This window comes from Syzygium oleosum, unplaced genomic scaffold, assembly GCF_021117445.2.
Source record: "Syzygium oleosum isolate NSW1041296 unplaced genomic scaffold, Sole_v2.1 Sole_v2.46, whole genome shotgun sequence".
Taxonomy (NCBI): domain Eukaryota; kingdom Viridiplantae; phylum Streptophyta; class Magnoliopsida; order Myrtales; family Myrtaceae; genus Syzygium; species Syzygium oleosum.
In genome coordinates, this window is record NW_026607530.1 from 1042129 (window position 1) to 1182726 (window position 140598).

General features: G+C 40.1%; 14 protein-coding genes across 20 annotated transcripts; 8 read left to right on the forward strand and 6 right to left on the reverse strand.

Moving 5' to 3' along the window:
- The first annotated feature begins 1563 nt into the window (after positions 1-1563).
- Positions 1564-7489, forward strand: LOC115687379 (uncharacterized). Its single transcript, XM_030612908.2, has 6 exons — positions 1564-1764; positions 3023-4003; positions 4319-4489; positions 5393-5535; positions 7006-7116; positions 7288-7489. Exons 1-6 carry the CDS (start codon positions 1618-1620, stop codon positions 7367-7369), a joined length of 1635 nt encoding a protein of 544 aa, XP_030468768.2. The 5' UTR covers positions 1564-1617; the 3' UTR covers positions 7370-7489.
- A 4527-nt stretch (positions 7490-12016) lies between these two features.
- LOC115687361 (probable E3 ubiquitin-protein ligase RHY1A) lies at positions 12017-13707 on the reverse strand. Of its 2 annotated transcripts, none has more exons than XM_030612888.2 (3): positions 13129-13707; positions 12916-13031; positions 12017-12551 (listed from the first exon to the last, which is right to left on the reverse strand). In XM_030612888.2, the coding sequence occupies exons 1-3, from the start codon at positions 13300-13302 to the stop codon at positions 12257-12259; spliced, it is 585 nt and encodes a 194-aa protein (XP_030468748.1). In that variant the 5' UTR covers positions 13303-13707; the 3' UTR covers positions 12017-12256. The 2 variants fall into 2 exon arrangements, with proteins under 2 accessions (XP_030468748.1, XP_030468747.1); XM_030612887.2 differs by having other exon boundaries at positions 12916-13034.
- A 3427-nt stretch (positions 13708-17134) lies between these two features.
- Positions 17135-20845, forward strand: LOC115687362 (small nuclear ribonucleoprotein SmD3b-like). Its single transcript, XM_030612889.2, has 5 exons — positions 17135-17379; positions 19931-19983; positions 20079-20145; positions 20232-20288; positions 20622-20845. The coding sequence occupies exons 1-5, from the start codon at positions 17221-17223 to the stop codon at positions 20682-20684; spliced, it is 399 nt and encodes a 132-aa protein (XP_030468749.1). The 5' UTR covers positions 17135-17220; the 3' UTR covers positions 20685-20845.
- A 2925-nt stretch (positions 20846-23770) lies between these two features.
- LOC115687360 (peptidyl-prolyl cis-trans isomerase CYP28, chloroplastic) lies at positions 23771-25836 on the reverse strand. Its single transcript, XM_030612886.2, has 2 exons — positions 25146-25836; positions 23771-24066 (listed from the first exon to the last, which is right to left on the reverse strand). Exons 1-2 carry the CDS (start codon positions 25819-25821, stop codon positions 23858-23860), a joined length of 885 nt encoding a protein of 294 aa, XP_030468746.2. The 5' UTR covers positions 25822-25836; the 3' UTR covers positions 23771-23857.
- A 12197-nt stretch (positions 25837-38033) lies between these two features.
- LOC115687359 (uncharacterized) lies at positions 38034-43600 on the forward strand. Its single transcript, XM_056306649.1, has 8 exons — positions 38034-38432; positions 38640-38770; positions 39149-40115; positions 40649-40740; positions 41300-41374; positions 42290-42351; positions 42436-42505; positions 42663-43600. Exons 1-8 carry the CDS (start codon positions 38156-38158, stop codon positions 43380-43382), a joined length of 2394 nt encoding a protein of 797 aa, XP_056162624.1. The 5' UTR covers positions 38034-38155; the 3' UTR covers positions 43383-43600.
- A 6898-nt stretch (positions 43601-50498) lies between these two features.
- On the forward strand, positions 50499-53473 carry LOC115687412 (sugar carrier protein A). 2 transcript variants are annotated; one of them, XM_056306641.1, is made up of 5 exons: positions 50499-50803; positions 50880-51098; positions 51218-51537; positions 51851-52477; positions 52780-53473. In XM_056306641.1, the coding sequence occupies exons 2-5, from the start codon at positions 50954-50956 to the stop codon at positions 53248-53250; spliced, it is 1563 nt and encodes a 520-aa protein (XP_056162616.1). In that variant the 5' UTR covers positions 50499-50803; positions 50880-50953; the 3' UTR covers positions 53251-53473. The 2 variants fall into 2 exon arrangements, with proteins under 2 accessions (XP_056162616.1, XP_056162615.1); XM_056306640.1 differs by having other exon boundaries at positions 50899-51098.
- Positions 53474-54717: 1244 nt separating this feature from the next.
- Positions 54718-55753, reverse strand: LOC115687413 (uncharacterized). Its single transcript, XM_030612969.2, has one exon. The coding sequence runs from the start codon at positions 55717-55719 to the stop codon at positions 55249-55251; it is 471 nt and encodes a 156-aa protein (XP_030468829.1). The 5' UTR covers positions 55720-55753; the 3' UTR covers positions 54718-55248.
- Positions 55754-58813: 3060 nt separating this feature from the next.
- LOC115687411 (protein ENHANCED DISEASE RESISTANCE 2) lies at positions 58814-83613 on the forward strand. Of its 4 annotated transcripts, none has more exons than XM_056306645.1 (22): positions 58814-59341; positions 61443-61517; positions 61672-61725; positions 63721-63786; positions 64001-64059; positions 64258-64334; positions 67045-67164; positions 68168-68202; positions 69204-69304; positions 69376-69471; positions 71998-72062; positions 73527-73598; positions 75505-75675; positions 76737-76936; positions 77058-77121; positions 77828-78048; positions 78675-78776; positions 79667-79714; positions 80112-80255; positions 80345-80440; positions 82144-82245; positions 83164-83613. In XM_056306645.1, the coding sequence occupies exons 1-22, from the start codon at positions 59069-59071 to the stop codon at positions 83254-83256; spliced, it is 2334 nt and encodes a 777-aa protein (XP_056162620.1). In that variant the 5' UTR covers positions 58814-59068; the 3' UTR covers positions 83257-83613. The 4 variants fall into 4 exon arrangements, with proteins under 4 accessions (XP_056162620.1, XP_056162622.1, XP_056162621.1 ...); XM_056306647.1 differs by having other exon boundaries at positions 77879-78048; XM_056306646.1 differs by having other exon boundaries at positions 58815-59341; positions 77873-78048.
- Positions 83614-85084: 1471 nt separating this feature from the next.
- Positions 85085-88173, forward strand: LOC115687352 (uncharacterized). The gene is made up of 4 exons (XM_030612875.2): positions 85085-85306; positions 86287-86765; positions 86864-87640; positions 87718-88173. The coding sequence occupies exons 2-4, from the start codon at positions 86289-86291 to the stop codon at positions 87871-87873; spliced, it is 1410 nt and encodes a 469-aa protein (XP_030468735.2). The 5' UTR covers positions 85085-85306; positions 86287-86288; the 3' UTR covers positions 87874-88173.
- A 2664-nt stretch (positions 88174-90837) lies between these two features.
- Positions 90838-95521, reverse strand: LOC115687397 (ATPase 8, plasma membrane-type-like). Of its 2 annotated transcripts, XM_030612945.2 has the most exons (15): positions 95326-95521; positions 94987-95106; positions 94777-94875; positions 94550-94687; positions 94141-94455; positions 93697-94023; positions 93460-93579; positions 93231-93353; positions 93052-93156; positions 92648-92957; positions 92059-92573; positions 91816-91989; positions 91548-91730; positions 91261-91436; positions 90838-91160 (listed from the first exon to the last, which is right to left on the reverse strand). In XM_030612945.2, exons 1-15 carry the CDS (start codon positions 95377-95379, stop codon positions 91064-91066), a joined length of 2856 nt encoding a protein of 951 aa, XP_030468805.1. In that variant the 5' UTR covers positions 95380-95521; the 3' UTR covers positions 90838-91063. The 2 variants fall into 2 exon arrangements, with proteins under 2 accessions (XP_030468805.1, XP_056162634.1); XM_056306659.1 differs by having other exon boundaries at positions 91816-92573.
- Positions 95522-101318: 5797 nt separating this feature from the next.
- Positions 101319-102983, reverse strand: LOC115687347 (class V chitinase CHIT5b-like). The gene is made up of 2 exons (XM_030612869.2): positions 101695-102983; positions 101319-101594 (listed from the first exon to the last, which is right to left on the reverse strand). The coding sequence occupies exons 1-2, from the start codon at positions 102842-102844 to the stop codon at positions 101566-101568; spliced, it is 1179 nt and encodes a 392-aa protein (XP_030468729.1). The 5' UTR covers positions 102845-102983; the 3' UTR covers positions 101319-101565.
- Positions 102984-115143: 12160 nt separating this feature from the next.
- Positions 115144-119606, forward strand: LOC115687349 (two-component response regulator ARR12-like). Its single transcript, XM_030612871.2, has 6 exons — positions 115144-115640; positions 116083-116235; positions 116341-116745; positions 116858-116934; positions 117368-118474; positions 119222-119606. Exons 1-6 carry the CDS (start codon positions 115496-115498, stop codon positions 119291-119293), a joined length of 1959 nt encoding a protein of 652 aa, XP_030468731.2. The 5' UTR covers positions 115144-115495; the 3' UTR covers positions 119294-119606.
- A 289-nt stretch (positions 119607-119895) lies between these two features.
- Positions 119896-124228, reverse strand: LOC115687418 (calmodulin-binding protein 60 F-like). Its single transcript, XM_030612974.2, has 7 exons — positions 123843-124228; positions 123124-123199; positions 122854-122912; positions 121700-122193; positions 121215-121375; positions 120904-121107; positions 119896-120721 (listed from the first exon to the last, which is right to left on the reverse strand). Exons 1-7 carry the CDS (start codon positions 123953-123955, stop codon positions 120026-120028), a joined length of 1803 nt encoding a protein of 600 aa, XP_030468834.2. The 5' UTR covers positions 123956-124228; the 3' UTR covers positions 119896-120025.
- Positions 124229-126656: 2428 nt separating this feature from the next.
- Positions 126657-128223, forward strand: LOC130136567 (uncharacterized protein At3g27210-like). The gene is made up of 3 exons (XM_056306611.1): positions 126657-126711; positions 126946-127044; positions 127760-128223. Exons 1-3 carry the CDS (start codon positions 126657-126659, stop codon positions 128221-128223), a joined length of 618 nt encoding a protein of 205 aa, XP_056162586.1.
- Positions 128224-140598: the final 12375 nt, after the last annotated feature.

The window sequence follows — 140598 nt, forward strand, 5'->3', positions numbered from 1 at the left end:
TGGTAAAACATGACTAATTCTGCTTCAGAAATTGATTTCTGGAACAGAAATCTGTTTTAATTTGTTGATTTTTTTTGCACCTAAAAAAATTTAAATTTTACTCAAAGTGGGTAGCCACATGTATTATAAGCCATTCTGTAAAGTTTTGAAATTTTTGATTTTTTTAATTTTTTGGGCACCTAAAAAATTTAAATTTCACTCAAAGTGGGTGGCCACAAGTATTTTAAGCCATTTTGTGAAGTTTTGAATTTTTTTTTTTTTATTTTTGGGCACCTCAAAAAATTTAAATTTTACTCAAAGTGGGTGGCTTCTGAGATATTCTAAGCCATTCTGTGAAGTTTTGAAATTTTTTTATTATTTTTTATTTTTTTGGGCACCTCAAAAAATTTAAATTTCATTCAAAGTGGGTGGCCACGGGTATTTTAAGCTATTTTGTGAAGTTTTGAAAATTTTTATTTTTATTTTTTTTGGGCACCTCAAAAAATTTAAATTTCACTCAAAGTAAGTGGCCACAGGTATTTTAAGCCATTTTGTGAAGTTTTGAAATTTTTGATTTTTTTTGGGCACCTCAAAGAATTTAAATTTCACTCAAAGTGGGTGGCCACATGTGTTTTAAGCTATTCTGTGAAATTTTGAAATTTTTGATTTTTTTTTATTTTTAAAAAAAAAAATTCATCAAATTTCATATTTTCCCGAAATCTGACTTTTTTTTATTTTCTGGAAATTTTTATGAATTTTTCTAGAAATTTTCAATTTTTATGCATTTTCTGAAAAAAAAAATTGTGAGAAAATAGGGAGAATGCATTCCGGAATCAAGAAGCTACAAAAAGTAGCTTCTCTTTTTCTTGCCAAAAACTCATTCCGGAATCAAAAATGCATTCTGGAATCAAGTATTTTTAACAAACGCATTTTTATTCCAGAATGCAAAAATCGCTCCAGAATGCATTCCGGAAATTTTTTAACAAACGCCATTCTATTCCGGAATGCATTCCGGAACAGAATTTTTATTCCGGAATGCATTCCATGCGCACCCTAAAGAGCCATTGATTGGTGATTGGCAAGCAAGGAATAAAAGGGTCGAGACTTTCGCCACGCGTGACAAATGGCGTAGAAAATATTCCAAATAATTTCAACAAAAGCACATCGTCGTTAAGCGAGCGAGACACACCGCAAATTCAAACCGAAGAAATGACACTCCCCCTCGCGACAGTGTGCCGGTCACGTCAGGCCATTGAGTTATAATTTTGACATTCTCGAAGAACCGATCAGAGCCAAAAGAGACATATCGAGATAGAAAAAGTCTACAAAATGGCCGATAGGCGAGCCATCAGGACCCTCAGATCTGATACCAAATTTCGAGACGCTTTTTTAATTTCGTATTTTAAGGGCATTTAATAATTCTTTCCTTAAAGATGACGAAAGCAATGGAACCGAGTCCTCCCAACGACTCGTAGTTTATATGTCCGAAGACGAAAAGAAAAGTTGTCCTAAAGTCAACAAGGTCCCTCATTTCTCTCGTCTATATACAACGAAGACGACGAAGAAGACCAGGTCTTCCCTCTCTCTATCTCTCTCTCTCTCTCTTGCTCGCTCTCTCTCTCTCTAGGCGAAGCGGAAATGGGTGCGAGCAGCAGCCGGGCGAGGTCCGGCCCCTCGCCGTCGTCGCCGCCGCCGCAGCAGCAGCCGCAGGTCGGCCGCCGCGCCGGGCGGAGGAAGCTCTCGTCCCTCGTCTGTGGCTGCTCCCCTTCCCACGCTCCCGTGGAGGTAATCGCGATCGGCCTTCCCCCCCTCCTTTTTAGCTGTCGCTGGTCGCTTGTTTTGTCCGTCGTTTCTCTTCGCTGATGATCGGTTCTGTGTTCGAGTTTCCGAATCGCGCGATTTTGGGATTGCTTGAGGTTGAACGATGAAATCGGTCGGATCGTTGAGCTCTGAAAACCCGTTTCTTTGCTTTCCGAGAAATTAGGTTACCCGGTTCGATTTTCGTTTTGTCGATTTTGGGCTGGATAGTATCGTATCGGTTGCGCGGCTTTGCAAGTAAGAAATTGACCGGTAGATGCAGATTTGAGCATCGAGAGAAACCTAAAAGGAGCCTTTTTTACGTCTCTTACGAAGAGGGGAAAAAAGAAGCTGATGTTCCATATGCACGGATTCGAGCTCTGCTAAGCTCATAACTGTGTCGAAAGGATCTACCTAAATGTCTGAACTGTTAGGCCACACAAGTAGTATAATTCATTCTCTTTAAGCTACAAATAATAGGCCAAGTGGAACCTATCGGTACTCCTCCTCCCTTGCTAACTTGATGAATGATGGAGATAGACTTGTGCATGGAGGAGACGTTAAGAGAATTAAGTCAAACAAGAAACTCGCATGGGGCTAATCAACTCGAGTATGATAGAAGTTTACATTCAATGTAATTATCGGGCAAGCGTTCATATCTTAAAGCTCCAGCTTTTTAGTGCTTGCAACAGTAGCATCTTCCTTAAGTTCTGTTTCCACCACATACTGAGCAAAATGGGATAAGGCCAAACAGCCACATGTGATGCTCATGTGAGTTTGCCTTGCTCTTATTCGGGTGGTTGTGTTATTTTACTTGCTATCCATTTGTTAAAGAAAAGAGCATGAGGATCAATCATTGGTTTGGAGGGTGTGCACTGGTTTGGAGAGTTGGGGCGCTTTACTATGGTGTTGGGTCTCGTTGGTGTTTGAGATATGAGAACCTATTGTTTAGTTAGATGTCTGCTGAAGTCTAAGTGTCATGTCATGACTCAGATGACTAGTTGCAGCAATCTCAACCCATATTATAGCAGGGAATGCTGGTAAATATGTAAGTCACCAAGCAGAAGATCTAGCATGGCGTTCATGATAAGAAGCTTTTCTTACTTAACTTTACAAGTGACAGTATTTGGTAGTATGTTTTGTAATGGTCACGGAACTATGTTATACTGCATATGGGTTCTCAAGCTTGTCTTGATGCCTTGATGGAATCTAGGGAGCAACTGATTCGTGTGCTCTTTCCTTGTAGATGGAAGATTATCCAAATGAATGTTTGGTTAATTCTGCAGAACTTTGCGATTCCAGTGTTACCAAGTTTCAGGAACCCAATGAAGGGTACACGGTCTCCGTTGGAGAAATACAACCACTGCACTCTGCTACTGGACCCAGAGCCATGCCCACAAGTGAAGAAACATTGGATGAAGTAGAAGGACTAGGTGTTGGACCAAAAAGTGAGGATAATTGCCTGTTTGAAAGCAAGGAAATTATTCCTTCTTGTCGGGTAAGTGGATCTAGCGCTGACGATTTTAGTAGTGACAAAACTAGTACTGCCTCTAGTACTTCATTTATGGAACAACAATCTTCAGACATGGTCTCTGTAAGTGTACCATCTAACAAGGATGCAGTCGGTGATATTAATAATCCAGTGATGGAGGGTGTATCAGAGATCCTACCTGAGGTTACACATGCTAGTGGGTCATCTCATGAAAGACTCCAAGATGAGCATCGCCACACCGAGGCTACTGAGAATCAAGCGAGCGAACTTGCAGATGCCCATACTCATGACTCCGTGTCGCCCACTTCTGATTTTCCCTGGGCTTTCAACTCACAAGGAGATGAGTCTCATATGCAAATGACACCTTCAGCCTTTGAATTCCTTCTGTCTGCTGGAGAACAAGGCCAAGAAACTGAAGGCATAATTCATGTTGGTATTGTGAATATATCCTCCAGTGCATTGTCTGACAGTAGGAATGATACAGGTGATTGGGACACCAGAAGGAGTAGCAGAAGATTATTTTGGGATGTTTTTTCAAGAGACAGTTCTGTAGGGCGCAGTGATTCTTCTAGTATTGCATTGTCACGAGATGATCCTGATTATCTTGGATTTCATGAAAGATGGATGGGTGGTTTTAGAGGTGATTTGTCCGATCATTTCTTTGAGGGTGATTCACGATATCTTGCGGGTAGAATTCACAGGTCACATCATCGACGTCGTCGCCCAAGATCTGAGGTAATTGATTCACATTTTTTGTGAGTGTTGTGTCATGCTTTTGTCCATTATTTTCAAGAACCTTGAGTATTGTATAACGTAAGTAGGATTGAGCTTCTGGCTTTGTGCATTGGTAGATGAGCATCATTTACCTTTCATAAGTCCATTGTATGAGGTTTCTTTGGTAACTCTGCTGATTGTTTTGCTGCTTCTTAAGTTTAATAATTGCAGCCCCGTGGGCTTTTTGTGTTATGATGCAGTATCTTTTTTCTTCGTAAATAAGTTGCTTGAACTCATAAGGGTAAGTGTCCTCATCTTTTTGTCAACTATTTGCAGATCTGGGACAGACTTCGTTATGGCCTCAGTGAGAATGGTGGGCGAACTGCTTTCTGCCCTTCAGGGCTCCACCCTGATGGAATGTGCTCATGTGATTCATTTTCTGTGTCTGAGTCCAGTACTCATTCAAGCATATCACGCATAGTCATGCTTGCAGAAGCTTTATTCGAGGTTCTATGTCAAATCAGTTTTCCTTTATTTCACTTCTATGTGCTCTATTCTGTACTAGATTTACAGCAAAATTACTTTTGTTTTTGCTTCAGTTTAATTTTCTGTACTTCTTGTTTAGCATTTTACTCACTGTTTCGTGGGGAAAATGTGGTTTGGTATTTTATCCTAACTGTTCGTGATAGGAAGGTCTACAGACTGCAACAAATAATAACAGAAGATTGATCATAGAAATTGATAGCAGATCAGGCAAAGATATAATGCTCACTAGTATTCAACCTGGTGATATCTTTTCGTTTGCACTATAATTCCACGTGGTTGCGTTTGTCTGATAGCTATGTCTTATTCTACCTGTAATAGTTCTTTGAACTGCTTATTTGGCTCTTTCAATAGCACCAGTTCAGTCAAATTGTTTATTCAGATGGCCTTATGATGCTAAATGTTGAAAGTTGTGATGCATGCATCCATTGATCATTTAGAAAAGCACCTGCTTATACAGCTTGATGTACTTTATTTTCTCTTCATTGGGCAGCACTTGTTTATGTTGATGGTTTCTTCACACTGGATGGTACAATTAGAGCACCGAAGTTACTTTACAATGTGACTATGGGAAACAGTAGTTCTGCCTAGTTTGCTGAACAAAAGTATTACCGTTTCCCTTTTGCTCTTCTACTTTGTGGATTTGGATGTGATTATTCTGTTCGAACTGTGTACATTGTAGTCAAGATGTTATGTCTTTTTTCTTTTTTTTTGAGAGTTGTAAATTAACATTTTTGCTTATTGTTGCACAATGGTATGATTGGTGACTCTAGTCTTGGTCAATGTTTTCTCCAGCTGGGTAGTCTTTGCAAATGTTTTGAAGATTTGATTCTAGTTTAATATCTCACTTATATTCCTGGCTTACAGGTATTGGACGAAATTCATCGCCAACCAATACCCCTTTCCTTGTCAGCGACCTCACCGCCAGCCCCAGAATCAGTTGTTGACTCTTTTCCACTCAAAAATTACAAAAGAATCACCAATGCTGAGGAAGGAGAGAATGCTGAACAGTATGTTACTGTCAACTAAGTCTGCTATATGTTTCACATATTTGTCTGCTTATATTGATATGTGCACTTTCATGCTGATTATGGGTAGCCCAGAGTAATTAGCTAGTCAATGTGACAAAAACAGTCAAGTTAATAGTGAGATGAGTTGGTGTTGCATTTTTGTGGAGTAAATTGCCCTCAGGGTATGTTACTGTCAACTAAGTCTGCTATATGTTTCACATTTTTGTCTGCTTATGTTGATATGTGCACTTTCATGCTGATTATGGGTAGCCCAGAGTAATTAGCTAATCCATGTGACAAAAGCAGTAAGTTAATAGTGAGATAAGTTAGTGTTGCATTTTTGTGGAGTAAATTGCCCTCAGGGTTTTTATGGGACGGAGGGAGGGAGGGTTGCAATTGTTAGCCAGATCCCTGTACCAGAGTTGGGGCGCCAAGGCCTCATGTGGTGAGGTGTCAGCATCCTCTGACTTGCTCTAGCAGGGAGGGCACAATCCTCTCATTTCCCCCTAGACAATTGCGCTCAACACCACATGTTGGACAAACTCAAAAAGAGCAAATCGCAATTGTTAGCCAGATCCCTGTACCAGAGTTGGGGCGCCAAGGCCGCATGTGGTGAGGTGTCAGCATCCTCTGACTTGCTCTAGCAGGGAGGGCACAATTCTCTCATTTCCCCCTAGACAATTGCACTCAACACCACATGTTGGACAAACTCAAAAAGAGAAAATACCGTATAATTAGGCACGGAAGTTTTCTGTGGAAAGTTGTCTAGCAAACAGCCAAAGTGCAACAGCTGAAAGGATTTGCAAAAATCTGTGCATCTGCAATGAGAAAGTGTGGGTCATGGGAAAATTACTCTTTGCATCCCATACTATAAGCATGATCATAATTTGTGTACCGTGTTTGAAAAACTGCAGTTACTCATTAGCAAATAATTTTGCTTTCTCCATTAGTTTAACCATTAAATTGCATTTTACGCACATATACTAGCATGCTGGACACTTGAAAGCATCTGTGGATCAGAGGAACAAAGAGAAATCACACAAAAAGCTTTTCAGAGAGAGAGAGAGAGAGGGAGACATAGAGAATCAGCTGGTTTCGTTTAATATAATCGATATTTATACGAGAGATTTTGTTAATGGGTGTCCTGGGGAGCTTGTTAAGTATCAAATTAAGAACAGTTTGCTATTTCCAATGCAATGATGTCTGGCTTATGTTGTGTGTGATCAGTGTATTAGAAATCAAAATATTTCCTTTTTGAGTATGGTTAACAAATGTTCCATGGGGAATAGTTTACAAGACCCTCATGAGAGAAATTGCTTCCTCGGTCACAATAGCATTTAGGCATTAAGAGGTCATGAAATTGAATAGAGGATGCAGATGTTAGCTAGAATACACATTCCGTGGATCCAACCCGTACTTTTGAATATACTTGGTGTGGAATACTATTAATTGAAATTTGTATGCTGATAGGTGCTATATTTGCTTGGCTGAGTATGAGGAAGGAGACAAGATCAGGGTTCTTCCATGCCACCATGAGTATCATGTGGCATGTGTTGATAAATGGCTAAAAGAGATACACGGGTATTGTGCTACCATTATTTTTTTCAGATGTTCTCTCCTTTATCGATTAACTCTCTGGATTATTTTTCTATAGATGAAATGGAGAATTGTTGTTTCATCAACCATATCTTTGTCACGATTTCGATTCATCTAATTCTGTCTTTTTCTTGTTTTCTTTTTGGTTCTCTCCAGAATATGCCCACTTTGTCGAGGTGATGTTCGCGAAGGTTTCAGTGAATGTCCTATGTCCAATGCTGAAATATCTTCCCTTTAATGATCTTTCTACATACACATGAATGTAAATAGGGATCACCATCTACTCATAAAATGTCTTTACAGCTTATAAAATCATCTATATCTTACTTTTATATATCTGAAATCTATATTTAGCAAATAGATGGAAAGATCAAATTATGCAAGTATCATGGTTTCGTTGCGATGCAGTTTTGCTGATGATGAAGCAATTCTGTAGTTGGTGTTAATCTATTATTTACATTGTTACTCTGAGCTCATGTAAGTCAAACATCACCTGACCCCAAAGACTTTTGATGTCTGTTGAAGCAAATCCATCGTAAGTGGAATTGTCATTTTGGTGAGGCGTCGTCTGTAAAGTTGGCAAATGAATTAATGTTGCTTCAAGACTTACATGAGCTCAGAGTAACAATGTAAATACTAGATTAACATTAATTCATTTGCCAACTTTACAGACGACTTTTGATGTCTGTTGAAGCAAATCCATCGTAAGTGGAATTGTCATTTTGGTGGGGCGTCGTCTGTAAAGTTGGCAAATGAATTAATGTTGCTTCAAGGAAATTACCTGACTTCTAGGTGCTATGGCACTGGATGCATGGATATACTGACTTGAAGCAAGTTCCTAATATCTTACAAAATATTTGAGGGTTATGCTGTGCATGCTGATAGCATTCCAGGTAAGAAGCTTGAACTTGGGAGGAGCTTATTCCTCTTTTCTGAATAATTCTACTTGGATTTCAGATTTTCTTTCCCCCTTTGGCCTGAAAACTACTGTGAATTGCCCAAAAACAAAAAAAAAAACTGTGAATTGATTGAGTCATTTCATGTGAAAAAAAAAAAAAAAGGAAGCAGTAAATTTTTCTTTGGTGCCGGTGGAAGATTTTTAAACTGTTGTCAGGTTTACAAGGCAATGCCCTTGCTGCTTTGGAGATTGGGTCTGAACATGAGTATTATGATGCGAATGCAGCCACACCAGTTTGGGCACTGTCTGCTTTGTGCCTGAACATGTAGGCCAATGTGACTCGACTAAATACCATTTCTTCTTGCAAATGCTGATGATGTCTTATGATTTTGCGGAAAATGGCGTTTCCCGGGTCTGTTCCTAGGTTGGTCAAAATTGGGTGTTTACGAAGAGGGTGAAGAGTGTTTCTTTTTTATTTAGGCATGTTAACATGGTTATGATGTATCAAGTAAATGGTATCTTAGAGTTACACATTGCTAGAAGTGATTGCGCTGTCCGTGGATTTTACACACAAAAATAAATCACAGTTGCTCGCGCAGATTTTCAATGTTTTTCGGGATGTCAAGATTTGACCTTGATACAATGGATAGCTGTTAGATGTTCCTGGAGCATTGGACCTAATGTAGGGGATGTATTGCTTCATGATATCAAGCCATGAAAATGAGTCAGACCGTCAAGTATAGTCATATCAATTTCAGGTTAGCCGTGCTCGTGTCGTGCTGGATTTGGATCTTGGCCGGGAGATGCGTATCGCGCGCTCGTTTCCGAGTCAGTGCTGTGGTGTCATTGGTAACCCTGGCATCGCCATGGTGGAACGTGAAAGGTAAGGAAAGCCAAATGATGACTCTTGTACTCTAGCTTTGATCAAAGTTAGCGTGATGTATGGCGACGTTACAAATAAACTGACAAGACGAGAGTTTTCCCTCTGTCCCATCCACACTTGGGTGATGGAAAAAGATGGCGATAAAGGCGAAAGAAACGTAAAGACAAAGTGCGATTTCACTGTCTGAAGTTATCGCCGGGTTAGCTAGGAACGGTGGAGAGTGCAAGGTGGAACGTAGCTATGATTTCAAACCTCAAAGACTTCAATTATGAGAGGACGAGTTAGAAGGCGATTGGCTCGAGATCTTGGTGCACAAAACCTGCTTTTCTCCAATAATTGGGGCTCGCAGAAAGAAGCGCCACCATGGTAGTGATGTGGGTTTAGGGAAGGACAACGACGTTCTCTTCTAATCATTCTGCTGCTTAGTGCTTTGCTCTTGTTGAGATTTTCTTTTCTTGGGGGGCTCTTCCATGTTATCGGAAAGACCCATCTAAGGCAACATCTTTATCTTGTGATAGAAAGCTTAGTCCTTGGTGGTCCTCTCTCCATTTAGGTCTAGAAGATAGGGGGGCCCGAAATCGAACCCGCACTTAGTAAGCGCCTTAGTAATCCGACAGCGATATCCGATGAACTGAGTGTAGGAAACCTTTGAGGTTTTGTCGTCATTGCGGATTTGATGGAATATGATATTATAGAGAAGAAGGAAATCGTTCGCGCTCATTACGTCCAATTCTTTATTTGGGCAGAGACTAGACATGAGGGTGTATTATAATAGGTGCAACCATCTCCCATGCATAATCATTCCTTCCTTGGGTAAACAAATCGATTAGGGTAGACTAATTATTCGAAGATTCACTTGACATCTATACGTAGCGCTTCTACAAACTTTAGCCATATACATAAGACCGCGATTTTCGTTTTATATGGTCGATCGCAATCCTACACGAGTTACCTAGCTCTTATCGAGCGAACGACCGTTCCTTTTAAGTTCAACACCGTGTCCCCGTTAGTCGTTGATGGAGGATCCACCAAAATACTGTATATAAAACGTTACCGAGCGTAATAGGCTACAAAAGTGGCGTGATTGACAAACGCCCTTATCGCTTAGGGATTAGGCAAACCAAAGCTAGTCATTCAATTTGACCTCTGTAATCGAATCAAGCCAAAACTCTTAACTTCTTCGGGCGAGAACAAGTACAGGAGCCTGCTGTTAATGTAGTGAGTGAATTTGGCCTGCTTTACGTTTTTCGAATGCTATAACGATATTAAAAATGTCAAAAGTTTCGTACGGCGCACACTTTAGTGTCGAAAGTTTTCGCCGGCTCATTAAGTGATAAATCAGAGAAAAAATGATCGGTTAAGTGTCTCTGGCAAGAAATTCTGACAAAAAATAAGAAGTTTAATTTGACTTAGCATTTTTATATTAAAAACAAGTTCACGTGGACCTCCTAAACGATGTTGCACAAAAGGACGTGACTGGCTAGCTTTAAAACAATATCACACGAAGCCCAAGCCAAAAAACGACGTTGCACCAGCTTCTCTAAATTTTGTCGCGCTGTGATGCTTGCGTTTTGTCCTCTCTCCCTCTCGCTATCGTTCGGTCACCGTCGCCGTTGCCGTCGGTCGCTCGCTCGCTCGCATGCCATCTCTATCGCTCTCACTCGGTCACTCACTCAAGGTTTGTCATCCTCTCTCACTCGCTCAATTGGCTGGGAAAATTAGGGTTGGAGGGAAAATTTAGGGCTCGTCGAAACGAATTTGAGCCGCTCGTCATGCTCTTGCTCTCCATTTGTAAGATTAAGCCTCGGGCGAGGGTCGACCTCGCCGGGGGCTCGAGCTCGCTAGATCCTGACGAGGTTGATCCTTGTCTATGGTCAATCGCTAGCCATCGCAGAGGCTCGGCGATTAGTGGGGAAGGAGGAAAAAGAAAAGAAAGAAAATTAACTTAAATTAAAAAATAATTAAAAATTTTGATTTTTTTTATTATAAAAATTATCCATGTCAGCGTCGGACGTGTCCACGTCATTAATTTCCTGCCAAAATTGGTTGAAAGGAATAAATTGGCAAATTGTCAAAAAGTTTAGGACTCAATCGGCACAATTAAAATGTTTATAACCGAATTAAAAAACATATGCAATAGATTTAAAGCTTTTTCGATAATTTTTCCTTAAACTTTTTGGAACGTACTGGATGTTGAATACGAACACGATTAGCAGGGTCCAGAAAACGATTGCTTTCTGCGAGACCCGGTCAGCACGATGCATCGACAACGCCACAAACTCGCTCCATTCTCGACTTTTCCTCGATTCCTTAGCGAGAGGGCAACAAAAGACGAGGAATCTTTTCTCTGCGGGAACAAAACATCGTACGAGGGAAAAGATTCCTCAATGAAAGGGGGAGAATACACGAGAAACTCATTATCGTGCAGAAGGTATCAGAAACGAGTGACCCCATCCATTATGTAATTGACAATCGCGCACTCTTCCTTACCTTCGAGATAAGATGTAGATTAGACGTGCTCTCCATTCTCTTGTTTTGTTTATGGAAAAACGCGTTGACTGGGCAGATGCGCAGAAAACATTTTGATGAATTGGTCATCACGAATGGTATCTTGTACATTAAGTTAAAGTTTTCATGCGTCAAGGTAGGAGATTTCTTCTCACTACAAACTCAAGTGTTCGTGAACATACAATGGCTCCCTGCTATCTAAACTCACGGGTGCACCTCAATGGTTTTTTGCGCGGTTGTAAATTTCTGAGTGCCAAAATACATGCATTTTGATTTAGACCATGTTGGCTAGATTGCCCACGTTATCAAAGTTATCATCTCCATCATTGATTATTGTGATGTGATAAACTTAATCCAGCAATTAGTATAAATTAACCAACCCCACATCGCCTTTACCGCCAACCCGCCGCCGTCGCCTCTGCCACCCTCCGATGCAAATAGACGTTAGGGGGCGACAGTAGAAAAGTGGGTGGAGATGATGGTGGTAGTGACGACGGCAGAGAAAGTGGGGATCCGACGGCGATGCAGCGGCGAAAGATGGTGGCGGGCGGGAGGCGGGCGGCTTTTATTATCCTTGTGTAGTGACAAAACTGATATCACGCGCAATTCTAGTTTATTCTACTTTTGTGAAGTATGTACAACATCATCTGAGCTTTGTGCCACTCTGCAAACAAATCCATCATAAAGTTCACCCATGATTACATGCCAATATCATTCGGTAAACAGATTCAGCAATGCTTTTCTGAGCACACGCAGCAATTGTATCCAGCAAAGTAAGAACACACATCTATCATATCTCTCGCGGCCCCCTCTTCTGGGGGGTCGCTTCAATGGTGTCATGAAGAGACAGCCATTCTGCAACAGGGGCATTGAGAGTGGCTCTCAAGCCAAGGGACCAAGCACCTGGAGTGGAACCGGTGAGTGCACGGTAGGTGTATCAGGGTCTCGCCGGCCCTGAACGAGTCCAGGCAGACGGCGCACTCCTCCTGGTCCGTGGCCTTCCAGCTCAGCTTGCCCCAGCTGAACCTCTTTGTCCCACCACCCTTCTTCAGTCCATTCCCAGGGACCACCTCTCTTCTCAACTGAGTATCTCCCTCCTGTTCTCTGGTCCTTCTACCATCTGCATTTGATCTGGCAATTCCCACACGCCAGACACAACGACCATAGGATTAGAAACTGAACAAGGATAATTGAATAGAACATTTGAGGAGCTGCCCAAAAATATGGCGATGAAAGCTGATTCAAGAAATGGGAAGTTGTTCCTCATAGTTAGGCTAACTACCATGAACATGGAACTTCGAGAATTACTAGAAAACTTCAATTTTGCCGAGGTGTGTCTGTCCAAAACCTGAAGTTCTTTTACATTTTTACGTGACCAAAATCCATCAAGAAACCCACAACAGAACCAAACCGATTCGGGCTTTTCAGTTCGCTAAAACTCAAAGAAGCAAATGTGCGGGCGTGCATAGGATGGAGGATAATCCACATTTCTCACCTTCTGCACTCTGATTTGATCCTCTGTGTCCTGAGCTTCTCATCGAGCCTCTCCTTGGCCTCTCTCGCCACTCCTCCAAGCTTCTCATCTTCGCAGCCGCGGTTCATCACGCCCCTCTGCTGAATTTTCACGCAACAGCCCAATGAATCAGAGTCACTGAAGCAAACACGAGGACAGGAGACAAAACAGAACACTCTCAAAAGGGGTCATTACAAAATAGGAGCTTGAGCTGTGATGGTGAGGCTCGTGGCTTCTTGAATGCAAGGACAGAGAACACCGCCTGACCGAGCCGTAAGCCGCCGTGGGCGGCGGATCTGACCAAGCCCCTCCGCTCTGGTGGAGCCTCCTCCTCCGGGCACATTCAACTCCAGGAAGCATTCCAGCCATTTTTCAACCAACTGCTTCCCTGATTTCTTGTTTCTTTTGGGCTCTGCTCGCAAGAAATCAAGAAAGTAGGACAAGAAAACCAAAGAAAAAGAAGCCGGGTGGTGAAAGAAAGAATCGCACGCGTCCCCCAAAAGGGTGCAGGCTCACACGGGAATTCCTCAGATCTAAGGAAGGAAACAGAGGAGGAACAGAACCCAAAGAAAGACCAAAGATCTTTCAACAGAGAAGATGGGGAGGTTGCAAGTAGCAATCAAGACATTGGGAGGGCGCCTCTCACGCACAAATCTGTCAAAGGAGCAAGAAGATGTTGGGGGCAAGTGGCCGACAGGAGGATTCAATCATTTTCCTTTCGGATGCTCTGTCATTGTTGTATAGTGAACAAGAGAGCGGAAGAGAAAGAGAAAGAGAAGGGAGAAGGAGGGGAAGTTTCGCGGCAGGTCACAAGAAACCACGAGCGCAACTTCCGACAGTCGTCGGTCCACCACCGCCACCAAAGCCCGGCCTGACCACGCAGCCGGCGCACCACCTGCTAGGTCCGGCCACGTGGCTTTGCCTATCGGTCTCTCTCTCTCTCTCCCTCTCTCCCCCTCCCCTCTCCCGCAATCCTTACCACGAGATTAACATCTTGTGACCGGTCGATCACTGTATCTATGTGACACGCCTTTTGTCTAACGTGATATTTGAATTTTGAAAACACTCATTTCGCCGTACGTTATAGTGAAATTAAAACCAGACTTTGACAATATTCATTACGAGTTCGTGGTAAATCATGATGAACCATATTAAGCAAATGACCAAATTGTGAATTCCGAAATACATCGAATTTGAAATCGCGATTTCTTAAAAGCTCCGTATTTTCCAAACTTGAATATTTCTTATCTTTAATAAATTGAGACTTTGGAACGAAAAGAATCACATTGGATTATGGAATGATAACCAACAAAGTTAGTTAATTTCAAGAAAGCAAAAGTTAATCCGATGAGGACTGGAAGTGCTGTCAATCGATGTTACTAGCATCTGACGTAATTCTTGTACTTACTTATTCTCTTTGACATGTCAAATCAATTATAGTTTTAAAACTATAACGGGTTTCTTTAAATACAATTAATGGACTCATTAACTGTCGAAGTTGGACCTTCCCGATTTATTTCCTATTAGTCGAGATTATTACCTTATCATATGTTGCAAGCGCAATTGAATTAGCTTTAATAGCTTCCCCAGAAGCTAACATAACAAATATGGGTAATGCCATGGGTAATTCATGAACTTTTGCTCGGTGTTTAGTGTAATTTCTAAATTTTGTTTTTAATTAATTTAATCTCTGAATTTTTTGAATTTGGTTCAATGTCGTCCTTGCACAAATGTTGCATGGGATTGACGACCGGTGCTCAGTTCATCAACCCTTCCATGGTTCACTCTCCTCTTAGTCTTCTACTTTTAAAGAAAATTTCAATTTTTTTTTTCGAATAGGAGAAATCCAATCCGACCTTTTCCCACCTCTTAGAAGGGATAATTATATTTGAACTTTATTTAGGCTAGGGGTGAGCAAAAGAATTGGATCGAATTGGGAACTGGATCAAATCGAGCAGTTCTAGGTTCCTCAAATTTGGAACTAGTGAAAATCAATCCAATGTCCAATTCCCAGCGTGGGCCTACCTACCCGGATCGGACCGAACCAATTTTTTTTAATTCTTATTATTCCAAATTTCCAAAATCCTAATTTCCATTTTCTTTTCGCTCAGACTTAGTTAACACGCTCGTTGCTCACTCCTCCCATTTTCACTTCTCTCGGTCTCAGTCACGCAGTGCTCACACCTCCCTCGCGGCTCAACACCTCTTGGACTTGGTTTTTGATGATCGTTATAGTTTTGTTCGTGAAGATTATCAATATGCTGAGCTTATTACAAGCTTGTTCTATTAATATTACTCGTGCAGTAGTTGAGACTATGCAACAACATTTATGGTCTTGCAATAAAAAGGAAAAAAAAGGTCAGGGAGATACAGCCGGGTCCAGATCCCGGTGGGCTAGTTCTCGATTTCTAATTTCAGGGTAGGAACTAGCCCACCCTAGAATCGATCACCATAATTTGGGCTATGCTCAAACATGGGCAATGCTAGACATATTAAGAAATTTTACTAAAACTCTCATATTAAATGATGTGTCCCTTTTTTAATGGGTATTGAAGCAAGTGGTGCCCATGTATTGAATGATCAATGTCCAATCAAATACCCGACACTTCATTTAGTAGGAAAACTTTAGTATATCTAGCATTTCTTGTCCGGGCCATCATGTCCGAAGACGACCCTTAATGCCAAAACGTAATGTGAAAAAATCAACCCCTATAATTAAAATACGAGATAGAAATAATAAGGTACGGTATAAAAAGGGGTATATACGGTCATTGCCTGAAAGTGCGAAAACATCTATGTAAATGTGATGGCAGCTAAAAAAAGATATGAGCATGATTTCACCGAACGTTTGTTTCGAAAAAAATATTGCAAAAAATTTATGAATTATATGCTTATCTATACTCTAATCAACCCCAAAAAATAAAATAAATAAAATAAAAGAAGGTATTGGTAATGGTATGTAGTCAAGAGATCAACAGATGATATGTCTATTCATTATTAATTCGATGAAATGCCACAAAAATTTGTATCTAAAACAAACATTCAACATGTTATCCAATAACATCCGGATATATATAATCAAATTAATAATAAAAATCAAGTGTTTTTATCTTGGGTGGTATATATCTCAAACAATACTTCTCTTGTACTTCCAATTTGTTTCTCTACTTATTCTGTGATTATTTATAGATTATTAGGATAATGACACAAATAGTTCCTGAACTTTGGCCTAATGTGCAATTTTGTCCTTGAACTTTTAATTTGTTCAATGTAGTCCATGAACTTTAGCCTAATATTCAATTTGATCCCTGAACTTTTAATCTGTTCAATGTGGTCCCTGGACTTTAAGTACATATTCAGTTTAGTTCCTGAACTATATGAAAATGTTTAATGTAATCCCTAAACTTGAATTAATAGAAGGACTACATTGAATATTTGATGTAGTTTAGGGACTAAATTGAACACGTACTAAAAGTCTACATTGAACATATTAAAAGTTCGGGGACCAAATTGAACATTAAGCTAAAGTTTAGGGACTACATTGAACAAATTAAAAGTTTAGGGACTAAATTACACATTGGACAAAAATTCAGGGATTGTTTGTGTCATTTTTCCTATATTATTTAAGCCTAGACATGGCCACGGGCCGATTTCGGCCTGGAACCAACCCGGGTCAAACCCGGGACAGGCCTGTTAACCGGCCCGTGGCCTACGGGCCCGGTTCCGGGCCCGATTCCAAAAAAAAAAAAACTGCAGTAGGGCCTGCAGAGGAAAAAAAAAAACTGCAGTTGGGCCGGCTACAGACGTGCAAGACTTGCTGCTTTTTTATTTATTTATTTTTTCGGCCGATTCTGAACCGGCCCGGAACCGGCCGGTTCCGAACCGTGGCCATGTCTATTTAAGCCCACCAAAACCCAAGAGAAAACGGTCGTATACTAATTTAAATTGCACATTCGGCTAAATTTGAAGGAACACATCGAACAAATTAAAAATTCGGGGGCGATACTGCATACTGGGCTAAAGTTCATGGATCATTCGTGTGTCATTTTCTCTTTGATGAATATTTATAGATTATAAAAGCCCACCAAAGCCCGAGAGAAAATGAGCGGGCTCGGGCTTGGGCTCGGGCTCGGGGCTCCGACCCGTCCAATGATGACCTCCAATTCAAATTAATCACCTTTACACGAAGCTTAGGGTTCAGTCACGAGCTGCTGCTGCTGCTTCTTCGTCTTCTTTGTCTTCTTGCTGTGTTAGGGTTTTTGAGCGAGAGAGAGAGAGACAGGAGCCATGAGCAGGAGCTTGGGGATCCCGGTGAAGCTGCTGCACGAGGCATCGGGCCACATCGTCACGGTGGAGCTCAAGAGCGGGGAGCTCTACCGGGGGAGCATGCTCGAGTGCGAGGACAACTGGAATTGCCAGCTCGAGAACATCACCTACACCGCCAAGGTTACCTCCCCCTCCCCCCCTCCCCTCCCCTATCATTTCTTGCCTATCAGAGCCGCTTTCGCGCGTCGCGATACATTGCTAGATCAGTCCGGCTGCTCTTTTCTTCTTCTTTTTTTTTGAAAAAAGCCTAGATTTTGTTGGTTCGTCTGCTGTGGAAGGTAGCTTACTCGTCGTCGCCGCCGCTCGTTTTGCTGATTGCGCTGTTGCGATTGTTTGGAAAAAAAAAGAAGAAGAGTACTTGGGTTTGTGTAGCAGAAAATGAAGCCAGAGAGCTTGACCTGGCCAAATTGATTCATTCGATGTGCGCATTCCGTATTCTTTTGAAAGCTACCTTAGTTTCTTTTTAACGAGGTGGTCTTATGTTTGGCGAATGAGGGTGATAATGGTCCTCATATTGGATTAAAGTATTTACAGAACGTTATCTAAAGCTGAGAGAATGGTTTGTTGATTGGTGATCCTTCTTGTCTGCCTCCCTGCACCTGTTATTGGTTACTAGAGTTGTTCTTTCATTTACTGAACTCTTGCGGCGCTTAGCCTAGATAAGGTCGGTTGAGTTCCATTCGTGTTTCCGATGCATGCCCGGGTCTGAACTCTCTTGGTTGGGAGTCAAAAGTCATTTTTCTTTACCACTCTTTTCCTTTTTAAGAAGGCCCTGGTATTGTAAATTAAAAAAAAACCGAACTTTTCGAGGGCAGAGCCTCATATTGTGTTTCACAATTTGCTGATCTTTTCTCCTGTTGCGTGCCTGTGTATCAACAATGCTATGAGTGGCACCTGGCAACTAAAATTTTCCGTGGGCAGTGCTTTTAGATGTTTAGAAAAGAGTGATTCAACTGCTTGGGACTTGTGAGCATATCATGTTGATCTGATAGTTTTGGGCTCAATAGAGTAACACAATCTGACGTCACGCGACAGTTTGATGTATTGTATAATTAAATGACTTTCCAAGCAAACGAATAGAAAAGTTAGATTAGTTTATGGCCAATGAGTAATGATGTATTGTATACATTGAAATATGACTAGACACAAATCTACTTTGGTTTACACTTGGGATGGCAATTCTTGATATGTCACGAGCAAAAGTTGCTCGAACATGATGCCGACTAAATTTAAAATTGATGCGAGTTGATATATTTTACCCATTTGCAATGTAAAGTACATTGTAAATGCATGGAAATTTCTTTATGTTGGCTATAACACACGGAAAAGTTACTTGGAAAGTTCAGAAAAATCCAATCGAACGAATCAAATTGAATAACCACGAAGTTTTGGTAGAGTTATAGTAGTATCGTATTTCACATTGGTGGGAGTGCTCTAGGTTTTTATTCATCCAGGTAGGCTTCACTAGGCTTTGAACCAAACTTGGTTATAATGATACATGCACTACTTGATATTTATCTTTAGTTATGCTTACTTATGACTAGAACAAGAGTACATGGGTTGTATTTGGAAGAAACTAAAGTAAAATAAGTTTGATCATAAAAGAATAATGTTTGAACACCCAATCTATTTAGGACTCATCAGATGAGAAATATCTGAATTTGGATTTACAAAGTGTTTGAAATATTAAATGTCAGGTTGATATCATCATAAAAACAGAGTTGGGCTCTCATAGAATTTAACAGCATAAGTTTAGGTTGAAACTATTTTAAATCTACTTTATGATACTTACAGAGACAGAGATAGGTAATACTTTTGAGCCATAATATAACCGTCTTATTTAATGTAGAAATTGCAAGTTTGACCGGAAAAGAGAACTTAAAGAGACATAATCCTAGGAGGAATAGTTCCCTTCTCATGGTAGCCCACGTTTTCCATATGAAACTCCCAAGACTGGAAAATTCTGCTCCAGGAATTAGCTTATCCAGCTGTCTGTTCTGTATTTGACTGGAGGTCCGATGGGTCTTAGTTGGCCTTTTCAATCGTGACTTAATGGTTGTTCATACTCACAGAGTACTTTATGTTGTTGATTTAGTTGGTCCATCAATGATAGGATTCAGCGAGCACTAGTACAAAATAAGCAGGGTGATAATGAGTACTGAAAACTTTGGCCTTTCAAACCCATGCCAAGCAGCCGTAGTACCTTGGTTATAATAGTAATTTTAGCAGTTAGCCTTATCAAGTACTTTCGGCATGAGCATATCTTGATCAGCTGTTGCTTTCCCCTCAATTGAATTAAAATGGCGCTCTTTAGAACTGAGGTGCGTTGTTTGACCCTTTTGAACAGATAAAAGGCTGGAGATTGTTTTTACGGCTGTAGATACTCAGTATACTATAGTTATTCAAGCCTTGAAATATGTCTAATGGCATCACAACCTTAGGCCCTGTAGAGACTTTCGACTACCTCATGGGCACACCCCTCAACCCAGGCAGCTAAAGGGTGGTCTGGTATATTCAGCTTCTTTAGAACTATCCCTTTTTTAATTCTTAACTAAATTCTTGATGCGTGGGATGGTGATATACGTGTTTGTCCATCACTTGAGTATTCCTGCAGAATCAGAAATATATCTTTCAGGATGTTTGTAAGCTTTTCTTCCTTGTTCTCCTACAGGATGGAAAAGTCTCACAGCTTGAGCATGTATTTATTCGAGGGAGTAAAGTCAGGTAATTGCTTAATTCATCCGATTCTAGCTTTAGGTTGCTAGGAATGTTTTTCATAGATGCTGACATCCTATGTATCAATGTCATGATTTTCATAGGTTCATGGTAATACCAGACATGCTGAAGAACGCTCCAATGTTCAAGCGCCTGGAGTCCAGGATCAAGGTTCCACTTTAGTTGACAAGTAGCAGATTCAGTCAAATAAATAGACGTTTCCTTCTCCCTTACAAATTGCCTCTTAATTCTTGTAGGGTAAAAGCTCAGCACTGGGAGTTGGCAGGGGAAGAGCTGTTGCAATGCGAGCTAGAGTAAGTGCTAGACTTCTTTGCACCTCCAATTCTTGTTTTTGTTCTTGTTCTTGTTCTTCTTCTTCTTCTTCTTGGGGGGCCTTTGGATTTGGAAGGATAGTCATAATACGAGTAGATGCGGTTATTTGGTGTCTATGTTGATGAATGATGTCATATACCGCTGTGATGTCTTGAATGGAATGCATATCTGCATGATGACCTTGTCTAAAAGGTTCACTGCATGAGGGAAGTACTGCAGATGGTTAGTGTATTGGGTTTTGTGTCCTCTCCTCTACTTGCAATCTCAGATATACTTATTGCATGGGCATATGAGTGATCCTAATCATATTACAGGCTCAAGCTGCTGGCAGAGGAGCACCACCGGGTAGAGGGGTTGTTCCACCTGTTCGGAGGTAAACAACCATCCAGACTCCAGACGGTCTCCTGTTCTTGATGTAGAGATGATGTGTCTTGGTTGCAAGTGAAATTTTAGTCGACAAGAGTAAATCCTTGTGTTCGAAATACATTTGGGTTGGGATTTTATCTTAAAGTAAGAGAGATTTTGAATTCATGAGCTATCTCTCTCGTTGATCAAGCTTATTGCTGGGCATTTTCTGTTACTGAATGTTAGGATGGTGGTAGTAGGACCAGATTTTTATCATTTTTCTTGGGTGACTGCGGATTTACTTATCTTAACCAAAATGAATGATCTGTGATCTTTGCAAGTAGAAGGAGAATCTCCAGTATTCCATGATTATGAAGTTAAGCAATTCATTTTCACTTCTCTGTATTCATCAGCAGGGAGGAAAATCAAATGCTGTTATGTTTTGTAGGGTGAGTATAGGACAATGTGTACATGGGTTATGATGAATGTCGGTCGTATAGCAAAAGAAACAAAATTGAGCAATCTGTTTCCCAAATAATTTAGATACAAGGAAAATCAAATGCTGTAAGGCTTGAATGGTGATTGATATGACTTAATGTATCTTTTATATAATAAGTTGTTGATGGCATGAGAAATTAAGGTACGAGTAAGTTAGTGACCGATGAGAGAGGCGTTTGCATTGTAGTCTTGGTGAATGAGAGAGGAAAAGTACTATAACTATTAATGGGCAGCAGATGAGATGATGTAGATGTGTCTATACGAGTGATTGTAAGCAAATTGAGGAAAGTAAATGGCCATGTGTGGTCAAATGCTTTAATAAACGCAGTACCATCCTCCAACTTTAGCGGCGCCTGATCCAACTCATTGGATCTTTGATCAGTTGCCTTCCGTAGCTAATCCAGTGGAGCAAATACCGATTTCATGACTGTAATTAGGGAAACTTTTGTACAAGCGCACATGGATAAACAAAGTGATTGAGAGTTTTTACAGTCTAATGCGATGTTAAACCGAATGCACGTCACGAGGTACAATGTTGTTGGTCCCTGAAGATCATTTAGTATATAGGAGTTGTGTCAGACTCTGTTCTCTCTCTATTGGGGGGAAGGTAATAACACGTATCTTAATATTGGATAATTATTAGATCCACTGTCAGTGTAACAAATTTTTTACACGCTCATCATTGGATGATTAGCATAATTCGAATGTACAGCCCGTGTACCTATGTAGTACCTCAGTTCAATGGTGCATACACCTCACTCGATTCATGCGGCTTTGCTTGAATACTCGAACGGAAAAATACGGTTTATATAACCACAGGGGTCGACATGAAAATATTGCATCATTTTGGCATATTCTTTAAAAGATAATATGTGTTTCGCAATTTTTTTTGCCGTGTGGCAACGGCTAACTTTCCCGAGAGAACGGCTAGTTAGCAATTCTTTAATTTGTGACAGTTTTTGCCAATCTTTTCGTTTATAAATTAAAAGCTACCGATCGCAGTTTGAGGGAGAAAGAGTCCAAGAAAAATCAGATTTGAATCTCCCAGATTTTGCATAAAAGAAGGAAACTCGGCATCATATTTACTCATTTTCTGTTGCCACCCTTCTACAAACTCTCTTTCTCACCTTCTTCATCAGTGACTCACCATCTGAACACCGTTGACAGGACTGGAACCGACAAATTCCCTCATCTGTTGCATCCTCCACCACCAATGCCGCCACCATCCATGTCGGTGCCATAGGCTTATACTATGCAGCAGAAGCCAATGCGCCGCGCGCTCCAAGTTCCTGAAATCAAGGACAAGTGCAAGCATTATCTCATGTCGCGCTTCGGGAGGCACAGCCGCTGCCCGCTGGAGGAAGTCATTGGCCGATTTCAGGTACGACCCAATGAGCTACGAGTTGAACTTTGACGACGGGTCGATGAACAGTTCCCCTTAAGGAGCTTCGCCTCAAGATTGACTCTGCGGAGAAGAGCAACCCTTGATGAAGTCGAATATAATTATGTATGACGATCAATGGCATTGCTCGATTGTCGGTCTTTCATGGTTCCCGGGCCTTCACCGAAGGTGGAGTTGCACATCAACAAATAAAGAGGAACATGCTCGATTGAGATAGATACTGAACAACAAAGAACGCAGTTCAAAGAGGAGGACAGAACTTTTCTCTGTAACTTTGACAGCAACTTGGATGCTGCTTCAATTTATGAACTTTTAGCTACGTACATGTGCAAATCTTTTTCACGAACTAAAGCCAATTACAATCTGTATAAGGAGCATGATTGGAGCTTAAATTGAGGGTGAAGAGCTTCATTTTCTTAAGCAAAAATGATTCAAGCATCAACATCTTCATCGAATCTCTTTATCGGCCCTTGCCCCACCTCTCTCTCCTTCGACTATAGACGACATACTCTCGAAAGATTTAATTCTTTGGAGGAACGGTATCGACCCAATTAATGCATCGATCAACCACTTTTTGAATCAATTTATAAGAATCATCTGATGATGGTAATTTTCATAGTTTGACGGTTGCTTACACGTTGGGCTGGTCGAAACATGGTCGACCAGCTACAGACTCATGCTCTGGCGGCTCTCAGCATATGCTGATCAAATACAGTGAAACTTGAAGCTCCCTACTGACTGATGCTACAAGTAGCAATCACTTCACATGCTGCATATCAGTTCTTTCTTCGGCTATAGTACCGGCAACGGAAGTTCCCATCGGTTGCTTGCCATGCGATAAATTTCTCTCGCATTGAAAACATTTGCTTGATTTCTGTGCTTGTCAAACTCTGTAGCAGAATCGAGGCCTAGCAAGACTGAGACTGGGATTAAAATCTATTTTGGAAACATGAAATGCATGTGATCACTGTGCATCATTTTGTTTACTGAAGCATGTAAGATATTCATTTTGTATGTTGCAGTGGGCATTACTTCGATGATCAACATCTTCTTAACAAATCCTATTTCATCATAACATAAGTGCCTTAACTCCCATGGTTGCGCCGCGAGCTCTTTAACGCAATTTCTTTTGCATATCACGAGGTAATACAAGTGATAATACAAGTGACAAGAATCCCTTTTGTTTTTTGTCACTGCCACTCTTCTCCGAGTACAAAATTTTGGCGAAAATGCTGAGTTTCACATTGAGTCGAACAGCATACGGAATGTACAACGAACATAACCCGATTCAATATGCTGATGGAATTAAGGTAAAGTAGGAGTCAGGGTAGGCTTCGCCACTTTGAGCTCTCCGCAATCACTGATGTAAACAGTCTTGAGAGGCTTATTCCACATTGCGCGAGCATTTTGCGCTCTATCATCGCCAAAAAACTCGGCCAAAGCGTTGAGTTGGCGAATTCTTTCGGCAGGTTTGTATGTAGGAATGGAAGCGATTGCTGTTACGACATCCAAGCCTGGAACTCAAACGTAACCAAGATGTGAACAACATGAGAGAAGGATAACATACAGAGGAACATTCTAAGTGTTCTGTCATATAACAGTAAGCATGTAAAATGCAAGGAAGGAGTCAAAATTTCGTTCAAACAAATTCTGGACAATTGTCTTCAAGAATTAAAAGAATTACTTTGAACCATGATGACCTTTTTCTTTTTGAAGTAATTGATCAGTTTAATAAACCATGCGATTTGAATTGTCTGCATTTTGCAGTTGATAAGACTGCGAGTGCCATAGAGAAAATGAAAGATCGGACAGGAAAATATATACTCAGCCCCCAAAGGTTGTCTATGAATAAAATGTCAACATCGCTGCAATTTTCGGAGTTCAATTTCGCTGAATTCACAGATTATATCTTGGGGAATAGCAACTCTACTGTTGAACGACTTCTATGTCGGAGACTCATGCCATGTCGAATCAAGTGTTCGTAATGAATTTGAGAATGCCACTTTGATTGGATAATAGTTGTATACTAGAGGATGATTACCCAAAGACAAGTACTTTCAGTATCAGGATTTGAAAAACAGATGACATCTAGGGCACTTGTTTAAATGACCCAGAAAGCAAGTTCACTGTGTGACAGTGTGAAGATTATAATCAAGGGATCCAACTGTACTGAGAATGAAAAATTGCAATGCAATGACAGAAGAGAGTGACTTCTACTTGGTGAACAAGACCAGCATCAATAGCAGCAACATGAACAATTCACAAGAATCTCAAGGATTGATAATGCAAATGCCCAGATCAGCATAAAGAATGTGATCTACTCATGTTATGTCAGATCAAGAATGTATTGGTAATGTCCAATCTGGCGGCGACATTGTTCAGCTAAATGCAAATGCTCATAACATATGGTGAGACTCTTAACATTCTTGGGAAGTACATATTCTACGCTTTAAGTAACAGTTTCAGCATTTCTCATAGATTGGAATCCATTCACACGCCACAAAATCGAACTCTAGCATTCATATACCAAACATGAACAATCAAGAAAATATCATTGCATATCACATAACAATCACCACATGGACTCACTCACCTTCAAGCACTGTGCCAAACACAATGTTCTTGCTATCCAATTGGGGACACGGACCAGGCCCTGTGGTGATCAAGAACTCCACGTTCCTGTACTCGGGGTCCATCTTGATATTGTCGTCGTCGTCGTTCTCCGACAAGCTCAGCGAGACCAACCCGGCCCTCGAGTGCCGGAGGAGGAAGGCCCGCGAGTCCACCGTCTCGGTGTTGCGCGCCAGCTCCGACAGCGGTGGCCTCACCTCGCCCTTGTCCCGCCGGCCCTGCCGGCCGGCGAGGAAGTACTGGCCGGGGAGGATCTTGTTGACGAGGGTGTTGCGGTAGGAGCTGCTGGGGGCGGTGCACATGGACTTGAAGTTGGCGACGGTGAGGGGGACGAGGTGGCCGTAGAGGCCGAGGACGAGGCGGCCGAGGGGGACGGAGTCGGCGCAGAGGGAGGCGAGGTCATCGGAGATGGCGCGGTCGGGGCGGAAGTAGTTGGGGCAGATGGAGAAGTCCATGAACACGCGGTCGGTGATGGTGGTGTCGGGCGGTGGCGGGGGAAGGGGGAGGGAGGCGGCCGGGAGGGAGAGGGAGGTGGCGGTGGCGGTGGTGGCGGTGGAGAGGAGGAAGGAGCGGCGGGTGAGGTGGAGAGGCGGGTGGGGGCGGGGAAGAGGAGGGGTGGTGGGGAAGGATTTGATCATGGAGGTGGTGATGAGTCGATGGAGTTGGACATTGTTTTCATTTTGGTTGGAGGAGAGGAGGATAATAGATTTGGTTGTCAGGGAGAAAGGAAAGTGGGGCCTTTAAAGTTTATTAAATATCTTATTGGGTGACGAAGAATAGTGCAATGCCACTGTTTTTACTGTTATAGGTTGGTCAGGTTAGCTATTTGACCATGGAAAAGTCAAACTAAACTACTCTTTACTCATCAACATCATGGGATTAAAAAGGGGTAGAAGGCTAGGACAAAAAGTTAATGTGCATTTGGTTCCTGATTTCAAACGTACCATTATTGAGATGATTTTCACTGTATAAAGCATTATACTTCATGAGAAAATAATACACTAAAGGAAGTGGTAAATGAAAAGACCTTTATATTACAAAAGCTTTCAATTTCTTGACTTTAATATCTCCAAAAATTTGCTCGTGATTTTGATAGACATCTTCGGATTCTTCTCTCTTTGTTCTGTCTTTCGTTATTATCTTCTTGATAGCCACATCGATTGATAAATCGGTGCCTTCAATATTCGCCATCTTCGATAATCCAAAACTAAATGCGTACTTTCTTTTGCATGGGCACGATTTATCAATTAATCTTAAGATATGTTTGTTTGGGAAAAATTTCATGATAAAAGAAAATGCTTTCCAGGAAATCATTTTTCAAGAAAATATTTTTTCCTTTTCAAGTTAGGGAATTCATTTTCTTAAGTTCAAGCATCCATATTTTATTTGACCGTAAATGATTTTCTATTAACTGATTATTTTCAGCAAATCAAATGCGTAAAAGCCTAGAATACATTCGGTTAAATTTTTTTTCACTCAAACAGGCTCACCCTTAATTTAAAAGGAAATGAAGGAGTGGAATGAGTTTTAGGAGTCACTCGAGTCGAATGGAGGAATCGAATGTTAAAAGGTCATTTGTTTTGTTTTTACCTGAACAACCATTATATTTTATATGAGTGTGAAAAAATGCATCAAGAACGCATATTTCTCTGGTGTCAAATATCCTTGGAAACTGTCGATGCTACTTTATTTTCAATTCCTTCTTTGATAAACTCTTGTCTAATGCCATATATGCTTAGGAAAAGCCACTTAAAGAAAGCACTCACATCCAACAATAAGACTAAGGAAGACAATTTGGGTCAAATATAACTAAAAGTTTGATACAATCACCACTGGGACCAAATTAATTATTTGTGTCGAAATGGGTCATAATCCATTCTGCCACCTCTACCTCTAACCTGACGAATCTATTACAATTAACGTCCAGGAACCAACAATTCCGATCACGATCAAGCGATTTTTACTTGACGCTATCCTTTCCATCGCTTGGTTGCTAATGATAACAGTTTAGCCACCCCAGCTTATGTTACAAATTACAATCGATTTGGACGATAGCCAAACTTGCTGCAGAATAATCATGAGGCACTACCCAAAACCATCCTTTATTGCTCTCTTCCGTTTTGCATAATGTATTTTTATTACGACTTTGCATCTCAAATCCTAAAACTTACATCTTATTAGAATACCCTCTCTTAAAAAATAGTTCAAAAATACATTAACCCCTCAAATTGCCCGCAAACCCTAAAGCCAAACTCTTACGTAAGTTTCTCTATCAACCTTCGTTATGGACTCTGTGCAATGACATACATGAGACATCGGTCAAGTTTCATTTCATGTACACAAGTTTGTCCTCTTCGACATGTCTTATCGGCCGGTTCTGGTGGCTGATAATGCTATGTTTCCCGATCCTTGGTTGTTTGTCTTTTGCTTCCCCGTTATGCACACAAACTATGTAGAAAGTAGGCATGGGTAACCTTTGAACAAGCGAAAATGAAGTACTGATCAAAACTAATTAAGCATGCACAAGTATCAAAATATTTACATGGCTTGCCGCTGGAAACGATGTGTTGTCTATACAAGGCCTGTTTGTAGAATTTGAATACATATTCAAACATTTGCAAAATATATATCAAGTTACACACTTCACAGCCCTTTGACTTGAGATGGAGAGCAAATGATCATATATTGCCGTTTCCTCATGCAAACGCCCATGGTTGATAACATCATTTAAGTTGAGAGAGGTGGGGTTTTACCTAGACACCTCCTCTTTTGCTTCCTTAGAATTAAAGCGACCAGAGAAAAGGTACAAACAACAGGTTTTCCACACACTAGAACAAAGACCAATAATGCTTAGCAACGCTAAAACGGGTTTACAAAATTAGTTTATCAAGTAATATGACAAACTTATTTATATATATAAACATGCAGTTCCCACTTAAATATCTGGCGAGAATTTGCGATTTCACCTTTTAAACTAATTCTGTAAACTATTTCTAGTATCTCTGGCATAATTTAAAAAGATGGTCATATATTGAGTTCGACAAAAAAAAATGGTCATGTACTGAGTGAAAAATAATCTCATTCACCACGACTAAGCATATTGTACAGAGGCCCCTCATCCTGTTGTATCCTCTGTCCTTGTGAAAGAAGACATGCTATCGACCGAGAGAAGAGAAGATCGAGAAGAGGCATGGGAAGACGAGAGGGACAACAAGCAATCCGAGCACAACTCCTTCCTTGGGAAAGACACCTTGCGGCTGTTCGGGCAAGCATCAGGGCAACTGCCGCGGCCTTTGACCTTGTGTAGAGCGCAACCACAGTTCCGGTGGTACGGGCGGCGCTCGATCTCCACGTCATTGAGCGACAAGCTGCCATGAATGGCGCACCAGAGCAACACCTGGGAAGCTGCCACAGTGGCCATCCTCTCTCCCTTTCCCTCTCCCTCTCCCTCTCCCTCTCTCTCTCTCTCTCTCTCTCTCCCCCCTTAGGTGTGTCCCGGTAAGTAGGTGAGGGTATGCTCGTGCCGGAGAATTTACAGTGTATAGTTGATTAGGTGTCTATTGTTGGTTTGGAAAATTGTGCGGGCTTTATTGGGGTAGTTACATATAGATAGTAATACAAGTCATAGGAACGTGAAGTGTAGGGAGTTTGTCTCCTTGGTTGGATGAATTGGAGAAAACAATGTGATTTTCGAGACGTGTTTGAGCAAAATGTGATAACCAAAACGTGTTTTCATGAGGAACGTCACTCTCTCTCTATCTCGGGCAGTCTTGAATGTGAAGCTTCCTAGGGAGAGAGAGAGTGAGACAAGAGTTCTTGGCTTTAACTTAGAGGTTTCGAATTAGGATTTTGGTCATTTGCTGTCTAGACAAGTCAGTTAAGACAGAGAGAAAGAGAGAGAGAGAGAGAATTCGTTAAGCTGAATCTTTCTAACTAAACTTTTCTTGTTGTAGTGGTACATCGACGATGCTGTCTAGGGCAACTAGGATCTTGATCAAAACGTTACGTGCCGCCTCTGTTTTCTTCCTTTGAGCCTCTATATTTTGTCCGTCAACCTGAATTTCATATGCTAAAGTTTGGAAATATTGTGGTTCCCCTTCTAAACTTCCGAATATACCTGTTTTTTCTAACCATGATCAAAGAAAATCATGCACCTAAAATCATAAATAATGATATTTAAATTATCTGAAATCTCTTTTTTTGATTTGAAATTGTTACTTCCATCTAGCATGCTTAGTTATATCTAGCAAACTAAAAACCCCCGAAAATGCCGAGCTTTGATCTATACATTTATGACCTATTCAAATCGGGTTGACCTTTTTCATTTCGAAAAATCGGTCATATTTGAAGTATGGAAATGTTTACAAGATAATATCTTTAACATGCAAAAAAATGGAAATTTTATAAATTGCTCGCAAACCTACGATAATTTTTAAATAACTGCAAAACTAGTATGCTCGACAGGCTGTGATAAAAGAACAAATAGAAATTTGAAAACGCTTGTTGACGTGTAATTTTGTCTTTTCATATTTATGGAAGTATATATGTTGTTTGTTTATACAATTTTTCGAATTGATTAACAAATGTCATCATCGGGAATTTGTTATAGGTTTACTCATGTTATCATTGCTCAATGCAAGAATGACTTGGTATAGGTGACATGATCTTTTGTTATTTTTGTTCGTTTGAGATGTTTTAGAGAGTTTTGACTTAATAGACTCGAAATGCGACTCGTTAGAGATGGTTAGTCTACAAACTGACTCGTTACAGGTTTACTCATGTTAGCATGGCTCAATGCAAGAATGACCTGGGATAGGTGACATGATCTTATGTTATTTTGTTCGTTTATAGGTGACATGATCTTATGTTATTTTTGTTTGTTTAAGATGTTTTAGAGAGTTTTGACCTAATGGACTAGAAACACGACTCGTTAGGGATGATCAGTCTACAAATTGACTCGTTATAGGTTTACTCATGCTAGCATTGCTCAATGCAACAATGACTTGGGATAGGTGACATGATCTTATGTTATTTTTGTTCGTTTGAGATGTTTTAGAGAGTTTTGATTTAATGGACTCGAAACGCGACTCATTAGGGATGGTCGGTCTACAAATTGACCCTTTCTAGTGGGTTTAGCGTCGGTCCTTGTCCTCCTGACATGTGACAGCCCACTATTGGCCGTTGTCCCCCTGATACATGGCTACCTATCTACCGTCGATTCCTTACGCTAGGATTGCCTCATGGAATAATCCTATAAACCAATCTTTTTTATCCACTCCCTATAAATGCTCCCGCATTTTACTCATTTAACATGACTTTTGGACTTTTGAACTGCTAGACTTTAGCACCCCTGTTGACCTTGGCATATTCAAATTTTGGGGGACTTCGGCAGCGAACCATTGAGAAATTCTCCACAATAAGCGACTCGACATGTGTTGCCTGTCAATTTGGAATCCAATTCGGGATTTTCCTTAGGAGGTATCGAGAAGGAATTGGAATGTAATAATATTGATTCATACAGATACATAAGAAAAGGTTCTCTATTGATTCAAAAGCTGTACCTACGGGATAGGGATAGAGAAAGAGGAAAAAACTGAAGATTTCACTCACATAGTACTTTGGATCGAAAAATCAAATTTTTAATGGGTCAGATGTCCTCCTCTCAAGCTCTATCTACTTCATCCTGCTTACGGTGTTACCGCTACTCCACGCTGACCCTTCCACAATAACTAGGAACCTCTGGAGCAAACCTTCTCAACAACTCACGATCCCGATAATTAAATTAATTAGCAATATCAAACATATGGATGACTAAAAATCATAATAAATCTTATTGCATAAAAAGTATCATAAAAAAGCGTATACTATACCTTGCATTATATTGTTTTCACCAATAAAGAAAACACAACAACGTAATTATTCAAATAAAGGTTTGACTTTTATCAGGATAATATATAACTCTACCTTTCAGTGAAAAAGTGACACCCCCGACATTGCATAAATTATATATTCTTTAGGATATTACACATTTACCTACCAAGAGTGGATGGTTAACATAGGATGGCTGGCGTTCGCATTAAAAATAAGAATAAAAAAATAAAGATTAATAAAACTTAGAAATTTATAAAAATTGCTCACCTTAGTGTTGGCCATACCACTTCGGATGGTTGGTATTCACGACAGCCATTTCTGGCCAAAATTGGCCGAAAGGACTAGATTGGCAAATTATTAAAAATTTTAGGGCTAAATTGAGACAATTGATAATTTACGACTGAATTGATCGTGATACGATAAGTTTAAGATTTTTTTTTGACAATTTTCCCAAAAATAGACCTCGAATTGATGAAAACTAACTAGGATGGTCCAAATTCAACCTACCACAAACATCAAATATGTCCTCATCTGAACAAAATACCCGCTTTGAACAACACCTCACGCGCTACCAAAATCTTCATGGCTGTGTTCAAATGTGTCTTAAAACTATGTTACTTTCATGTTTGAACAACACTTAACACTCATCAAGCTCAGGTATACTGTCTCTAATTACGATGTGTAGCAGGGTGAGGAATTTAAAAATTCTTTATTTTCTCGAATAAGTACATTTATCAGTTCATCTAGAAGCTTAGGTAAATGACGGGCGATTTAATATTAAAATCATTCAATCATGGCTATGTTCATCATGTCCCAAGATGAAGGAAGACCCTGTATTTCTTATGCTCGATTTTGTCCCTAGCACTGTTCAACACCATGCCCTATTTGCACATCTGTTGACAGCTGTCCTTCCCTTGTTCTTTACAAGGGACCAAATTAAGAGGCTGAATTAAAAAGAGCACACGCTTTCTCTGTTAAACTAATGTATAGGATTAAATATGTTGAGGAAAATAAGCTTATAGATATATATGTTTAAATTTGGACAACGAATTCAATTTTTTAAAGATTATTAGAAAGATTTAGCTTATCAAATCGTGATTTGAAGTGTAAATCTCGCTTTTGCCCCTCGATTTACTTACACCATTGTAAATTCACCCGGGACTCTTCATGAAATTTTATTGAGCAAACTTTGAGGTTGAAACCTCTTTTAAATTTGCTTTGTTATATAGCGACATGTCTCGTGAATTTTCTTGATGAAAATTGATTAATGATATTGTGGTCTTGTAAATATATTGCTTACAAGACATCAGTCACAGGTCGCCTACCTTTGACTTATATCATCGGTCAACCTTGAAGGACTTGCTGGAAATTAGGTTAAAACCGTGTATGGCAGCAGCAGCATAATAATAAATTATAAATAGAGTTTAGTGATGAAAAAGCAAGATAAGTATTGATGAACAAGAGACGGAAGTGAAGTTCCAAGGCACTTGAGACTTTGAGAGGAAACGTGATATTACATGCTTCAAGCCTTATTCGTGTCAAAGTCTATCGAGTCATCGCACGTATTTTATCAAATAATTTCGAGTTTTAGCAATATAATCATGTAACGGATCAAACATGACGCGACGGAACAATATTCATGAAATTGTGTTAGACTCATAACATTAGAAGCCGATCGCGGCTAAAAATTGTTTGGCTCAAGATGGATATCACGCATAATCTCTTGGAGGCCAAATCACCTAACGTCCCATGTCTCGCCTAATTTTTTGACCACCCAAGTTTATAATCTATGTCTTGCTCAAGTTAGTGGGCTTTTGGATGATCTTGGTTAATGATTAGTTTGTACATGTTGAACAGATATTGATTGACTAAGAGTTTTCTTGCTTCTGAGGAGAAAACCTTCTGCAATTTATCTTGCAAGAAAGCCTGTTTTTATCGAAAGTTAGGAAAAACCCCGGTATCAAATAAAGCGAGAGTGCACCAAATATCTAATCAATCTTTGCATTTTTCTAACACTCGGCTGTCTTCATTTGTACTTAATTGCAAGCAACACCATCGCTAGTCTTTTTTTTTTGTAAAATAAGCATAAAAGGAATACTCCTACAAGTATTTAAATTGACTTCTTTTTCTGTAATAACTGTCAGATACTATCCCGGGCCGGCTCGGCGCACCTGATTAAGTCCACCCGATTCGGTTAAAAACAGGCCATCTGACTCATTTCCTTGTGATCCAGCTTCTAAGAGAGGTTGCTTCGGATGGAAAGATGAACCCAAATATTGAAATGGCACAGACATTTATTAGGTTAGGAAGAAATTTCTGATAAATGCTATCGTTTATAGTCAACCCAATGGAAGGAAGAAGATACAAATGTCCTTGGCTCCATCATGTAACTCAAAACGAATGATTAGATTCTATACACAAGTTCATCCAGCACACCACATATGAATTAACCAGAGATAAAAAGTTTGAGTACACAAGACAGCCATTTTCTCCAGGCAATCTAAGTCGATCAAGGACTGCATGAACATGATCTACGTGAGCCTTGGACCAAAAAATGGCATCGCACCCATCATTCACACCTCACACCCTTTCGATCAAGTTATTTTCAAGAGTCTTAATCCACACATGTCTCGGTAAGATACCACTGACTTATTCAGACAAACCAAGAGGAAAAGGAGGTACAAATTCAAGCCCTCAAAACTTACAGGAAACGCTAGACCTCTTGATTGCAAGAGCCAAGTCGACTCCTCGGCGCCGTCGCCGGCGAGGAAGAAGGAGATGTGGGTGCAGAGGCCATCAACGCCAAGTTGCCCTCGCTCCACGACTTTCGCATCGGGTACGACACGCTCATGCTCTTCAGGTTCCCGTGGGAGCAGTTCTGGCGCGACTTGTGGAGCGCACAGCTGCAGTTGCGGTGGTACGGCCTCCTCTCAATCCCGCCGTCACACCCGGAGAGACACCCCTCGTAGAGGGGGCGGAACAAGCCCTCCGAACCGCCGGTCGCCGCCATTTAATCAATCTTTGTTTGTTTTTTTTTTTATCACCTTCCTAAAGAAAAGTGCACCACCAACGCCACCACTCGAGATGTGTTCTTGAAACCCTTTGTGGGCATTGGTGGCACCTTTGAAGAAATGGTCGTGCTGTTCATAAATAGTCCAAGAAGAAGGGAACGAATTCGGGTTTTGGTCGTCAAAGCTCGTTATGCGGAGAAAACATTGGAGAGGCCGTATCTTGTGGGGTGGTCATAGACCATGAGCATCAATTGTGGGGTCTCTTGGTAGCTTCTATTTCGGAGAATTTAAGAATATATTATTAGTCATAAAACATTAGGAGAGCAATGGAAGTGGAGTTAGAAACAAGATCTTCCTAGGAGGTTTCGCAAGTGAAAGCCATATCATTGGAGTGTCAACACATCTTTTGGTTCGATTAAGGGATATTTCTGGCATCGCGGTTGATTCCCATTTCTTGAAGGGAAATTAGGGTTTTCCATTTCATGGCTGTCCATTTTAACATTTTCAAATTGGTAGATGACAACAATGAAAATCGATTCGCTCGCCACATGCTAGCACTTTCTTGGCAAATTCTCGAAGAATTTTGTCACGTGTGATGTATATGAACTCACGTTGAAAAGCTTTTAACTTCTTCAATCTTAACTATGATCGACGGGGTACAAACATGGATGTCACCGATGATTATGGTATGCCGAAAGATGTTATGGTACAATGCCAAGAAAATTTAGATATTTTGTACAATAATGGTACTAGTAAAAGACAAACTTTTCTTCACTTGCTAGAAAAGACATAACGTGATTTGGTAGTTTGCAAAATCATTGGTACAAAAGTATTTGTTGCAAGGGTTAATGAACGCCTCGTTTGAATAGAATAGACATGAATGATAAGGGGGAGCTATAAAAGAGTTTCTCCGATGGCCAATTTCTAGCAAATTCATATAAAAAAAAAACATGGGAAACACTCTTTATTATAATAAATGTAGAATTTAAATAAGGGCTCAAAGTGGAGCCATGTTTTTAGGGCTGAGCATCGGTCTAGGGTCAACCCTGGACCTGCCCAACTTGGCCATTCCTAGTCCGGTTCCCAACGGGTTTGGATCGGTCTTTGGTCCTGAGACCCGGACCCTGCATTGTGCTGGTTGGTCCTCAGTTCTGGGAGTTTATGGTTAATCCAACGCGTACTAACCCTGTATATACTATATATATAATATATATTAGATACTATATGTTATGTGCTTGTCTACTCTAAACCCTAGCACTTCCTCCTCCGTTCTCTTCTTTCTTATGAAGTTCAATTTGCCATGTAGTTTAGAAAGTAGAAAGAAACCCAGCCCTAATTCAACCAAAAAAAAAATAAATGGAAACCCTCTTTGGTCGCCTCGCTCTGTTCGCTCGCCGCTCGCCTTTCTTTGCTTGCCTCGCTCGCCTCTGTTCACTCACCTCGCCGCTCACCTCACTTGCCTTTGGCCTCTCTTCGCTCGCGTCATGAGCGTAGCTCAGCTGGATAAACGTACTTTGTTAAGTATTAATTATGTGTATTGTTTGTTCTGTTTTCATGTGTTCAAAAGTTAAGCGATCATTTAAGAATTTAAAAAAGATGCGAAGTTGTATAATTCATGATTTATATTGCGTATTTTGACCTTCTTATGGTTTAATTGTATTTCACGTGCTCGTTTTCATGGTTATATTGATGTTTGATATATACTGGTGTTCATAATTTGGTTGCTCAATATCGCATTGTTGATGGTTATGTAATTTGAAATGGTATGTTTGTCCTTTCAAGGAATACAAAAAATGAAACAAAAAAATAATCGGTTGGTCCCGGGTTGACCTTGGAACCGGACAAGAACCATGGGGTTGGTCCAATCCTTGGCCCCTCGCTTACTAGGGTTGGTTCTCAGTCCCAAAAATTAGGGACTAATACTGTGCAGGTTGGTCCTTGGGTTAGATGCTAGACCGGCCCAACCTGGACCATGCTCACCCCTACCAATTTTTCCAAAGAGGCTTAAAGCGGTTCTTGTTTCAAATAAGAGCCTGAAGTGATTAAAACAATCTCAAATAAGGGCATAAACTTGCCGGTCAGCCAAATGTTCGCCGTCTGGCGAGCATGTGATATTACCGGCAGTTGGAATAGGGGCCTTTTTGTCCAATGGGTAAAAAATCACAAACCCTAAAAAAAAAATAATAAAACCTTGCTTCTTCCTTCCTTCCTTCTTCCCCGTTCGTGGAGCGTTTCTCAATCCCTTGTTTCCCATTCTTCTTTTCTTTCCAAAGAGGACGACGATTGCTCGAGCAAGGCACAACTCCGTAGCGGCATTGCGATAGCCAGACACTTACGTGTAATCATGGGCTTCGATGCTCCAATTTCGTGATTCTCTTCGATCTCGGCTCACGTTCTTGGCTCAATGATCTCCCTCCTTGACGAGGGAACTTGATACCCGCTCCTACAAGTTGACCTTTTCTTGTCCAGAGTGTTCTGTCCTATTAGGGTCGAGTATTGGTTGGAGCTATAGCTTGTATTTGGTTTGAGAAAGTTATATATATACTTACCTTACCAAAAAAAAAAAAAAAAAAAAAAGCTTATTTGGATTGGCAAGTATCTGCATTAAGAATTTTCAGTCCGATGTAGATATTTTCCGGTGCATTTCCGGAGAACTGTGAACCTCCCAATAATTTATATCGTGAAGTTAACGATGAATCGTTGATTGTTCAGGTTATCCCTTTTATCAAATTTTTTTTTTATGATTTTTCCTCTCTATTCGTATTGTTGTGTGCCTTAATATTATTACGCTTTATCAATTCGTAGGATTATTACAATCTGTTTGACTACAATGTCCTGAAGAGAGAGGGAATGAATTTGTGAAGTCAACGATAATTCGCCGATTGTTCAGGTTATCCCTTATATTAATTTTTTTTACGATTTTCCCTCTAGATTCATATTATTGTGTGCTTAATATTATTGCGTTTTACCAATTCATGGGATGATTACAATCTGTTTGACTACAATGTTCTGGAGAGAGTGAATGAGTTTGTATCTGCAGCAATATTACAATGTCTTAAAGCTTTCACACCAATTATTCAAGGAAATGTTACACTGCACTGGAGGCGTCTAGGACAACCAATTATGAACTTTCTCATCAATTGCCTTCAGCTCTTCCATTCTCAAGTCAAAATCACATACCTCAGTTGCTATTTCAGCCTTTCAAAGAAGCTTTTTAAATTCTACTCCTTTGTGATGCAGCCTGAAGTAGGGGTGTGCATCGATCCCGGTCTAACTCGCGAACCGGACCTATTTTTGTCGGTTTGGATCAACTAGCGTGATTATGTTCTATTTAATTATTATTTTGTCTCCCATATACATGTTTATCGAAATATTTTTGTTCATATATTATTGTCTCTGAACATGTCCACTAAAGTTGGCAAAGAAGGAGGCTTTTACTTATACATTTTTCTAAGTTAAATATATGACATGCCAGGCGGGTCGGGTTAGCTATGAGTCACCAAATTTGTATTGCATGAAAATGGGTTAAAACGGATTAAATGGATCAGTTTGGGTCGGACCATTTTCAATCCGACCCACTTGTTTGATAGGTATACTGACTACTTAATGACCATCGCGACAAATTCAATTCGTATCCGAACTCAAGTCCATATGGATCGAGTTTACCATGATCGTTAATCATATGAGCATCACATAATCAATACTATGATTTGTATAGGATCATGGACCCGGATCATGTGATAATCAATACTATGATTTGTTTAGGGTCGTTGACCCGGATCCGGATCCACGCAAGAGCGACCGGTGATGGGCATTGATTCTTCGCATATTCCCCACAAAGAGGAAAGAGGCCGCACCGCATCGTAGCCGTCCACGCGTCTCCTTGCGGCCCACGGCGATCACCAACGGCCCAGATGCGACCGTAGCCACCAAGGCAGGAAACCACACGCAGCAGGAGGAGGAGGAAGAGGAGATCCTTCGACGGTCCGCTCGTCATCACCCCCCAAATCGATCGCTCGATCGATCAATTAGGTCAGAAAGTTCAGTCGAAGTTCCGTTCCGTTCCTTTCCCTTCACTGCGAGTTTGACCATGGCCGGAGGTAAGAGGAGATCGAATTCTTCGAGGAAGAACACCGGCGGCGGCAGCAGCAACGGCGGCGGCGGCGGGAGCAACGGCGGCGGCGGCGGCGGCGGCGGCGGCGGCGGCAACTTCAATCGGAGCAACGGCAAATCCGACCGCAGGGACGAAAGAAGAAGGGGACGAGGAGGATTCAGCGCTCCGGCGTCGATCAGGGCCGGCCGCTTCGTCCAAGGCGGCGTCTTGTCGGAGTGGCAGCTCAAGACCCCGTCACCGGCCCCTCGGCGAGGTCCATTTCTCTCGGTTTCTGCTCGCGCTTTTTCTTTGATGAATGTCGGGACTGGTGGATGACGATTGATCGGATCCCGGTTTGGGTTCCGAGGAAATGGAGCTCGAATGGAGACTGAAAATGCAGTTATCTCGATTGATTCTGTGAGAAGGGTGTTCATCTAAGCATAAGAGTGTGTGTTTGGTCTGCTTGTTTTCCATTTTGTAGGACCGAATCAAAACTCGGATGCGTCGAAAGCTGGAAGCTCCGGGCGAGGTAGAGGTTCCGGTTCTAAAAGCTTGCCGCAAAGTTCAAAGTCGAATGCTTTCGGATACCGGTATCCGTCGCTTGACCTTGAGGTAAAAATCTGTTTGATTTTGAGGCTCCACGTTGTAGGTTGTCGGCGGCTTTCTTGGGAATCCGCAGTTTCGTTTGGAATCTTGTGCTGATAGTCGCCCTCCTGCGTGCGAAAAGTTCATGAGTCATTGAAAATAGTCATTACTGTCTCTTGGATTTCACACCCGTTGAGTTCTCTAAATGAAGACTCATAATACAGCTGAAGCCTTGAACCTAATAGAAAGTAATTTTTAGAGTTGGTCTTGGTTAGTACCCTTGATGCTTAGACTATGGTTTTTTTGTCTTTGTAGCTGTCTTGAATTTGAGAAAACTTCTTGTGGATCGGCCTTGATCTCAGTCTCTCACTTGTGTTGATTTAGGTTAGTTGAATTTTTTAACAGGATGGTTTGCATCCAGTGTCGACCTTTGGAGATACAAATGGAGAGAATAAATTGGATTTTTCTCAGCCTTTCATTGTGTGTGGTTCGAAGGAGAACCAAATTATTGCTTATGTAGACGAAGGGCCATCATCAATGGATCAAGCAAATGTCAGTTATGAGTATCATTCAGATTTTGTTCTGGGTGATAGCCCACACACAGGATTGGGTTATTTTAATGAAAACGATGCAGCTCCAACTGGAATTGAAGCATCTTCAGGGAAAATGGAAAATCGAGAAGAGTCAGAGAGTCCTATGTCATCGCCTGAACAGGAAGACGATGATTGTGAGAACTTTGACTGTGGAGCACCTGAAAAGAGGGCTCAGCTTTTGTCAAAGAAGACATCTTCAAAGAAAAATTCTGGGTTCGTATCAATTGGGGGATTAAAATTATATACAGAAGATTTATCTGATGAGGAAGATGGCGAGGATGATGTTGCGGAATATAGTGATGAGGAAGACTCGGAGGCGGAGTCGGCTGAGCAAGATGGAGCAACAGATTCTTCTGAAAGTGATGACTCCGGGGATATGTCTGATAGTGGTTCGGATGTTGATGATGACATTGCTCAAGATTATTTGGAAGGAATTGGTGGGAGTGATTCTCTTTTAGATGGAAAATTATTGTTACAGCAGGTTTCTTATTCATCAGATGATTCAGACGATTCTTCTAGTAGCGATTTGGATGAAACGTTGAAAAAATTGGGTGGAATTGCTCTCCAGGATGCTTCCACGGAGTATGGTATGCAGAGGAAGCCTCAATCAAAACATCAAGGTCATGGGACAGTGAGAGATAATTGGTCATCAGCTGCGGATGATTTTATCTTGGTAAGAGATGTGAGGACTCTTTCAGCCAAGAAGAATCGTGGTGCAAGAGTGCCTCTATCTCGGTCATTGGAGTCTCAGAAGAGTACAAGATCGAGAAGATTTCCTGGTAAACTTTGTATATGCATTAATTAACTTAACTCACTCTCTCTCCCTCCCTGGCCCGGCCCGGCCCGCCCCTTCCTGCGGGGGGATGAGAAAGATGTCATGCTCAATGGAAAACTAGTTTAGTAGTGTATATTGGGATTTGAAAGTAAATCGAAATATCGATCAATTAATAATAAATCTTGGCTTTTCTATTTGATCCATGAACTAATAGTTAAGTCTCAAGTATTAATTACTAAAATGGAGAACTAAGGAGATCGATGTGTTTGGATGACATGATTGGAGGGGTCTTTATGTTTTTGACCTCCCAAGAAAGAAACACATGCGAGGCACACAAGGACACCTCTCTTTCAGATGTTTACTGTTACTTTTCAATTTATGGAGTTCTCCTTCTATGTGTCTTGGGAAACAATGAGCAATTATTATGTTTTCCTTGGGGGATGAAGAACAATTTAGATTGTCTGAAGGTGCTTCATAGGATAATGTTTCTCTAGTTTTTTGCGCTTTTTTTAAAATTCAAATAGAATTGATGCACAGGTGAAAAGAAGAAACATCGCAAAGAATTGATTGCTGCTAAACGCCGGGACAGAATGATTCGTAGGGGCGTTGACCTTGAGAGAATAAATAAGGTAAGGGTAAAAGTATTCGGAAGTTGCAAAGGCATTCTTCCCTCTTCTCCTTAAGTATAAACGGTCCTTGTGATTAGATGTACAATTAACAAGCAATTGCATTATTATCTGGGTACATTCCCTTCATTTTGCCGTGTCAGCTGAATTTGATCATTGTCTGAGCCAAATTTAACTCCGTTACTTTTGCCTAGCTGAGGAGCCTCACTTCTGCTTCATGGATCCTATGATCGCTCTCTCTTCTCATGCTTCGTGCATTGAACTGTTCTTTTGTTGTCTGATTTTAAGCATTGAAGTCGATATCTTTATCACGGTAATATAAATTATCTTTTTGGCATGAAGGTCTTTGGCATCAATAGAAGTCAACTTTGTTAGGCGTGAAGTTCTTCAACCTGTGTCCCCGTTCTTCCTATAATGTTTGAATTATTAATGTCGCACCCAATCCGGCCTTTCTGCTCCTATGTTGTTTAATTAGGGATGGGCATATTATCCTTTGTGTGGTATTTAGAATTGATTATTGGGACCAAATCTTAATGCTCTTCTTGGTTTAATGTTTTTTTAGAAGCTGGAGCAGATTGTTCTCAATGGAGTTGACATACATTCTTTTCAACCTATGCATTCTCGGGATTGTTCCCAGGTATGTTTTATCATTATTCTCTCTCTCTAGTGGCCAAAGGTTGCGACTCCTTGCCAATCTTTCGTCTTTCCTGCTTATGCTCACTTTTGCATTATGATGTACTGCCTCATTCATAGGAGGACCCTTTAAGATAGAGAGAGCTTCCTTTGCCCCATTCAATTGTTAAAGTACCTATTGCTCACACCTAAAAAAATTCGAGAACTCATGGTTGATTTTAATGTTACTATGTATTATGGCCAAGTACCTTAACAAGCTTGTCTTATCCCTGTGAATTTGACCTGTAATGATGCAGATAATAACATGCTTAGTTTTACTTATGCAGAACATCCAAGCACATGTAAAAGAGATTGTAATGGAGTGGTCTTATAGTCAAGAAATTTGTGTTAGGCTACATCAATCATTGATAAGTCTGCAGCTATAAGTATCTTTTATATTGTGCCAAATGACCATATTCAGGATTTGTTAATTGAAAGTTTTCTTTTTCCGATAATCCTAATTGGAAGTCTCATAATCTGCTTATCCTTGATCTCTTATTGTGCATCGAAAAGTTCTGGCTTTGCTCCACACTTATGGGTTTATCACTGTATCTTTTGCATATGCATCCAGCAATCCTGTCGAATGCTAGGTATAGGTTTTCTTTTTGGCCTTGGTCACATGACCAACCCAGTTTTCTCTGATTTTATTCAGCTGCAGATGTGCATGTTCTGGTTTGCCAATTTCCTGATTCTCAGATTTCATTGATTTTTCCTATGTCTTCAATAAACTTGATTGTGGTTTGAACACATCTTCGTGTTCGCTCCTTAAGGATTTCTACTCTAATGTTCCATGGAAGTGATGTTTGCTCCAGTAGTAGATTCTGTCTGCTTCTGTAAGTCAGAACTCTTTTTACTTATAACAACTTTTCTGTGTGATAAGGTTCAACGATTGGCAAGAATTTATCGGTTGCGAAGTGGCTCCCAAGGATCGGGCAAGAAAAGGTTAATGGGCATTATGTTTCCCCTATCTTCTCCCTTTCTAGGCTTTAAGCTTTTGACGTTCTAATTATCATCTTGTTTCTCCAGATTTGTGACGGTTGTGCGAACTCCACAGACTTGCATGCCATCTTCAACTGATAAACTTATACTGGAAAAGGTATTAAATCTGATTAGTGGAAACTTTATGCATATCAGTGCTGTGTTTTCATTCAGGATTGTTAAATCTGCCTTTTTCTGCGTTTCACAAAGTTAGGTCAGTTGTCTATTTGCATATCTGGAAATACTACAATCAATTGTTGTTGTGCTAATCACAGCTCATTGGACCTGTTGATGATGCTGATTTCTCGGTAATTGATGTCCCACATGCGAGGACGACAAGTGGAGGTCGAAATCAGGTAAGGCCTCAAGAAGCTAAAAAATCTAGCAGAAGCAAGTCATTAAAGAAATCAGTTAACCGTTCCAGTGGAAAGGTGTCATTGGCCAGTCAACCTGTGTCTTTCGTGTCAAGTGGTGTAATGCCATCTGAAACGACAGAGATCAGCCCCATGAATCTACCCGGGGCCAGTGAAATCAGTGAGGAGCACGTGACTCTGGTCACTTCTGAGAACTTTGGTGCATTTGAGCTACACACGAGGGGCTTTGGGTCAAAAATGATGGCGAAAATGGGATTCATAGAAGGCCAAGGGTTGGGGAAGGGAGGCACCGGTATGGCGGCGCCCATCGAAGTGATTAAGCGTCCTAAATCTCTTGGATTAGGGATGAGCGTCCCTGAATCTGGCAAAGAACCAGAAAGAAACAGGGAGTCAGAATCTCAAAGCGCTAAGTCAAAGCAAAGTGGCAGAGGAGGATCTGTGAGAAGAACGCCTCAAAGTGTCGGAGCTTTTGAAAGGCATACCAAAGGGTTTGGATCCAGAATGATGGCGAAGATGGGATTTGTTGAAGGTATGGGTTTGGGAAAGGATTCTCAGGGCATAGTCAACCCCTTGGCTGCTGTCAGGCTCCCGAAATCTCGAGGATTGGGTGCCACTGGTTAAGATATACCCGTGTCCAACCTCAGCAAGCAGCTGCTTAGTAAGTTATTCTACTTTGCGGTCAAGATTATGATTGTAAATATCCTAGTGACAATTATTCTAATTCTGTCTTAAGTTGGGTGGAATTTGTTACACTGGTATCATGTAATGTCGGCATAAAAGCGTGTGACATTCGCTCATGCACTCTTTCAAATAAGTTACCAGAAGATTTCTCTGTTTAAGTTGTCAGGGGATTACTTTATTGTATAGCCAAGAAACTTGGATCGATGCCTTGGTATAAGCTTTGCAAAATGTATGCCGTTGGAAAGATGCATAAGCAATACGGACAACTTGGCCTTGTTTTCACCTATTCGCGAGAAGCGTCAATGCGGAAATTTGTGGAAATACCAAGTCTTGTGTTATGTTAATGAAACAAATGTACAGTTTGTATCTTTAGTGTTATTTAGCATGAAGGTTCTGCAATTGTGAGTTGGTCTTACTTGAGATGCAGTTATAGATCATCACAAAAGAAAGTCAATTTAGTATAGTTAAATGTAAATTGATCCTTCCATTCGACGTATGGATACTGTGAGTAATAGAGCTTGATGCTGTCATATGAGTGCCGCTTCAGCATCGCAACTGGTAATTGTCAAGTAGAGAGGATGCTCAATTGAAGGCAGTTTAGATTCTTTGCTGACTTACATATGCGTATCCATTCAGTCATGCCATGTCCGAGTAATTTTTTCTCTTGAAGTCGACATTGGTCGAACAAAAGCCGAGTGCTACATGCGGAAAGGCATGTAGGACTTGTGAGATTTGATTGTGGCATGTCGGCCAGTGACAGTAGCTTTCGAGTCTATGTCCAGTTTAATCAATTCGATCCAAACAAGTCAAAAATACAATCTTATGCAGGTTGGCGACTTGACATTCGTCCTCTACTTGAAAAGTTGTACCGCTACGGAAATTTCTAAAAGGTACAATTTTGTGTATTGTCGTCGTCCATCGGTTGAGATTTGATAGTTAATCGACCTGTTTGTCAAAGAGTGTTGTAGTGCAGGAGTGTCCAGACATACCCATCAACTGGCGATGCCAGTGTGATTTTTCTCTTTGACAGGTAGGCGGTGATTTAACGCAAAAGTTATAAAGTTATCCACACGGAAATAAAGGAAGTAAAGCAAGTGCTATAAAGTATCTAATTTGGAAGGACGCATCGACCATGGCAACAACTTTACATCTGCCCGTCATTCCTCAAATGTGAAAGGAAGACAGAGACACGCACGACCCCACCACGCGACTCATACATGCTCTGTACAAGTGTTCTAAGAGTGGATGGAAATCTCACACTAACGCCTTTGCTATTATAATTAATGGGTTGGAGGAGCGTGAAGACTCAACTAATTGAAAGTCTATGAAATATCTCACAAGTCGTAAAAAATAGTTAAATTAAGAGATTTAGTTTATGCAGGTGGCCTGGATCTAAAGCAAATTGCATGAACATAATGGGATTCAATTGAATGTCCCCCGAATTCCCGAGCAAGAAACCCCTAAACACTCCAATCAATTACGTCAATCCAGAATGGTTACAATAGGGGAAAAGTGCCAAAAAAGTCCTAACCTTTTGCATTAATGCCAATTTAGTCCTAAACCTTTTTTTGGTGACAATTTAGTCCTAAATCTTTTGCATTGGTGCCAATTTAGTCCTAAACCTTTTTTGTGCTAATTAAGTCCTAAACCTTTTAAATTGGAGCCAATTCAGTCCTAAACTTTTGTTTTGTGCCAATTTAGTCGCTTTCGGTCAATTTTGACGGGAATTTCCGACGTGGACGCCTTCTTCCGGCCAGGTCCGCCGGCGACGGCGTAGCGTAGACGTGGATAACTTTAATATTTTTTGAATGTTTATTTTTTTTCCTTTTTTTCCACTTTTTTTTTGGTCTCTCCCTCCTTCCTCCTCGGCCGGCGAGCTCGACCTCGCCGGCCACGCGAGGGCGAGCCTCGCCTTGGTCGGGCGAGGCTCGACCTCGCACGGCCGAGTCGGGCCTCGCCCGACCATGGCGAGGCTCGAGCCCTCGGCGAAGGCGCGGCTCGGGCGAGCCTCGCCATGGTCGGGCGAGGCTCGACCTCGCCCGGATCTAGCGAGGCCGGCCTCGTCGCGGCCTCCGGCGAGGGTTCGAGCCTCGCCATGGTCGAGCGGGCGGCCTCGCCGGATCGCGAGGTCGCCCAGGCGAGGCTCGACCTCGCCGAGATCCGGCGAGGTCGGGCCTCGCGACCATGGCGAGGCTCGCCTCGCATGCAGCCTGCGCTCGCGAGGGCTCGGAGCCTCGCCCCCGACCGCGAGGCTCGCCTCGCGAGTGGCCGTGGCTAAGGTCGAGCTCGCCGGCCTCGGCCCGATCGCCGGTCCTAGCGACTGGCCAAGCCCGGGAGGAAAGGAGGAGAGACCAAAAAAAAGTGGAAAAAAAAAAAAAAGGAAAAAAATAAAATTCAAAAAATATTAAAATAATATTAAAGTTGTTCATCGTATTAGCCGGTGTGACGCCCGGCATGACGCTATTCCCACTGGGGCAAATTCCTGGCCAAAATTGACCTGGAAGCACTAAATTGGCAACAAACAAAATGTTTAGGACCTCGATTTGGCACCAATTTAAAAAAGGTTTTGACTTAACACAGTTCAAAAGATTTAAGTTAACTCCAACGCACTAACGCAAAAAGCGCCATTGGGACTTTTGGCACTTTTCCCCGCTACAATCAGCATTATCGTAACCCAATTCATGTGAATCTATTGCATGTTAACCGTTGAATTTTAGAAAACAATGTGAGATGCGCAAGATCTAATAGCTTATATGCATTGATCTCACATTAATCGGGGGCATTCTCCAAGTGAGCCCTAACCCGATAAACCCGGGTAGAAATTGATATCCAACCGCTAATTTGGCTCGAATTTATGACATTGAAGTGGTGCTATGATAATCTCAAGGAGTGGGACTTCATTTTTATCAATCATATATCTAGAATGGCACATGGTAAATGGTGTTTATATCAGGCAACACATATAGGGTGAAGGAATCTGTTCAAAGTAATGTAGAAGATGTGAAGCTAAAGAATAGGCTTCAATCATCTAGCATTATTCGTGCAACTTGGAGACCCATAACTTAAGGTGAGGACACGACAGACCAAAGAGGAAATGTGCATGATTCTTGCCTTGACATCCTTTTCATTTATTTATATTGCCTATCGAGAGGTGTTTACTTTGTATAAACATGACATTCTTGTATATTCTAAAGTAGAGGGAAATGATGCAATTATTCTAACTCCATTCTAAATTATTAAATTCGTTTAACATGAACCATCTTTTATTTTGTGTTGCATTCGACTGCATAAAAGACCAAATTTGTTTTTAAGTGTGAATACTTACCTACCTATCACTAGCGGTTTGGTGGTGTGAACCATGATTAAAAAGACTCTTACTCAAATCCATACATGATTAAGTAAACTTTTCAAATGTTCTTATACAGAATCGATTGGGTCTCTAAGGGTCGAGATGGACAAGTCGGGCTCAAGAAGGGGATTTCTTGTCGAGGCATGAACCGCATTGCATGTGGTGCCAAGTAGAAATCAGTCGAATATAATATTTCATACTTTTCATGAATAACGAGGCCTCGATCACAGTTGATAATAATGAAGCGGAATAATTAATTTGAGAATTTTCTGTATATTTCGATATATAGAAAAGACTCAAAAGAGTACATGAAGACTAAATCAAACGAAATCAAATCAGATATGAATAATCAAAATAAATATCCTAAGTATCTGTAGAAGATATCTAAATATCTATAACATATCGTTCACTATCTTGGCCGACCTAAGGGAATTGCACCAGATATTATTTCCATTCTAAACTTTATATGTTCAGCAACCCGAATCGTGCTGTAATTTGTCACAGTGAACATGATAGTACACAAACTTATCATGTGTGCGGAAACCACCCACAAAACCCAGTCACCCATCCAAAGTGGTCAACGCCATTTGCATGTTGAATCGGTCTACAGGGTGGAGGCTGATGGCAGCTAAATGCTTCCAGCTTCGATTGCCAAAGAACCGGAAAATATCTTATTAAATTATCAGTATCTCTGCTTGAAGTCAACCCACAATCTGTCTTTTTTTCGTGTATTGTACATTAGAGTTCAGCTGGTTCCGTGCTGATCTATCAATACACAAATTCCAAGTGGATAAGCTATGCATAGAGACAGTTCTCATTTTAAACTCTATTGACTATAAATTATGTATCTGACCCAAATTCCAAGCTGTGATGGGTGCATACTCTATCCCAATTTGATGTTTGTAGTCAACCAAGCAGACCATAGAGGAGAGGAGGCTGGATTTTTTTATTTTTTATTTTATGTTTCCATTTATTTACCCAAGAAATTTCAAAGCAGTAGAATTATAAAATAAGAATGACAGCAAGATAATGAGACTTTGCTGTCATAGAGCTGGAAAATGTCAACTAAATGATCTACGGATGCCATAGTTCGGACGGAAATTTTTCCTATATATTGATCAGATGATATTCTGGATCAAATTTTTTCTTTTTTTGGCGCTAGATTCAAAAGTTTTCGACTTGCCTTCCTATGGTAAAAGACCCCAAAAAAAAAAAAATACTAGCTTGCTGCTTGAATAAAATATCTCAACATGGATAAACATAATAGCAAAAGGTTGCATTGGTTCGATTGAGGTATCTTTACATGAACCTAGTGCGTGTATCTAAAATGAATTTGGAATGTTAAAAAAGATTTATTCTATGTAGATGTCACGCGGGTTCTATCGAAACCGGCTATTTGGATACATTCTAACATTAATACTATTTTGGTCTACAAGTTGTTACCGTGTAAATCGAGAGCGGACGCAAAGACCGTCAACCCTTAAAAAGCAAGTCACGTCAATGACCCATCTAACAAGTCATGGAATTTTTTTGTCGTGGTCGATGCGATGTCCTAATCAAGTGGTCCCAAGAGATGCTTTTGATTCCCAATTCACATTCCAAAACTAAAGTCCATTTTCAATTTAATAAAACGGATGGCCATTACATCCAGAAGAAAATGATAGGTAAAAAGGCTGAATCCGAAATATCTTGTCCCACCCAGTATGTCATCATCCACCATCATGATATAACACTTAATATAATCTATTTGATTGGCGGGACTAATCACGGCTGTCGATTATCATATAAAATCAACCATGGCTTTCTTTAAGGAACAGCAAAATTAGGCGATGCCTTTGATGACACATACTAAGTATGCTCGGAAATTTATAAATTCTCGTGGAGCAAAAACTAAAAAACCCGTGATTAAGTTTCATCCTCGATCGCACTCGTCCTCCGAATTTTGTATCTACGTTTCGCTCCCTCAAATTTTTTAAAAATTCTACATTTAGCACCCTCTAATTTCAAGAAATGTGGATCACCCACAAGTCATCACCATCGTCTTCCATAAATGTCCCAACATGCAACTCTCCATTCGTGGCTGCAAAGTCGTGGAAAAAAGGGGGTCGTGGACGCAGAATTCCACGTTCACACCAAACCTCGGACCAACTGTCGTTTCAGTTCTAGTTTCAAACCAGGTGATGGAGATCACGACCATTCAACAAAGTGCAACTTAGGATGTCGCCTTTTGTCCATACAATACACGCTTGGTAGATAACATCTCCACGGCTAATAATCTCTTCTTTTTTTTATGTAATTTCTTTAATTCTTTTCTGACCATTTAATTATTATTATTGCAGATTTTGCTGCTATATTGGGATGCGTTTAATCATCTGAAATTTTAGCCAAAACAGGATTGGATAGGATGAAATATAAAATCTGGAAATTTTGTTACGTCATATCCACTGTTTGGTGAATCATAATAATAGAATTGGATATTTTTACATCATATTATGTCCATTGTTTCATATGAACTGCATATCAATGTAAATAAATCTAAAAGTTGCACAAACGAAGATGGTAAGAATCTCTCTCGACACTCTTGCTTACTTCATTTTTATTTACTTATTTTTTTATTAGTTTCACTCTTTTTTATTTCTTTTTTCCCCTTCCATTATTCTCTAATAAAACTTTATGAAATAATAACCTATCCTAAATTATCTAAAATATGTAATACATAATACATATAAATACTAAATATATTGAATATATATTATAAGATACTAAGAAATTCGAAAATATAAATAAATAAAAACGAAACTATTGCCATTTTATTATTTTGAATTTTTTTATATTAGAATTCAAATATAATTTTAATTTTATTAATTTAAGAAGTTTGTTATTCGAGAAAAATAACTTTTATATTATGGATATTAAACATCATATCCACTTTAATGCATCCGGGCTATATCCTTATTATATTCCACTTTATCCTATTTTGGGCAGGAATCAAAAAGAAGATAAGATGAATTTTATCCTATCATGAATTTTAACTTGACTACCAAACGTGGCCTTAAAGTATAAGAGTGGTGGATAGGAACTGCGGACGTGGCCTCTTTATCACATTCTTTTTTTCATTTTTCATGAATTGATCACAAATACTTGATTACTTTTCACCTATCCTAAAAACACTATAACATTAGAAAGCATAAAATGAATTTGAATAATGATGAGATGTCCATGAATTGGCAATAAAGTGACGTGCCCTCTTGGGAATTACTTGATCATTAGTTTGTGGTCAACGTGCTGGCGCCGCGTGACAAATCAAAAGTCATTCGATAAAATCAAAGAGTAAGAGAATCTATTTCTTCATTGAAAATACCGACCGTAAAAGCATGGTCAATTAGTTCAATAAATCGTGATGTGCTCATGAATTACAAATCTTTGAAAAGCAAATGTCATATGGTCATTTTCATCGTGCTTTCTTGAAATTCTGTCTTCCCGTGCTTCAGTTGCTTTTATGTTACGTGGAAAAAGTGTCAAGTGGGTGCTTGATTTCTTGACTAGAATGGTAGGAGGGAGAGAGAGAGACAAGATCTGAATCAAGACAAAAGATTTTGAGAATCTGCGATTGAAGCATTCATTCGAACCCACGCAGCTCTTTCATCAGAACCCGCCCTCCAAGTGCAAGGTAAATGTGAGCGAGTCAGATTAGGGAGAGAGAGAGAGAGAGAGAGAATGGAAATTGCCTTTCAATGCCGTAATTGATGAAACCCCGCTATTACTGCTTGTCTGGCTTAATCTACTATACCAAGCCAATCAAATATCAAGAAACGATGGACTCCCTGTCAACCACATGATCGATAGAACCAAGTCTATCCCAATATTTCTTTCCTCATATGCGCAGTTCCATGTGTTTGTGGGTGAAGAGGGTGATGAATAGAATACAATAGAGCCAGAGCCCCCATCTTGGCCCTTATCATGGCTTACCTCATGCAGTCTGTTGATCCTTTTTCCTCTCCTGGTTAAGTAGGTGGGAGGTTCTTTCTTGGTGGGTCAACTGGGGCTTGCTTGTTAGCGAATTCCCTGGTGACTGACTATATGTATAGAGTCTGGTTTTGTGCTCAGGCAGCTTGTGGGAGTGAACTCTAAGAGGTGGGAAGAGAAGAAGGTGAGTTGAGAGATGGCGGGAGGGTCTGTCGGTCCGACTGGCGTGGCGAAGGAGAGAGCGGAGCAGTACCAAGGGAGGGTTACCGGTTATGTGGTCGTAACATGCCTCATCGCTGCAGTCGGCGGTTCGATCTTCGGCTATGACATTGGAATTTCAGGTGATTCTCTCAGTTTGTGCAATCGATTCTTTAACGACCCAACTTAGAAATTAAATTTGACCGAATGCAGAGTGTCTTTTCTGCAGAGCTGTGCTATAACTTTTTGCCTTCTTTTGCAGGAGGAGTGACCTCAATGGATGGATTTCTTAGGAAATTCTTCCCTGATGTTTACAGAAACAAGCAGCATGCACATGAAAACAACTACTGCAAGTACAACAACCAAGTCCTTGCCTCATTCACGTCTTCTCTTTACCTTGCTGGGTTGGTCTCCTCTCTGGTCGCCTCTCCCATCACAAGAAACTATGGACGTAGAGCAAGTATTGTTTGTGGCGGAGTCAGCTTTCTTGTTGGAGCAACTTTAAATGCTTCAGCTCAAAATCTTGCAATGCTTCTCTTGGGTCGGATTATGCTTGGCGTTGGCATTGGCTTTGGAAATCAGGTATGCCCTCTTCTCTATTTATCTTGTAGCATAAAAGCAGTAACTTATGAAGCATGTGTCGAGAGGTGATCTACGCGAATCTGTTGAATGAGTATTAATGCTTTGCGACTGAGCACTACAATAATAGGATAGCAGAAAGATAGTATTCTCGGGATGATGTATCAAAAATGAATGTCTTGTAGGATTATTAGGAGTTACAGAAGTGAGGGACATGGTTGCATTGAACCGAATGAGAAGGGAAAGTTTTAGAAATATTATACTCATGTTCAGCCTTACCCAAGTGAAACTCATTCGCCTCTTTTGCTCTCTGAAGGCTGTTCTACTATATTTGTCAGAGATGGCACCTGCCCATCTTCGAGGAGCATTGAACATCATGTTTCAGTTGGCTACAACTCTGGGCATATTCACTGCGAACATGATAAACTATGGAACCGAGAAGCTCAGGCCTTGGGGATGGAGGCTCTCTCTAGGCCTGGCTGCAGCGCCAGCTCTGTTGATGACAGTTGGAGGACTATTCCTACCAGAGACGCCCAACAGCCTAGTTGAACGTGGAAATAACGAGGAAGGAAGACGAATCCTAGAAAAGATTAGAGGAACCAAGAATGTCAATGCAGAGTTTCATGACATTGTCGATGCCAGTGAATTAGCAAAGGCGATCAAGCATCCGTTCCGAAATATTCTTGAGAAAAGAAACAGGCCTCAGTTAGTCATGGCTATTTTCATGCCCACTTTCCAAATCCTCACAGGCATAAATTCAATTCTTTTCTATGCTCCGGTGCTGTTTCAGAGCATGGGGTTCGGAGGAAGCGCTTCCCTTTACTCCTCTGCTTTGACAGGAGCGGTGCTTGCTTCATCCACGTTTATTTCCATTGCAACAGTTGACAAATGGGGTCGAAGACCTCTACTTATTAGCGGAGGAATTCAGATGGTTGTATGCCAGGTAAAAAGAATTTCTTTTCTCTTTTGCACATACTCCACTTAAAGACAAGAAAAGTTCATCTCCAATATGTGTGAAAATCACCCGAATTCCAAACCAAATACCCACCAAAACAAGGTGTATCGATTTGTATGAAGCAGATTACATGATACAGCACATTCGCTTTGTAATTTCACAACAAAAAATTGAAACTATCACAAAAATGATGCTCATCCATATTGCTGTGGAGGCGCTCAGATGCACACAGACGAATACTCTAGCTGTGCTCAACAGGATTAAACATGTTCCTTTTGCCTGTGATACAGTGCGTAGTGGCAGTGATATTGGGAGTCAAGTTCGGCGACAACCAAGAGCTATCAAAGGGCTTCTCAATACTGGTTGTGACCGTGATCTGCTTGTTCGTGCTGGCTTTTGGGTGGTCATGGGGCCCTCTTGGCTGGACCGTCCCGAGTGAGATATTCCCCCTAGAGATCCGATCAGCTGGGCAGAGCATAACCGTGGCCGTGAACCTTCTCTTCACCTTCATAATCGGGCAGTCTTTTCTTTCCCTCCTCTGCACATTCAAGTTCGGGATCTTCCTCTTCTTTGCCGGCTGGGTCACGATCATGACCGTCTTCGTCTACGTGTTCCTACCTGAAACCAAGGGAGTCCCGATAGAAGAGATGATATTCCAGTGGAGAAAGCACTGGTTCTGGAAGAGGATAGTGCCTGCTTACCCGGAACTTGATGAAAGTAATGGCAGAGAAAGCAACTCCATGGAGATGGGTGCGAGGTGATCATATGTTACACTAAACTTGCCTGTGCTTGCTTTTCAAGAGAATCTGTCGCCGACTTAGGATTGTGTGTTACATGAGCTAGTCAGCGACTGCAATCTCAAATAAGAACATTTTATTTTGTTACTTTTTGCTTTTGGTTAGTGTGACTCCGGTTATAATGGAGGAATAGTGTTTGTCAATCACAATGTCACGAATTTAATGGCTGCTTCGGCATAAGTTCAAAGATAGGGCAAGGATTCCAGATGCTGGCTGATTCAGTTGTCTTGCTTGCCAATATATATAATCCCATTTACAGGGCAAAGTAGAAGAAGACAACTTATGGAATATATTCTCCGAAATAGGTGGCCATGGTTGGAGCGGACAGATCTTATAATTCTTTCCCCCTAATACATCTAAACAAGCCAATAATCCTCTGAAGGATGAGGGGATCACACACCCCGTACTATTTTGCCAACTATCTATTGCTGATAAGCAAAATCGACGATGCCATCTCAATCCGACGTAATGAGCACACACCGTCACCCATATTGCATTGAAAACCAATGCGCTTGGGGACCCCAGACACAGAGAAGTAACTACTAAATAGCGAAGGTTATGCAATTTTTTCTTCCCAGCAGACGTGCATTTTTTTCTCGCTACCTAACAGACTAACAACATAAAAGGTGCGTTTTGAATCATGTAGCCGTAGTGGCCAAAATAAGAAATGCAAACAGTTGCGTCCTCGAGTCTCAACTGTCCAATGCGGGCGTGCACTCGAAAATAGTGTTTTTATGGGTGATCATACAATGCCACAAACTTTTCACGAGCAACTTAAGACAACCAAGATGCATCCGGAAAGGACTATAGAGAGAAGCTTAAGTATATTAGGAGCACAAGAGACTTGCCTCGAAGCATATCAAGACTAAATACAGATATTCAGTCGGATCATCAACCCACGGGCATTTTAGTTCCCCTGAGATTATGCATATCAGATGCAAGATCAAATGCATTTGCAGCCAGAGCAGGGTTCAATCAATCAGTGTAGCTCATGCCAACCAAAGTAACCAACATTATCTCCATTCCCCACGACACAAACCCAAGACGTCGCTTGGATCAATATGCCTGGAGGAAGATGGACTGTGAAGCTGCACTCATATACATCTGCTAAACTGAGGCTGCTAGAACTCGGGAATTTCTGCCTAACGGCTTACACTATACCATACCACATCCCGAAATCGAACTAGAAAAAACCCCTAGCAACCAGGATGCAAAGAAGCTGATTTGCTACTGCACAACATAAAGTCTTCACCAGACCCACTGCTTCAAATCACACCTCATCAACATTGTAGGTATAGTTTGTGATACCTACCACACTTCTCTCGGCCGTTCTTTAGTGAAAACTTGAAAGTTGGGATTTCTAGCCAACGATGATCGAATTCCATTTGCACATCGATATGAAACTGGCTCATTAGGCAATCAAACAGCAACATAATAAATCATCATCATAATATTTATCCCAGCATACTGATGTATTACATAGAAGCAACAGATACTTAGTGTATCAGACCAATCTATAAAAACCAGAAACTCTCCCCGACATAGAATCATAAGTTAGCCAATATTTCTTTCTAAAGTGGCATACTAATGCATACTCTGCAGACCAATACTTCGATTTAATGACCACACAGGCTACAATAAATACTGCGTATTGGATCCACGTACACACATCTAAACTAAACATAACTTAACACCCCTAGAAGAAACCCGTTCAGGTTCCCTGATCAACCATCTCGAATTTCCTCGATAAAAAGACTACCAAACTTCCATCTTCAACAACTTCCTTTTTGCTTGCAATCAAAAGCCCCTTCCTCCTGAAAAGATAAAGGAGAGCCCTTTTGATTCTCGAACAAGCAAATCTCCGGCGGAACACATCCATCAGATTCGCGGAATTCACAGGGGCACCACCACATCTGCCGCGACACGCGAAGTCTCCAAAACCACGCGAATTTTCCCTCAAATTCACGACAAGTGGAGCCCCAATAGCCGCCTCAAACTGCACGTCGCCAGGTCGTTCTTGCCCAAGAAGCACGGCACGGGGACGGAACTCGGCGGCGGGGACGAGACGCACATCCCCGGACCCGCGTAGACGCCGGGCAGCTCCCCGACCCGGATCTGCCGCTGCACGGTCTCCGGGTCGGGCCCGATCCGGTCGGTAGACCCCAGCGCGAGGTCGGGATCTCCTTTCTTGATCTTCCCCTTCGCCGCCGCGGCGAGGCTGGGAGATCCGTGGCGGGCCGCGGCGAAGGCGGTCAAGGGCTCGCCGCGCTTCAGGATCTTGACCTGGCCCATCACGAGGCTCTTCGACGCGGGGGCCGCCGCGGGGCGGGCACCGATCGATTCGGGGCTGCGTTTCCGCCGGCGGGGGCGGCCGCGGTCGGGATCGGACAGGCAGCGAGGGTTAGGGTTTCGCCGGAGGATGGCGGTGGCCATGTCTGTGGTGGAGGAGGAGGAGGAGGAGATCTTGTTCGATTCGCTTGGTCAGATTGAAGGGTGTATTTATAGGTTCCATGATTGTGCTGAGCTGGATTTTGGAAACCGCCATTGGAGGAGAGGAAAGGGCCACGAGATGGGCCCAGGCCCTTTTGGGCCCATGGGCTTTGGTTGTTGGGCCTTTTTCTGATTTTGATTAGTGGGCCTACATGAAGGCCCAGTCCAGTTCTCGCGAGGACCGGGTAGGTTCGTAGGTGAAGACCCCGGGAACCCGACTGGGCAAGGCGGGTTCGATCACCGGGTTTTTTTGACTCTCCGGAGTGCCGGTTCAACTCGGGAATCGGTCTGCACGAGTTTTAATCTTATTTGTGATAAAAGAAAAAAAGAGCATATATATATATATATATGCTGTAGCAAAAGAGATTCGATCATGGGTGGCTTAACAAAGTTTTGAAGCGCTTCGACCATTTTTATGGAAAAAATATATTTAACTATCTTCAAAACGAAAACATAACTTGGTTTCAAGTTCTTCTTTTCTTTGTCATACTATTTTTTTTCTAATCAAGTTTTCATACTCTTAATGTTTGTTATCATGTTGTCTAGTTACATAAAATGTCTAATCAAGTCCTGCAATCATCAAATTTGGAAAAATCCAACCGTATGTGGACACCTCATATATATATATATATGCTAGAGCAAAAGAGATTCGATCATGGGTGGCTAGACAAATTTTGAAGCGCTTCGACCATTTTTATGGCAAAAATATATTTAATTATCTTGAAAACGAAAATATAACTTGGTTTCAAGTTCTTCTTTTCTTTGTCATACTATTTTTTTCCTAATCAAGTTTTCGTGCTCTTAAGGTTTGTTATCATGTTGTCTAGGTACATAAAATGTCTAATCAAGTCCCGCTAACATCAAATTTGGAAAAATCCAACTGTATGTTGACACACCAGTGTGACGTGGATTAAAAATTGTTTATGAGGGCAGCCACCCCCGTCGTCGAAAGGTCCATTCAAAGCTTCGCTCCTTGTATTTTTTATTCATGTTTCTTGTTCACCCTTTATTCACTAAGCAATTTTTAATCCATGTCACGGTATGGGGGACTTCCAACAGCCACATTAGTTGAATTTAGCCCAGATTGGTGTCAAAAGAACTTAGTTAGACATGTTATGTAAATAAGAAAACTTTATTAGAAAATTGAAAGCACCTGAATTGAATTAGCAAAGTAGTGAAAGTAAATGGGCAAAAGTTTTTTCTTTCTTTTTTTTTTTCTCTAGAGAGTAGGTTGATTTTAAGCTAACATTTATGTATTTTAACTAGTCCACCTCTTCGGGCGATTTTAAATGAGCATTTCCCGAAATCGGCTTGGGTGCATTCATGCTTTTTTTTTTTGATTTGAAATGCTCCCGATAAAACTAAAACTCAAGACCGCATTGTGTTTGGATAAGAACTTTCGAATCCGATATCAAGGAATGTGTATAAGGATTGCTTGGGGACGGATTCCCGATCCCTTGACGACCAACAAACTAAAGAAAAAGTAAATCACGCCCATGGATCGTAAAACTTTTAAAGTTTCGTTATCACGACAATTTATACAGGAATCATCAAAAAACTAAAAGGAGTCACCAGTCACCCATCACGACGTGGGGATCTATTCCGCGATAAGACCCGAAGAACCGCTCGGGGGTTTCCTACAAATCCTCCGTTTGGACCGTCGGATGAAAGCACGAGCGCGTTCACATATGGATTGAAAATCGCGTGCACGATAATTGATACCGGGGCCTACGACGGTGACGGTAAACGTGGGACCGCGCGAAAGTCCTGCATAATGTTCGTCAGAACTGCCATATGGTTGGCCACCAAGAGGAAGAAGAAGAAGAAGAAGTGGCTGAGTCAGACGGTGGTGGTTCGATGGCATTTGATGCCTCATCTCGTCACTCGTCTTCATAAATGAGGAATATGGAGAAAAAGCGCCTTTGCCGACATATGGTCGGTTCCAGATTCTCCCACCCCCCTTCTGTCTTTTCGCATCCCAAGTATCTTTCCACGTGTGTCCAACCGCTGTAAAAGATATCCATCGACAATTGAAAAAGAAAAGCACGACAAAGGAACGCGGCGGGCAGGACCGAAATCGAGTGGGAGCCACTCCGTGCGGTGGTTCGGGTTCGGTTCGGTGACGGCTCGAGATCGATTCTTCTGATTTCAAATCTAGCTCTCCCTGACTTCGAGTTGAACTTGTAATCGAGTTAATGGGGGTATCTATCTTATATGGTCGAGCTAGAATTTGTTAATATTTAGCTCGATAAGGTCCGGGCTTAACCAAGTTTTCGTCGATTTTTCATATTTTAAAGGATTAATATTATGGAAAACCCTCAACGACACAATTATGGTAAATTTATCCGAAACTAATATTTTGATCGCCAATAACTCCAAACTGGTACACACGTGATAAATTTATCAAAAACTAATATTTTGATCATCAATAACTCTAAATTAATACATTTGTCACAAATTTATCTTTAATTAATTTCCATTAAATTGGATTATACCCATGAAAAACCACGAACTGATTATGATAAACGGAGGGTAAAACCTCAAACCGATATACCCGTCAATTGCCACTTTTTATCCAACTTAACAATTTAACAAATAAATTTAACGAAAATTAACGGAGGATAAATTTATCACATATATACTGGTTTGGAATAATTTTGACACAAATGTATCGCTTTGAGGCTTTTCTTTATATTAATTTTTTCTGAAACATATAAATTGCTGGGCATTCTAATTTTACTAATCTCGAGCTCGAGTCGGGCAATCTAAAGCATATAGATTGCGATGGAGTCGAGCCGAGTCGAGTTCGAGCTTGGCCGGATATCAACTCGGTTAGGTTATCCCCTCGAGGTCGGCCAAATGTCTTATGACGTTTGACATTTAGGTCCCGTCCTGTCCCACCAGCGCGTTGACCGTCGATCGCTCCGTAGACCCCACGACCTTTTACGCCTTAGCGGGCCCCCCGCGCGATGACGTGGACGGCCCCGATGCCACGAAAGCGGAAGAACTCCCCCTTCGGCCATTACACTCCGCCAAATCTACCGCAGGAAAAAGCGCAAAGGCTCGAACTTTCGTTTCCTGTTTCAACTGACGTCAAACAAACGGGCGTTAATGCGTGTCCTGTCGCCTGTTGTATTGCCACCTTCCTCTTCCGCTTTCCCTCCCCCAGAAAGATCCCTCTCTCTCTCTCTTCTCCATACCCGCATTGGTTTCTTGAGCTTTCCCGTTGCTTTCTTGGCTTTTCTTGTAGCTCCAAGAAGGTCGAATCTTTGGGGAGTTGTTGGGTCTGGAGATGGAGACGACGACGGCGGTGACGGTGGCGGCGGCGGCGATGCACAAGAAAGCGGGCAGCGTCGGCAGCGGCAGCGACAGATCGTCGATGGAGAGGGAGGGGTCGGAGAGCGACCGGGAAGGAGGGAAGAGGGAGGTGTTCGTGTTCTTCGGGTGGGTTTATCATCTGGGGGTGAACTCGATCGGGCACGAGTATTGCCACCTGAGGTTCCTGTTCATCCGGGGCAAGTACGTGGAGATGTACAAGCGCGATCCTCACGAAAGCCCCGGCATTGTAAGCGTTTCGGACCCGAGGATGTTTTCCTTGTTTTCTTGTTTCTCTTGATGTCTGCGTGGCCGTGTCTCTGTTTTTTTCCCCTTGCGCTCGCTTTTTCCGCGGGTTTTGCGATTTTGACTTCCGGGTTGAGTTTTGTTTTTTGGTCTTGGCCTGATGACAAGTGCTATGTTAGCTCAAATTGTCTTGTGGGTTCTGTTTATTGATTTGGGAGAGCAACTGCGAGCAGCTTTAGATGGTGGGAGTAGGGAATCAGCTAATGGGGCAGAGGATTTTGATTGTGAATTGTCATCGATGATTTGAATGCCCTACTTGCATGAATGAGCTGCTCTGTAATCTGCAATTATCAGAAAGAGTTCCATTGAGCCGCTGTTGTTCAATTCTTGATAATTAGTCTGGCAGTTGACTAATCATTATAATATTATGTATTAGAGTCATTGTATCGCTAATTGCCAACTGTACAGTGCTCCGAGTTAATAAGTAATGGCTTCTTTCAGTGCTATGCCGGTAGTAGTAGCTGTTTAATGATTAGTTCTTGGATTTCTTTTGGCTTGCTCAATAGCGGCTAACAGCAGCCTTGTAACTGGCTGTGATTACTATCATCTGCCAGTATTTGTAAACTGAGTGCGAGTAGCATTTTTCTCCTAAGTTTATTGTCATACATTGAGGCCATCTGAGACAATTTTCAGTAGAAAATTTTACATATCCTTCGGATACCTTTGATTGCTCACGCTTCTCTCCCTCCCTCAGCAATTCTTTTTCATAGTAGAGCAAGACAAAAGCGTGAATAGGAAAGGGTGTGGTTTGAAGAGATGATACTATGTAATTTCATACTGGACCAATGAAGTTTGGCAGGTGTGTTGGGTGCCAAAATGACGATCCATTGTCATATTAATTTTTTATCACCTTCCTGCTTACTTGTGGAAAATTAGAACTGCGAATTGCTGCGAGCTGTGGTTTTGTCCTCAATTTAGCAGGCAAGTCAAATAGATGGCATCAATGCAGGGAAGTCTTTTGAATGGAGATGGAGAACTTTCTGCAATTGGACTTGAAGGGTACTGTAACGTGCAGAAACTGAAAATTGGCTAAGGTTTTATGAACCTAATCAGTCCTCAGTTACAATCTGGTTTATCAAAAAGACTTGTTTTACCTTTTTTGGTAACCCCATTCAAGTGATAATCATTTTCCACTAGCCAATGAGACAAGTTCTTTATCAAGCCTTCTGTTTGGTAAAACTGGAACTTTAGTGCCAAAAGTTTGAATACTGAATTTGAAGTGTTGGCCATTGTAAGTGCTGAAAATGAAAGTAAAATGTTGTTTATACTTTTTTTTTTGGGAACAAAAGTAACCCCATTCTTAGCTAACTAAGTGATGTTTTTGACTTGATTAGGTAAAAGCTAGTTATGGTTATCAAATGTGCTTAATTTTATTAAGTGCTGAATACATTAATTTTCAACACTTACTGGAGTTTTCAAACAGGCCCTGCTTCGGCGAGTGATAAGCTCTTTCTGGATTATGGCCGAGTAATAAGACATGTCTCTAATAGCTAAAAGCTAGTATGAGTACCTACTGGACATTCTTTTAACAATTTCAAAGATGTGTAACATTGCTTGGGCTCCTTAAACTTCCTCAGGATCAGACACTCAATAATTCAAAGAGTAGTGAGAAAGATTGACGATCAATTAGCAATGGTTTTGATGCCCCAATGCCAAAATTGACTTCCCCAGTGAACCAATAGGTTTAATGACTGTTGCTTAATTTCTTCATGAACTATTGTTGCATCATGATCCCTTTTTCTACATTGTTTGATATTTGATTGTCATTGTCCTTTCTCCTAATTAAATGCACAGACCAGGTCAAATGCATCTTCTTGCTCCTTTACCTTTTGTCATTATAAGTATAATTTAGGAAAAAGATTACCGAATGCTATTTGTGAAACTATTTTGCAGTCTCTTTCTCACCATAGTTTAGCCAAAAGGATTTCCATCATCTAGATCTATCAACTTGATTGTTTTTGGATTTATCTTCATGCTATCATTTGCATGTACGAGAACACTGAATGCATCTATACTTTCGGCCCTAATCGCTTCCCTTGGCACAGCAACCTATCAGAAGGGGTGTTGTAGGGCTCTCACTTATGGTGGAGGATCTAGGGCGTCGGAAGGTCAACCATGGGGTGAGTTTTTTTTCCCCTATATCTTGTCAGCAGTTCCATGGATATAAAACATCAGAATTGTTCTGTAACCTCCAAAAGCACACTTACATCCTCCAGGTGAGAAGTTGATGTAACTTCAGATTCTTCTTTAAGGGGATTTCTTCTTTTGTGGCAGGATCTTTATGTTCTGCGGTTTTATAGTAGGCTAGATGAGACAAAGAAAGGAGAGGTTAGTTTCTCGTTTCTTTCTCGTGCTGTTCTTACCGGTGATTGACATGAAACTGGAAGATGATATTTTGTAGATAATTAATTTTTGTTGGAGTACTTTTGAACTGGCAATCGGTTTTTTTTCTGATTCTGTACTTAATAAGCTTGTTCAAGTTCTCATCCTAGTATGCTTCATTGTTAAGAAAAAGTGCCAATGTAATAGAAAATAGAATTGAGAGAGTGGAAGAATAAGATTTACATGGTTTGGCCATTGGCCTACATGCACAGGCAAAAGAGGAGAAGAAATTCACTAATTAGAATTTGGACTACAACCAAAAAGCAAACTCTCAAAACCCTAGTCCCACTTAAAGCCGATATTTCTCACACCCATTCAAATAGACGAAGTGAATATTAATACTTAAACCCTGGAAGAGAATGCTGAACGCTGAAACTAATGTGCACCACGCTGGCTCCGCCATAACCCTCACGAAAAATTCTCAATTGGGTGGCCATAATATTTATTGAATTGGGTGACAAGCAGGGCCTGCACATCAAAAGTTCAAGCTAAAACTAACGAGGTAACATTCTATAAGTCATGCTATGAAAGGTACTTCACTTTTGCAAATAAAGAAATTACGAAGGTGGGACAAGGACTTGGATAAGCTAATTGAGTTGAATTATCACATGTGGTCTGGACCAAGGCAAAGTGGGGCTAACAAGCGGAGCTGGGTCATGATAACAATATGAATGGAGCAATAATTACAGAAATTGTGAAAAGACTGGAGAAGAATAGGTGCTAGGAAGAGAAGGTTTAGAGCATAGGGATGGGATGGTAGAGCAAAACTGAAATGAGCCAATAAGCTTGCAATTATTAGGTATCCTTTATGTCAAGTTGTTAGATATGTCTAAACCAAAAGTTTAAGCTGATAGTTGGAGGGAAACTATATGAATTATAAGGCAATGGAAACCTTATAGACAAGTGATGTGGGATATTGTAACACTCCCTCTCACATGCCAATCGAACTAAAAATGGCTTATGGAACTGACGAATGGGGAGCTTCACCTGCAAAACAAATCTGCTGTGAAACTCAGCTCCGTTTCCATATTAGAATGTCCCACCCAAAGGCATAAGTTGATAGGCGAAGGGAGACTACATAAACATAAGGTCCATTGAAAGTCATAGACAAGCGATATGGGACACTCATAACCTGTTCTCTTTCTTCTATCAGGTCAGGGAGTACCAATAGTTGCGCTAAGATTGGAACATGCCAATGTAGCATTGCCGTAGAACTTGAAACCAGCTTAATTGTGACTCCCTTGTATTTTCTTACAAAATATGTCTTATAGCCAACAATAATAATTTTATCACTACATCCCATAAAGTAATCTAAAAAGAGAAGTTGCTTATGTAGAACGGTCTTATAGTGCCTCCAGTGGCATGTTTCCCATTTTGAATATGTTGCTATTGCAAAGAATGAATTTGTCACATGGAACTTGCACTTGGTGGGAGAGCTGATACCTGCGTTGCTTTATTTTTTTTTTTTTGGAGAAACATATGGCAGTTCCTTTGAGAAGAAGGCTCATGTTCCTAATGCCAATGAATATGACCAGAAAAATGATTGTCCTTTCCGGAATCTGGAAAGGATTTTGATGGTATATGAATGAGAGACAGATCAATGCAGATCCTTGTTGATAAAAAAAGATAGGAAATACATTAAGAAAATTACACATTCTTGTTTAAATAATCTAACTTTGAAGCATCATATTACTGTACTCAAATCCTGACTTCAAGAGAATCAATTGACTATCATATTATTAGGTTCTTTTGAGGAGGCAAGAAATATAAAAGTAGCTTGTGTGGCGTTATTTTGGAAAACAGTATATGCTGGGTAAATTTTCTTCGTGATTTTTCTTTTGCTTCAACTCTCATGTCTAAATTGTGTCCTGTCTTGTAGAAGTGTATTTCCTTTAAACTCTGCATAAAATGAATGACGATTGACTGCTTCTTTGCTTCAAGATTGCTTGTGCCACTGCTGGGGAAGTGCAGAAGTGGATGGAGGCTTTTGACCTTGCCAAGCAACAGGTTCAAAAGTATCACACGAGTAATGGCATTTGGCATAAAAAAGTTGTTCCATGTCTTTTATTTTCCTTTGCACTCCATCTTCAGTTTTAGGATTTTCATTGTGAATTATAGTCCTACATTGGTAAGGCCTTGATTTTGAAGAGCTGAATAGACAAGAGGCAGTAGAGCAAAATGAAATTCATGTATATTTTCACCAACTCTTTTTTTTACACAGGCTGAGTATGAGCTGTCAAGAGGCGGCAGTGCCAGGAACAAATTGAGTATGGAGACAGAGTATGCTTTTACTTGTGGTTCATAATACACTTCCATTAACTAATGATGCTTTTACATCAATTTTGATAAATATGCTCTCTCTCTCTCTCTCTCTCTCTCTCTCTGCACGCCCGCAGCTGCACATGCTTTCTTGGGCGTGTGGAGGATGTGCATGTGAGTGTGCTATGCTAACATTTTCTGAATTCTTATATTCTGTAGGATCACTCTAGAGGGCCACCGACACAGAGTAAGGCGTTATGCCAATGAATTGAAGAAGCTTATTAGAATTGGACAAGGTTGGTTAAATTTACATATATTATTATAAACTCGTATCCAACCATTAATGATATCCACCAATGATACATGTCTTTTGCTTAAACAAAGCACAACAAATGCAAAAAACCTTTTGAAGGGATAAACGTCTCCCAATAACCAATGAATATAATTAATGAGGAAAATATATAGTAAAATTTTCTTCCTTCAACAATCACCGTTGGCTTTTTATAATCCATTACAGTAGCACAAAAACTTAGAATACCATTGTTTCTAAGGCTACATATTCTTTTATCTTTTGTACTCGGTATCTTTTGATTGCTAAAGGTGCGTAATAAAGAAAGATATGTATTAGCCAACTGCCATCAATCTTTTTATAGCATGTTTGTTGATCTATTGTTGTGACAATGAAGAAAAAAATATTAATGTACAAAATCAGAATATAAAAAGCACCTGTGTGAAGCATGGAGTGCTTGATTATATTATCTTTGTGATTGTTCTCTCTTTCTATTTTAACTGAAATTCCATGTACTATATGGCATTGATCTGGTAAAATGAGGAGAAAATAAGCATTCTCTGCCTGTGTGCTCTGCCTAGATGCACTTTTCGAGATTGTTATATGTGAATTAAAGCCATCTTGGGTAAAGCCATCTTCTATTTTTGTGTCTACTCTATGAGTTGTATTTTATTCTCTCTGCAACATGACTTGGCTGAGATTTGTATCGGTTTAATGATGTCTTGATAGAGGGGGGGTCCTGGTTAGACTAAGAGCTGTGATGCCTATGACAACTGAGAACAATATGCGTACATATATTTAGAGACATTATTGATTGGTGCTTTCTTAATACACGCACACACACTATCTGCAAGAGAAGTTGTTTGAATAGTTTGGCTTGTGCTGAAGTTATATTGTAATGGAGCTTATACTAGGGAGGCTTAATAGAGTGTCCTCCTATTAGATTTGATAAGTTTGATATTCTCTGTGCATTGATGTTTGGCCTTAGGTTCAAAGTACGTCCTCAAATTGGTATTATGCTTCATGCCTTTCATTACTCATAGTTCTTTCCTTTACCATTTAATATGAATGAATGCATATGGAAATGTATATTAAAATCCTTTTTTCTGGATAACGTTGATACTAATCAAAGATAACAATACTTACCTATTAGGTATGTCATGTGAAAATTAGGTTAGAATATGGAGAATTGCGCTTCAGTTCAATTTAAGGATTAAGGCAAATGTTTGAACTGAAGGAGTTAGGAAAAAGGTCAATTGATATCATATAAATTTGGTGGGCTAAGAACAGTTAAATACCTTATTATCAATTTTCATTGTTCCGCTACAAGTAATTGATGGGAAAGATAATATTATTTTTGTAAGTGGGGATGATAGGTCAAGAGTGAAAAGAATTGGATTTAAAAATTTTCGGAACATCAAAAGAAAGTAAGGATTGTAACTGGATGAAAGGCTCCCGAATTAAGATGTCTGGTGACAACCAATACTTTTGTTCAAATATACTATGGCCAGCACCTTCTTTTTCTCTATCAGGGTGACATTCGCAAAGACACCTTCTGTAGGTCATAATTAACACTGTCAACTTGCTCACGATGTGGGAGTGCATTATGATTGAAAATCATAACTATTTTCATTGTCTTAGGAATGTTGTTCACACAGAAAACTATGAAAATTTTCAACTTTCATGCATGCTAAATACTACTTATGAAGGTCTGGTTTAATTAGTGACGAGCAAATGCTACATACGTAATTCATGTGATGTCAAGTATTATAAGTCACTGGTGTAACTTATAAGTTTGACCTTTTGATGTAAGCCATTTATGTTTAAGTAAGTTAAGAAGATTCAGTCAGCACTAATTAAATTGGTATTCAGTAATGGACAGGATGTTATTGAAGAATCACTTTTGTAATACATTAAAGAATCCCAGAACTGGCTTGTGCATGCAACCTAAAGAAAGCTAAAATTGATCATAGCAGTTGCTTAACATTGCCTGCTGTTCTCCAGTTCAGATAAGTCAACTCCATAGGGAAGCTTTTCTCTATGGTTGAGCAAGAGCAGTTGGTCTAAAAAGGTATCTAGTCGAAATATTCTGATACTGTCAAGAAGAGATTCAAATTTTACTGAAGAAATTTATTCTACTACAGCGAAATATATAGATGATAGACACTGGAACATACTGCTTCTTGCTAAATTATCAGCAACTTACTCTGCTGGTGTCTGATGAACCTGGAGCATTGAAGCGAGTAAGAAATTTCAACTAAAAATCTAATTGCTGCTTCTGGTTTTGTTCTAACACACAATTGGAATATAAGGTATGCACAATGCATTAATAATTTTAAATATTCACTGAATTTGTCATTAACCATGATAGGGGATCATCTTTATTCATTATCTTGGTACTGTTTGTATCTTACAATCAACATGTTGCATAATTGATTTGTCATACTGTACATTGTTTGATTCGGGCTCTTCATGACCCTTGTGAAAGTAAATGACTGGAAAGAGATTCGTGACTGAATGGTTGGGGTGATCTGAGTACTTAATATTTTTTTATAGTAAAATGACAATGACTAGATACAAGTATGCCGCTGTACACTCAACACATACTAATACCGAGAAGTACAAATACTAAAACAACGCTCACCCAAAAAAATGCATGATCATGGACCTTGAATTCTCATATCCTATGTTTTGCACCATTGTCTCCGTTTTAACAGGTCCAGAGATGCTCCTAAGTAAATCATCAAGCTTGGGTATCGGAGCAGGTGGAAACATTGGCGGGGATGTAGGAGATGCAATAGAAGCTAATGAGTGGAAATGTATTCGTACAATGAATGGTACTCTATCTTAGCTTAAGTAATGGTTCATGGCCAACAATGATGTTTGAATCTTCAGAGTCCTTTTTTATATGGTAATTCTTTTTGGAAAAAAATGTGAGCCTTGGTATATAGTTATGATTTATTGTTGTTCTGTGAGGTTATGCTTTGATTTGATATGCATTTTGGTTCATTTTTCTCTCTTTCCCATTTTTACTTGACTCTGTCAACTACAAAATTCAAGGAGTAAGAAAATGGCTAGCTCATCCAAAAATTTTAAAAAAGGTAAGGGGACATGTATGTCCATATAGTAGTGAAAAAGAAGCATTAAGTTTTAGAGATTGGCAAACATTTTATGTTTATGAGAAATTCAATTCTTTCATTTATCCAGTCAGCATTGACATGCATACAACAAAACGGGGTTGGGGCAAGCATAAGCTCTAATATGCAAATTACTGATCTAAAGAATGAACTTGAACAGAGCTGTGAACTGAGTTGGCTGAAGACTTGGATTGTTTCAAACATATAATTGTGAACGGTAATTATTAGAACATTTCTGAATTGTTTAAATCTGTTAAAGTTAGACAGGTTCACTCTAGACCAATGAAAATGAAACACGGATCTTGCCTGACTGATTTATACTAAAAAGCCTTGAACTAATGGTAACGAATCTAGAGAGTGCTTTTGCTCTTGGGATTTGCACTGGAGTGATCAGCATAAGATGTTAAAAGCTGCTCCTTTTGGGGTTTTCAGAATCCTACGGTGTGGATCACGTGACAGGATACTGAGGTTTTGTACAGGCTTCACCTGTCATTCTCAATATAGTGCTGTTCATTTTCATACTAGCGATCGTCTATATATTGTGGAGTAATTCCTTAGCTTTGGTTTCTTCCTGTTGAAACTCTGAATAAAGATTTCCTGTAAAGAATTGTTTGCATGTTGAGAACTGATTTCCCTGGCAATAAGCATGCAAACTTTTAAGTATTGTCGAGTCTCTATAATGTTGTTTTGTTTGTGATTTCAGGTATTAGAATCTTTGAGGATGTTGCTGAGTCCAAGGTATATATGCAAGCCTTGTGCTTTCTTATTCTGTCATTGTTTCTCATATGTCTCTTATGTTTCCGTAGAACTTGCTGTACAGCTTTTCCCATGCTGTACTTTGTTTCACTAATCAGAGCTGGATTATAGCTTTTACCGAGGCTTTTTTCACACAAAATTTTGTACGGCCGTTTTTTTTTAGAATATATATTTTTCGGAAGAAATTCTCACCTCGACTTTACTTTTCTCTGGCTTTGTCCTTGAAAAAAATGAAATTCCATCTTGAGAATAACAATAAAAAAGAGACCTGTGCGGTGCATGGTATCATGTGGCTCCATAAAAGTTCCATAAGATGATGTTCCCGCATGTTTGACAGAATTTGCACTTCATTAGTAAGTCATAACTTATCCTATTGAGTTTATATTTGGGTGCCAAATAATGAATATGTTTGCTTTGTTAGTGACTCAAGTAGAATACCTCCCGGGTCAATTTAAAGTAGAAGGATAATTCTCTATAAGCAGGTACTGTACTATATATGACTCATCATATCAGAATTCCCAGGTAACATTTTGCTGTTACATTAAACTATCTTAGAACAAAATAATTTAATAGGAATCGTGCTAGTAAAAGAAAAAAAAAACTTATCGGGATAATACATGAAAAAACATATCAAGGCCTCATTCATTTTCCTGTGCAAAACAATTTCACTTTAAGATATAGGGATGATGTTTGCTGTGCATGTGTCGGTGTGGTCGTTTAGATATATTATAGGAAGAGACTTTTGAAATGATAAGTTGCAGGGCTTTTTTACTTGATCAGAATTAAAAAATGCCTCTTCTGGTAAAAAGTATAATCAGCACATTTGCCAGTGTTTATGTTGTCACATTATAAAATTTGCTTCTCTTAAGAGACCGAATGTTTTGGTAAGAGTAATCAAACTTGCTTGATGAATCCAAGCTGGAGATGTAAATTTTGCTGCCAAATTGGTACCAAACAGTCACAGTGCTTGCTGTGCTTTGCAGATGAGAAAAGGTGTTCTTGTGAAGTCTGTTGGTGTTGTTGATGCCTGTGCAGACACTGTATTTGAAGTGCTTTTAAACCTTGAGCGCCAGCGGAGATATGAGTAAGCTTCATAATTTTTCTGTATAGTGCCATTGCCTTATATATGGCTCAGCTCATCTATTATATCCGCAGGTGGGACCCATTCACTAGTGATCTGGAGTTGGTGGAATCTTATGATGGACACTATGATGTTGTTTATGGGACATATGATCCAAAATACCTCACCAGGTAAGGTAGATACAAGATAGACCTGTCTTCGTTTTCTTTATCACTGAGCGGTGTTATGGCGTTGTGATTCCAAAGATCTTATATCCCTATCATTTATTCATATTTGTGTTTAAGAACATGCAACTGGAGTGATACAATTGTCTTAATAATTAATTTTTGTGTTGCTGTTGAGGAAACGGTGTAGAAACTTATTTTAGATAAAATTCTCTGGACTGAGTGATTTATGACAATGTTCGCTTAATTCCTACCCTGTAATTCTTTAAATCTTATTTGATCAAAGGCTCATGTCCATACTTCTATTGTCTTTCCAGTTTGATCTTTCTGAAGTTTTAAATCTCAAACATAATCTTTTTGCCATTTTAAAATTAGAGTGTCCTGCTCTTACAGTTTATACCATGTCCGTGTTTCACATTTTACTAATTGATCAGCCAAGACTGAAAAGATCTTATATGTTTTGGTACTCCTGCAGCGATAAAAGAAACTTATGCCACATCGAGAAACTCCTTTCATACATCTAGTTCTTGGCTGTACATAGTACTGTGAAGTATATGTGTGCAAACATGTGCCTATTGTCAAATCGTTTTTCTGTTTTAACACTTGAAGAAGAATATATGTGCAGTGCTGAGCTAAAACAGTGAGCTGCTGGATTGAAAGATATAAACCTTTTGTTCATTTTTGGGTAGTTTCAGCCTGGATTTATGAAAATAAGTAACAGGACCTACACAGGAAGTGCCGTAAGATTGTGCAATGACGTCCTTACATGTGCTTGTGCTTGTGCTTGTGCATGTGCGGGCACTTCTGTGTTCTTGCATGTAAGAGAGACAGAGACTGTCCAATGTGGATGTCGTAGTCTACCAAAGTTCTGGTGGAAATTGACTAGCTCCATTCCGTCTAATATGCTTCTGTAATTGTCATTTGTTTCCTCAGTATTTAGTCTTATGGCACTCCCATCTATTGACTTGTTTAAGTTACTGTTAAATAGTGACGATGGTTTATAGTTGACTGTGTAGACTTTTGAGATCAGTGGAAATTAGCCATTGATTTCTTCCAGTGGAACAACTGTATAATTAAGAGCCTATGCGGCATTGGCTTCTTTTGTTTGAGTCTTTAGAACTTTTGCCTTGTCTTGTTCCTTATTTGGCTTTTGTTAATGGATGTTGCAATTATCTGGAATTCTCTGGTCGCGGTCTTTCATATAAGAACACAGAACTAGGAACAAGAATTTGCTAAGACTTGTATATCGCGCTTGAAGGGGACAGCTTTTGTTATTTGTTTGATAGCCGAAATGCAATATTTCAGTTTCTTTGTGTTTTGATCTATAGTTTTTGACTAGCTGCTAGTTATAGTTCTTGCCTATCAGATTCTAAGCAGGCTAAGTGGGAAACATAAGACGAAGTTTCATATTGTCTTGTGTAGTCAGGCAGATTGTTCCTCTGCTACTTTTACTTTCTTGTAATATTCAAAGAACATGATTACATGAATATAAACATTCACACACCAAGAAAGGACGATTGGCTGAAGTTTTCTGAAATTTGCTTGGTTTTTGGCAGCTGAGACAATATCTAATATCTCACAAGATTGCATAAAACAACCCTGCATACATTGAAAGTACAAATCAGTGTGTGGGTTTTCCCAAGACTAGCATGTTACTATCAAATTATTTGGTTTCATGGCAAGCATGGGTTAGGTTGAACCTCTGCTATATTCCTGGAGAAAATAATTTGGACGGAAAATTGTCAGAGTTCCTTTGGGCTTTTAGTGTTTAGTGTACAGAAAGCTGCTTGAGTAATATGATCCTTACTGACTTTGCAAAGAGGATATCATACAAAGCTGTAGCTGTATCTTCTGCATTCTTCATGGTTCATAAAATTTAGCAATTTTTGTTTATTGATTAATAGGTATTACCACTGGTGGTGGGGTCCTAGTTGGTCTCACGCTGATGTTCCCATCACCAAGTCATAGGGTTGAACCTTGCTTGCATCAGTAATCTATGATTTGGTTTGGTCAATGCTGAACATTCCATGACGGGTGTGGGACCCTTATGGTAACCCTCATGAGAGTAGTCACTGCTCGTCGCCCCTCTCCATCCTTCTTGGTTTAGCAAAAATGATTAATAGTTATTGCTTGAAAAAGTTAGATGGTTATAGATTTCCGTTCAGAAAAAGGGTTTGCTTCTTGTCCATCAGGTTGGAGGCATAGATAAGTCAAGATGCTAAAGTGGCCTCTTCCTGAGACTTATGTTCGAAGAGCAGATTAGGAGGAATGTAGGGTGTGCCATGGATATTGCTTATCCTCTTTGTGTATATATTCCTGCCCTTTAGTTGTTTGCAGTTGTTGATTTGTAACAAATTGCTTTCTTTGTAAAACACTTCAATGACTTCAAAGTTTTCTGGAATTTATTTGAATGTTCTTGACGTCTCACCTTCTTTGCATTGTAAAGTTGTATTTGATCTATTCCGTTCTTTCAGTTTTGCTTCTTCATTAGTCGCTTCATTAGCTTATATTCCGACGATAAATGTTTTTCAGGTGGCAGTCTAAGAGAGATTTTGTTTTCTCCAGACAGTGGTTCCATGCCCAAGATGGAACATATAGTAAGGGATATTCTTAAGATATGCTGGAATTTTTTTTTTTTTTTGCATCATATGTTGTGAATCTTATTATTGAATAAATGTCAAGTGAAATCTGCTCCTTATTTTGTGAATCCTTGGCCAATGTGTATAGAAGATTTTCTAGAAGTATTTCTATCACTAAAAGTTCAAAAGCAGTTATAGTAGACATAGATACTACTCGCATGGTACATGAAATATACTATATAATGGGAAACTCTATAGATTGCCATATGACAACAAAGTCCTATGTGCTATCTTTTTCAAGGTTTTGGCGGATGATTGGAGTTTTGAAGTTGTTTCCAATGAAGAATGCCTATGGAGAAAATGACAATTTTCGTCTCTATTTGTATTGCAAAGTCCGTTGGGTTAGAAATTACTTGATATTATTTTGTCTAACTAAAAATCAATGCACCGATTAGATATATAATAAAATTGATTTACACAACTGGATTTTAATTAGATTGTTGAGAGCTCAAAGCTGTTTGGCTCATATTTGATCACATCAGCGAAAATTAAGCAGTGCATATGCCATTTAAGAATATTATTTTTTTCTGAGATTGCTTCTCTTGCTTTGAACTTATTGTCTGAGCAACAGATGTACTTCATTTCTTTCTTTTTTAGCGAAAGCTGAAATTGCTTTCTAATTGAAGTTCCAAACCTTGTCCTATGCGGTTGTTTCCCAATATGAGGTTTCCACATAATGACACAACTAATTGGTGAAAGATATGACCACTTCAACAAGCACCTGTGCAGCCCTGTATAGCCACTAATAGTGCTTCTCATGCCTTATCAAATATGGATAGTCAACTAAGTATTTGATGCTGATTGTCTCCATATTTTCCTTAAAAGCAAGTCCTAAGGCATGGTATAAACACTTGAATGGAGATTTAATCATCACCTTGAGTTAAAAAAGAACAATACGCCTTTAGCTGCAAATGAGGAATATGCACCTTGAAACCAATTTAAACACTATCATCGAGATCCTCTGCTCTGCTCCATACATCATAGCCCCAAATACTATCAATTATATGACATTCAGGATTAAGCTATCCATAAAGTCACTTTCTTTTCCAGGCCGTAAATGATGTCCTCCTTGTCTAAGTGTCATCAATTTCATTGTCTGAACACATGAGAGGCATTCTTTTTTGGTCAAGTATATGAGACGTCTCCAGAATGTGCAAATTCAATGAAGTTTTAAGAGTTCATAAACCTCATAATGTGTTTCTTGTCACATAAAATCGTCAAAGCCATTTTGCTTCTTGCAAAAAATCTTGGGTTTTGAACCTTGTCCTGGTTACATTGCTTTATGTTGTGCCTTTATGCTTTCTGGGGAAGAACAAAATATCTCCTAATGCTAAGTAATCAGTGCTCTGCATTTCTGTTATAATTGCTTGGGGCAATTCGAGATGCTATGCTTGCATGCTAAATGTGGTTTTATGCTTGCAGCAATCCTGCAACTTCCAGTTGCCGATAAAAAGCGACCTCCAAAATCTGGATATCGGCGTACAACACTTAATCGTGAGATTTTGCTTCTCTGATTTCTTTGCTCCGTGTAACATCTAAAGCATTTTCAGTTCTCGTCTATTCTGAAATGATTATGTCCTAATTGTTATGTGTAAGCATGTAATTTCACAACAATATAGTTTGATAAAATGAATGCATAGGACATTGGTAGTCAATCTGCAGAATGCAACTTCTCCATGTGATCATTTCCAATGGCTATTCTTGATATTTAGAATTTCTCTTAGCCCATGTGGGGCATTTCTTATGATGAGTGGAGAAAATAGCATTAAGATAATGGTGATGGTGTATTTGCAATGATTTGAAAGGTAATATGTGTGCTAATGATGATGCACAGGATGTGAGGGTATCTGCAACAGACACATCAGTTGACGTGTTTTGCAATTAACCCCTAATCATGAGAACATGGTGTTCCATTCAAATTGTTTGAAGCCATCATTTCTATGGTACCCCTTGGAAAACATCTTTTGTGCATATGCTGAACATCTGGGGAGCAAGAAGTCGAGAGAGAAAGAGGCTAGCATGCCAGTTCCATCTGAAAGAGAGTGGTTTCAGCAAGATGCTGGGCTTTTTTTAATAAACTTCAGTAAGGAAGTGTCGGAAGTTTGACAATATATATCATGGTTTTGCTGTTATACCAAAATGCCAATAGGAGTAGGTGCGTTGAAATCATTGTTCCCAAAAATGATATTAGGTGTCAAATGGCTATGTTCTGGTTTTATTTGAGTGAGGACAGGAGGTTGGTATCTAGGACAGATGTTTAAGAGGGCAGATCAGCTGAGTCGAATAAGAAATTATCTATGTATTGAGAGTCAATCATGATGGCTTGCTGAAAACGGAAAGCCATCTTAAATTTTTAGTGAAAAATAAGGAAGAATGGTCATAAAGATGCTTGAATGATGCAACTAAAGATTTTTTGTGTTTCGAATCTCCAGTTGTTTCCGTGTTGTACTCTTTTAATCGGTTTTGGTCATTATGTTCTGATTCCGTATAGTTGTCTTCTGATGTTATATTTTTGTTTTTGTCCTTGTACGTTTCTGAAGTACTGAAACCGTTTGTTGTAAAAAGATCATTTATTATCATCAAATAAAGATGCTCTAATGAGAAAGTTGCATGAAGCCCATAGAACGTGGGAGCACAATTGTAGAAGAACAGAAAAAGCGAGGATTGCAGAAGAGTCTCTCATGAGTGAATTTGTTGGGCTGAATGAAGTGGGTCAATCTTTAAAGTTTATGTTAGAAATAGTTGGCCCGGTAACAAATTTAGTCCGAAACTAAAATGGTCAATCTTTTTCAGGATGGACAGTGAGCAGGAATTTTTATCCCAATGAGAGTCTCTGAGTTTGAAGCGGCTGTTAATAGCACTAATAAGTAGGATTAGCGTGTTAATTCTTGAACTCCCCTTAAGCTGAATCATAAGTAGGATTCCGAAAGTTTTCTCAGTTTCTACTGATTCCAAAGGTCATGCCTACAATAGAAAAGATCTGATGGAACCATACCTACGCAGTCAGCTGTCCTGATAGGATGAAGAATCATCAGGTCAATGGACCACAATTTTTTCTTAGATCAAGATATTGTTTACTTTCAGTAGGGGCTTGAAACAGTTTTTGGGTGGTCAATCTGCTTAGAAGTTAGGAAAGTTGATAAACTTTTGGCTTGGTCAATTTTTTCCCCGGATATGATAGTGTTTTTTGCACTTTGCAAGTTACCTTGGGATGTTAATAGAAACTTTTAGCTACAAAATGATGATTGTTTGATAATGGTGATGGGTTGGTGAGAAACTTGCCAGCTTTTTAATTATTTCTTCTGTCTTTAGTTGAGAATTTCATTCATAAACTCTAGGATTCCCGCAGGGCAAATATACTTTCTACTCACTGGTTGCTATGTCTTTTTTAATTCTGTAGCATCAACATGGGAAATCAGAAGTATAAATGCACCAATGGGTACAAATATAGCAAAATGTCTTGTGACACAAACATTGGAGATATATGAAGTAGGATGGACGAGATGGAAGAACAATCATTGCTCAAAGTTTGAGAAGACTATACCCTATGCTTTAATGTGCCAGGTGTCAGGTGCAGTATTCTATTCTCTTCCTTTTCCTCTTTTACTGGAAATGCTGCAATGCATTCATATTTCACTTTCTAATTACATGCACAACTGTGTGGTCCATGGTCAATTTTTATCACTTGAATTCAAGTTAATTACCTGAAATTTTCTTTTAAGCTTCAAGTAGTCCAATTATTGTCCCCAAGGCTATGAGAGTTGTTCCACTACAAGATTTCCTTGTTATATTTTAGTCCTAGATACCTAATAGGACAACATAGTCAGTCAAACAAGACCATTATAGCCCTTGACTCCTCTTGCATACCTGTATTTGATTTGACCTATTTGCAACTTTAATGTTTACCGGAGCTTTGATCTTTCCTCCAATTTAGAATGTTTTTGTATTCTTGAGAAACTTGTCCCCATAGCTACCTCTTTTCCTTTTATGCACGAAACTCAGAGGCACTTTCATCAAAGTTCTATTATCTGTGTTGTAAATTAATGCTTTGAAGCTAACGGATCTTACAAAGTCAACTGTGAGAGAAGGAAATTACTAGAAAAATCAAGGACCAATAAAAAACATTAGAGATTTACGTGGTTTGGTGTTAGTGTCAATAACTACTCCACTAAGAGAGCCAGCTGCAAAGAATCTTCTTATCAGTTGGAGAATTACAGAGGCTGTGTTCTGTAATTAGCCATTCATGTATATGTATGGTGAGATATGGAGATGAGCAAAGCAACTTTTTGGGATAAGAGGACTGACATATTCAGAGGATAAGAGTCAGACTTCACATGTTGGGAAGCATTAGAAAACATAAACTGCCATTTATGTGTGGCCTTGAAGAAAGAAATTTTCTTTTTTCTTTCTCACAGAGTTGGTAAAATTATTTGACCAACTTAGACGACTTCTAGTAAATGCCACACATCCAAAATCATTCGTATATTACGGACAGATCTACATCCTCCAATTTGGGTAGGGTTTCGTACACGGGCTCAAAATCAAGACATAATTTAACAATCTGTACATTTGTTTGTTTGAACATTTGTTATCGTTTAGCGAATTTATATTTCTTAGTTCATTTGTTTCCAGGTCTGAAGGAATATATAGAAGCAAATCCATCACTAAAGGTGCAGTCTTCTATGGCAGTCGTTCAATCAAAAGTTTCTGATGTTTCGATTTCCAATAGCGAGTATGAGGAGAAAGACGTGCGGGATGAGTTCTATGATGCAATTTCGGCTGATTCATCATCAGAAGAGGAAGAGAGTGATGATGAAGAACCTAATCATAAGGTTTGGTCATTTACTTTGACACGATTTTGTTAGATTTTAGTTAAGACTTTGTGGATTATCAGATTCCAATTATTTCAAGAAGAGCGTGAACTGAATCCTGATTGTGAAATTTTATTTGTAGGCAAAAGTGAGGCTGAAGAATGTCTCCTGGGCCATTGCAAGCTTGGCTTTGAAGAAAAGCTCGGGTTAGATGTTTATTGAATTTTGTCCAAATATACATGAGTAGGATGATCGTGTAATGGTAATTGGTAGTCGTTCTTATGCTTATTTACTCGTAATGTTAACTATGAAATATCAGAATGCACATCTTTGTTGGTTTGCTCTCTCCCACAAGATATGTCACCATATAGAGAGCAATATTCATACTATTCGATCTGCTATTGTGTCACGCTTAAAATAAAATGTAGAATTTGAGTGTCTGCTGAATTAACTAACTTTATTCTTGATGTTTTGATTGCTTCTGGAGAACTGAGTCCTCAATGGATTTATAACAATTCATATCTTTTGTAATTTAAGGAATGTCTAGCATTATAAAGCAATAAGGTGTAAGGTGTCCATGACAAAATATGTCTAAAACAAGAGTGAAAGCTCCTAAAAGATAAAACACAATCAATGCATCCTGAGATTAAGAAAGAGTATCAATTCTTCCAACTAAGGTCAAAGATGCAAAGTGATATGTTCTTTAGTCTTGGTTATGCTACATCTAATGAATACCATTAAGTTGAATGAGCTATTACATCTAAATTTACAGTGACTATTGGTCATGAGGTACCACAAGTGTATGGTTCCGTAAGTAGAGGTTCCTAGTAAAACTTTTTTACTGAATTTTCTATTTTCACTTGCAGCTTAATAAATACTATACTTTTGTCTTCTATCGGTCTTTCATTATAGATGGTGTTGTACCCAGTATTGAAGCACTTGACCATTTGGATGTAGTTATAGGCACAAATAAGGATTTAGACCACAATGTAACTCCTGCCACTATTGATCCGAGCAATTTTCCTGGTTCCCTGCGCAAGGGTAAGGACGATTCTGATACAAACTGTTGGGCATCTCCGAGTGGTGCTGGCTTCATGATCAGAGGAAAGAACTACCTTAAAGATAACACTAAGGTGTGTGTTGCTCTGCTAGAGCATCTTATGTTGAGCACAAACCACATCTTTAAACATCTGATGCTTTAAAATCCCAGATGCAATTGGATCTTGTTATTTCTCTGAACTACCTTCTCATATGATGTATTTGCTTTTTGCAAAAATAGTTCAATGTAGATAAGCCAATATGAATCTTCTGTCCAACCTAGATATCTGCTGAAATATTAGTGTTTTTAAAAGTACACAGCTTCTCATTCATAGCAGTTATTCTCTTTCTTCCATTTCCTTTCCTTAGCTTGGTACAAAGTGTTGGCATTAGAAGATTATGGTTCAAGTGGATCTTTTATTCTTCAAGTTTTGTTTTGTTTTAATTTAATAAACAAAAATAGCTTCATTTAAGAGCACAAAGGAGGGCAACCTATTGAGATTTAAATACAGGTAGAAAGACCAAAACGATAAAGAAAAGAGCGTAATGACTTGCCATCACAAATAGTTATACCCACTGGATCATTATTTATGAATAAACTTAATTTGGCATTTAATTTACTTTCATTATATTTAGGAAATGCCAGGAAACTGAAGTTCCATTTTAAAGATTGGCTTTCTCAGCTGCCGGTGAAGGGTTTACGTTTAGCAGTGTTTTTCAGGTGATAGGGGGTGACCCACTTCTCAAGCTCTTAGCAGTTGATTGGCTCAAAGTGGATGAAAAGATTGATAGGATTGCCCTGCATCCTAATTGTCTTGTTCAGGTATTTACACATTGTCTTCTTTAGCCATTTAATACTCTAATTTCGAGTGAAACGGAGCATAAAGCTTCATGTATGTAGGTGATAAATGCTAGTATTTGGTAAGATTTTGCTCGAGCTGGACACTTTGGTGCAATCACCTCTGGTGGTTGGGATTGGTACAAAGTAGATTTCCTTTGACTTTGAAAGTCACTGTGCATGAAGAGCTGAAAAAAGGAAGTAAAAGGAAGAAAGTGCAGTGGAGAAAATTAAGGCAAACTGGAACAAATTTAATAAATGAGCAGTATAATACAAGTTGTGGAAATAAATGAGCCATTTACTGTAAGCTAACTATACGCGAGCAGGCCTTTTTTTTTTTGTTTATTTGAGAAATTTTGCTCGGGGGCATTGGTTGGACATTTCCACGTTCACCTTCATCTGTTTCATCAGGAGTCATTCTGACATATTGCTATAACCTTTTTGTCTGGTAGCCAGCAAGCTGTACTAAAATCCATCTCATAACTGACAAATGATAACATGTTTTGCCCGCTTCTTTGGCTCAAGTAGCTACTAGAATGCTCAGTAGCACCATGCATGAAATATACAGGGTTGAAATTTCTTTGCTGCTATCCTCTTTATCACTATCACTTGCATTATACTTGCTCTTAAATCTAGGATATAAACACTGGTTAAGATTTCACTGATATTTCTGGCACTATGCTTAAGCCAAGGAAGTTCATCTAACCTGTGTCTGTTGGTAGAGACGTTAAGAAACCTCCATATCGTTCAACTGTAATTTTGTCTGATCACAGCAAGGAAAACTTATCCACAGCAGAAAAATCAATGATGAATTGGACTTCTTTAATACTTTTGAATGATTAGAGTGACTGATAAAGGTTTCTCTGTCTATTCAGTCAGAAGCTGGTAAAAAGCTTCCTTTCATCCTTGTCATTAATCTCCAGGTATGTCTGTGTTCTTTCATCTTCCTACACTATATATTATACTAAAGGCGAATGGAATACCCATAGACTGATTGTCCATACATATTGATTAAAAGTTGACATTGCCATATCCTTCAAGTAATTTTTTCCCGTTAAAATTGAAGCAAGCATGTATTAGGAGAACCAACATTATTTTGCGGTAGATTTGTAATTGTTATATTCTCTAGAAGTGTCAAGTCTCAAATAAATTGCATGAACTATTTTGTTTAAGTGAACAAAGACATGCTTATGTGGTTTGTATATGCTGATACCATCAGGCTGTTTTCTTTTATTTTGTTTCTCCTATTGATTTTAAGGAATGAATTCTCTCATACATTCAGATACATTTTGAAGGCCTCTGTTTTGCTGTTCTTGTCAGATTCCAGCGAGACCAAATTATAGCTTGGTTACTTACTATGCTAGTGATAGGCCTGTAAAGAAGGATTCTTTATTGGGTAACTTTGTGGATGGAAGTGATGCTTTCAGGGACTCCAGATTTAAGTTGATTCCAAGTATTGTTGAGGTAGAAACACTTGAATAGAATGCTATGGGATTGCTTTGTTTAAAGGATAATTCCTTTTGTGCTGAGCTTAGTCACTTCAACACGTGTAGGGATATTGGATGGTCAAGCGTGCGGTGGGCACGAAAGCTTGTCTATTGGGGAAAGCTGTTACATGCAAGTATCTCAGACAGGACAACTTTTTGGAAGTAAGTATTTGGATCTTTTTTTTTGGCCATCCTTGGTAAAATTATCGATGAGTTGACGTCAGTACAAACTGTTGACTGTTGCATCCTTAAGGTATAGATGTCACTGTCAAGGGCAACCATTGGAGTACCAACCCTTTCACAATTTATAAATTAATCATCACCTGCAGCTACTTAACTTGAAAGAAAAAATTATGAAACCATATGTTCTTTCAAAAAGAAAGAGTAATTCTAACCCCCTCTGAGCTCTCCTGTTCGTCCCTTTCCATGCTTTCCAAAATTATAAAAAGTGGTTTTTGTATCTTGCTTTAGCGGGATCTAGAGTTACTGGAAATATCACTGAAATGAGAGGGGTTTCTCTCTTATTAATATCAATTAAATTCTAGGTATATGAAATTGTACTAGTAAACGTAAGATTTAGGCAAATCTCTGCAGTGCAACGCAGTTTTGATGTTCCTTTACCGGAGGAGGAATATCTCAGCCGTAGGGTCAAGAGGATTTTGCAGTGGTGAGTTAACTTTATGGTAAACAGTGGTGTTTCAGAAATCGAAACAGAACCTATCAGTCATCAAATTAAAACATATAGCCAGATATCAAGCCCTGTTAACTATTTTTACACTGGCATGCAACCTTGTTTTGGTCCGACGAAATGTCAGCATTGTTAGAAAGTCCAACCCAAAAGCTTAAGCTATTAGGTGGAGGGAGACCACATGAATATAAAGAGCATTTAGGACCCGTTGTCAATCGATGTGGGATCATTCTTCAATACCCCAACTCACGTGCAAGCCGGATTACGAGCAGCACGTGAAATTTTGACATCGCACATTCACATGGAATTTTTGCCACGCACATTTGCGAAAGGGATAACATTGGCTCTGATACCATGAGAGATTTTGTGGGACCATAGCCAACTATTCTAAAAGCTTAAGCTATTAAATGAAGGTGCAGTTTAATATTTAATTATTCTAACACTCTCCCTCATGCTTAGTCTGGTATTTTTGCCTAGTACTAATCGTGGATATATTTAATTGGAGAGGCAAATGGGGTTTGGACAGATTTAAACTTAGGACCTCCAGCTCTGATACTAGTGTTGGGTGGCCTTGGGCCTTTCTCACCCCAAAAGCTAGCTCAAAGGATGAGGCTTTTCGTCACACTTATAAACTGACCATCAGGCTCTTCCACAACCGATGTGGGACATCCTCAACAATCTCTCCTTCACACATCGGGCTCGGATCGGAGCCGCAACTACCCGTAACTCTTCCATGTAACTGTTGGGTCTAGACTTGTTGACAACTTAGGCTCTGATACCTTGTAAGAAAGTCAAATCCAAAAGCTTAAGCTATTAAGTGGAGGGAGACCATGTGAATATAAAGAGCATTTAGGACCCGTTGTCAATCGATGTTGGATAATTCTTCAATAAGCATCAATGTGTTACCTGCTTGATTTCTTCGTCGTGTTCTCCTATTAGAGAACACATAGGAAGGCCTCTTGTGCATATTTGTGAGGCTCATTATGGGGTCCTTTAATGGAGCAGTAGATCGCACAAGTTCTATCTACTATTGCAATTCATTAATTAGAAAGTATGATGCACGTTAGTAGTCTATTGATGTTGTGAACTTAATGTCCATATCACATTCTTTTTAATTTTTTTATTGGATTTGCTGTATAGAGTCTCATTCCTTGACAAGCAAATTTCCTATATGCAGATTGATGTGGATATTGGATCATCTTCTGTAGCAAGAAGTGTCATTGGTCTTGTACTCGGATACGTCACTAGCATAGTTGTTGATCTCGCAATTTTGGTAGAGGTTTGTATATTGGATAAATAGCTGCTCATTCTTATCTGTTTCTGAGAAGCTGTTCCATTGATTTGGATGTCTATTGACAAGTTAATTTCTTGTTGAGTTTGAGATGCAAATGGGTAGTTTTCTTTTTATTCAAGCATAGCTGCTGGTAGGATTTGTAGTCATGTTACGGGGGAGGTGTTTGGACTTCACTTATCATAGTGTTCTATCATGCAACTGAGTATTTACGTAGTATTATAATCTTTTTCATGCTTCATTGTTGATAGGCTAGTTAGTATCACAATGTCTGCGTAGCATGTTGGAGGGTTTTTCTTTTCTTTTCTTTTTTGGTGAAGAGGGGGGAGAGGGGTGGGGTGGTTGGGGTCTCCACTTGCCTTTGCTCAGGAAAGATTAGTTACAGAGTTTTCCAGACAATTATTAGGTTTATGCACTATCATTCGATCTGTTAGCTCATTAATTGGTTCGTGATCCAATAGAGAATAGATGAGTTTGTTCTTTGCTGGATTCCTATTCTGGTTAATGATTCTTGCCGACAAATTGAAATCTCTTTTTTGGATAGTGTCTTACTGTCCATGTCTATCAACTTCGTTGTTTTCCTGATTACAAGCTGTCCATCTTGATAAATTTTTATCTTGGTGGTCGACTCAATTTAAGTTGGAACAAGGACGGGATCTGTAGGAATGAGTTTAGATAGCGTCCTTTCATTAACATGCTGGTTGTGTGGAGGGTAGACTAGACGATAGAGTTCTATGGTGAGAACCTTTTGAGGGTAGAAACTATTTCTAGCACACTGGTTAAGTTTGACAAGTACCATCATATTTTGGTGGGTTTATTCTGGTTTTTAGCGAAATACTATGTTTATTCAGGCTAAATTTATGTTTGTGTAGTGTTCTTGATTAATAGTAGCTACTTTCTTTGCAGGCCAAGGAAGAGAGTGAGTTGCCTGAGTACATTCTTGGGACTGTCCGGCTAAATCGTCTGACACCCGACTCAGCTTTACACTTTGGAGCTTGAGGATTCCATATATGTATCTTTGGGAATTTATGAGGACCTTAGGCCAGCACATGAGGGAACAACCGTGAGATTCACCACGATAAGATGTTCGTCGAATTGGTTCAATGCCAAAATCTTGTCTTGTACTCATACGAAGTTGGTAAATACTATTAGGCGGCTCCAAGTTATTCATTGCCAGTCCTTCTCATTGCGAAGTGCACTTTGGTAGCAAACCACCGTCTTACTTGCTGAATTGAGGAACATTTGGAGATGGTGGTGGGCGGAGACTAAAAGTGCGTTTTGTGTTTGCCAATGAAGGTATTAACGTGTGTTTATCAGAGCATGTTAGAAGAAAGGGAAGAAACATTTGATTTGCAAGACATTGGGACTAACTGTTCAGAAATTGAAAGGTGCGCGCCTTGGTCACCCTTGTGATCCTTGGTAGCTTTCTAGTTTCCAATACCATAGAAGACACTCCATCCATGCCCTTTATGGCCTGCACAAATTGTTGATGACTGTCTTGTTAGACTAACGGAGATGTGAAAGTAGAGAGAAACACACTCAGTAATACATTTAAGTAACAAAGTGGAAATTCTACTACCGTTTGAAAAATTTCTTCAGACTTTTAATTTTATTTATCGAACTATTTGCAATGTTAAATATAGTCCTTCCATTAATTCAAGTGACTATATTGAATATTTTATATAGTTGAACAATTTAAAAAAACCGACCAATTGAATTATGTTAAAGTGCAACTAAAAGAACCAATACCCAAAATTTTTCGACCCATGCATTGAAATAGCTTCCTCAATTGAATTAGTAAAAAACCGATACAACTAAAAGAACCAAACCCAAAATCGACCCATCATTGCTTCCAGTTCTCCTTAGTCGACGAGAAAATGTTTATGCTGACTTTCATTTATACATTAAACTAGTCTTCAACCCGGGTGATGCCCGGTTGCAATAAGCATGTTATGATTATAAATTGTTGGAGTATTCAATATGCATAATTATTCTGTTAGTAGAACTTTCTTGGGATGTAATTCTTGTAGTAGTAGTGTTTGGATTGATTAGCAAAAAATGGAGAAGATACATGATCACTTAAAATTGAGATATCTCGGTTAAAGGGCACAATATGCAGAGTGACTTGTGAACTTTCAAGTGATCTTGGTAGGTGCATAGCTCAATAGTAACCAGATTCATCAATTAACAAAAGAAGAGGAAGTAAGAAAGTTGCTAGTGTTTGTATCAAATGACCAAGAATGAAGCATTGGGTTAACAATCTATACAAATCAAAGAAAGGCCAAGAATCAAGATTAAGCGCAAATCAACTTGGAAGGAAAATGGACAAAAAGGGGTGCAAATCAACTTGGAAAGAAAATGGACAAAAACGGCTAATAAAACTGATTTTTGACTCGCATTTTTTTGGATCAAATTATAGATGGATGTCTTAATTTTTATGGTTAATATCACGAAAAATTCCAAACCGGTACACATTTAACAAACTTATCACAAACTAATTTTTTGACCACCAAAAACCCCAACAAATTTACCATAGTTTCCATTAAATTATATTAATATCACGAAAAATCACAAATTAGCAATAAAACGGAGGGTAAAACTCCAAACCAGTGCATCCGCCAATTGCCACGTGTTATCCAATTAAGCAATTTGATGATAAAATTTAACGGAAACTAACGGAGGGTAAATTTTTCATAGGAGGTGTACCGGTTTGGAATTTTTGATTTTGGGTATTTTTGTCACGAGTATATACCGATTTGGGATTTTTCATTATATTAATCCTAATTTTTTTATAAGATTCTGTGTTAATGGGCTTCCGCAGAATCCACTGTCGGCCCATGTACTTTCTTGCAGGCCCGGTTCTTCTTCTTGCGTCGCACGCACGTGCGCTCGGTTCCCTCTCGGAGTTCGCGCCAATTTCTTCCATCGAACCCGTCTTTCTTCCCCTCGCTCCGGAAGAAGAAGAGGAAGGCGTTTCTCTGCGGGTGCGTGCGTGTGGAGGTGCTGCTCGCGTCGCTTCGCCCTCCACCGAGCTCGGGACTGTGTACAGGTTTTCTTCTCGCCTTCCCCCGCGTATGTTGTCTAGTGGGTCGTCCTCTTTTTGGCTCACCCCGATGGTCCCAAGGTCCTGCTTCCGACTCTCGTCGCGGCGTGGTCAACGGTCTCGTCATTTGCGCGTTAACTGCACCGATGATCATTTCCGCTGTCTAAGTCCCCGTGTCGTTTCTTGCGTTGGGTTGGCCTGAGTTTGTGAGCTGCGAGAGAGAGAAAGAGCTTCGTGATGTGTGGTGAAAGTATCGTTCATTCGACTAGTGTCGTGCTTTCTGTTTGATGGAATTTTACCGTGCGATATTCTCCATTTTGTCGCGTTCAGTTCCATTACAGTGCTAGAGAGAGAGAATCGTGGGGTGCGTAAAGTGAGGGCGAATTAAGATGAGTCCGATTTGCTGCAGAATGTGCCCTTTTCTTAGGAATTAAGATGAGACCGATTTGCAAAAATGTATGGTGATTGTGTATAGCTACGTATGTAGCACTGCACATGCTTAGATCTACTTGGGCATATCATGATTGCCATCCCTGTAAGTGGAAACCCCCCACACTTAGCCGTGCTTGGGCCTGTTGACCATCATATGGTCTTCATGATTTTTGTGTTTCCTTTGGCATTTTCTAGCTAGTTTGCTTTTCCTGAGGCGTTTAAAAGACTAGTCTTGATGGAGTTCCAGAGACATCTTTTATTTGAGTGAAGCAGTTAACCAACTTTCGCTTTTAACTACAGTCGTTCGCCACTTCAAATTGCAGACGGAAAATCCTCATCTGGAGATATATATTAAGCCAATTGTGATATTTAAGGGAGAGACTTGGTGGAGATCCACATTGTAATTAGAGGTTGTATGGCAGCTAGATATCGGAAGAGAAAACTTCTGTCATAAAGATAGTTGGAGATCCACGTAAATGCAATAGTGATTGTTACATGGCTTGTTCGTGAGTACATGCTTAAGATAAGAGCCAGACTCATTTACTCAGGTGCAGATATGCAGGTAGGTGCAGGAGAAAGTTTTGCCCTGACCCTTGATCAAAAAGAACATTACAGAGCCATATGGAAAGTTCATAGTCATATGAAGGAACCAATGGAGGAGCAATATGAGACGCTAAGATCTTATTTGGAGGAGCTCAAGAGAGTTAGTGAGTATGGAACATTTAGAATGGAAGTCAACCCAGCAACCAAAGAATTTGAGAGGTTTTATGTAGGGTTTGATGAGTTGAGAAGGGGGTTTTTAGCAGGATGTAAGCGTGTCATAGGATTGGATGGATGCTTCCTTAAGACTGGATCGAAAGGTATGTTGTTGTGTGCTGTTGGACAAGATGGAAACAATCAAATGTTTCCAATTGTTTGGGCAGTTGTGGACACTGAGTCTGAGGCATCTTGGAGTTGGTTTCTCACCCTATTATTCACTGACCTGAGGGTGGGCAGAGGTGAGGATTGGACTTTCATCAGTGACCTGCAAAAGGTAATGTCTCACTTTTTGTCTTTAAAAGTTATTACACTGCACTAATGCAATCATTTGATGTGATTTGTATGTTTTTTATTGGCCGATTTTGGTTGTAGGGACTAATGAATGCAATTTCAAGGCTAACTCCACTTGCAGAGCATCGAAATTGTGCAATGCACATATTTGCTAAATGGGAAAAATTGTACAAAGGGGATTCTCTTAAGAATCTCTTTTTGAGAGCTGTGAGGTGTACATTTGAAGCTGATTTTGACCTAACAATGGCGGATTTGAAGATGGAGTGCCCTGAAGGTTATGAAGACTTCATGAGGCAAGGTCCTAAGCACTTCTGTAGGGCTTTCATCAAGACAGGTACCAATTGTGATTTGGTTGCTAATAACTTATGTAAGACCTTCAATGGGTGCTTTTGGCTACCAAGAGAAAGACCCATACTTGAGATGCTTGAAGGGATAAGAATTAAGTTGATGAAGAGGATGTTAGAGAGAAGTCAGTTAATGGTTGATCAAACAGATCCAATTTGCCCAAGGATTAGAATGGAGTTGGAGAAGACTAAATTGGAGTCCAGGAATTGTATTGCTAGAGCAGCTATGGGGAATAAATTTGAGGTTGAACTGGATGATGATAGATTTGTGGTTGACTTGGCTGGGAAAACCTGTGCTTGTAGGGAATGGGGTATCTCTGGAATACCATGTAGACATGCCATATGTTGCATTACTCTCATGAAGTTAGATATCGATGATTATGTCGATGACTGCTTTAAGAAAGATGCTTATGAAAGATGTTACCAATTTCCCTTCCCAGCCATGAATGGAAAAAAAATGTGGCCCAAAGTCAATGGTGAGCCAATTAAACCCCCACCTTACAGAAGGAAAAGGGTAATATCTCTGTCTAATGTTTTATATGTGTATCGAAAGGAAAAACAAGTTGGTATGTTGATTTTTTTTAACTGCAGATGCCTACCGGTGATAGAGTTATTGACGTTGGAGGTCCATCCAACTCCAAGAGACAAACAAGATTGAGGACTGTTCAAATTTCACCAAGCCAGGCTTCAATTGATACCACAGAATCTCCATGCACGGAAGAATCTGGAATTGATGGTGGACTGTGAAGTTGTGGACCGGAAAATACTAGTGGATGTTCAATGCCTGTTGTTAGATGAGGATGTTCAGTTGTAGACTGAAAACGGCTAGTTTTTATGTTGTTTGTAAGTGGATTTGACTGTGTACTATGTGCTTGGGGATTTGGCAATGTAGTTTAGCATTTGGGATGTTTTGGCAGTGTACCCTGTGTTGAGTTGTGCCTGCTGTGTTGGGAAGGTTTGTTGTTTTGGGATGTTTGTCTTTTGCATGAAACGATGTGGATCAGTTTAAGTTTGTCTAATGCTATTTAGTCTGCTTTGCATTCTTTTGAGTGGTGCCTACAGTGATGTGCTGACTTGTGCCTCCTGTGCTGTGCTGTGCGCTCTCTAACCACAGTTTTTGTGTTGTGCTGATATTCCTCGTTGACGGGATAAATCTTGTGCTATTATACCTTTTTTTGTGTTTCAAAGAGCTTCATGGCTATCTCTCTCTGTCTAACAAGTCCATATGTAACAGAACTGTGTTGTGTGCTTCTGTGCTGTGTCATGTTGTGCTTTGCTCAGCACAGAATCTGTGTTGTGCGATCTCTGAGCCCAGAAATTGTGCCGTGCTGATATTCCTTTCCTTGTTGATAGGATAATTTTTGTGTTGATATTACTTCTTTTGTTTTTCTAAAGAGCTGCATGGCTCTCTCTCTCTCTCTCTCTCTCTCTCTCTCTCATCAACAAGGAATACAACTCAAAGAGGCCTTTCACCAACATTAGAAACAAGTAATTCGAAAACCCCAGCCCATACAGCCAAAGCTTCAGCCTTCTTTGCACTTCCAGCCTACTAGCTGTGGCCAACCCTTGCTACGAAATGTCCTACATCATCTTTAAAATAGCCTCATTTCAGCCAAAGCTTCTGTCTAATTTGGTCTTGTTTATGTCATCTCAACAAGACCAAGGACAAGAACAATAATAAACACTGAAGAAGCAGAAGACCTACCCAATTTCATCTCCATCTCATCTCAAGTCTCGAGCTTTCCTTCGATGTTACAAAATTCAGAATTACAGCAAGCAATGTTGCACCCTCGTATGAACCTTACACCTCATTAACACAATCAAAGCTCCTATCTATACAAGTATAACTCTGACATATGTCTTGTCCTTCACTTGCATCCTTGCAATTTCATTCTGTAAGCGATTGTTCGATTGATTCTCCACAATTTTGCAGCCTCACCTTCCAGGTCTCATTATCATTCATCAGTTGGAAGATCACTTCTTTCTCTTGCATTGTCAGCTCATGTTCAATCAATTGAAAAAAAAAAAAATCCTCACTATCGTCAACCTATCAAAACAAAATAATAGATGTTTCAACAGGTTTAGAATCGCAACATTGTTCAAAATTGCTAAAGTTGATGATAATATTCATCATATGAGAGGGTAGATTACAGAATGATGATTGTCACATGGCTGTTAGTTATAATTAGTAGTAAGAAAATTACTTTGTGGTGGTTTACTTTAGGTCGATTTCCTATTATACCATTGTAACGTGAGTGGCATAAGTTGTAAGAGCATATTTAAGCTCATCTCTTTTGGTATTTTCCTTAACAAATGACATACAGAACAATATTCTCTCTCAACTCACTATCTCTTCTTCTTCGTCTCATCTGTTCTCTTCTTATCTAAATCTTAATCCTTCTTGTCAACCTCAGTTCTCTTCTCATCTCCCTCTATATTTTCTTAGTTCACTACATGTACTTCAGGTATGGAAACTGAGTGTTAAACTTGAAAGCTCCACATACATATGAATGCCTCATGACTATTGCCTGCATGACTACATCAAAAAGGTTATGATGCCCTACAAACAACCTTAGCAATTTTTTTTCCAGGGTCAAAGTTCTAAGCCTTGACACCGCTCTTGGAAGTTCAAATACCCAAATGCCCGGAAGTCACTACTTACCCTCCATGTTGATGATACATTGCTTATCCAGAAGTCATTAAAAACAACAAATTGTAAAAATTTCAAGATGATGACTGATGATAAATTACTTACCCTCCATGTTTTACAGCGGAAGAACCTCCTTGCAGGATTTCTTGGGGTCCAGTTGAGGTGTAAAGGGTTGCTCATCGCTGATGCTTGCATGAAACGTTGCAATCGTCGCTCGTGAATCAACTTAATGGTCTGTCCCCTCCGTTAGAAAGAGACGACATTCTGCATTGATTTGCTTTTGTTTGACTCTCACACATATATATTTTAAATCAACTTCATGGTGTGGGACTGGTTTAAAGTAGTTTGTGTTTGATTGGATTGTAATTGATAATTGAAGATCACTGTCACTTCACATGCTAAGTTGTAATATAGTTTCAGGTAGCACATTGATCTCAGAACTGGTTTTCGTAGATGAACATTACATAGATGAACCAGTGTGAATGGGCAGCCTTTGTTGTTTTACACACGTCGTTATGGCCATGACTATTCTCTAATTATCAGTTCAAGCAATATTTCATAAGGGGAAAAGAAAGCATGACAACCCCAGCAGCACACTGGAAATTCTACTCGTAAGAAAATTATGAGAGCATAAAGGATTTCTTCTTCCATGCAGAACATACTTGCAGTGACAACTGACAACAGCATTTTCAAAAACTTTCAGTCTTTCATGTTATTTCTCAGATTATGATAATTCCATGACGAGTGGTTACATGCTTGACCAGCTTCTGCGTTGCGCCGTAGCTAGACTTTTGAGGTGCTGATAAGTTGAGTTAACTGACATTTCGCCATTTTCTTTTTCTATAAATAAGGCCACACAGATATCACAAGTATTTTCAAGTAATCAGTGACTCGGTGGTTGATTGGAGGTTGGGACATTAATGCTGAAATTTATCTTGCCATAGTTTCTCCGGATCCCCAGTTGTGTCAATGTCATAATCAACTTCGTTGTTTCATGACGTAGAACATTAATGTAAAAGCTCATAGATGTTACCTCATATGATCTATGGCTCGTTCACAGATGGTCCAAACAGATTTCTGCATTTCCAAATGTGAAATACAACAAATCTCTGGCAACAAGAAATCTTAAGCTCCTAGCATTCTAATACAAAAGGTACCCAAATAAATGAAAATGAAAAAAAAATTGCAGAAGAAAACAAAACCTTTCTTCTGTCTCCTTTCTTCTTCTCTCCCTACATTTCACAACAAAACTTGAACCTCCTTTGTTTAAGACATCAACTTAATAAATTAAACTGTGTAGTGTTGTTGAATGGTTTCAATGTCCAACCCCTTCAACTTCACCACTGAGTCAACATGTCCCTTGAGTGTGTGGAGCTCTCTTAGCCTGTCAAAAATTTCCAACAAGAAAATAAGTTGGAAAAAATGAGTTGATTTGGCTTTAGGCCATTCATAACTTGATTTAAGAGACAAATGAAGCTTGTCACCTCGCGACTTCGGCACGTCTCTTGGCCTGCTCGGCAATCTCGGACAACTCCCGGTAGCTGCTCTTGTCGTTGAACAGTGCCTGTGGGGGCTGAAGACCGTGGAGCGTCCTCTCAGCCAAAGCCCATTGCGCCTCCCTCTCGCCCTTGCCATAATCCTTCTTGGTTGTGAACGCGGTCTATCAATATTAGTAGTTAAAATAGCATTATTATAGTGAGCTATAAAAGCAAAAGAAGGAAAACATGCATTTTCTTTTAAGGAATTGATATTAAAAAGATGATGAGAGAACCTTGCTCTGGTACAGATTGTCCCAAGCCTTGCCGCTCAACGCATAGCGAATACAGAACTTGATGACGTCGAGTGGGAAGTACGTGATGATGCTGAAGATCCAGATCACTCCGGCCCAACCCCATCCGATGCCTTGAACCCTAGCAAAGCCCCAGGTTGCGTACACGGCAATGAGTGTTGCCACCTTAACAAGAAATCATAACATGAGCCGGGATATTTGGCAGATGATTAAGTGTGTGCAGAGAATCGGAAGCATGAAAGTTACGTACCAATTGTGCAGCGATGAAGGCACCAACAAGCAAGAGTCCAGGGCGCTCGACAAAGGACCAGCTTCGTGATCGGGTTACAAAGATGAGTGCCTGACTAATGATGCTGACTTGGAGATAAAGGGCCGCAGTTAGCTCATCTTCACTTCCTTTGATCGGCCTCACCCCGAAAGTATCCTGCAAAAATAATAGTATGAGTATACTTCCTTTGCGATGTGTATTATCATAAAATTGACTTTGGCTTACGGGGAAGAAGTTGGTATCATGCGCAAGCCAGAAGAAGAGCACTGTCATTAGAGCAAGATAGGTTCCGAGAACAATGCCGGTGGCAAAGATCTCCTTGAGCTTCCACGAGTCAGGGACCGGAGAAGGTTTCACTCTGTCCTTAGAGATGGTCATGATGGTCCCGTCGTTTAGGATGGCAATGATGAGAACCATGAAAGGCGAAAAATCGAACTTCCAAATTAGAGCCACGAGCAGGAAACCCAGCACGATACGGATTGTGATGGAGACGGCGTAGATGGTGTAGTTCTTCATCCTTTGGAATATGGCCCTGCTTGTCAACACGGCACTTACTATTACACTCAGTCCCGGCTCCGTCAAGACAATGTCCGATGCACTTCGAGCTGCATCAGTCGCATCTGCCACCGCAATGCCGATATCTGCTTTTTTAAGTGCGGGCGCGTCATTGACACCATCTCCTGTCATTCCACAAATGTGCTTCATCTCCTGGAGCTTCTTAACAATTTCATACTTGTGCTCTGCATGTTCAACATATGTATTAGTCTACCTTGTACTTAAAAGGGGGAAATTGTCGGATGGGACTAATTATTACCGGGGAAGACACCGGCAAATCCGTCGGCTTTTTCAATGAGCTCGTTGACGGGAATCGATGCAATTGACTCGTCCTTACACTCGCCAAGAAGAGAAGAAGATGGATACATATTGGTACCCATGCCAAGCCTACGGCCTGTCTCTTTGCCAATTGCGAGTTGATCACCAGTGATCATCTTCACGTTGACACCGAGGTTGAGGGCACGGCGGATGGTCTCTGCACTATCATGCCTCGGAGGATCAAACAGAGACAAGAGACCAACGAACTCCCATGGCCCTCCTTCGCTCTCCTTGGTCTTCTCAGGAACCGTCTGGTGAGTGGCCAGACAATGTGATGACTCTAGACAGAGTTTTACGTAGAAATGCAAAGAAATATCTGATTATTGGCTTAGGAAGCTTGCGAACCTGTCGAGCAACAGCGAGCGAACGGAGGCCACGTGCGGCGAAATTGTCGATGAACGAATGGGCTTTTTTCATTGCATCCCCACGAAGCTTGCAAAGGTCCATTATCTAGCATACAAGTACCGAAGTTACAAAAGATGATTGAGAAAAATTAGGAGTAATTCTAAGTACGCATTGATCACCTGTTCTGGAGCACCCTTACTGCATCGATGCCAATTGCCATTACCGTCGACGTAGGTGATTGCAGTGCGCTTGTCCACCGGGTTGAAAGGTAGGAAATGCACCTCTGTAATTCCAGCCCTTGCCTGTAGAAGGACGTTCCAAATTAAAATTTGCCTCCATTCAGTATGATGAAGTTTGCAACATAAATATTGATGCAACATGAATGAAAACGCTCGGCATGTTAACCACCTCTTTGGGGTCGGCCAACGTTCCGACAATTGAAGCATCAATTGCATCCTGGTTCTCAACCCTGGATGCCCTGGCAGCAAGCAACATGACAGTGTCCTTGTCTGCATCCTTTGGAAACACCTGTAACGAAGATCGACCCCTAAAAATATTGAAATTCTACTACGACATTTACTTTACGACTAATGCGGGAGGAAGGCTTTTGTTGCAATCACCGGAATTTAGAGCCTGTTTACTGACCTCGATCAAGCTCTTGTCCACAGTGAGCTTGTTGAGGGTGAGAGTACCGGTCTTGTCGCTGCAAAGCACATCCATCCCGGCCATTTCCTCAATGGCAGTCATCCTCTTGGTGATGGCGCCTTGTTCTGAGAGTCGGTGAGACCCGATGGCCATTGTGACAGACAAAACCGTGGGCATTGCGATCGGGATCCCTCCGATGAGAAGGACCAACAAGTTGTCGATACCATCTCTATACCTCCTATGTTGGATCGGGTACATCACAACTACTTCAACTAGCATGCCCAACGCAATCGAGCAAATGCAGAAGTTCCCGATAGCTGTCAACACCTAATTGGACAATTAGAAAAGAATCGCGCACTCAAATTAGCATAATCTCAATGTTAACTTTCAGTTATGGACAACCATTCAAAGTATTGAATCAATGGAATGTCACATAATCGATACCTTTTGGAAGTGACCAACTTGGTTGGTACTGTCAACAAGGTGGGCTGCCTTGCCAAAGAAGGTATGGACGCCAGTGGCGATAACAATAGCCTCGATCTCACCTTGCTTGCAAGTGGAACCTGAAAACACTTCGTCACCTGGGTTCTTTGTCACGGGCAACGACTCACCTGTGAGGGCAGACTGATCGATCTTGAGGGGATCTCCTTCCAAGAGACGAGCGTCGGCGGGAACGATGTCTCCTAACTTGATGCTAATGACATCTCCAGGTACTAGGATTGCGGCCTCTTGCTCATTCCACCTACCATCTCTCAATACCTTCATTAATTTACGAACTTAAGTTAAAAGAACTTTAGATAATAATGCAATTTGCGTGTCAAATTTTTATAAACATAGAACCAGTGGAAGACACCTTGGTTTTGGGGGCTAGTCCGGCCATCAAAGCAGCCGCGGCATTGCCAGCGTTGTTCTCCTCGATAAAGCTAATAGTTGAATTGATGATCAACAATGTCACAATGCCGACAAAGTCTTGCCAATCTGGTGGCTTTCCCTGTAATTTTCATGTATCTTTCCCTTATGAGAGAGAGAGAGAGAGAGAGAGAGAGAGAGAGAGAGAGAGAGAGAGAGAGATGTGATTACCCCTCCATTAGCCAAAGCAATGGCCATGATTGCAGCGGCCTCCATGACCCATGATAGAGGGTTCCACATAAAACCCAAAAACTTGAGAAACTTGCTTTCCTGTCATATTATGCAAATCAATGTTACTATATGTGAAATTCACAGTAAAAGAATTCTATGAATATCAAAGGGGAAAAATAAAAAGTAATGCAATGACATGTTAATCTTTACCTTTTTCTCTTCAAGCTTATTCGGGCCAAAAATTTGAAGCCGCTTCTCACCCTCTGCATTCGACAAACCCTCTCTTGTACATTTTAGCTGTTCGAACACTTCCTCCACGGGAATCCGCTCCTATAAACACAAAGCAGAAAATTTGCAGACAGTTATGGCCAACAGTGTGTTTAATGGTTAGAAATGAATGAGACATACGAATGTGAAAACAGAAAGAAAAGGTTAAGATGGTCTAGACTAGAAAACGATGCTCAATGTGAAGTTGCCTTGGAATGCAAGAATGAACCATCATTTCACATGTCCATGTGGAGACATTCTTTGTAACCAAGAAACGCTTACAAGGTCGACGTTCTCGCTCTTGATTTGTTCTAAGGAGATGTCGCCAGAGGCCATCGTGGAAGAGATGGAGCATAGAAGAAAAAAGAAAGAAGTAGCTGTATCAAAATTCCTCTATTTCGTAAGCCTCCTCTTCCTCCAAAGAAGGACGAGGAGAGAGGCTCGAGGATGTGAGGTATGTCGTATCGGTTCCTTTGAAGAACGACAGGGAGGAGCTCAGCTTCAGGGCTGTGGTCTCTTTATAGTATTCTGTGAGAGAGAGAGAGAGAGAGAGACGCTAGGACAACAGTTTTTCCTGTTGTGGCATACCAAAGTCTGCGGTCAAACTGTTGGATGTCATTTTCATGGCTAATTTCAGATGTTCCATGAAGTTTTGACAATTGTTGGGAGGTGATAATTTAGTATGCAAAAGATTATCACACGTCCCCTTGGACTCTATGCTCTTGCTATCAAGCTTATTAATAAATTTACCTATTTAAAGTGGTTTTTGAATGATAAAGAAATCCTTATAACGATTCGTACATCATGAAACATGAGTGAAAGTAGGGATATTGACACAAATAGTCCATGAATTTTGGCTCAATGTGCAATTTGGTCAATGAACTTTTAATTTGTTCAATATAGTCCATGAACTTTAGCCTAATGTTCAATGTGGTCCTTGAATTTTAATTTATTCAATGTGATTCCTGTACTTTTGGTACATATTTTATTTAGTCCCTGAACTATATGAAAATGTTCAATATAGTCCCCGAACTTGAATTAATGGAAGAACCACATTAAATATTTTCATATAATTCAGGGAATAAATTAAACATGTATCAAAAGTTCAGGGACTACATTGAACAAATTAAAAGTTCAAGAACCACATTGAACACTAAGCTAAAGTTCATGAACTACATTGAACAAATTAAAAATTCAGGGATCAAATTGCACATTTAGCCAAAGTTCAGGGACTGTTTGTGTCATTTTCCCGTGAAAGTAATATAATATGAGCTTATGTCTTTTGGAATGACAATTCAGCGATTGCGGCATTGAGTTCACAATTCTCAGACAAAATAAGATCATTATAGGATCGTTATAAACCTAATTTGCCCCCCATGGTATTTGCTATTTATTGATATCGTGACATCCCAAGTTCAACATTTGATGAGAGAAACCTTTTTTAGTAATTCATAAATAAGATTCGACCTCAAATGGTCACCACCAAATGACTGATTAAGTGTTCCTTTCAGGAAGTTGGTTTAAGTGGACCAGATCGAGTAATCGCAAAAATGGCGTGATAGCCAAACCCCTTCAGAGGATGTGTATTCAAGGAAACAAAAAATAGCCTAGCTTATCCAAGGAGAGCGAGAAGGGAGAAATTGCACGTGTCAGTACTAAACCCTATTTACGAATGTCAATTGAGCTTTAAACTTCAAATTTTGTCAATTTAATCGTAAACTTTTGTACGAAATTTCAGTGCAATCCTTCCGATCAATTTTCCCCTGATATTGCTAACGTGGCAGTACACCACATAAGACGGTCGACGATAAATGAATTGCCAAGGGAGACCTCGTCGTGATCGGCTAGCTAGAGATATAACAACCTCAGATTGGAAGTCATAATGCCACAACTGGCCTTGAGGTCGCTTAGGTTCTTTCCTTTTCTTTTTGTTTATTGATCTGGTAAGAATGAAGGGCAATTTGGTTTTTTTTTTACATGTAAGGGGTAATGACACAAACAGTCCCTGAACTTTAGCTCAATGTGTAATTTGATCCCTGAACTTTTAATTTGTTTAATGTAGTCCATGAACTTTAACCCAATGTTCAATGTGGTCCATCAACTTTCAATTTATTCAACTTGATCCCTGAACTTTTGGTAAATATTCAATTTAGTCCTTGAACTATATGAAAATATACAATATAGTCCCTGAACTTGAATAAATGGAAGGACTACATTGAATATTTTTATAAAGGACTACATTGAATATGTACAAAAAGTTCAGGGATCACATTTAACAAATTGAACGTTCAGAGACCATATTGAACATTATGTTAAAGTTTATGGACTATATTGAATAAATTAAAAGTTCATTGATCAAATTGCACATTGAATCAAAGTTTATGGACTATTTGTGGACTGTTTGTGTCATTTCCCAACATATAAAGTGGTAATCTTCGAAATGGAGGGGTTTTAGTACTTTGTTTTCTTAATAAAAAGTACCTTTCCGTTTTTATTTTTTGAATGATGTGATAAGTCATCAGTATGAATAAAAAAAAACTATATTCACCTTGTTCAACTCACTCTTTTATGTAATTAATCAATCCAAAGTGGAGTTTAGTGTATATATACCTCTAGCATTAGTCTATTCTTTAATGTTAAATTTTCAATGTTGGTCTTTGAATTTGCACATTATATTGATCAAGTCCTCAAGATTTTAATACATCGATTCAAACCCTTGAACTTACAAAGAATTTCGTTGGTGGGTGTCTTGACATTCGATTTTGCATGTAGCTCCAATTGATCGGATGTGAAGCCGGAAATACATGATTAGAAAAAGTTACGCAAGTTTGACGACTTGATTATTTAAGGACTTGATTGGAAAAAATACAAGTTAAGAGACTTTAATCTTCTTTAAGATGGATTGGCCAGTGGATTTGAATGAAAATTGATGCACTACTTGTGTCATATGGAGTAAACTAGAGGACATTTGATTGATTGGAAGTTCAATCGAAGCGAACTCAAGTATCAGAAAGGCAAATTGACATTTTTTTTTCCCTTTTAACCATATTCACTCTAAGTTCTTAACCCATAGGGAAACTTGTCTTTCCATGTCGGATCAATGACGGATCAAACTAAAAAAAGCTGACAAAGATGTTAAATCCAAGTACAACAATCCATTATCCAAACAAAATGCTGGCCTCGAGGAATAATCTGAACAGTTAACAACCCATGCTATGAACATAATTTATATATAGATCACCTCAATGTAACCAAAGAAATTCTTATAACCTAAATATCCAAATAAGTATTTTTGTAAACTTCCTTCATATGTAAATGACTTGTACATAGTCTCTTCTTCTTCTTCTTCAATTCTAGCTCAGAAACTTGCTCCAAATGGCTTCTTGCAGTGCGTTGTCCCTCTTTTGGCTGGCCAGTTTTTTGGCTTGTGCTCTATTGTTACCAAATTCCAATGCCTTCCTAGCGCTTTCGCAGTTGGACAAACCTCAAAGCCTTCTTCAGTTTTTAGGCCAATTTTGCCTAGGCCAAAGCCACCAAATGGCCCCTCTCCACCTCCATCACCAATGGCATCTCCTATTTTGCCTCCATCCCAAGGAATCAAAGGTGGGTATTGGCTTTCTTCCCAGGCCAAGGATTTCCCGCCCTCAGCGATTCAAACTTCCCACTTCACTTGCATCTTCTACGCCTTCATCCAGGTCAACCCGTCGAGCTACAGAGTCTAATCACGGACGTGGATAAGAAATGGATGAAAAACTTCACTGCCACTCTCCGCCAGTAAAGGCCCTCCTGTTGGTTGACAGCATCGCTTCGAACTCAAGCGTATTTGCCGCCCTAGCCGGGAATTTCGAGAATTAAGGGGGCCCCTTCCTTAGGTCCGTCATTGGTGTGGCTCGGGACTACGGCTTTGCTGGCATCGATTTCGATTGGGAATTCCCCACCAGCCCATAAAACATGTCGATCCTATTCCACCTCTTGGAGGAGTTGCAAGTCTCCCTAGAGACGGAGCACATAGCTTCGGGCAGGCAAAAGCTCCTCTTGATGGCTGCCGTGTACATCTCCGCCGAATTCTTCCTATCCAATGACCCGACAACGTTTTACCCAGGTGACGCGAAGAGGGATTTTTTGGACTTCGTGAACGTGTTATGCTTTGACTACCACGGGAGCTGGGACACAACGGCCACAGCCGAGGACGTGCTGCTCTATGATTGGGCGAGCAACATAAGCACAAGCAATGGGATATCAACATGGGTCGACTCAAGGGTGCCTCCAAAGAACCTGGTGATGGGGCTTCCATGTATGGGCGGACATGGACATTGAAAGACCCAAGTGAGAACGGGATTAGAGCTTCTGCTGTTTGGTTGGCCCCGGCAAAGATAGGTTCACGACATATGCTTGAGATTGTGGGGTTTAATGAGCAGAATAGTTCCACTGTGGTGTATTATCATTTGACTGTGTCCACCTATTCCTACGCTGGAACTAGTTGGAGTGGACATAATGGGCCAACTTCAATAGAGAATAAGGTCAAGTTTGCTAAGGAAGAGTCTTGGTGGCTACTTTTTGTGGGCACTTGGGTATGATGACCAGGATTGGACCCTTTTTCAGACAGGTAATTAGTATAGTGCACCAAATTTACTTTATAGAAAATTTATCCAAAAAATCCTAAATCTATTGCACTTTTATTAATTTGATCATAAACCTTTTAATTTTACCAATTGTATGTTCAACATTTTCACATTTTGCCAATTAAGCTTATCCGGCCAATTTTGGGCTAAATTCGCTGATATGAACGCTTGCCGTCCTACGTGACACGATCGGTATTAACATGGACAAATTTTAATAATTTCTTAATTTTTTTCAATTTGTTTTTTTTTTCCTTTTTGGCTCAAAGGGCCGGCGACCCCGTCAACCCCTAGGCGAGGGCCATGAAGCCCTCCCCCCTAGCCCTTGCCAACTAGGGGCGAGGTCATGGCCCTTCTCAGATTTGGCAAGGGCTTACGAGCCCTCGCTGTGGCCAGCGAGGGATGGCAAGGGTTGCAACACCCTCACCGGTCTCAACAAGGGGCTGCTACCCCCGTCGACCCCTTGGTGAGGGCCATGAATCCCTCCCCCCTTGCCCTTGCCAGCTACGGGCAAGGTCATGACCCTTGCTGGATCTGGCAAGGGCTTACAAGCCCTCGTTGTGGTCGGCGAGGGCGAGCAAGGGTCACAACACCGTCTCTGGCCTTAGCCCCTTGCTCAAGATCGGCGAGGGCTTAGTGGCCTTCGCCCAAGGGCCGTCGGGGGTCACTGGCCCTCAGTCAATGGTCAGCGGAAGTCGCTGGCTTACTCGCGACCGACGAGAGCTTCATGGCCCTCGCCTAGGGACCGGCGAGGGTCACCGGCCCTTGGTCAATGGTCGACAGAGGTTGCCAGCCCTCAGCGGGCTGCCGATCCTTTGAACAAAAAAAGAAACAAAAAAGAAAAAGAAAGAAAATAAAATAAGATAAAATAAATTCGAAAAATGATTAAAAACTATTACAATTTGTCCACATCAGAGCCAGTTGTCCTGCCACATAGGACGGTCGATGTCCGCATCAGCAATTTCCGACCAAAATTGATCGGATGGACTCAATTGACAAGACTTGAAAAGATTGAGGATTCAATTGGCAAAATTAAAAAGTTTGGATTGAAATGATAAAAATGCAATAAGTTTAAAACTTTTCGAACAATTTTCATATTTCTCAAGGTTCAATTCATCTTCATTCATACTTATTATTTCGAATTAGCGAGCGTAACTTTGCGGAACTGAGATTAATGCTGCCAAAGAACTCAAATAAAACAATCGGACAACTTCTTTCTCATCATGTAGAGCATAATTATTTGCCTAGCCATTTTATATTGTTGTGAAACTTGGATCCTGTTTCATATTTTCAGCTTCAACTACATGGGGTAGTGGCAATTGATGGACTACAATGTGTATTGGCAGGGTATATGGACCGCGATCGATATTGGTAAGTTTCGTCCCGAAGCCCATACTATCTTTTTTACAAGATATGAATACGCAATACAAAGAAGTGCCATGTATTAATAAATTTGCTGAAAGTTGGTTTACTAAATGACAGGATAAGCCGGCATGTACACCTCGTGTTGAAACGCGAAACTTTTAATCGACCGTCATGAGCATCAACAAATCATTTAACATATCCGTTCCACTACTCGATCGATACTTTGTTTCGCACATTTGTCTTGATATCGGAATGATAACCATCCTTGCAAGTGCACTCACGTAGTCATAATGACCTCAGAATGATCTTCAAATCAATTTTATTTCATCCTCTCTATCCACTAGTGTTACAATAAGGATTTAAATAGACATAATCAACATTACCTAATTTTCGACCAAAAAAAAAACATTACCTAAGACTTAACTAGTGATTCTATACGCATTATGATAGGGAGGTTCTGTCGTATGTTGAGCTCCCACTAGACATTAAAATCTCCAAAGCTCCGGTGAGGCCCCCACACAGTCTTTCAATGTCCAATTCATTTTCCATAGGTCCAGGCTCTATAAGCTGCAAGATACAAAAATCGAATGATATTAGCATATTTTTGTAGAGCGTTTTCACTAATAAACTTTCAATTGTGGTCAGCTACTCAGACAGAGTAAATTACCTTGGGTTGATATCCTCCATTCTTTGTCATAACTGAGAGCCCAGAAGAAGTACCCCCTTAGCCCAAGAGCCCGAGCGAGCCGAACCTTAACGGCCGTCGAGACAACATCGTCGTATCCCACCCACGACGTCCCCTGAAAAGAGTAGGTTGACACGGTGGTCGTGTCGTACTTCACGGTGGCGTTGTTCTCCTTGTTGAACGTTTGCACTTGAGAATAGGTAAGCACGCCGTCGTCTCCCGGGCCGAGCCCGACGGCCGGCGCCCCGATGCCGTGAACATTCGGATCCCTGAGCTTCCAAGTCCTTCCGTAAAGTGGCAAGCCCATGACCACCTTCTTCCTCTGCAACCCGGCCCGGATCCATGACCCGAGCCCATAGCTCGAGCTTATGTTGCTATTCGGGTCGAAGAATGCGGCTTGGGCCCCCGTGGCCGAAGTGTCCCACGAGCCGTGATAGTCGTAGCACATCACGTTGATCCAGTCCAAGTTCTCGTTAATTGAAGCCACAGGGTACATGCGGTACGTTCCCGAGAGGAAGAAGTCCACGGCAAAGTACACGGCGGCCGTGAGAAGCAGCGGGGGCCGACCTGTGGCCTTGGCCTCCCTCTTCATTGCGCTTCGCCACTCTTGGAACAGCAAACCCAAGTCCGCCATCTGTTTCGGGTTCTCGGGCATTTCCCAGTCGAGATCAAGCCCGTCAAAACCGTACTTCCTCGCGACCTCGATGGAGGAGTCTATGAAGAGCTCCCGTGTCAAAGCGCTCGCGGCAATGGTGGCGAAGAGAGTCGGGCCATCGCTCGCGCCGCCGATAGATATGAGGGTCTTCACAGGCGGGTCCTTACCGCGGAGGGCGGCAGTGAAGTTCGAGAGCAGAGGGGCCGTGGAGTCCGAGACTTCGAACTTGTAAGTCGAATTGCTCGGCGAGAGGAAAGCGTAGAGGATGTGAGTGAAGAGCTTCGTCTCTATGGATGACGGAGGCAAAGAACTCAAGAGCCATGAAGGATAATAAGCGCCTTTAACCGCTGCCGCCGGAGTCGAAGCCGCGACAGCGCCTTCCGCAGCTGCAATAGAGAAAAGAACTACGAAGAGCAAATTCAAGGAGCTGAAGTTTGCCATGCTTTGCCGGAAAAGGGTTCGAAATGGCTGAAGCATGTGTACAAGTAAAAGGGATAGAGCCTATGTATCTATATATATGAATCGAATTTGTCTTAGGTATTATTCAGATCGGATTCTTGGATAGAAAATTCTTGGGACCGCAGATATGGATGATTTTTTCCATAAGTTGCGTGATATTGGAACCATGTTCTAGATGATAACGAATGAAGAAAATGTTAAGTGAATGGTGGTTTTGATTATAGTTGAGAATCGCTTTCTTTACTGGTAAAAGAGCATTAAATTATGAAATTGAAATATATCTAAAGGGCTGCCTTTCTTGACCCACTCCATTATTTAGCCCGAAGTGGCTTGTCCATTATGTATGGAGCTAAGCTGGTTGGCATCGTACTCATCCCACAATTCACAAATCAAATGGGTAGAGGCCATTCATATTCGTGATTTGAACTCAACGCTATCATAATGAATTACTGTTTGATGTGTGTAATTAAGTGGAACTAGTGAATTGCTCGAAGTACTTTCGAACACCGTCATGGGCCATTTGTGTTATAGTCGGGTTAATTTTGAGCATGCAGTTTCGAAGATTGTACTGTTACTCTTCTGGAACATCGAATGCGGGGCAAGGTTGACTTTACCTTGTCGATAGGAATAAGTCAACGATTTCGTAGCCATCGACTCGAGGGTTAAATGAGCTCGAGCCTTGAGGTCAAACTTGAACACGAAGGAAATTGGTCTGTGCGATTGATGTTGCTAAGTACCTAATTGCACATTTGACTTGGCTTGCAATCTGGAAAGCGGGCGCATACCGGAGTCGACACTCAAAAGGATCAAAAACCGCAAATTGCTCGTTGACTTTCACGAGTTGTTTACATTACGCAACCACGTGTGAGATCATGCACGGCTGACCAAAGCACGTTTGTTTTGAATATTTGACCCGATTGATCAGGCGAAATATTGTTCAAGAAGCATATTAGGCAACTGCAAAGTCTTTGTGCGGACATTTAGGCCAGTATCTAGTTCTCTTCAGACATCTTGTTTAGGTCATGATGGCGTTTCGTTCATGCGACGGTCCACCACTTGCGTTGGTGTTTGTGCGGTCCTCCTATGTGCGTTCATTGAACTTTGCAGCTGACAATCACTCGAGTGGAGGCCCAATGGATAACAAGGATAGATAGTGAGGATAGAGGTCCCGAGCCAAGTGCCAATGAGGGCACGAGTCAACCCACGACGGAGGATAGTGTCGGTGGTGAGGGGGAGCTCACAAAGACGCGGTATTTCATAGCGACTGATAGAGAATAGAGAGATTTTTTTTTTTGTCAGAAGGAAATTTTCATTTCACACAAAAAGACAGGTACATAACTTCAAGACAAATCCAATCACAAAGCTTTATTTACAGAGACTTGCTCATTCCAAGAGAATGAATTTATCATAGCACCATAGCACAATCGGCGGCCGATCATCGAAACTCGTATTATCATCGGTGATGAGCGCAGCCGAAATTTTCCTTTCTAATAGCTACGGCTTTGTCAAAAAAGTGGTACGCGCCTAAGTTCAGCGTCCCCAGCATCATCATAGAGACAACATCAACACCAATAGGTTGAAAGAGCACAAATAATGTCATGTAAATCCCAAATTTATATCTAGATCGGGATATAAGAGCATTCAAATCTAGATCTAACTCTAAATCGAGAAAGAAGAATTGCAAAATAGATACTAGTTGATCACAAAAATAATTTCAGATAAGCTCACCGTTGAACACAGCGAGAGATGAGCTTTAGAGACTTGTGGAGCGCTCGACTTTTCGGAGCAAACACCTAGAGCCAAAGTGAGCATGTTGATTCTTCCAAGGCACTCGTGCTTCGATTTTTAGAGTTCACTGGGACAAAACTCTCCACTTTCTTAGAGGAAGTCGACAACAACGTCCACGAAATCACCGAAGAAGTCTTGAAGGATTCTTGAAGAAGAAGAGATAGGGAGATGGAGAGGGAGAGGGAGAGGGAGAGAACTCCTTGGGAAAATTACCAAAACAATCATAAACCTATTACAATTGTGCCAATTCAGTTTTAAACCTTTTTTTTTGTCAATTCAGTCCTAAACCTTTTGTGTTTGTGCCAATTCAGTCCATCCGGCCAATTTTGACCGGGCGGCACTGACATGGACACGGGTCAGCCGGCCAACGCTAACGTGACAATTTTTTAATAATTTTTTTTTTGAATTTTATTTATTTTTTCTTTTCTTTTCTTTTTCCTTTCCTTTTCTTTTTCCCTTTCTTCTTTTTTTTTTTCCTTCATCTTCATCTTCAACCTTTGGCCGGTCGCTGGTCCGGCCACCGGCCAAAGGCGAGGGCCAGCGAGGTCAACCCCGTCGGCTACTAGCGAGGGCTCGTCCTCAACCGCCCCTGGCGAGGTTGACCTAGCCGTTTCTGGGTGAGGACGACCTTGCCAGATCTGGTGAGTTCGAACTCGCTAGCAACTAGCAAGGCCGGCCTTGCCGAGCAATGGCGAGGTCGAGCCTCACCAAGGGCGAGAAAGGGCAAGGGCTCGAACTCGCCAGCATTGGCGAGGTCGGCCTCACCCAATGCTGGCGAGACGAGGCTTGACCAATAGCTGGCGAGGCCGACCTCGCCAGCCAAAGGTTGAAGATGAAGATGAAGGAAAAAAAAAGGGAAAAAAAATAAAAATAATTCGAAAAAATAAAAATAATATTAAAAAATTGCCACGCCAGCGTTGCCCGGTCGGCTGACGTCATCGTCGGCCGGTCAAAATTGGCCGGATGGATTGAATTGGTACAAATACAAAAGGTTTAGGACTAAATTGGCACAAAAAAAGGTTTAAGACTGAATTGGCACAATTGCAATAAGTTTAGAACTATTTTGGTAATTTTCCCGATATCCTTCATGAACGATCTTCAAAGAAGGGGCAAGCGGCTCGGAGAGAGGAAACCCTACAAGCAAAAAGTGAAAATGCAAGACGAGAATAGAGATATTAGAGAATCACAAATGTATGGTTATATAGTTTACATTACTTCTGATAGCGTTGTTCATCCTTATCTATTGCAGAGGAGACACAGGACCCCCTCTCATACCAAGAGGGGGTATGAGGTGTAGATACTCTATAGTAGATTGATGCTTTGGGAGAGAAAATAAGAGTCTCTTCAACTAAATCAGACTTGACAGGTAATAGTACCTCCAAAGGGGTAGAAGATGGTGGGATACAATCGGTTTATTCAAGCAGAAGCTTGGCGATCTTGGTTTAGAGGCGACCAAATATAAAGCATGCCTTGTGGCGAAGGGATCCACACGGTGTGAGAGTATTGACTGCAGTAAGTTATTATCACTTGTGCTAATGCATGACTTGATTAGGGTGTTGTTGGGATTGGCTGCAACGGACATTTTGGAGTTGGAGCATGTGGATGTTAAGACACTTTTCTACACATAATGTTGGAGGAGCAGATACATGCAACAACCGGAAGGTTATGTCACTTTCTGGCCCAAGAAGGCAAGTTATGGTTGCTTAAATGATCCCTCTATTATCTTAAGCAATATCCTAGATAGTGATACAAACGGTTTGACTCCTTTATTACTTGCCAGCAGTATAGTAGGAGTGCTCATGATAATTATATGTATTATAGAAAGTTAGAGAATGTTAGCTACATTATTTTTTATTTTTGTCGAATGTTGGCTACATTTATTTGTTGTATGATAATGATGTGTTGATAGAAGCCAAGAACATGTCTGAATTTGATGAGCTGTAGTGGTAATTGAGTAGTGAGTTCGAGATGAGACTTAGGTGCAGCAAAAAAGATACTCAATATGGAGATTTAGAGGGATAGGTCTGCAAGGACGCTTTAGCAATCACAAGGTAATTACATGAGTAAAGTGCTAAGACGGTTTGGCATGCATAACGCCAAATGGTGAGTACCCTATGAACTGCGCATTTGAAGCTTTCAGTTGTCCTTGGACCACTGTCGGAGGATAAGAGAGTATATGTCTCATGTTCTCTATGAGCAGGTATATGAGTAATCTTGGAAAGAAACACTGGGAAATGAATTCCAACGAATTTGAGATGGACAGTAGACGGCGGTTTGACTTTTTGGAAGAGATCGACTCCAAGAGGTATAACAGGTTATGCATATTCAGATTTTGTCAATGACTTGGATGGACCGAGGTGCTTAACAAGTAATGTGTCCAGTTTGCAAGTTGTGCAATCAGTGAAAAGTGCAATGACAGTCGGTAGTTGCTTTGTCAAGGAATGAAGCAAAGTATACGGGGCAATCAAGGAAGTTATTTTGGCTCAAAGGTTTACTCAGTGATCTGGAATTGCAACAGGAGAAGATTGTTGGATATTGCAACAATCAAAGTGCAACACATTTGATTTTAATCGGAAGTGTTACAACCGGACGAAACACATTGATGTCAAACATCACTTTATTCGTAATATTGTGTCATAGAAAACCACATCCGTTGAGAAAGTGAATAAGGTAGATAATATGGGATACATGTTAACAATTCGTATCCAATTGAGCAAGTGCCGAAATTGTTTAGATTACACGAGCATCTGTAGAGGGTGAGGAGCCCAAATGGGCTAGGGAGAGACAAGGATCGATGAGGATGGAGTTGGACTTCTTGCCAAGGTGAAGATTTGTTGATTATGGCTCAAAGTTAATCCCGATTGATTTGAAATGCAGCCCATAATTGAATTATAAGGAAACCCAGGCCATATTAGGAAAGTTCAAATTGAACTCTTGCCAATAGGATCGTGGGTGGTGGTAAAAAGGAAAATTAATTTCTCACAGACTTTTTTTCCTCATTGAAGATGAAGTCCATGTTGATGTCGGATAAGGGCTCATAGTGTTTTCGCATACAAGTATGCTGTTAAGTCTGGCCTTGTGTGCATGGTGAGCTTCTTTAATATGTGCGAAAACTTGTGAGAGGCAAAGAGAGCAATGTAAGCTATTGTTGAGAGGGCGAGAAAACTCCATTTTTGCAATTCGTTCTTATGGGTTTGAGTTTAGTCTATTAGTCTCCTATCGAAAAACACTTATGAGTGAGTGGACCGAGCGATTGTAGTTCGTGGTGCAAGACAACAAAATCGATATTAAACTAACCATGATAGCACAATGATTCCACAATTAATCCTGAGGAACTGAATAATCAGATGAATACAATAATATCTGAAAATATTCAAGTCTGAATATCAGCTAAATAATATGTTTAAGTTAACAGCTCGTGAATGTACATAAGCCTCTGACCGGTAGTGAGTGGCTCTTTGTGTCTGGCACCTTGCCTTGAGTAAAATTCATGATATGGAAAGGAGACGAGCAAAAGGTTCAAATGGTGCAATTACAAAGGGATGATGTTGATGCAGTGTTCTTTTTTTTTTCTCCTGACCTATTAAAATTTAAAACTCAACAAGGACCACGTTATGAATTATAACAAAAAATTGGAAAATTAATTTTTCACAAGACTTATTTTCCTCATTGAAGATAAGTCCATGTTGACATCGAAGAAGGGCTCATAGTAATTTTGCATGTTTATATGTTGTCATTGAGTCTGGTCTTGTGTGCATAGTGAGTTTGTTTAATATGTGCGAAAACTTGTGAGGGACACAGAAAGCAATGTGAGCTGTCACCCAAGATAGTTGAGAGTGTGAGAAAACTCCTCTTTTGCGATTAATTCTTATGGGTCCGAGTTTAATCTACAATTGAAAAATACTTATGCCTGAGTGGACTGAGCAACTGTAGTTCAGGGTGCAAGAGAACAAAATCGATATAAAACTAGACATGATAGCGCAATGATTCCATAATTAATCCTGAGGAACTGAACGACCAGATGAATACAAAAATATCTGGAAATATTCAAGTCTTGAATATCAGCTAAATGGTATGTTTAAGTTAACAGCTCGTGAATGTACATAAGCCTCTGACCGGTAGTAAGTGGCTCGTTGTGTTTGGCACCTTGCCTTGAGTAAAATTCATGATATGGAAAGGAGACGAGCAAAAGGTTCAAATGGTGCGGATATAAAGGGATGATGTTGATGTAGTAGCGTTCTAATTTTTGTCTTTCGACCTTTTAAAACTCAACAAGGGACCACGTTATGAATTATAACAAGAAATTTACCTAAATTCCTTGTAATTTCAAACTTTTTTCAATCAAGTCCCTATACTTTTCCCTTTTTTAATCAAGTCCTTCTACTAGTGTAAATCATTTAATCGATTTTCTCCAACACTACGTTCTATCGAATCCAGCCGACGTGGCTGTCAGCACCGCCTGAGTGTGGCATGAATAACATTTTATTGTCATGGACATTACCGTGGGAAAAAAAAAAAGGAAAAGGAAAAAGAATCTTCTTCTTCTACTCATAATCTCGCCCTCTCTCTCTCTCTCTCTCTCTCTCTCTCTCTCTCTCTCTCTCTCTCTCTCTCTCTCTCTCTCTCTCTCTCTCTCTCTCTCTCTCTCATGCACTTGGGTTTTGACCTAGAAAAATATTATCGATGTCATCCTCCGGCATCATCCGACCGCCTTGTTAGCTTGATTTGGTCGGATTTAGTGCCGGAGAGATTGATTAGACGATATGTGCCAGAAGAATGACTTGATTAGAATAATTCTAAATACGATGATGTAATTAGAAAAAGCATTAAAGTATAAGGACGAAAAGTAGAATGCTTCTACGATAGGATTAATCTTATTTACATGGACCGTGTTACTTTAATTAGACATCTCGCATCCTCCACCAATGAAATGAGTAATAGGTTACTTATTAAGAGTGAAAAAAAAAAACCCATACAAACGATGTTAGATATAAGATGTGTAGAATCTTGATTGCACTGCTTTACTGCTTAGTAACTAATATATTTTGAAAATTTTATATTAATTATCATAAAACCCATCTAATTAATTATCTTCTTAATTTACAATTAATGTAAAACTTAAAAATAAATATGTTATTAAGTTAACCATACGAACAAATAAATATAATGGATAATGTTGAGCAATGATGCTTTCAACAATTTTAGAACATAGATATTTTATCAAAATTTTAACAATTGTACGCGTCAAATATATAATTTGAAACTTTATTGAATTATTTTCAACACAAAGGGCACAACACCCGTAAGGCTTGCCCACCCCGTCTCGTTCCCGCCCCGTGCCCATCCTTATATTGGGCTCTCATTATCGATGTATCGATGGTCAGATCTCAACAAGGTCTTGACGAGTCAACTATGACATCAAGATCTCAATGGTGGATAAAAACAGGCTACGTCTTTCTGGTGGCGTTGGCAGGGGTGGTGGAGGAGGGTGGTGGTTGTAGAATTGGTAAAGAAATGATGATGATGATGATTCAAAAGTATATGGACACCAAATGGGGGACAATTTTTCCAACTGCTCTTCTTGGGCTTATGTTTGTAGTTCAGGGCTTTGCAGGTCCGATCAGCCCGTCGAGTCCATGATCCCCTAAAAGTGTTTGTGCATATTCCACTCAAGTCTAAAAGCACCATGCAGTATAATACAATACATAGACTATGGGAAGACCAAGTACATCGGGACGACAAAATTCACATAATCACTTAACACGCATCACTCGTGAAAGGGATAAATGACATAAAATGATCTCTAAACTTTGGCCTAACATGCAATGTGGTTTCTGAACTTTTAAATTATTTAATATGATCACTGAACTATATCCTAACGTTCAATGTAATCCTTGAACTTTTGATACATGTGCAATTTAGTCCTTAAATCATATGAAAATGTTCAATATTGCACTTCCAGTTATTCAAGTTCAGGGACAACATCGAATATTTTCACATAGTGCGGAGACTAAATTGAACATGTACCGAAAGTTGAAAGGCCACATTAAACAATTTAAAAATTCAAGGACGACATTACACATTGGACTAAAGTTCAGGAAACCATTTATGTCACTTTCCTGTAACGAAACGCAATGTTCACATAACCAAGAAAATCATGACGAATCCCGGTTGAGAAAGTCCTACTTTCTCCATGGATGGATCCTTGGAAGCCATTGGAATGTGGTTAGGTCGATCCTTGACTCGTAGACCAGCAACTTTCCACGAAACTTGGAATGATGATGAGGGTTTCTTTTCTTCTTCTCTGGGCTGCTTTTGCTTTGTTTCCACTTCCTGGAGATTATCATAATCCGGACAAGACAGTTGGTACGACAGAATAATGTAATCAGAACCCGTTGAACTTCAGCGGGATTAGTCAGTGGTTAAGCCTACACAAATCATCGAATAATCAGCCAAAGATTTCAATCATGCGGTTCTTGATTACTTGCCCATTATCTTTTTGTCTTCCACTTGTTTCAAGCGTGGATCCCTACATTACATCAATGTGTCCGAAGATTGTGCGCGAATATTTGGGCTTCGATCGTGTGATGTTGTCTCGTTCGTGAAATGGGCTGTGTGTGTGTGTGTTTTTTCTGCAGGATATATGAATGAAGAAATCTTTGGCTGAGGCCAGATGATGACCTACAGGACTGAAGCGTCCTCGACTCGAGTGGGTCCGAGTATCCAAAGGACCCCCTTCTTAGGGCCCCCACATCTTCTCCTCGAAGGCTGACCATCCCACGTGAGAACCGGAGGTTGGCAAGGAATTACTTTATTTTCGGAAAAATTATCAAAAAAGTCATAAACATATTATAATTATGTCAATTTAGTTTTAAATATTTTTTTTTATCAATTAAGTCCTAAATATTTTGTATTTGTATCAATTCAGTTCATTCGGCCAATTTTAACCGACAACCGCTGACATGGATCGACAGTCTGGCCGACGCTGACGTGATAATTTTTTACTTTTTTATTAATTTTCTTTTCTTTTTCTTTGTCCTTTTCTTCCTTCTTCTTTTTTTTTTTTCCCTTAGTGGCCGGTGAGGGCCGCAAAGCCCTTGCTGGCCGCTGGCAAGGATCATAGCCCTTGCCCAGATTTGGACGAGGCCATGGCCACCTTCACCCGTATCACCAGGGCCTTGCCAGCCACGAGCAAAGGCGGCCATGACCTCGCCAGCCACAAGAGAGGCCACACAGTGGCCGGCGAGCCTTGTCGGCTGCCAACAAGGGTTGAGGCCCTCGTCATGGCCACGCCAACCGCAAGAGAGGCCAACTTTGCCCGCGGCCAACAAGGCCATGACGAGGGCCTCAACCCTCGTTGGCAGCCGACAGAGCTCGGCGGCTACTGTGATGTTAAAAATTAATAAAAAAATCAAAAAGGTATTTAAAAATTGTCATGTCAGCGCCTACTGAATGACCGGCGCTGGCCGACATCCACGTCAACACCAACCACCCGAATGGATTGAATTAGCACAAATACAAAAGGTTTAGGATTAAATTGACATAAAAAAAACTTTATGCGTGAATTGGCATAATTGCAATAAGTTTAGGACTTTTTTGGTAATTTTATCTTTTATTTCCTATGGCCTAACCCCAATGGTAGTAAGAACCGAACTTGAGATGACCTTGCGTTTCTTGAGATGCAAGATGCAAAATCCCGGCCGTTCTTACAGCTCGATTAATCGTTGAGTTTTCGTGGGCAATTGCTTGGTCCCGTGTAAGTTTGTGTTGAAAGTTTTGATTGTAATTGCTAAGGCTCTTAACCTAGACACCCTCCATCCTCAAATTTGACTCTCTAAACCTTTGTCGATTTAGGCAAATATCATCGTCCACATTTTCATTTGTCCTCATGACTTTCAATCTCATTTAATGCAAATACCCCGAATCCGTGGACTTTATGGCAAATATATGTTTCCCCTTAAACCATTGCAAACATAGGCTTCAAATTTTTGCAAACTTGCAAATAACCCTTCGTGCCTTTATAACTCCATTTAATGTGTGTGTTCCTTGCGTGTAGACTAAGCTCCGAATCAATTTGAAATGTTAAGCTGGCTTGTGTACATTGAGTTTCAACTGAAAAAAGATTAATAGCACTCTACTCTCTATTCCACATTGAAGATGATGTTATTATAATTTTATTCTGCAGGGTAGAATTCCCTTTTCCTTGGCCTATATACATTGAAACCGTTATTTAGGAATGGTTCGATGTGGCTCTAAATAGCTTTGACAATTCATGTTGACGTGTCATGATCGTGCTTGCAATTTCACGTTGGCCTAGAATATCTTCATTCCGCTTCTACGTGCCAAAAAACAGGATTACGAGGAAACCCATCTTATTTTATGTTGATATATAAAGTTAACCATATCATGTGATATCATATATAATTCGGGTTTTACCTTAATATTATATAAATGTCATCCAAGCAGGTCATGTCCAGCGTTCTCTCATACAAGAACATTTAGAAGAAAAAGAATGTCGACAAAATACGTTGTATGTTGATGTTTCATCGCACAAATTCCATATTACGAATTCTCCCAATGTGAAATAATAATGAAAGAACGTTTTCCTTTCATAAAATCTTCGATGAGAAGTTTAGGAAGACGTAGATGATGCGAACATCTTCGGTTCATTTGCTAATAAAGAAAGGACCATTTTTGGTTTGTTCCACGCTGAATACAATAAATAGGGTCGTTAAAAAACATTAACTATTTTACCCAGATAAACCCTTTTTCCCCTTAAATTCCAAATAAAGCAATGCAGTCTGTAATTTCCCCACCATAATTATTATTTTTCTTAATTTAGTCAATCACCAAAAAATACACCATTCGACAAAAATAAAAATAAAAAAATTTAAAATCAATTTGTTCCAGCTGTGCAGGATAAATTTGGGCAATATGGTCCTCCAAATTCGAAGATTAATTAATGACCCAAAAATCACGGGCCATTCTTAGAAAAGATGACTAAATTTTGGCGGCCTGGAAGGATTAAATCTTTTCTCAATGAAAAATTGCCAGATTGGAATATCATTAGCATTTATGGCCAAAATAATTGCCAGATTCTGGATCGATAATGTCTAAACTAGAAACTTATGATAACAAAATAATTAAACCCTTTGACAATGACAGCCAAAAGGGCCAAAAAAAATTTGTCTGTCTCTTTTGAGCCGTACGATGGGGGCCAACAGTTCATCATTCCTGCTGCTTCTGCGGTCTCCGCGCCGTACGTTTTTCTGACTTTTCTTGGTCAAGATAATGAAGACGTACCGTGAAGCCTTAGGTGAAGGAGAGGGAGACAGATAAAGAAAAAAAAAACAGAAACAAAAGCGACCATGAGCGGAAAAATAGAGATTTACAGCATAAATTATCCATTCAACTTAAGGAAATAATGCTAAATGAGGCACAAATTTGCGGTTTGATAAGCATTATGGTGAGATTTAAATTCTTTTTTCTATTTATAAAGAAACGGAAGCGGATCAAAATTGACACAAGTCGATAAAACCGCATTATACAAGACTCGATATAAACATTCGAGACAAGCGTTTAAGTTTTCACGGAATACCAAATTCAAGTATAAACTAGGTCGATCTTTACTATTCAGGGCACGTGGATAAGTGAATTGTAGCGTTCGCCAAAATATTTGAAAGAGCCGTACATCGCTAATTTATTTTAATGGAATTTAGCATTGCCGGAACATATGATGCGAATAGAAGTATTCGGTATTTACTCGAATAACTCTGATCATGTGATGTGTGCACCTGTATAAGTTAGGAATGGATTGTCAGCTTTTAGATCTACATGTTTCGCAAATCGTAAGTGGAAATAGATTTTGCCATCGCACAAAATCCGAAGAGCATTTACATACACCAGCACGAGTGCGTTAAAACAACAGACATGGATTTCGCGAAATATAGCAATAGAATATCTAAACGCGAATTTCTCAGAGATATCCATAACACAATTAAGCTTTGCTAAGATTCATGAAGGATGGATTGGATTAGAAGTTTAAATTGAGTTGTAAAGTTTGGGTTTTGTCATACTTAAAATTTGTTTAACCAAGGTCATATTTGAGAATATAGAAGGGCTCATTCTCCCTAAAAGTGGTCTTCTTCCTTCACATCATATATATCATAGTAGGTAAGTATGATGAACTGGATTTATTAATTCTGAGGAATCCATCCAAGAATTCAAAAAAATGCCACGAACCCATAAAAAGGTAACTTCTTCTTTATTGGTATGAACCATAAATTCCATAAAAAGGTGACTTTTTCTTTTTAGCTTTTGTCATGAGAAAGGTAACTTTGACAAAGTAGGATACAGAATAAAGCGTGCTTACATTGGAAGTATGTTAATCAATTTTACCAAGGCAAGGAAGAGACCATGATTAGCTCACCAAGTCAGAAATCCACGGGGGAAATGGACGGTCGAGATGGATGAATCCCAGATGGCAAAGTATTGAAAAAGGGTCTGATTAGGCAAGAAAAACAGAGAAACGTTGAAAAGCCAGACACTCTGTTTCTTGAAAAAGTCCCTCCACACTGAAACCCAATGAGGGAAAGTGTGTGATTACCATAAAAGAATCGAATTGAGCTGCGAGAGGGAAAAGCATTATAAAAAGGGCAAAGGCTTTCGAGGGATTTTATAATACGAGAGAAGCTAAAAAGCTTTGAAAAGGCTGGCTTCACTAGAACACAAGAAAAAGATCTCTGTTTTATCGGTTCTTTCTCGCTTTCAAGAACCGGGTTTTGAGTTTTCACACTCAAAGTTTGAAATTTGTGGCTCTGTTCTTGGTGGGTGTGTTTTTTCTTTTCGTCTTCTGGGCGTCCTTAAATTGCGAGAGAGGCAATGGCTGTTGAGGACAAGAAGAGTGGTTCCGCAAACGAAGACGGGAAGGACCCGTTTCCGGTCGGTATGCGAGTTCTGGCCGTTGATGATGATGCGTCTTGCCTCAAAGTGTTGGAGGCCATGCTTCGGAAGTGCAGATATCAAGGTTGGATTAGTGTCTTTAATTTTTTGACTGCAATTGATATGTCTGACACCCTTGTTTATGCGCCTTTCTAGTGTATTTGAGGATGTCTGTTTGTGTTGGTGATTTTTGGGTTTGTCGCGTGTGTCTGGGCCTATCACACTGGCGGCTTACTTGCTTTCTTGCGAGCGTTGGTAAATTTTTAGTGTTAATTCTTTGTGTCGTAGAATAGCGTTAGATCAGTGAAATTGTGGTACAGAGTTTTGGATTTTGGCTTTAATTTAGAATTGCTAGGCAGTTTTGGGGCGTTGGATATTGTTTATCTGCCTTTAAGGATATGTTTTGGGGAATTCATTCATTGAAATGATGTTTGCAAGTTGTGATGTTCTGGTCTTTAATTTGAAATGGATCTCAAGTTTTATCTCAGTTGCATCTCGTTCTTGTTTAATTCTTTGATCTTTTGTAGTTACTACGACCAATGAGGCAATCGTGGCACTGAAAATGCTAAGGGATAAAAGGAACAAGTTTGACCTGGTGATTAGCGATGTGAACATGCCTGACATGGATGGCTTTAAGCTTCTAGAGCTTGTGGGTCTTGAAATGGATCTGCCTGTCATCAGTAAGCCGAAATCCCCTGTTTCTTATGAATTCTATTTATTGTCTCTTTCCTCGAGATATCTTCGTTGGTCTCGATGTAATTTTTGTCCATTTTGATTGTTTGCAGTGTTGTCTGGGCATGGTGATACTGAACTTGTGATGAAGGGGATCACTCATGGCGCTTGTGACTATTTGTTGAAACCCGCCAGAATGGAGGAGCTCAAGAACATATGGCAACACTTAGTGAGGAGAAAAAAGTTAGAACCAAAGGAAAGAAGCAAATTTGCCAATGTAGTCAAGTCTTCGGATGGATCTGGGGATGGAGAGCATGGACCTGTATCACCGAGTAATGTTGATCCGAATGGAAAGCCTAACAAGAAAAGGAAGGACCAGACAGAAGACGAGGAAGAAGACAGTGAAGAGAACGGACACGAGAACGATGACCAGTCGACCCAAAAAAAGCCTCGAGTCGTTTGGTCTGTTGATCTGCATCGCAAGTTTGTTTCGGCTGTTAAACAATTAGGCTATGAGAGTGAGTTCTTCGTGATTGCGACGTAGTTTGGTTGTTCATTCTTATTTATACTAATTCTTGCAGAAATCTTCTCCTTTGAGTGAACCACCATTTGTTGTTAATGTCGATGCAGAGGCTGTCCCTAAGAAAATCCTGGACTTGATGAATGTTGAAGGCATTACAAGGGAAAATGTGGCCAGTCACCTACAGGTCAAGCCCCTGCTCTTTGCCCTCTTATGTATTTTCTTTGTCACTATAAAGGATTTTTCATTACTATTTTCTTGATTGAGACGCTGTGGGGTCCTTGAGAATGCTTTTATATAGCTATTCATTCTTTCAACCATCCGACAGTATATCACAGATTCTCTCGACCCTGTATCATCTTTCATTTCCTATGACGGGACTATTATTTTATAACGTAGGTTATGTGGAGGCATCATTTTATTTCCTAATTGATGCTTTAAATGGAAGGCTGGTCGTCCATCTCCAAATATGCTAGGAATCTTTGCTTAGTACACACGGAGATTCTTCTATAATGACTACTGCTATGAGCTAGGCCCCTTTTCATGACTTATAGGGTCTTCTAGGGTACATAATGTATAAACGAAACAATCTATGGTCTGATGCTGTTGCTTTGATACAGAAATATCGGCTTTACCTGAAAAAATTCAGTAACAACGGGGTAAGCCAGGCAGCATTTGGAGATTTTCATGCATTAGCTGGATCAGGAAGGCTTTCTAGCACATCTCTATCCTCTTATCATGCAGGCGGGATGCTAGGTAGGCTAAGCACACCAGCTAGTTTAGGGTTGCGGGGGATCACATCCTCCGGAGTGTATCGGACAGACCATATGCAAAAATTTAGAAGCTCGGTCAATGCTGTGGGGGCTCGAACTGACAATCCATTTCAAAGAACTCCGACATGTTTGGAGCTTAACCAGTTGCAGCAGGCAAATGTAAAGGCCCATGTAGGAGAGTTCAATATCGAAAGAACGAATGCTAGTGTTGCAACTAACCTCTCAGATACCCAAGCGGTGACTGGTGTCTCGAGCAATTCTCTATACACTCCAAGAAGCATTCAGGTATTCTTGCAGGGGAATCAAGTACAAACCCAAGACATTGGAGATTTTGTATCCGGACCCAGTTTTGTTGATAAAAGTAGGTCAAATGATACGTGGCATGCTTCCATGCAGTTGTCTAGTTTTCCTTCTTCAAATCCTCCGCCACTGACGGGAACAATGAATCTTGATCAAAGGTCAATGGGTACTTTGTCGGCCAGCCCGCAATTTCGTGAAGGCCGGATTGACTTCTCATCAACTGGCGCAATGTTGGGAAATATGGATGAATATAGAGGTGACATTCAGTGTGATGCGGGGTTGGTTAATACTGTTCAGAATGTGAATTTTGGACAAGTCCAAAGATGGGAAGAACAATCCCAGAATTACAAACAAAGTCTGAGTCAAAACAGCGGAGTGAGCTGTCTAGTTCCTGCTAGTGGTTCTGCTGGTTCTGTCAGCCATATTATGGGGCAAACTAATGCACACTGCGGTCCAAATGCTGAAGTTTCTCTGCCTAGCCTACTAAATTCAGGAGCTCCGTCTGCCGTTTGCCATGCCGAAGTTGATATATCTTCTATGGACTCAATCATAACATCTGGTGAAAACAACTCCTTTGAGCAAATGAAGGTGCAGGATTGTATCTTTGAAACTAGTTACGAGTCCTTGGATGAGCTAATGAATGCCATCAAGCGTGTAAGTATCACATTGTAAGATGCATTATTAATTAAGAATCTTTTCAGCTTATTACCATGATTGTTATTACATTTGTCATGTTGGGCTTTAGGCATACACTTGTAGCTTGTGATATTCTCTTTGGCCAAACAGCTAGACAGCTTCATCAGTCAAATGCACCTCTTGGGCAGTGACAGTCTCTCTGTTTAGATCTTTTTTTTTCTGATGAGAAGTACATAGCTCTGGTTTACTGATGTGCTGTTGAATACTTGGATTGAATTTCGCACTTATTGGCTTTGCTGAGTGTTAGTTACATCTTGGTAGTAGAACATAACTCATCACGTCTTCTGAGAGCATCTGAAGGTCATTGTTGACTGAAGGTCATTGTTGACGCTGGTACCATGTTTGATTCTATATCCATTTGCTCAACCTTGGCCCTAATGAGTCATAACTAGCAACTAGTCTACGATTTTCATAAATGAAAAATAGGGAGATCTGTGCACTTTGGGTCTGTGATAATTGCTCTTTTAATTGGGACTCACATATTTCCTGATAAACAGAACTTGACAAAACGGAGTATCTTCACCTTATATGTAATTACCTAATCTTGGTATACATAGTTTTATTACCTTGCAAGTTTGATATACTAGGGACTCGTCATGTTTCTTTCTCCTCTCTTCCGCTTTCCCTCGCTTTTTGACTACTTGAATGGAAGGTTTCTGCAAATTTTTCGGTTTTCTGGAATTGGAATTTTGTGTCTTTATGCAGGAACATAATGGAACGCCGCTGATAGATGCGGATTTGGGATTTGACCCCTATCCACTTGGGTCATGCATATAAGAATTCTCCGCTGCTAGTTTTCTGAAGAGCTCGCATCGTGCTGTAATTTAGTTCTTTTTTTTTTTTCTCCTGAGTATAGTTTTTTTCTTCTGAGTCTTCATTGTCTAGATGTCTGTTATAAGTTCTGCTAATCGCAGTTCTGCTTCGTTCATATTGTTTGATCTCTGCGTTGTTCATACCGATAATGATGGCGCGAGAAATTTGCAATGTTCTGTTTCCAAATGATCATTCTCCTTTACATTTCTTTGCTGATAGATCGAGACAATGTACATAATGGAAGTTTAATTCGGCATTGAGTCATATTTTTGCTTAATCAGGGTCGGTCATGTGGATTGGTTTTTAATATCATTTATAGTCTTTTTTCATTTGATAACTTGACAATTTCCAAGTCCTCATAGAGCCTACTGAAAAAATCGCAATATGCTAGCTGAGAATCTGATCAACTGCTTAAAATTTGACCGCTCGGATATCTACTATGCTTCTCAATTCTTTTTATGGCGCAAAACTGTTTCTTGACTTTGAAATGCCAAATTGCCAGTGAAAGTAAAAGCACAAAAAAAAAAAAGCCGGAAAAAGGAGAAGTTAAAGAGCGTTCATGCTGCTTTATTATGCTAAGATATCGCCATTATAATGTCAACCAAAGATATCGCCATTTTAAAAGTGCTCGAGTATCCAACAGAGGGTAACGGGGAGAGGCAGAGAAAGAAAAAGACAGAAACAAAGAAAGAGGGTCTAGGAGTCATCAAGCTCTACAAGCTGAGCTCTTCTCTCTGCAGCTTTCTTCCTAATGAATATGCCCCATCTCAATGCAGCCTTCAGCTTAAGCCAGCCGACGACGGCCTTGCCCGTGCGCTGGCTGCATGTCTGCCGGAGCTGGCAATCCGTCCTACTGTCATACGGATAAGTGAAACTATCCTTATTCGAATAGTGGAAGCTGGGTCCTGTACCGAATGACCTCAGCAGTCTCTGCATATCATCACCCTGCAGCATCTCTGTGCTCCTGAGCCGAATTTCCTCCGCAAACAAGTCTCCGGAATAATTAGTCCCCCCAATCCCCGGAGTTGCGGCGGACAAGAAATCTGTACCAACACTGGGAAATGCTACTTGTGGAGCATCTAGAACTTGAGTTGCAGTTTGATGAAGTCTAACAACTGGAAGTTCCATGAGCGGAGAAACCGGTGGGCAGATATTCTGAACTTGGCACTGCGGGTCTCTTTGTTCACATCGTGATGTGTGTTGCTGCGAGTATTGTGTAGTCGATGTGTAGTGCTGATCTCGCACACTAGCATTCTCGGTTACAGCCTCCGGGAAAACTGAGGATGTTGTTCCTTTCCTTGTACCGGAGATGGAGCTTAGAACTTTGCTGTCATATTCTACAACTTCGTTCCAGTTCTCATAGGCTCTCTTCACCAAGGAATCTACTGAGATCTGTAGACAGAAACAAGGAAAAGATGAGTTGCATATAAAAAAAGGATTCTTTGTCATGATCATTAAGTTGACTAAAACCTTCTCAGCACACGTGTGATGGAAGTGGGGGGAACAACATTTCAAGAAAATAAAAAAAAATCGATTACTCGAGCAAAACTTTTCAATAGCAGAGAAGAACTAACCTTTTGCTTGTGGGTCAGATTTTCCAGAGAGAAGAACTGCCCATCAGTAAGAAAGCCTCTGAGCTCATATATATCGTTGAAGACCACGCCAGTATTATGATTCGCGTCAGTGTAGTATATGTACACCTTCCCACCCATGACGCACGTCTTCGCATGCTCGACTGTATTCTCCCACATTCTGTTTGACATTCCGCTCCCTAGGATCTATAGTTTTGTCGTGATTATCAGTACACACACAGAATAGTCATAGTGTAAGCAGATCAAAGAAAAGATCAAAGAAATACCAATTAACATACTAAGGAAGTCCTTACTTTTCTTAATTTCTGAGGGTCCCCGACAAGAAGCCGTAGAAAATCTTCGACTGTTACGATTTCAGCATTAATTAGCTTCTTATGCAGAGCTCCATCCTTTGCTATTCTGTCCAATCTCCACACCTCGTCATGCAAAGCGGGTGGGTAATGTTTTTTATACACTGAAAAATGCAATCCATGTCATTGTAACTAAATCTGAACCTGCATCAGTGGGCAATAACGACAGCAGAACGGAAAGGACCATCAAGTGGATCATCACACTTGTCTACGATTCTTGTCTTACTAATTTAAGATCCTTATGTTTTTCCACTAGACTTAATGATCTTATCATTAATTCAAAGGGAGGCAGATCATCCAAGTGACTATAAACTGTAACTTGTTATCTAAGAAGTTTCTCACTAGGACTGCAGGAATTTTGCAGCTGTAGCATCTCTATCTGAACTTGTGAAGTGCATGGTCTAGAGAAAAATCAGCTATGAACTCACATTCTCCCCTATGATCTTTAACAGCAAATGCCTCGGTTTTAGCCTCATGAACACGGACCCCTTCACAAGATCCGGCAGCAACCTTCACACCGAGCCTGAACTTTCTGCTCCTTGTCCAGCTGGAATTATCAGTGAAACTAAGTTCCCCAAGAGTTCCAACCCCTTCCTTCAGTATAACCTGGAGATCCCCCATGAGAAGCGGCCTTTTGCCCTCCCGCTCCTTCACTTCGAGACTCTCAAAGTGCTCCTCGCTCCAATCACCTTCAGGTTCGTCATTGAAGTCTCCTTCGAGCACCACGACATTTAGCTTGGCATTCGATGAAGACCCCTCTTGCACCACAAGGCCAGTGGCTCGGTCTATCAACACGACATGAATAGCTGCACCCTGTTCGCCCTCGATCCTCCCACCAGTGAATAGGTGGGGCGGCATTCTGGTCTTAAATTGAAGCTGCATACCTTTCACTTCTGGATTTTGTATTCTAGGTGGGGCTGACCTGTAAAGGGAAATCTGTGAGTCCATACTGTAATAAAACGACCATAGCTGAGAAGTTTGCTCATTGGGTTGTCATCTACAGTTTCAATGTTTTCCACATCTGGTATCTAATTTCAACATGATGTTGGATGTTAGAGAATTGATTTTAATCATGGAGATTGAAGTTTTATGCAAACCAGAATTGCACATTAACTTGAGTAAATTGCGTTACAGAATTTCACAGAAACATTTTGACAGCAGTTAGAAGAATTGCTTGTGATGGAGCACGCTAAGCCTTTTTATGGGATCTAAGCAGAAGAAAACAACTTCTATGCCATCAAGCAAAGCCTTCCTCCTCGCATACCCCCAAAAAACAAGTTGCATTTCGTCTGATGCTTCTGCTACTGCGCTCTTCCAGCAGTAGAGAGTAGTTGCAGCATTCACAAGCACTCTGATTTAACATAATCTTTCAAAGGATAGTAATTAACATATTCAGGATGCTCCTTTCTGCAATGCGAGTATAACTGGTCATTATTTCATCCCATCACGAACTCTACTTGCATTATGCTGAGCACATGCACGATTAGTTCTCTATGTGAGCATGGATATCTCTGTTTCTGTTTGTTTAGTTACTACCACATGCCAGTGTTTGTAACTGGGGTCATTTAACTTAGCGACATACCTTTCAGCCAGCCTAGCATGGCCTAACCTCGTCAATGCCCTCTCTACTTCTTCGCTCACCTGTTTTATAACCAGGAGATAGAATAAATGCTGAAGTGAGTGATGTTTACCTCCTTTTTAACAACTGGCGTGCTCAATGAACTAGTACAATTAAACGACAAATATTTTTTAACATTAGAGCATGTGAAAGACATGCCAAGACAACCCGCATATCATGAAAGAGACCATTTCTCAATGTGTCTATTGTCTAAACGAAGAGGTGATGACTCACAATTCTTCGCAGTAGAGGCTCCAGCGATGAGCAAAACCTTTGCAAACTGTCCACCTTCAAGGCTTCCACGACAATGCTGCACAAACCATACTCTCGATTATCTCAAACTGCCTCCACCTCAAAGTGAACATATTCTTTAAGCTACACAATAAGGTCGTTCGACAAGCCTGAACCTCAAGGCTTCTGCCAACAAAATGCAGGTTAACAGATTTTGGCAGTGTTTCTAGGCAATGTTCTACCATCACATGAGGCACAACCATGCATGTCGATATGTTGAAGTATATTGTCGAATTGATTGATCTGCGTTCATAATGGCACTCTCTCTTTCTTGTAATGTTTGCCCAACCATATGCCAATGCCATTCTCAAGTATCTCAAACAGCTTTCACCTTATAGATTGATCCGGCACAATTTCTACGTTTTTCTCCTTTTTAATAGGACTCTGCATATCATCTTCTACTAAAAAACTAGAAACTGGATTTCATTACAAGGAGCTCACTTCCAAACAAGTTGAGGAGTCAGTATTACTAATCAGAAGTAACTGAAATCACTTGGGACCATATTACTCAATACTCACCACAACTCACAAGTGCTCATGCAAGTCTCTGTACCGCTAAAGTCACTAACTTGATATCACCAGGAATGAATGAGAAATCGAAATCTAACAAATACCCATCATCGGAGAAACATCAGATTACTCAGAAGTGGTGCAGAACAGACCTTCCCAAAGTGGGTAATTTCCGCTTCTTCGATTCACCGACAATGATCGCGTCATCTTCCAAAACACCAGCCCCATGTTCGTATCCTCTCTTCTTGTTTCTTGGACTTTCCATACTTAGCAACGGCCCACACTCGCTAGTAAAATTTCATTTCTCAGTGACTCTGCTCCTGATTTTGGCAACACCTGAAATTTAGCTCTGGGGAGCCTCTCAGGAAGAACAATAAAGGGTTTAACAAAAATGTCAACCTATTTGGAGACTCCAATGTTAGCAGATCCGAAAGAGGCAAAGACAAGCTGCATTCCTGTGACCTGTTTTGGATACCGAAAGATCCAGTCTCAATGCAGCTTGGCTTAGATCTACAATGAATTTATATATTCGATAGTTTAATGCCCCTGAGTGAAGGATATATGTATATTTTATATGTTGATTGCTGTTTTCAGTGCGCTGTCTGAGCGCATGAACGTTGAAAAGAAATTGAAGTATGAGAAACCGCGTTCTTTTGAGGGAAAAAGCCAAGTGTTAGTGAAGGCCACCTGCATCAGGAACTTTGTGATTGCCCTCCTGAAAATGACATGATTTGTTTCAACACGTCGTATAGAATAACTCCATGGACAAAGTCAATCACTGTGTATCACCTGAAAATCTGGTGGGGTAGCATGTGCAATTACATTGAAACTTGTTGCCCCAAATACAAGAACATTAGGGGTTGATTGTGAGAAAAGTACGAAACCTAGGCGCGTTGTAGAAAAAACCGATAGATCGAACTGAACTATATGAAAACATTAAATCTTTTGATTTGACAAAATTGAGTTTGATATCTCCCAAACAAAATCAAAACTCATCAACCACCTGTACAATTTTAATAACAGATACTTAGGTGTAGATTGATAATTCGCTCACGAAATCATGTAGTCTTAGATTTGGAAATTGAATGAAATGATGGAAAGTTGTTGATTGGGCTGACATATTTGTCTGTGAAGAATGAAACTCAGATTATTAGATATTAAGATTGCCATTTATCGAATGCACAATAACATATCGACCTTGAAATAATGTCTTTAGGAATACGAGAAATCGATATATTGTTTGGATGAGAGGTTTAGCTTTATCAGTTTGCTTTGATTACCATCTGAGTAATCTTTCAGATCGATGATTTTGTAAGCATATATTAGCAGAGCCAAATTGAACTACGCGTTGTATGCCGACCGGAGCTAAACAATTTAGTCAGAGGAGTTGCCATGAATTAAGGACGATCAAGCAATTTTAGATGTGAAAATGGCAACTCTTTATCTATTTTAGTACAGAAAAGGAATTCATCTGTGTCATTAACGAGGGCATGAACATTTTCTTAAACTAGTTACATCCTCATCGAGAATTCTTCAATGTCGATTACTACCTCGCTTCTTAGTTAAACAATGTCTTAGTCAACCCCTTGTTCACAGAAAGTGAAATTCGATTAATGGCAGGAAAGCTTTCTCCTTATTACTTGCTAATTTGGGAAAGTGTCGATCCCCCTCATACGTGGATGTAAGAATTATACTCTAAGTTTGAGCTTAAGTTTCGCTTATCCTTCAACTTTAGGATATCGTTTGTATTTATAGAGTTTGTATTTATAGAGTTTGTCTTCTAGCTATTACAGTAATTACATGAGATAAGAATGGACTAATTTAAAATATAGTAACTAGAGTAATAACTACATCCACAGTAATAACTATAGTAATAACTAATTGAGATAAGAATGGACTAATTCAAAATATTTTGAGTTTGAACAAGTCATGCATTGTTATCCTTAACAGGCCCCCACAAGTTCAAGGTGGTCTTCTTGATGATCTTCAACTCGGATATGAGCATATCATGACAACACCTTGTAAGAGGCTTGGTGAAGATATTCGCTATTTAGTCACGTGTAGATATGAAGTGAACCTCAAGTTTGCGTTGTGACACTAAATGGCGGACGAAGTGAAAGTCTACCTTAATATGCTTTGTTAGAGCATGAAAAACGTGGATTCACCGTAAGATGTGTTGCCCCTAGGTTGTCGCACCAAAGGATAGGAGATTTTGATTGAGAGATGCCCAAATCTTGTAATAGTGATTGCAACCGTACCACTTCCGCCGTGGCGTTTGCCAATGCCTAATACTCAGATTCGGTTGAGGAACGTGCAATGGTATGCTGCTTTTTGGTTGACCAAGAAATTAGATTTTGACCCATATAAATTGCATAACCTCCTGTTGAGTGCCTATTAGTTTTGTCCCAGAACCGGTTCTGAAACCAGAAATCAGAACCAAAAAAAAGTTGGTTTTTCGTTTCTTGAACAAAACTCAGAACCATTTCTGAGGAAGTCGTTCTCTTCAAAACATGTCTCTCGTCTCCTCTCATCTCTCTGATCTGCCCGTCTCTCTCTGAACTCTCTCTGTCGCCGTCGAGAGGAAGCCGGCCGCTCGTTCGCTCGCTCCGACCGAGAGGAAGCCAGGGCCGCTCGCTCCTGCTCCACGTAAGCTCCGATCCTCCGCTCGTTTGCTCGCTCTCTTTTCTGGATTTGGAAGTCGCCGTGATCAGGGGGTCAGCTTCCGCCTCGCCCAGGCCGGCGGTCGGCCTGGGCGAGGTCGAGCGGCCTCCCCAGATCTGGGCGACGGCTGGGCCGACCGCCGGCCTGGGCGAGGCCGCTCGGCCTCCCCAGTCTGGGGAGGACGCTCGGCCTCGCCCAGGCCGGCGGTCGGCCTCGCCGTCGCCCAGACCTGGGCGACCGCGAGGTCGACCGGCGGCCCCGCCATGGCCGCTCGGCCTGGGCGACCGCGAGGTCGACCGGCGGCCATGGCGAGGCCGCTCGGCCTCCCCAGATCTGGCCTCCCCGCTCTATTAGAGAGCGGTGATGATGTTTGCAGCACTAGTTTTTCTGCTTTGTTGTCTTTATAATTAGCTGACTAAAGGAATAAACTATCATGTAATTACTGGTTTTGATCTTTGAGCTGAGTGGGTCAATGTGCTTTGCTTCTCTTGATGCCTAAATCTGAATGCGTGCTTTGTGTTTTTCCTAGGTGTGGTTTAATTTTCTTATATTGTCAATGCTTGAACTGGAACAATATATCTTTGTCAAATGCAGGCAGTAAAGAGGATGTTTTCTTCGATTCGAAGCCCTGGTTAGAGTACGACTGTGAAGATGTTTTTTCAGTGTCAATGGTGACATGTGTGGTGGTTCGTGGTTTGTTTAATGTTTCTTTAGTTGCCTGCTTCATTTATCAATTTAAGTTGCTCTTGGTTAAGGAGGACGCTTTTAAGCTACCGCCACTCCTTTGATTTCCCTCTAAAAATGGCAGGGTTTAGACAACAATCTTAGCACTCTCACTTAATTAGTATGCACCACTCACTCTCCCTCTCTCTCTCTCTCTCTCTCTCTCTCTCTCTCTCTCTCTCTCTCTCTCTCTCTCTCTCTCTCTCTCGGGGTAGGGGCGATGAATTGGGTGTTCAGTCTTCTATTGAGCGAATTGATGGAAATCAATTGAAGTCTCTTAAAAATGTACCTGAGACCATCTTGACATTAAGAACAGGGGCTGCAACTAGCACTGATCTCTAATCGATTGATAATTGTCCAGCCAAAGTGCAGTTGTCCAACTCCATACCTGATATAGCATCATGAACTTACCTAAAGTCTCTCATCATCTTTATGAGTTTGCTTTTAATCATCATATGCCTTAAAGTTAACAACTGCATGGAAAATTCTGTCATTTAGCTATGCAGATTTTCCTGACTCTTATATTTATTCAATCCTAAGGAAGAAAAATAACAAGAGAAGGAGCAAGATTTTGCTTTACTCACGAGATATGCTGTTTATTGTGTCATCATTTTCTTTCCTGGCTTATATCATTCTATAATACTTTTTTGTATTATTTGTGTGCTCATTCTTGTTTCTACTGCAGATTTCACTCCTTCTCGTGGGAGTACTCCTTCCCGTGGAAACACTCCTATCCACCCATCCTTATTCAGGGGAACACAATTGGTTAAGAATGCCCCTCGGGACAAAGCACCTGTCCTTGTTCCCAAGCCTTCCCCAACAAGTAAGAAAAAGAAACTCGCTGAACTTTTCCGAGATAGCCTCACGGATCAAGAAGATGTTGCCGATCATGATGCTTCGGCTCACAAAGCTATGGCAGAAGAAAAGGCTGAAGCCAAGCCAACTATACTCGATGTTCTTCTGATCTCTGATCAAGGAACGCCTTCCACTTTCATGTGTAGCGGCGAAAGGACTCCTAATGGAGACCATGTGATGGAGGAGCAGAAACCGGTTAGAACTGTGACTTGTTGCCTCCCTAGATTGTCTTCATACGGCGGTTTTACTGAGAGGAATAAGAAGATGAGCTCTGCAATAACCGTGCATGATTAAAATGTTCATCAGTTTGAGCTTTATTTGGCGGAAGTCGGGATCTCTTGTGCTAAGAGACTGTGTATAGTCTATAGAGGTCTTAAATCTTGTGTGCATGCTGCTATCTTATGCAAAAGCATGTATATTGCAAACTGAGGCAACTGACTCGAGTATTTGACTCATAGCAAATTTTCTTTTCGCTTGATCATGTCTACCTTGATATGTTCCTGGATTATATTTCTGAAACTTCTGTCGTATTCTACATGTAATGAGCAAAAAGTGCTCCTTCCATAGTCAATTATCAGGAACAGAGAAAATTGAATCAGGAAGTAACTTGTCTCTGACCTTGGTGAAGACCAAAAACTCCTCGGAAGTGAGATCCACTCGGATAGTAGCAGAAAAGCCATAGTCCTATTTATAGATTGTGGAATCTTCTTCACAAATTGCCACAAAATAAAACGGAAAAGAAAAGGCGAGCTTCGACGTAATGCAAAAGTGTGGGAGTGAGAACTACAGATGGATGAATCACAGTTGATAGCTTTGTTTCAAAGACAAGCTTTAGACCTTTGTAACCAACATATCCTTTGCTTTGCGGGAAATGCAAACACTGAACACCCTCAATTGCCATCTGAGTAAATTAAAGCATGCCTTGATACGTTATCATTAGCCAGTGACCCCTTCTTTTCTTTTCAGTGATTACCACCACGTACGGATGTGATTAAAGTTCTTGAACATTAATTTCTTCACCAAACATCAAGTGACGAGGGGCTGTCTTAGATTTTTTATTTTTTTTTGGGAATCTCAAAAAATTAAATTTCTCTTGAAATGGTTAGCCACTGTATTCTGCTCATTCCGAAGTTTTGAAATTTTTAATTTTTAAAATTTTTGGCATCTCAAAAAATTAAAATTTACTCAAAAAGTGACTACATGTATTCACCATTTTGTGAAATTTTGAATTTTTTTTATTTTTTATTTTTTGGGCACCTCAAAAATATAAATTTTACTCAAAGTGGGACTATAGGTATTCTAAGAATTTCGTGAAATTTTGAAATTTTTGATTTCTTGATTTTTTTGAAAAATTAAACAAATTTCTTATTTTCCCGAAATCTGAATTTTTTTATTTTCTCGACATTTTGATGATTTTTTCTGGAATTTTTCAATTTTTTGGGATTTTCTGAATTTTTTTTGAGATTTTTATGAATTTTTCGGATTTTTTAATTATTTTTATTCCATTTCCAAAAAATGGATTTCTATTCCCTGGAAATAGAATTTTCTATTGTTTATCAAACGGGTTTTTGTTTCGTGAAATAGAAATTTTGTCTTTGTTATCAAACGGGTTTCGTTAGAAATAAAAATTTTGGTCGTTATCAAACGGTTTTTTTTCTCGAACTATCGCGAACCGTAAATGTAAAAATCTATTTTGCGTTGAACTCATTCCGAATTATATCATTCGCTACTTAGTGGGATAGTCGGCCCATTCTGCATCACTATATGCATGGAGTTCTGTGGTGGAGTGGGAACTGATGAACAATCCATGCGAAACGGTTTCCTTTAAGTAGCGTAGGATCCGCTTTACTGCACTCCAGTGGTCTTTTGTTGGTTCTTTCAAGAACCGGCAGACTTTGTTTACCGCATAAGAAATATCTGGTCGAGTTAGGGTGATATACTAAAGAGCTCTTACTGTACACTTGTACAAAGTAGCATCTTCAAGTGGCTTACCCTGATTAATTATATTGGTATTTGTAGCCATGGGCGTGTGAACTGGTTTAACACCACCCATTCGGGTTCGGTGGAGGAGATATGTAACGTACTTCTGTTGTGACAGAAGAATCCCTGATGGATGTTTGATCACCTCAATTCCCAGGAAATAATTAAGTTCACCCAAGTCCCTTATAGAGAACTCCTTGTTTAAGCAATTGATAGTGTATTGAATAAATGCCGTGTTGGATCCTGTAATAACAATGTCGTCAACATAGATGAGCATGTAAATGGAGAAATTGGGCCGATGTAGTATAAAGAGGGAAGTATTGGTTTTTTATCCAATAAATCCCAATGATTCTACAAAGATGCTCAATCGATGGAACCAAGCTCGCGGTGCTTGTTTCAATCCGTATAAGGATTTTTGTAACTTGCATATATGGTTTGGCCTTTCTTTATCAACGAAGCCCTGGGCCTGAGCCATGAAGACTTCTTCAGTCAAGTTACCATTTAAAAATGCGTTGCTAACATCCAACTGCCGGAGTTTCCAATCCTTTGTCACAGCAAATGAAATAACTGTACGGACGATGATTGCTTTAACAAAAAAAGTTTCTGTGTAGTCAATACCCTCCTGCTAATTATAGCCCTTGGCCACGAGGCGGGCTTTGTACCGATCTATCGAACCATCTACACGTGTCTTGACTCGATAAACCCATTTGGAGCCCATGACATTTGCTTTGGGATTCGGTGGAACCAAAACCCGTATTCCATTACACAACAAAGCATTAAATTCTTGAAGCATCGCGTCCCTCCATTTTTCATCTTTATTAGCTTCGGTGAAACATCATGGCTCTTCCTTAGAGCTTATTTCAGTCAAGTTCACATCTGGCAATAGATATTGAGTGCTGGGCCTTGAGTTTTGACACAGCTGCATTGAATGGGTTCTTGATTTTTGATAAACCAATTGTGAAGGTATCACAACAACTTGTTGTGGGGAGGCATCTAAAAGTGTCTCATTAGAACCTGTACCAGTATTAAACGGACTAGAAACCAACGTGTTAGATGTTGAAGCGGTATTAGTATTTGATAATGTCGATGACGGTTCTTCAAAGGTGGGTGGAGAAGTGTTAGAGGGTGGGGTAAAAGGTAGAATATTACTATTAACACCATGGTTTGCCTGGGAGGACATACCAGCTATGGAGATCGTCAACCAAGGATGTGATGGTGAGGGTATTTCAGAAAGGTGGGAACCAAGTATGGCGAATGGAAAAATATTTTCAATAAAATGAGCATGTCTTGCAATATACATGCGTCCAGTTTTGTAATCTAAACAACGATAACTAACATGCAATGGACTATATCCTAAGAACACACATTGAGTAGAACGGAGTGAAAACTTATGCGAATTGTATGGTCTTAATAAAGGGAAAACAGCACAACCAAATATTTTTAAAAACTTGTAATTTGGTTCTTAATGAAAAAGTGTTTGAAAAGGTGAGATATTGTTTAAGAGTGGTGTAGATAAACTGTTAATAAGGTAAATTGTAGTTTCAAAAGCATAAGGCCTAAAATTAAGTGGAAGAGATGCATGTGCCAATAATGTAAGGCCAGTATCAACAGTATGGCGAATTTTTCGCTCAGCTCCTCTGTTCTACTCATGAGTGTGTGGACATGCTACACGATGGAGAATTCCATTGTCTGAAAAAAAATTTATTCACTCTTCTGTATTCCCCACCTCAATCAAACTGGACGGCTTTGATGGATTTTTCAAATTGTTTCTCAGCCATAATTTTGAATTTTTTGAAAATGGAAGGGACCATAGATCGATTTTGAATAGAATAGTACCGGGTATATTTGGAAAAATCATCAACAAATAGAACAAAATACTTATAACTGAAAATAGAATTAATTGAAGCAGGTCCCCATATATCAGTAAAAATTAAATCGAGAGGTGCTTTACTAATACTATGATTGGGGGGTAGGGGTGTTTTATGAGATTTGCCTAACAAACAGGAAGTACATTTGTTGAAATCAAATGTAGAACATGGCAAATTGTTTGAACGAATCAAAGAGCGAACTTTGCTTTGTTAGGGATAGCCCATTCGAGCATGCCAGGTAATGGTAACGGCGAAAGTATCAAGTGAAATTGTGTTGGCGAATAGAGATGTGGTATAAAGACCCGGCAGCCGGTATAGTCCATCCTTAAGCGAACCTTGGAGTAGTGGTGTTTTGGACTGCAAATCCTTCACAACAAAGTGAAATGGATGAAACTCAAAGAAGCAATTGTTATCACGTGTAAAATTATGTACATAAAGCAAATTACGTGTAATGGTAGGGACATGAAGGATATTTGAGAAATGGAAAGATTTGTTAATAGGGGTTTTGAGAGTGAAAGAACCAACATTAACAATGTCTAAACCTGTTCTATTACCTACACGAAGAGATTCGTTACTGTTATGTGGTGCAGAGATCTGCAGATTTGCGATGTCGGGCGTCACATGGTGAGTAGCTACAGTATCCGGAAACCAGTCTTGCTACGATGGGGTAGGAAGAATCCCAACCATATTAGCAATAGGTTGAGGTGTACTGTTCTTAGACTGTGAATACCTGAAATAACATCTTGCAACTGTATGGTTATATTTCTGACAAATTTGGCATCGATCTTTCCTATTTTTAGATCAATTGCCTGAGTTTCCATAATTGCGCTGGTTGCCTTGCCAACGGTATTGAGGGTTTTGGGTGGTAGATAGTAGGAAATTGAAAATCGATTGCGGTTGATTAGTAGGGGTGGTTGATGGAGGGGTGTAAGTGGTAACATTTGCCTCTATAGGTACCGTAGCAGATTTCATTCGAAGCTCATGATTGAGGAGCAATCAATGGAGTTTAGGAAAGGTTATCGGATCAGGTTTTGTAGCCAAGGCAGCAATAACGTCAAAAAAATCAGAACCAAGATTACAAAAGACAATGGCATTTAATTCTTCATTCCCTAGAGGGCGATTGGCAGCAACCAATTGATCCGAAACGTACTTTACCTCGTGGAGATAAGTTGAGACAGACTTGTCACCTTTAGATGTATTTTGGAGTTGCATATGAAGCTGAAGAATGCTTATATGTGATAGAGATCCAAAAACAGTTTGTAGAGCCTTCCAGGCACCGACAGCAGTAGCTAATCCAACCATAATCCAACCACATAGGGTAGGACATCAGGTGAAAGAGAAGATATCATCCAACTAGGAACAAGTTGGTCTTTTCGAATCCATTCATCATATGCAGGGTTCGGTGCAGTAGTAGTGGAGCCCGTGGGGGTGATAGTTGGAGGAGGACATATAATGCTGCCGTCAAGATATCCCATTAAAGACTGGCTACGAAGCAACGGAAACAGCTGGGTTTTCCACATTAGAAAGTTATCACCGAAAAGTTTGAGGCTAAGGTGGTGTTGCACAGCCGGAGTGGATGTGGGAGATGACATCGTGAATAGAAGAGGTCAAAATAATGGAAGAGAAAGAAGAAATAGCAGAGGTGTTTCCAAGGATCCTACTGGTTGTCTGATACCATTTAAGAATTATACTTTAAGTTTGAGCTTGAGTTTCGTTTATTCTTCAATTCTAGGATAGCGTTTGTATTTATAGAGTTTGTCTTCTAACTGTTATAGTAATTACATGAGATAAGAATGGACTAATTCAAAGTATTTTGAATTTTGAATTAGTCCGTTACAGTAGTAACTAGAGTAATAACTACATCCGTTACGGTAATAACTATAGTAATAACTAATTGAGATAAGAATGGACTAATTCAAAATATTTTGAATTTAAACGAGTTATGCATTATTATCCTTAACAGTGGAGATCTCTTCAGCATACAATTCTTGAATCAGTCTTGACCGGGGAAAAGCTTGTTCCTGAGTGATCTTCCATAGAACATGAGGGGTAAACAAAATAAGGAAAAATTTCCAAAAGCGGGCTAAAGCGGAGCATGTTTTTCAGAATACTTGAGATTGGGGTTTGTCTCGAATACAAGTGGCAATATGGGTCTAAAATTCATTCTTTTTACCTCATATTTTATAGGTCGGATTACAAATGGGTTGCCTAAAAAATTTCAAAAACGGGTTCGAATGGGCCCAACAAATAAAATGCCTAACTATGTATGGGTAATATTGGATTGGGCACATACCAATTTCAAGCCCATTTTTATTGCAGCTTATTAACCCATTTCAGGACCCAGCTTTCCAAGTCATCTCCATAGATCCTGCTTATGCCCACTTCTTGTTGCCAGTTTATATGGCCAGGGCCTTCGATAAAAATATTAACTTATCAGCTTTCACTAAAATAAACTATTAAATTCTTTTCATGGTTTAACGTCAAATTATTGAATTTTGATCGCAACTATACCTTATGCATTACAATTTCAAAAGCGGATTATTTGATGCATTACCGATGTGATGGACGTGTCACGAATTTTTTGGGTGACACGTCATTACCACGTAAGTTTCCTGTCGACATTTTGCAGGAAAATTGGTGAGTTCCAAAAAGTGCATCAATTGCAATATAAATTGAAAGTTCATTTCAAAATTCAGAAATCTAATCACAAAATCTGTTAAATGTCAGTGACCATGGATGAAATTTATTCATTAAACTTAACTTTTGTATAACTTTTGTTTATTACAGTTTACGAGTTCTTATTCTATGAATTTTTCATGTAAAATCAATATATTCTCTGCACATGCACACAAACACACAGAGAGACAAATTCCAATGACGGAAGTGATGATCCGGTGACGAGTCGATCACAATGACGACTTGGCTCGGCCATAGCAAAGATCCACCAATAGATGTTGTAGGTCTTCAATAGCGGATCTACAACGAGATGATGATTCGTTCTTGGACTTTTTTTCGTAGGGCGACGCTATTTTCACCCTCATTTAAGCTAAAACACTCTTTTTTAAGTCAATTGACCAAAATACCCTTTTCTCTCCCTTCAATATATTGTGTGGCTAAGCAACAAAAGTTACTGTATTTCTATCATCTCTTTAACCCATTACACCCAACAAGATATCATCTTATCCTACATCCTGTTATCAAAGAAGATTATTAATTTTAATTTATGATCTCATATTTTTAATCACAAAAGCTATATAGAAAATTAGAAGTTTTTTTTTTGGTATGATATTTATGACAGTTTAAGAATGCACAATTAATGACCTATCTTTTATGCCGATAATTTGAGCGAATGTATATTTCATAGTTGAAAATTAAATTCCACTATAATTATCTAGTCAGTCTTGATCGAAAATGGAAGAAAAAAATTGATTAAAAGTTACGTCAACCTAATGCCATAATAATGTTTACCAGACTTTTCCAAACGAGGGAGCACTAAGCTTTTGTTTGTTCCTCTCTTTCCACATCTCCTTTCAATACTAAAATCAGCGACACAGCTTGATTTATGACACTTATCAACTCAGAAAAACCTCAAATTCAAGGGCTCTCTGAAGCCCCAAATCGCGATGTTAGTGCTCCAAGATGATATTGATGGCCTCTATCTAATGGTGCCCATGGTCGGGGTAGGTATCCAAGAATTTGGTTCAATTTTTATTGATTTTTCTTGTTCGTCGGAATTCGATTTTTTTTTTTAATGTTCCCGTCCATCAAACATGTGAGTAGAGTAGAGGTGGTAAAATGAACCGTGCACCCGTTTTATAAGCCGATTTTATAATGTCGTCCATGAATGCGATCCTTATATTAAAGAAGATCAAATTGATTTTAAAAAGTGAACCTTATTGGATACGAGTCTTAATGCACTTAGAATATACCGTTTTTGGACATTTGGACCAATTTGGTGAATATGTTTTCAAAAAAGAAAGAAAAAGAACTGGCCATAGTTAAGAGAAAATGCCCATTTATTTATTCCTTTTAAGCTCCATTTATTTCGTGAAAAATAAATAATTTGGAAAATATTTTTTCTAAAAATGATGGCTTGTATCACTTGAAATAATTAGTCAATGAAAAATGCTTTCATTACCAATGACAATTTACGTCTAATTATTTTCGTAAGCGGTGAAAATATTTTTTGTTCGTTCATTTTTATAATCGATTATTTTAAAAAAATTATTTTACAATTTATTTATTTTCCGCGAAACAAACGAAATCTTAGTTATCAGGAAAGACCAAAGAACAACCTCTTTGCTAGTAAGTCTTACTTTATATGTCTAGATGAGCAACGGGGGACAATTATTTGTTATGTTTTCGTCTTCTCAATATCCCACATCCACTGCTTTGTAAAGGTTGAGCTTGTTTGAGTCTACGGCACCAATTAACCCATAGGGCCTTTCTTCTTTAACATTCACCCATAATAAGTCTCGTGTAACTTTAACTGGCATGACCTATTTCAAAGTCGTGTTGGCCCTTGGGTGGGGCTGGCTGCCCATAATGGTATCGGGGGTGGGGATCTTGAGTTTCATATGTATCTGATTCTACATCGCCTAAATAAAGGTAAATAAATTTTGTGCGATCTTAAACTAGCACGACGTATTTTAAAGCCATGTGAGCGCAGGGGTGGATAATATTGAGCCGGCACCCAAATGAGACGAGATTCGGGAGAGTGGCCTCTAGATTTGGATACTCCTCTCCTCTAGATCCCACATTCTGGATCTCAAAGGTGATGGCCGGATCTCAAATTGGCTGGACGGCGGCACCGAGGCCTCATCCAAATCAAGGGGAGGGCGAGCAGAAATGGAACAAGGGAAAGAGGACGGACATTGCTGGATGGACTGGCCGAGCGAGAGAGTTGGAGCGGCAAGTTGATGGCGATGGCAACAGAGGTGGATTGTGTCCGGTCAGGGTGGTGGCACCGATGTGGCGGTGGCAGCGAGCAAGCAGATCTTGGCGCCTAGGACGGCCAATGAGGGTGAGGAGAGAGAGGAGAGAGAGAGAGAGAAACACATGACACTAGTCAAAGAAAAAGCACACCGACGGCCGACACATGCCAGCACGTGGAGGGTCCGGCAAGCGATGGAGGATCCGCATCCGTATTAACATTGACACTAAAAGTTGGGTCGAACTAATGTCATAATGTTCATAGAATATTTCATTTGAAAAGTTAGAGCACTAAGCTTGTGCTGTCTCTCTCTCTCTTTCAACACCAACATTCTTGCACACATAAGACTCTGAGTGCTCCACTCCACCACAACCCCCTTCATCTGAGGGGCACGCTGCCGAATGCGATTGCGCATGATCTTCCCACTACGAGCGGCAACAAAGCTTTGATTCTAGGGCACTATCAACTCTCATTCCCAAGAACCTAAAATTCAAGGACTCTCTCGAGTCCTATTATATCGCGATGTTAGTGCTTCATGACAATTGTGGACCTCTATCTTTATGAACCCAGTGGTATGGATGGATAGAATCCTTGATTAAAAAAGAAGAAGATAAATTTGATTTTAAAAAGTGAAAATTTATTGGATATGAGTCTCGATGTATTTAGAATATGCCATTCTCCCGTTGAGATAGAGAGAACAGGATTAGGCATTCACCTCGTGGTGGTCGGCTGGTTGCGCGGGAACTCTTCATCTGTTCTTTTCCTAATTTTCTTGATTTCTTTAAGGGGAAATTACAAAAAGTTCCTCATATATTGCCCCCGATTCGATTTTGGTTCTTGTACTATACTTTGTTCAATTTATACTCCTATTGCTTATCTTCCACAAATATTTCAAGGGAAAAATCCGATTTCCTATCATACTTTCAGAAATATCCACTTTTAAGTCCATGTACTTTCCTTTAAGAAAAGAAAAAAACCTAGTCCTTACATATGAAAATGTCGTGTTAATGGAAGTTGCTTTCACTATGCAGCATGACACGCCACTTCCACTACTCTCAATGCACTAGTCTCTTGCACATACATAAGCAATGTGCGCGCGCCAAAAACGAAGCCCTAAGACATGAGGCGAGCCGTCTGAGAAGGTTCGGCAAATCCTAAAACATCATATTCATCGCCATGGAAGATCTCGCTATAGGCGACAATACTCGCTCTCTTACATTCTCCTCGCTACTCGTAGTACTCCTCCTCCTGGCTTCCAGGGCTTCACCATCGCATTCGAGCAACATCGGCGCCTGCGCCGCCGCCTTACCATGCAACCACAGCCACGGCCTCGCCGGCAGCGGCCTCATCGTAGACGACATGGGGCTGGATCCGTGGCCTATGCCACGATCGTCCGAGGCCAGCCGGCTGGATGCGGGAGACCACCCCAGAAAGGAAAACCTTACAGACCCTGCCTTCCCAAGAAGAATCCGGAACCCATTTGCAAAAGTGTATACGACCGGAGCTGCAATCCACCATGAAGATCCAAGCATCATGCACATTCGGGTGGTCTCAGGGTTGATGAATCTGCCTGTGCTATGCAAGTCGGGATCATATGACAGTACTTGTATCTTGATGTGTGCCTCTTTAGAACATGGAGTACGATGAACCCAATCTTCATCTTATCCTCCTGAAAATTTTCTTGTTTTTTTTCACGCGGCTACTCCTCTAAATTGGTTGATATGTGCAGTGTGAAAATGCACCGTGTCACCCCATCCATCTGACTTTTGAGTTCTTCTGTGAAAAGCTATAGGTACTGGATGAGTTTCAGACGAGTCCACGGTCCCATCAAGGGAGAATCTGGAAAACTTTTCGTAATTGGTTCGTTTCCAAAGTTATGGGTAAATTTGAAACACCATTGGTAAAGAGAGTATCATCGCTAATTTGAGTGTCGAGTAACCCCGTTAATCGTAACTCACTAACATGATACCGATACTAATATAAATGGAGAAATTATCGAATGAATCATAAATCTATAGTACGGACGCCAATTCAAATCTAAACTTTTAAATTTTGCCAATTTAGAATCTTAAAACTTTACGCGAACTTCCAATGTTGTCATTCCTGCCAATTTCGTCTAGAATCTTTGTTGTGGCAGTGTGCTACGTAAGACGGCCAACGATGACTGGATCGCCACGCCAGTAATTTTTAGTAAAAGTTAACCGAAATAACTACATTGAAATTCCGCATGAAATTTTAGGACTAAATTGGGAAAATTGAAAAAAGTTCATGATTAAATTGGCATTCGTACAATAGATTTTGCATTGTTTGAATAATTTTCCCACTATAAATTTACCAACATTCCAATAAATAGTAAGTTACCAACTTCTTTGAATTATTACAAGTGTAGTTAGTGATATATCGACCATATGAGGAATTTACCAACATCCATATAAATTAGTAAATTACCAATTTCTTTTTAAAGTTTACAAGCGTTTTTAGTAAAATATAAGTATAATGAGGAATTTACAACATACCATTAAATTAGTAGATTACCAACTCTTTTGAAAATTTAGTAAAATACCAACCGAACCATGAAATTTACCAATAAACCAACAAATTAGTAAGTTAATAACTTTTTTGAAATTTTACGAGTGCGGTTGGTAAACTACCGAAACTATAAGGAAATTACCAACATCTCAATGAATCAGTAGATTACCAACTTCTTTCAGAGTGTTGAATCCATTAACGTTGATAATTTACTGAAGGGTTAATACCGCGAAAAACTCCAAACTGGTGCGCCTGTGATAATTTTACCCAAAACTAATTTTTTTACCACCAAAACCCCAAAGTGGTACACCTGTGATAAATTTACCCACGATTTATTTCAGTTAAATTTTACTATCAAATTGCTTTGTTAAATGACACGCGGCAATGGACTGATATACCAATTTTATGTTTTATCCTCCGTTTGTCACAGGCGTACCAGTTTATGATTTTTGTGGTATTAATTCAATTTAATGAAAACTAATGGAGGCTAAAATTATCACAAATGTACTAATTTGGGGTTTTTTGTGATCAAAAAATTAGTTTGAGGTAAATTTATCACAAGTGTATCAGTTTGGGGTTTTTCTTGATCAAAAAATTAATTTGGGGTGAAATTGTCATAGGGTACCAGTTTAGGGTTTTTCGTGGTATTAACCATTTACTGAATGAACTTTTAAAATTTCGAAGAAGTTGATAATTTACGAAATTATTAGGATATTAGTGAATTCATCACAGTGACTCGCAAAATTTGAAACAAATTGGTAACCTACTACTATTTCATTGGGATACTGTTCATTAGGATTAGTATCTTATTAACAACAGTTGTAGAATTTATTCTAAGAAATTGGGAAGTTGCTAATTCGGTGGAACATTGGTAAATTTACAAAAGTGCCGGTAAGTTACTAATGACACATGTACATTTGGACGTTCGTAAAATCTTGATAATATCGGTAATTTCGAAGAAGTAGGTAACTTACTAATTGACGGGGGTGTTGGTACATTCATTTGAGGGCCACACTGCCTAATACAATTGCACATTTTCCCTCTACAAAAGCAGCAGCAGTAGCAGAACTTGACTTTTAGGCACTATCTACTCTCGTTGGGAAAAACCTAAAATTCAAGGACTCTCTTGAGTCCTAAAATCGTGATGTTAGTGCTTCTTGACGATAGTGGACCTCTTATCTTATGGACCCCGTGGTCGGGGTAGGTATCCAAGAATTTGATTCGACCTTTAATGTTTTTCTTGTTTGCAAGAATTCAATTTTTAATGATTATGTACATCAAACAAGAGTAAAGGTGAAAACTCGTTTTTATTACGTAGAGTGGGATATGGATAGATGAAACTCTTGATAAAAGAAAAAT

Coding starts and splice junctions, on each gene's coding strand:
- LOC115687379 (XM_030612908.2), top strand. CDS start 1,618: ATGGGTGCGAGCAGCAGCCGGGCGAGGTCCGGCCCCTCGCCGTCGTCG. Junction 1,765..3,022: donor CTTCCCACGCTCCCGTGGAG/GTAATCGCGATC, acceptor CTTTCCTTGTAG/ATGGAAGATTATCCAAATGA. Junction 7,117..7,287: donor TGGCTAAAAGAGATACACGG/GTATTGTGCTAC, acceptor GGTTCTCTCCAG/AATATGCCCACTTTGTCGAG.
- LOC115687361 (XM_030612887.2), bottom strand. CDS start 13,302: ATGGCTGGAATGCTTCCTGGAGTTGAATGTGCCCGGAGGAGGAGGCTC. Junction 13,035..13,128: donor ACAGCTCAAGCTCCTATTTT/GTAATGACCCCT, acceptor GTGAAAATTCAG/CAGAGGGGCGTGATGAACCG. Junction 12,552..12,915: donor ATCAAATCAGAGTGCAGAAG/GTGAGAAATGTG, acceptor GGGAATTGCCAG/ATCAAATGCAGATGGTAGAA.
- LOC115687362 (XM_030612889.2), top strand. CDS start 17,221: ATGAGCAGGAGCTTGGGGATCCCGGTGAAGCTGCTGCACGAGGCATCG. Junction 20,146..20,231: donor GCCTGGAGTCCAGGATCAAG/GTTCCACTTTAG, acceptor TAATTCTTGTAG/GGTAAAAGCTCAGCACTGGG. Junction 20,289..20,621: donor CTGTTGCAATGCGAGCTAGA/GTAAGTGCTAGA, acceptor ATCATATTACAG/GCTCAAGCTGCTGGCAGAGG.
- LOC115687360 (XM_030612886.2), bottom strand. CDS start 25,821: ATGATCAAATCCTTCCCCACCACCCCTCCTCTTCCCCGCCCCCACCCG. Junction 24,067..25,145: donor GTTTGGCACAGTGCTTGAAG/GTGAGTGAGTCC, acceptor TTTGAGTTCCAG/GCTTGGATGTCGTAACAGCA.
- LOC115687359 (XM_056306649.1), top strand. CDS start 38,156: ATGGCCGGAGGTAAGAGGAGATCGAATTCTTCGAGGAAGAACACCGGC. Junction 38,771..39,148: donor ATCCGTCGCTTGACCTTGAG/GTAAAAATCTGT, acceptor ATTTTTTAACAG/GATGGTTTGCATCCAGTGTC. Junction 42,352..42,435: donor CAAGGATCGGGCAAGAAAAG/GTTAATGGGCAT, acceptor TTGTTTCTCCAG/ATTTGTGACGGTTGTGCGAA.
- LOC115687412 (XM_056306641.1), top strand. CDS start 50,954: ATGGCGGGAGGGTCTGTCGGTCCGACTGGCGTGGCGAAGGAGAGAGCG. Junction 51,538..51,850: donor GCATTGGCTTTGGAAATCAG/GTATGCCCTCTT, acceptor TGCTCTCTGAAG/GCTGTTCTACTATATTTGTC. Junction 52,478..52,779: donor TTCAGATGGTTGTATGCCAG/GTAAAAAGAATT, acceptor CCTGTGATACAG/TGCGTAGTGGCAGTGATATT.
- LOC115687413 (XM_030612969.2), bottom strand. CDS start 55,719: ATGGCCACCGCCATCCTCCGGCGAAACCCTAACCCTCGCTGCCTGTCC.
- LOC115687411 (XM_056306645.1), top strand. CDS start 59,069: ATGGAGACGACGACGGCGGTGACGGTGGCGGCGGCGGCGATGCACAAG. Junction 73,599..75,504: donor TCGGCGTACAACACTTAATC/GTGAGATTTTGC, acceptor TTAATTCTGTAG/CATCAACATGGGAAATCAGA. Junction 82,246..83,163: donor ATCTCGCAATTTTGGTAGAG/GTTTGTATATTG, acceptor CTTTCTTTGCAG/GCCAAGGAAGAGAGTGAGTT.
- LOC115687352 (XM_030612875.2), top strand. CDS start 86,289: ATGCAGGTAGGTGCAGGAGAAAGTTTTGCCCTGACCCTTGATCAAAAA. Junction 86,766..86,863: donor TCATCAGTGACCTGCAAAAG/GTAATGTCTCAC, acceptor TTTTGGTTGTAG/GGACTAATGAATGCAATTTC. Junction 87,641..87,717: donor CACCTTACAGAAGGAAAAGG/GTAATATCTCTG, acceptor TTTTAACTGCAG/ATGCCTACCGGTGATAGAGT.
- LOC115687397 (XM_056306659.1), bottom strand. CDS start 95,379: ATGGCCTCTGGCGACATCTCCTTAGAACAAATCAAGAGCGAGAACGTC. Junction 94,688..94,776: donor TTGCTTTGGCTAATGGAGGG/GTAATCACATCT, acceptor TGAAAATTACAG/GGAAAGCCACCAGATTGGCA. Junction 93,157..93,230: donor GTAAGGGTGCTCCAGAACAG/GTGATCAATGCG, acceptor CTTGTATGCTAG/ATAATGGACCTTTGCAAGCT.
- LOC115687347 (XM_030612869.2), bottom strand. CDS start 102,844: ATGCTTCAGCCATTTCGAACCCTTTTCCGGCAAAGCATGGCAAACTTC. Junction 101,595..101,694: donor ATGGAGGATATCAACCCAAG/GTAATTTACTCT, acceptor TGTATCTTGCAG/CTTATAGAGCCTGGACCTAT.
- LOC115687349 (XM_030612871.2), top strand. CDS start 115,496: ATGGCTGTTGAGGACAAGAAGAGTGGTTCCGCAAACGAAGACGGGAAG. Junction 116,935..117,367: donor ATGTGGCCAGTCACCTACAG/GTCAAGCCCCTG, acceptor GCTTTGATACAG/AAATATCGGCTTTACCTGAA. Junction 118,475..119,221: donor TAATGAATGCCATCAAGCGT/GTAAGTATCACA, acceptor GTCTTTATGCAG/GAACATAATGGAACGCCGCT.
- LOC115687418 (XM_030612974.2), bottom strand. CDS start 123,955: ATGGAAAGTCCAAGAAACAAGAAGAGAGGATACGAACATGGGGCTGGT. Junction 121,108..121,214: donor ACCCTCAGAAATTAAGAAAA/GTAAGGACTTCC, acceptor ACAAAACTATAG/ATCCTAGGGAGCGGAATGTC. Junction 120,722..120,903: donor ATCTGACCCACAAGCAAAAG/GTTAGTTCTTCT, acceptor TTCTGTCTACAG/ATCTCAGTAGATTCCTTGGT.
- LOC130136567 (XM_056306611.1), top strand. CDS start 126,657: ATGGCGAGGCCGCTCGGCCTCCCCAGATCTGGCCTCCCCGCTCTATTA. Junction 126,712..126,945: donor CCCCGCTCTATTAGAGAGCG/GTGATGATGTTT, acceptor TGTCAAATGCAG/GCAGTAAAGAGGATGTTTTC. Junction 127,045..127,759: donor GACATGTGTGGTGGTTCGTG/GTTTGTTTAATG, acceptor TTTCTACTGCAG/ATTTCACTCCTTCTCGTGGG.